Here is a 141,417-nt window from a genome sequence, read left to right as displayed (position 1 = left end):
CAGGTTTTTTTATTTTTTATTGTACAAGTAAGGTTAGTTCACAGGATGTAGAACTAGTGTTGGGTCACTACCCAACTCCTTGGAGTACAGGATCTGATCTCCAAATTAATATCAAGTTATCTTTGTTTTTGAATATTTTAGCTCAAGACAGCTTGAAGGGTCACACTTATGAACGGTTCAGAAACGCCAATATATCTAACATTAACTTATATTTGAAAAAATAATAATTTGATTCTACACGTTTGAAACTAATATAATAGTGGGTTGGGCCACCTCTTCAATCATTTTTATTGGACGATTGCAATGAGCCCGTATCGGATACTCCGGGTCTATATGATTGCGAAATAATATGTAAATAATTTTCCCTAAATTTTTTTCGAGTGTATGATTGTATATTTTCCCGTCCAAAACTATTTTCCCTCAAAGAAAAAAAAATGATTTTCCAACATTCTAATGTTATTCTCTCATGATCATTCTTATTTCCGAAACTAACAACCAACTCTCTTTTTGACATTTTGCTAGGTTTTGAGATTTTTCTAGGTCCAATCAAACAATGGAACTCATTTTCTTATGGAATTCATTTTTTATCCGAGGTATTTATATTGCCTTGAAAACGAATTTCCTAAATGATCTCGTAGTCTTTACTCATGACAAATGTTGGACGATTCCCTTGGCATCAAGCGCAATGTGGACTCGAATAGCAGCTAAGATGTTGAATGATCTAATGATGGCCAAAGATGGACCACCACCATCTTTGTATATTTTTTGAATAATGATTTTCTACGCCCCCATCACAGAATCGTAGATCATTTGCCTTGAGATACATAGAATCATAAATATATTTTTTTTGTATCCCGAGGCAAATGATCTACGGTTCTATGACGGGGGCGTACGCATAGTAACAAAGAATAACGTATTTTTTTGTTTAAAAAACACGTCTTGCATATCTAACGATTAAAATGATTACAAAACTTCGTTTTCATTTGTAACCCTAAAATCAAACAAAAAAACCTGTTTTATTCCCTTTTTTTTTTCACAGGGCAAAAAGAATTCTTATTTTGTCAATATGGGATTTGATATATATTAAAATTTTGTGACTCATAAATGTAAAAACATGGTATATATATATATAGGGGGGCGTTCAATGGCCAACTTTTTTTTTTTGATAAATATAAATTTTATAAATGAAAAGATTAAAAGGAGGCTGAGGTAGCCCCCAACAACAAGAAAAACAAAACAACAATAAAAAAAGAAAGAAAGCCAAAATACATGCCCTACGCAGGGCTACGAGCCACAAATGTTATCCCAATTAAAAACAAAGTCTTGGAAACCCACTCCCTCAAAGTTTTTACTCAACTTAGACCAAAGGAAGAGTAAGCCCAATATTTCCAAGATCACCGTGTGCCAATTTTTTGGCAAAACATTTTTCAAAACATGAGTTAGAGGTTTTGGAATGGGCTGATTTTTGGTGAGGATGATCTCTATGGTGAGGAGACCATCATCACCAAAAATCAGCCCATTCCAAAACTTGTAACCCATGTTTACAAGCTGAAACATCGTGGACCGTCCATTTTTTGTAAACTGTTTTTGATGGGATTAGAAGTTTTCGAATGGGCTGATTTTTGGTGAGAATGATCTCCTCACCGTAGAGATCATCCTCACCAAAAATCAGCCCATTCCAAAACCTCTAACCCATGTTTTGAAAAATGTTTTGCTAAAAAGTTTGCCCTTGAACGCTACCCATATATATATATATATCATTTTTATTGTTTTTTCCTCTTTTTTTCTCATTTTTTTCTCGTTTTCAATGTTTTTTTCTGAAATTTTTCTTGCCATTTTAAACCCATACTCCAACTTTGTGATTATGGGCGTATGTCTGAGGAGGCGTTAGATTATCACGACTCATATTTTTTTTTATTATTAGAGTATGCTCCACATTGATGACATAAATCATCTTCCAACCACGCCATATAATAATGTATGTATTTTATATATATTGTTGATTATTGAATTAGATCTACCCCTATATTATAATCTTCACATAATTATAATATATATAATGGATGTATGATGATACCATATTGTGTGGGAGCATCAAAGAAGGAAGATTCCCATGGAGTGTTGAATGGTTCAAGTTGTTCTTTTAGTACTTGATGCATTGCCATCATAGTCATTGAAGTCTTGTGTGAAAAATGGATGCACTATCACACCACCTAGGGCTGTCAATGGGTAGGTTCCGGTCATGTTTGGTTAAAATGATTTTCTGACGCCCCCCTCTGGACACACGTCCCCATCACAGAATCGTAGACTAGTTGTCTTGGGATACATAAGTATGAGTAACTCAAGACAACTGGTCTAGATGGAGGTGTAGGAGGTGTACGTCAAAGAGACAAATTAATACACAAGGATTTATATGATTGGACAGTGTGTCTATGTTCATGAAACAAAATAAGAAAAATCACTATTTTCTCATAAGTTTTACAGTCCTAAAGATTTCTATTTATAAAATCGAGAATTATAAAAATATGTGAAACTTCTCAAAACAGAAATCACTCTAAAGAAAAAAAATTCTTAAGAAAATATTACACGATTGCGTTTTTCATGCCCCTACACCACTGCAACTCTACCTAACGCAACAAAATACAAGACATTTACACAACATGACCCTATCTTTGTGGATTAGCCAATTCAATCGACACCCCTAACGACACTATTTTCTAACTTGATTTGTGTGAAACATGATTTTAAAACTCGATTCCGCGTTCATGCCAGATACCGAGTCATCTCGTTCAAAAATCAGAAAGATGAACGTAGGGTTTTAAATCTCATCCGAAAAATTGACTTGTTTGTCAATCTCGTCCATGTCGAATACCGAGATGACTCAGGCGATATGGCTCGGTCTCGAGCGAGTTTTGAAACCATGGGTCTGTGAAAGAAGAATCCAGTTATGGGTCTCCGTATTTTCCACGTGTCCATCAAAGGATGTTTATAGTAATTAAGATCTCGTGATAAACAAAAAAGATAAAAAGATAATTTAATAGAGGTGCTCTGCTCCACACTCCACAGAGACTTCTCAAACAAACAAACAAACAAACAAACAGAGAGATTAATTTTATAGTCATGGAAACATCTTCAATTCTTCCTCTCTATCAGTTCTGCTTCGTTCCTCCAAAATCTTTTCCATCCAAAGCTTCTCCTTATGTGCCATGGAAGCAAACTACTTCTCAACCCACTCGCATACGCTGTCAAAAGATGTTTGTCCCTGGTGGGTAATTCTTCTCCTCTGTTTCTGTAATATTAATTTATTTATTTTTTAAAATTTTTTAATTTTTATGAGATGGGTTTTTGCAGGATTCGGTGAAGCATCACCAGAAGCTAAGGCAGCTAAAAACCTCCATAGTTTCTTCACCTATGTAGCTGTTAAGATTGTTCTTGCACAACTTGAGGTGTTCCTCCTCCCATCATTCTTCTTTCTTTATTGAATTTTAGATAATTAATACTCAAAGAATGGAATTTAAATTATTTTTTATTCATTTAAATCTATCCATGAATGATTTTGTTTTTGATAGCTATGGTAGATAAGAATTCATTGAGACTTATTAAAGCTCCATCAACTGTGGAATTGCAAAATTTGATTCTGTTTTGCGTGTGTGTGTGTGTGGGGGGGGGGGGGGGGGGGGGGGGGAAGTGTGAGAGCCACTATTGCCACACCAACTTTTACTAATGCCACACCACTTCTTATATAAATCACCAAAGAATTTCACAGTTGGTGTGGAGTTAGTAAAAATTGGTGTGGCAATATAAACTCATTTTCTGTAAATCAAGTTCGCATTTTGATTATTGGGTTTGGTCGGTCAAACAGCTTACATGTGTAGTCTGGTCCCAAGCAAACAGCTTTTGCAACATAGAAATCCAAATCATCCAATAAATTTTAGTTCAAACCAAGGAATAAATAAATTCATCTACAAAGAGAAATCACAATTGATCCCACTCCTTTGTTAAGGAAAAAAGAAAATGCAAAAGTTTAGAGACCCATTTTGCCAAACAAAAATAAGGTTATAGTTTAGAGACCCATTGTGACTCTTAGAAAATTTACTTATAAGATGGATACTGCGTTATACAGAGTAGTTAGATATAATCGCGTATATCTCGATCATTTCATTTGTTACATTTATTTGGCAGAGCAGAGCTATAACCCCGAGGCTTACGACGAGTTAATGGAATTTGTAAGTAGAAACTCATTGAATGACGGAGACAAATTTTGCGCAGATTTGATGCGAGAGTCTTCAAGGCATAAAGTCCTAGGTATGTTGAGATAGAATAAGTAAAAAATTCTTGTATTATGGTCGTGGATTCCTGTTTCCTTGCATAATTTAGATGAGATGTTATCAGTTTTGGTCTGGGTTTTTGCCCGCATGCATACATGTTATTATAGACAAACATATGAACTAATGACTACAAGTAAAAGTACATTTTAGTGATCTTTTATCAGATTTTTTGGTTTTGTTTATTTAGGGTATGTTTGATTGCATATGGAAAATAGGGTGAAAAATCAATTTCTATAGAAAACGACATTTTTCAAGTATTTGATTGCACATGGAAATGGAAAGTTATTTTCCACCCCAATCAAAAAGTCCACCAAAACATGGATTTCACTTTCCCACCCATATGGGTGGGGAAAGTGAAATCCACCCATATTTTTCATCCCCAATTCGTCCCCGCCCATATCTTCTTCTTTCCTATCACCACCACCACCATTACACTAACCTCATCGTCACCATCTCCGTCTCTATCATCACCATCTCCGGCCAGCTTCTCTCTCTTCTTCTCCTTCTTCTACATCCCTCACCTCTTCCTCCGCCACCACCACCACCACGTTTTCCTCCCATTTTCCTCATCATCTTCTTCCTCACTTACCTCTGCCGCCGCCACCATCACCATCACGTTCTCCCTTCTTCTTCCTCACTTACCTCCACCGCTACCATCGACGTTGTCACCGCCACCACTACCGTCTTCGTTGCTGTTGTCGCCGCCACCACCACCGTCTCCGTCGCTATCGCCACCACCGCTGCCACATCCTCTTCCTCCTCATCTTCTCTTTTTCTTTTTTCTCATATTTTTTCCATAATTTTATCCAAGTAAAATCAATCAATGGATTTGATTTTCCAACCCTACCTATTTTCCACCACTATTTTTCCATGGATTTCAAATTCCATAGAAAGTCACTTTCCAAGCAATCAAACATACCCTTAGTGTTCTTTAACATACACTTTGAGATTGATAAATTGTGTGGGCTTTGTTATAGAAGGATCATTGGGCACTTTGAGCATTATTTTTATCAAGACAAGTTGACATGGAAATCACATCTTTAATCTTCACTGAAAGAAATAAAGTTTTGCCGCTTTTCCTGAAGAATCTCGTTAAAGACTTGCATCATTTTTTATTTTGATTTCCAATTCGCAGTAGGTACTTATATTGTTATTATCAAAGGAATGACTCCTAACTGTTTGTGTTTTGTCTTGTGGCTGAATCTGTGGGGATTACTTTCTTGGCCCCTCACATCATAGCCATGCGCATTTTAGAGGTAAGAACACATATTTAGAATAAATTGAGAAACTGGTTTGTTAATCTTTTCCATGACAGTAAGTCTTTGATGATCTACATATTTGTGTGATTTCAATCCAGGTTCGATCAGCTTATTGTAAAAATGATTTTGAGTGGGACAACTTGAAGAAGCTAGCTTTTAAGGTCAATAAATTCTTTCCTTTTCTCATACTTCTCTGTTATTTCTTTTTGTAATTATTAAATTATACCATTGTTTCTATTGTATGGATTCTTGGTATTTTTGCAGATGGTTGACAAATCCAACACACAACTGATGCGGGATTACGTCTTAGAAACCAGTCATGGAGAAAATTGAAAACTAGTGATATGCCACCTCCCAACATCTCTATCAATCTATATACATCTTGTAAAACATTTGACGATATCTTTTCATTATGAAACTCAATAGAAAACAAGAAATCTCGTTACCATTATCCGACCCATTTTGTGTGAAAAGTTACATACACAAATTATTTACTTAACCAAGTATTCTTGAGAGCTCGAAGTTACCACTAAGAGCACTAAATACACATGATTTATATATATATAATCATGTTTTTCTCTAGAAATTGAAAATAATAATGATAATAAATATTTGAGAGAGAGAGAGAGAGAGAGCAATTGTAATCCATTCAGCCCGCTGTTCTTCTCTTCATTATATGTTCGACGGCTGCAATTCAGAGGCGATATTAGAGAACAATGCAAATGTTTGATAGGCACTGATTATTATTCACGAACATTGAAATGTAGTTTAATATTTTTCAGGAACTGTGGATGGATTACCTCAATATAGCGATGAAGATCACACGAAGCATGAATTTGTCCTTGACTAAAATATGATTGAGCATTCTCCTCAATTTTGCCTAGTCTGCAGATTATGTCACAATGTACATCTTAAAAATCTTCATTCAGAGGAAAGCTGAGAAGTTAAATGGTGGGTCTCATCTAAATTATTTCATAATTTTGCATTAAGTAAAAGCTATCGAATGGTGGATCTCATCCTTCTGTATGTGCCCCAAGTGTACATAGTAAATTTTCCTTACGATCTAGCAAATGGGGACCCTACCTTTCTTCCTTTTCAGTGAAAATAGGGCATAAATTAAAATATATATAAAAAAAAAGATGAAAGTTTTGGGCAGAAGATTTACCTATAAATATAATTTACCATGATACCTCCACTTTGACGAAGGCCTTTTTCTGATTTATCAGCCATCCAATTTAATCTCTCAATCATCTATTCCATGATCAGAAAAAAAAAAAAAAAAAGTGTTTGAAGATGAGTTCAGCTCGACAAGTTTAATTCAAGAGAACTACAAAAATATCTTCCGACATCCTAAACGCAACGAAAAAGACCTAGTACATTATTGACCTCATCATATAGAAGAAGAATCACAGAAATGTCTTAATTGGAATTAAATAGTCTGCAAGAAAGAACATGAGAATTGCTCAAATGTAAAGGTTTCAAATCAATAACTAGTAATAACTATTACCACACATGATTTTTGGGCGGTTGACAAAAGATTAAACACAATATCACCGATAACTAGTTGTGTAGAACTAATTGAAGCAATCTAATCAACCTCATGTTTACTAGTTCAAAATTGCAGTATAGGTGAAGGTGTATCTTTCTTTCCCTTTCTCATGCAATAGCTAAACCAGCTGTTGTGCATCCTAATTTTGTACTTTACAAGCTTCAAAATTCACATCTCCATATTCAAATTTCAAATCATGTTTAGGGTCAGCAAAACGAATCATGTTTCTCCATTCGAATTAATGAGCTAAATAACCTTAATAATTTCTAAAAACAAGAAAGTAATGAAGGTAGATTCAGAAACTAGAACAAATATATGAAAAAAACATGACTTTTGGCAACAATGCAACCATGATGGTAAGACATACCGCTCCATTCTGTAAGTGAAAATTTGCAACAGCATCTAGAGCTTTCCCTCTCTTTTTCTCTTGAAGAAGGTACCTTCAGATATCCAAATATGAATTTTTAGATGAACAAAATGCTTCAACACTAAAGTCTTTGTAAATACTTTAGAGACTGATCCATTTGACACAGAAGACGCTTTGTTGATTTTTCATAACCAACTACCATTTTTATATATATTAAATTTGAACTACCACATTGCCATGCGAGACACATAAATGAATAAGCCAAGCTCTAGCAAAATAAAAGCACTCAATATTTTTTTTTCATGATCAGTTTCTATGGTCAAATTTTGTTTCATCTGTTAAGGAATTCCTTGTAGTTAGAGTATATCTACCTGGCACACAAACGCATGAGAGGGGCTTGTAATACTGAGATCAATTTATCAGAATTGATCCACTCATAGTTTGTTGACGTCAAAAGGTTCCACATCACTTCCATGCCAGTTTTCCCAGAAGTAAATTCCCTGCACTCTAAATGTTATTGTAACGTGAGAACACTATTACAACATTACTAAAGTCACATTTCAATAGAAAAGAATTTGGTAAGCCTTCTACTCATGCAATTCTATGCTCATAAAGCTTTTGGAACCACTTGGAAGTATTGGCAATAACGAAGTCATGAAAATAAAGCTTACGCGGCTGAGTCCAACAACTCCCGCTCTTCTTCTGGTTGAAGTATGTTTTCTCTGAAAGTAGAACCTAATCTCCCCTCTGATGGATGGGGTGTGTCTTCAGTTTCTGCTTTAGCAAGCTTTGATTGAGATGCCAACTTCGATAGGAGCCATTGCATGTATCCGGGAATTGGGCTGAGTGTTGCAAATGTCTATGGAGAAATAAACGTACTTGTAATGTAAGAACCGTCACCAAGTCCAAGCCTTAGCCATATGAGATAAATGATTAAGTGGGTTCTAGGAAAGGATGCACCCTAGGTATGGATCCTACTTTTGGGAGAAATATGTAATTTAAAACTTGTTTTTTAAAAGAAAGATTGCATTTAAATATGGTGACAGAAAACTTACAGAAACATGTGGCATATCTCTTTTCACGAGCTCGATCACACGTTTAATTAGAAACTTTCCTAAGTTGATTCCTGCTAAGCCTGGCTGTAAATTTTGTACAACAAATAGATTAGACATATGGAAGCAGACACTTATGAATTATGATTATAATTCAACAATTTTTCATTTTCATAATAAGAAATAAAGGTCAAAATGAAGCAAAAGCAAAGGAAGTTATACAATGGTCATATAAGGAATATGAGAAAAGAACTTAAGGTTAGAAATGCGAAAAAACTTAAGCTTGGTACAAAGTGTGAAAATTGTAGAAAGCCTATGAGAGCTATGGTCAGGTTCTCTGTAGCAAAATTCAATAGTTAGTTCCAATAAATACTAAGCTGCAAATTTTACTTGGCCAAGATTTATGGATACTAATTGAACCTAACAACTTGTTTGAGCCTTATAGTGAATTTCCTGGAATCCAATGGTTCATCTTTTTAAAAAATAATATAACTAAGTAGTATCAACTTAATCAATACTTTAAATTGCATCATATATAAACTTAAGTTGTCTTTCTCTCCTTAATTGCATTATATTAGCTAATATCCATAAATTACCAGATTACCTTTTTTCCAATTGAAAATTCCTACGTAGTAAATATAATATTACATCCCCCTATATTCTCTAGTCAATAGGTATGTGGTGCATATTGTTGAATGTATATTTTTCTCCACTCTCGGGTGATTCATACCCCAGCTAAGCCCCGTGACCTTCTTATATTCATAGTTCTACCTTTCTCCAACAGATCGGTCTTTTGGAGTAGTTGGTTGGTTAACATGGTATCAGAGCGCTAGGTTCTTTTAGGTCGCGGGTTCAAATCTTTCCACCCTTATGGGTGAGGGGGAGTGTTGAGTGTATATTTTCCTCCACTCTCGGGTGAGTCATACCCCAGCTAAGCCCCGTGACCCTCTTATATTTAGAGTTATCCCCTTCTCCAACAGATTGATCTTTTGGAGTGGTTGGTTGTTTAACATGGTATCAGACCGCTAGGTTTGTATAGACCATGGGTCTGAATCTTTCCACCCTTATGAGTGAGGGGGGGTGTCGAGTGTATATTTTCCTCCACTCTCGGGTGAGGCATACCCCAGCTAAGCCTCGTGACCCTCTTACATTCATGGTTCTCCCCTTCTCCAACAGAGCAGTCTTTTTTATTTTTTTAAATCTTTACTTAGTCTAGAAATACTGCGAATACCATCGATACTGTTTTCCCCAATTTGTCCAATTTGAAACTCATGTGTCAGACTCTAACATCAATGCTCATGTCCGTGCAACATGCCCCATATCAAGGCTTATTCAAAAATTAATTTTTTCAATCAAATGAATTAAAACTAGAGACTGTAGATAATAAAGCCTTCTCAAGATAATAAGTATGGCAGTAAGATATACAGAACTTCTATTTTAAGTGACAAACATTCCCCAAAAAGTAGTACTATTCTTCCACATGCATAAAGCAATAGGTTTTAACTCACAAATAACATAGAAAATGATCCATAATATCTTTAATATATTTTCTAAAGATTTTTCAACTGTAATATCTTGCATAAATATAGCCTTGCTGCCATTTACTCTCACCTGAGTTGATGATATAGAGTAAAATAGTGCACATGTTGCTTCATTTTCAGGTGTCGGAGGATCATCCCACAAGACTTCCTGAGGAAAATAGAGAAATGAATTGTGAGCATTAAACAACTAATGAAATAGAATAAAGTGGAAGAATAAGACATAACCTGTATTGTCTGGGCCACATCCTTCAGAAGTGCAACTTCAATAAAAATAAGGGGTTCACCTGGGGAGAATTTGGCATTCAAATACTTAATTAATTTAAGACAGGAAAAGAGAGAAACTAAAGAAGTTGATCAACTTATCCAACCCTTGAATCCTAAAAGTATTCAGATTATAGATATTTTCTGCTCCAAACATAATAAGAAGTCATTTCAACCTTAATTCACAATGAAGTGTACACTGCCATTGGAAGAAAACTATCATTCCCGGTTTATATTTAAGGGAAGGTAAATCTTAGCCGATTACTGGTATTTTATTCATAAGTTCCGGGTTTTTCCATGACATGTTAATGCTCTTCACACAAGAAACTCACACTTCTCAATAGTGGTGTCACCTACACTAGTCGGTTGGCCAATGTGTAAAACCGTGATCCATTGTTAATCTCATTGGTGATGACATTAATGGTGTTTATCCCTTGAGTTCCAATAAATCAAATAATATATGTATAAAATATGTAAACTAAGCTATCCAATTTGGACATCAACATAACATATATGTTTACAAATACTCAATTGGAGGACAACCCCAATACAGCTTAGAGTTGTTAACCTCAACCAATGAAATTCATTGGTTACTCAATTGAGGAGAAACACCTATACATCTTAAGGAATCTATTATGGGACTTTTGGCAAAATAACTAGGGAGTTGTAATCACGCTAGATCTTCTTGAGTGTTTACAATTAGAAGGTCTAATGAGGCATATATAGATAAGAGAAGTCCAACCTCTTTCCATAGTATTGGATGCCCCATCGATTGTGCTTTGGAGATAGAGGAGGTGAAAGGTGAAGGCCTTTACACTTCAGCGCATATCATGAGGACGCTGTATAGAGGATTGGCCAAGCACTCCTTTAATATATTTCAGGAATTCTTGGTTTCGATTTAATTAATTAATAACCATGAGTTATTAAAGAAATTATTCAACAATAGGTACATATACCAGTATTGTTCCAACATAGACAAAAACTTACTAACCAGGTATTGCTGGATGTATATATCCAAAGCAACGTCGACCTATACCCAGCCTTCTTTTCAGGTCTATAAGATTGCTGATTGGATGCACAGCCTAAATAACAACCATAAAAACACAACAACAAAAACAATACACAACATTACATGACAGAATCATAAAGTAATAATAGGAAAACCAAGACCAAGTAAAAAAAGAACGTACCTCATACGTGACAATTTTCTCTAGCAAAGATGCAGGATCATCCCATGTAATACGATGAAGCTCCAAAGCAGCTGGACCAAGCCATGTAACAAGTTTTTCCTGTAAATAGGAGTCTAGTGCTCGCAAAGATGCAACACTTTCATCCCTGTATACATACAATAGAATTGTTTCAGTAGAATTTGTAACTCCTTTGGTTCGTTTTCTTCCTCAATGTTCGAAAATGATCATTCAATCTTTATAAAGCACTAGAATTCCCCATTAGCGGATAACTATTTCACTAACTGAGGATAAATAACTATTGAAAAGCAAAGATATATGGAGTCACTATGCTTCCTTACAAGAAGAATGAGCCCTTATGTGTTGTACATCAATCTTTTTTAACGACCCATAGTTTTTTTAATTTATGGGTAAGCTGGACTTGAACCCACGACCTCAAATTGGCTTTGCAATGTGTCAAACCATCTGAGCTATGGGTCTAAGCCCAACGACCCATAGAGTTGAAATCAGTATTTTTTCTTTCCAAATTGAAGTTGTGCATTTCATTCCTCGGTATGGATCTTTGTGGCTATTTCTATGTTCGAGACATTTAAACAATCAAAATGACTGAATTGTTAGAAAAATGAAACAGAACCTTACGCAAGCATAGAGAGAAGATCAGCCCGAAGCATTGACAAGAACTTCAACCCTCCAGGGTGGGTGTTGAGCCGTTCAAAAAGGACATCATACTTTGGCTGGAGAGCATGTCTCAGGTTTCGCTCCGTCCTATAAATTGCAGATAACAAGCTTTCCTCCTCATTGCCAAACGCTTGATCCTGTTCACCTGCAACCGCAACATTATTTTTGATAAAAATCAAATTTGGAGAAGAATGCGGATAAGTCCAAATGCCACAACCCATCTCACCGGAGGGAAACTGAAGACCAAGATATTGTTGTATCAATTCTCGAACTTTTGTACTACTAACATCAAATTCTTTAGCGAGTACAAGTAGTAGTTGCCGACGGTCCTCATGAGAAAGACTAAAATACCCCTGTGCATACCAATTGCATTACTAGAACCAACTACCAAGAGAGAGAGGGAGGGAGAGAAATCTCTAACAGAAACAATTTTAGTTCTTATTGTTAAATACCTCTGAGAATTCATTAATGACAGCATCTATGATATCTGTTTTACTCGATGATATGGCTGAGTACATCGACTCCTGGACAACCTTTAATTCTCTGAAAAAAAATGTTTTTTTTTTAAACACAAATTTATCAATAAAATTATGGAAACAAGTACACAAAGTAACATTCGTCCCCAGAAAAAGACCTTTTCGGATTGCTTGAGGAATCGAATTTCTGGAAAGATGAGTCTAAATTTCTGTCAAATCGGCTGCTTCCAGAAGCAGGTTGAGAATGACCAACTTCATTCTGCCAAACACATGAATTATGAAAAATTTAACAACCCAAAAAGAAGATTATGAGATCACATAAAGATTAGAATAATTTCACACACACACACGCACAAAATTACTCGGTTTCTCAGAAATCATCCAAAAAGATCTAATTTTTCTCCAAAACTACAAAACCAATGCCCAAAACAAAATGGGTTTCCTTTAATCTCTTCCAAAACCAAATGAGTTTGTAAAAATGAATCTAATTGGTGATATTTGAGAGATACGGTTCTCTTACAGGGGAGGTTGGGAGCTTGTTTGAATCGGTTGGTTTCATTTTGGTCCTCAACAAAATCGCCAGACCCTTTCTGTTCATTCTCTATTTATACGTCTCTTGCACATTAAAGTTCAAAAAAAGAAAAGATAAAAACAGAGCTTCCGAAGTTGAGGAATGACAGAGAAGACTCAACTCGGCTTACGTGTCGTCGAGGGAACCAAAGATTGTCCACCTTACTCGTATCTGTGGAGATGGGGAAAAGGTCGAATCGTTTTTCTTGTTTGTTTCTTTCTTATTTTTCGGGTTGTCTTTTTTTTTTTTTTGGGATTGGGTCTTTGTTTGGAAAGATGAATCAAAATTGGTTTTTTCTTGCTTTCTGTTTTGAGAGAAAATAAAAATTGAACATTTGATAAAAACTAAAAGCAAACATTAAGAGTTTAAGACTGACTTTACTCTTGTATAGATGCAAAGAAGAGATTACATTCAACATAATAACTCTAAAAGAAGCTAGCCCAAATTTTTAAAAATTGGAATTTTTTTTTTTTTTTGGGTGTTTTTCGTGTCTAAGTATAGGAAGCATTTGGAGGCCCTAAAAAGAGCCAAACATTGTGCCAAAATAGGGGTTAGAAGTTTCGGAATAAGTTGATTTCTGGTGAGGATGATCTCTGAACCCTAGTTCACAAGTTGAAGAATCATGCACCATCTGATTTTTGTAAACAACTTTTGATGGGGTTAAAAGTTTCTGAATGGGCTGATTTTTGTGAGGATGATCTCTATGCCTTTAACCCATATATCGAAAAGATGTTTGGCTCTCTTTAGGGCCTCCGAATGCCACCCTCTAGGTATTATCTCTGTCATCAAAGAACCATGAATCATAAAACCCAACTGCTGAGGACAGGGTGAGCGAGCGACTGGAGTGAAGTCATGATAAGGTAGTCGTACTAGAAGGTGAGATTGGATCACCTCTTTTTCAAGAAAAGCCAATGTATGTTGGATATTTTGGTCCTCGATACTGCTTCATCCCTAAAAGTATTCTTTCATTTCTCAATTAAAAGTAAGACCGAGCTCGTGAGCTTATTATCATAGGTTAAGAGTCCAAAAGTTTAGAGTAAATAAAATCAAGATTGAACATGTCGAATGGTAATTTTATACTAATATACACGAAGAATGTATAATAAAAATTGATGATCTAGAAATACCTTGAAGCGATCACTTTGATTATCTCAAGTCTATTATACCTATAGATGGATAGATTGATGAAAATGTCTGATAATAAAAAGAGATTTGGGTGGGGGAGAGTGGAAGTGCGTTTTTGGAGTGCTTTGTAACATACTCGTACCATCAAGTTAAAATGAAGATATTATAAGACGACAATGAGACCAGATATGATTTGTGGAGTGGATTTTGGGTGATCAAGAAGTATCATGTTAATATATTTGAGGGTAGTAGAGATGGATGAGTAGAAAGACTGAGGAAAGATAAAATTAGAATTGAAGCATTTAGAAAAAAAAGTTAGGAACATCTCCAATATATGGTGAACTAAGATTATTTGGGCATGTTCAACAAAGGTCGATTATAGCTTCAATTAGAAGAAATATACGAGTCGAATGTTCTAAAAGAACGAGAGGAAGACCCAAAAGAATATGAATGAAGATATGACGACGTGACTCTGGACGAAAAGGAATGAAGGAACAAGATTGGTTTAGCCGACCCCAAATCTTCATAATAAGGCTTTGAGGATGATGAAGTGCTCGATTACCAAGATCATGAAAATTTCTTGAACCTGGCATGCAAAATCACCAAGGGACGGGCCAAACAGATAGGACGCGAGAGTTCACTTGCAAAAATTCTGAAATAAGTAAAAGCACAAGGCCTCTCACTCACGTCTATCACAATCACATTCACCACACACAAAACTGTGTACTAAGTATACAACACTCGAAACATAGGTGAATTTGCATCGAGGGACACAAATTTCCACCCATCATGAAGAGATGGTGTTACAGGAAACGCTGCATCCATGTGAAATCAGACGTGAATAATTGTGGCTTGTGTGGCATTAGGTGCTAGTTTACAAAAGTAATTGCACAGCAATTTTAAGATAGAGTACATAACCTCTACATGTACTGAAAAATTAAATAAATGCTGATAATCAATATGACAACAAAGGTGTAAATGGCTTAAAAACTTTCTTATACTAGGAGGTTGATGGTAACAAAATATTCGGTTGTTATCTATCCACGAAGGGTCATCATTCAAGATCAGTTGTGGATGAACTGGCAAGTTCAAATTTTATAGGTGCACCATCGATGGGTCATCGTTGCAGAATTATTGCTTGTAATCTAAACCAGCTCCGTACTTCCACGCCTCAAGATACTGCTTCCATTCATACTTCATCTTGGCTGGAAATTTATTTATCCAAGGCCTTGTACAAGACACAGTAAAGCAAAAAAATGGAACATGTCAAAGCAGCATAAACCAAAAACGTAAGTCCTAAAAGCCGTCTACTCGTATAAAATTACAAATGACAAGCATTTCTGTCCGGCCCACATAACAAACATGTTCTGATAGATATCATGAATCCATTTGGTGATTGATCACAGGTGGGGAGATGGAATGGGGTGGGTATTTCAGTCTCGGGCTTAAATATAATGTAACTTGTTTTAGTGGTGGAATAATGAAATCAAACAGGAAGAATAAGGTTTCATGGTTTGGGAGGTTTGAGAGAAGTATTGGGAGAAATTTTGTGTTCACAAAACATGAGTTAAAGAACATTTTTCAACTAACATTAAGCGAAACCAAAGAGCAACCATGAGAAAATTATTACCTTATGACAGGGTCAACAAAGGTTGAAAGAAAGGTGTAGTAACCCAACATGAAAAAATGTCCAGACCAGTCAAGAAGCACAGGAACTCCCACCTGAAATATAGGTAGCCAACACACATTTGAAAATACTAGAAGAGAGAACAAGTACGCGTTTTCCCTTGTAAAAGCATTTTGGATGCAAAGTGGTTGAACCCATGAGACCATTAACTTGTACATAAATACAATTCGCACCATTTATGTATTACTTATTTATTTGTTTAAAACGAATGGTATTTAATTAGTACAAGTTCACGAATAATCTATTTTATTTTGTAGGTTTCTATACACTACTCCCTATGAAATAGTTGGATGAGTAATTAACATGTTCTTTTCTAACTATATAAACTTCGTCAAAGATGCGAAACTAAATTTGAACTGACGGGGCCTAATTGATTTTTGAGCCATACTTCAACACTTAGGTGAAATCTATACAACTAATGATGTCCAAGATTTACCTGTTTGAAAATCGATGGAAGGATTTGAGGTTTAGTTAGCATAACTAAGCCTAGAGTCTTCACTAGAGGTCCAAATTGTATTACATCCTGCCACAATATAAAGAATTTTGAAAGACGGATGAGGTTATTAATCTCAGGAGTTTATATGTAATAATAAGCTCCAAAAAGTGGAAATGTGGAGCCCAGAGTAGAAAAAAAAAAAAAAATCAACCTGAAGAAATGGTCTCAGTACTGGATCCCCTAGCCTCTGTTTAAAGCAAAACGTTAAATAAAAACACATAGAAATATAAGCGTGTAAAGGTGAAAAAAGAAAAAAATATATATAATAAACTTGTTCAAATGAAAAGAAGTCTACCTGCATACAATGAAAATTGGCATAGAGAAGCTCATTAATGAAATCTGGTGAAACATTAACGTGTTGTTTTGCTGACATAGCTCGTTGGAACAACCAGGATGCACTTAAGTTGGGCTGCACAACAAAGGTTTTCATTTTGATCTGTAACTAAAGCCGAAATGTGTAACCATTTACATAGAAAGAACATACCAACCATGTAAGGATTCAGCAGGGACAAGCTGTGTGAGTCAAGAAAATCGTTACTAATTGCCTCATGAATACCTGAAAACTCGAACAAAGGAAGCAGAATGTTAGTCTATCTCTTGTACATATAAAAAAAAAAATTATATCTATGTAATAAAACACAACGGCAGGTCCCACTCTGTTATGGTTTTGTGGCGTTTAAACGTCCCACCCAGCTATAGTGGAGTGGGGTCTACACTACCGCACTTTATTGCATTTTCTCTTCACCCCCTTCAACTTTATTGTCTTTCCTCTCCTATCCCCCCCCCCCCCCCCTTTTTTTAATAAATTCCCCCCAATTTTACTATATTTCCTCTCTTATCCCTTTTTCAATAATGTCCCTCTAACTTTACTATCTTTCCTTTTTTTACCCCTTTAAGCCCAAAGAGGATGCCCGTGTTGTAGGCACAAACTCTGGTATGTTACATAAGTTAGAATATTTAGTTATTTGATTTTCTTTTTCTTTTTTTTTTTTTTGCTTGTTGTGCAATCTCTTGATTGAGGAATAACCTCGAAACCATACACTTCAAATTTTAGGTTTCCATTCAAGAGCTCAAAATTTGGAAGCCCAAAAAGTATGATTAGAGATTGGAAAACAGAATTGTTCAAAAGATTTTTAGGCTAGACAAACATTTCCTCTTACGGTTTATTGTTGATCATGTAAGGAAATAATACACAATGGACTATACCAGTTGATAATCTGCCAAGATGCCGAGTCAAGCTCCCAAAACCACCAAATGAAACTGGTGATTGTATGCCACTAGCATCGCCAAACTATAAAAATTCATTATGCTCGTGAGTTTCTCTTGATATTTATTTCATAATCTAGTGGAGATAATATAATTGTGTAATGTGAAACACCTGTAGAATACGATTAAAAGCTGCCGGCAATGGACTGTCAAAAAGTTCATCATCCCCATTAAGAAGAGAAAAGCATCAGAAAGCGATGAAGTAATAATAACTTGACTAATTAGCACACTAAAAAAGTTGATTGCAAACTATATAGCAGTGTCTTGTACCTGTCACGATATGTTGGGAAAATGCCAAACATAACTCTTAACATCTCAAGATCATCAAGTGAAACTCCCTACCAAAAATAAATTAGTGAAAAAAAGTTCTGACATAATCATCAAAAAAATTAGAATCTCAACTTCGTTCTTCATTTTTTTATTATAACAAATCGTCGAAACAAATTTTAAAGAAAGTATGTTTAAATGTTCAAAACTAAGAGTATATCATTCTCCATTTGTCATTCACAATAAAAAATCATTGGAAATGATCGCAATTGCCATTGGAAATAACTGCGTTTAGAAGATGAAAAAAAGGACAGTTTGGGTATTTTAAAAACAAGACAACGAGAGATGAGGTTCAAGGACTATTAAGAAAAGAAAAGTTTACTAAATGGACTGTTAAGACACCGCCCAAAACTTTGGGACTATTTAGGGGGGAAAAAAACTCCTCCCACAGGGTCCTTTAAGTAATTTTCTCTAATTATAATGAGTGCAGAAGAAGAATACAGATGTTAACCTGATAGGCTGGCATTAGATCCCAATAGTCTTCTAATAATTGTTCCAATTTCGGGCACCCCGGTTGAGGATCAACATAAGTGAACATATAAGTTGTTCGATCTGTTGGACCTGTGCCAGCTGGAAATGCCTGTTTAAAACATCCACACAATGCTCAACTCTCAGTTCATATGAGATCTTCTAATAGTATTGTAAATTACTTATCAAAAGGAAAAAAAATTACATTACTGATGGGCAGATATTGAATGAAATCAAACTACCTCCCAAAAATATTGCGCTTCTGAATCCCCAACCTTCTTTACTGATGAACTACTAAAGATGACATCACTTGTTACATTCTCCTTGAAACCGCGAGCACAAGAACCGACAACAAGGCAAACACCATCTGGCTTCCTTCCTAATCGTATCTATTTCAAACACATTAATAGCAAATTATGGTTCTTACACTTAACAGCCAAGGTGGTTGGATGATCCACCTATTGAACTACCTCACCTCCTTCACATGTGGTGAGTTTCAGCCCAATTGTCCTCACAAAGTGGTGAAAAGAGGTGGGTTTCTTTCATTTTTTCTATTTTAAAAATAATAATTGTTGAACAACCAACTAGTCCAAAAGACCAATCTTTTGGAGTAGTTGGTTGGTTAAAATGGTATCAGAGAACTAGGTTTGTATAGGTCACGGGTTCGATTCTTTCAGGAGGGGAGTGTTGAGTGTGTAACTTCCTCCACTCTCGGGTTTGTCTTACCCCAGTTAAGCCTCGTGACCCTCTTATATTCATAGTTCCCCCCTCTACAACAGATTGGTCTTTTGGAGTAGTTGGTTGCTTAACATGGCATCAGAGCACTAGGTTCATATAGTTCACAGGTTCATGTTGAGTGTTTATCTTCCTCCATTCTCATGTTTTTCATACCCAGTTAAGCCTTATGACCCTCTTATATTCATAGTTCTCCCCCACTCCAGCAGATCGGTCTTTTGGAGTACTTGGCTGGTTAATATTAAATACCTTGCTTGTAAAACACACATTATAAGAGCATGAAAACTTCACAAGCCTAACCTGTTTTACAACAGGTGAGAAATTGCCCATTGCATCAATGATGAGTTGTGATGACAAAACCTTTCCTTCAGCGAGTCGTAAAACCTGAGCACAATAGTGATTATCATTCCTCTTCTTTTTTATAAGTATGAGTGGTTATAATTCATGCGACTAAAGCAATGAATTTCACAAAAAGAAGGATAATGGGTTGCTATTATTCAGTTTTATGCGACAAAATTTTCTTTCTTTGCAAATTTTCACCCACATTTATTGGATTTACTGATGTTATAGGAAGAGTGTCAGTTCTAAAAGTACTCTAAAATTCTTAACTAAGTTAGTTCTACAATAATTTAGTTTGGTTTATTAGTTATTTAAAGTCCTATTATATGTATTTGTTAGTTGCAACTCATTTCAATTTTCAAAAATACTGAGGAATTCTGTTTTACTCTGATCTTCGGGTTTCTATGAAGTATTAGACCTGACCCTGGTCTACTATACTTAATGAACAAAAGAAAAAAAAAAAGAGATAATGGGAGAAGAAGCTAGTAATGTACCACTGCATCGTCGTATACGCATATGCTAGACACACTATATCCCTCAAAGATGATTCCACCAAGGGATGTAAAACGTTTCTTCATGATCTCTATAAGCTTAGCCGGCCTATACTGACAGATAAGAACAAAACATTGCGAGCATTATTTTCTTAATCATAGAATGAGCTATAAGACTAATAGAAGAACGGAGAATGTATCTAACACTATGTATTGAAGTTTTAACACATTTCATATAATAGATAGTATAAATTGTACCGACATGTTTGCACTTAAGGTTTGTGGAATCATGGTTTTTAATCTCAGTTTTTTCATATCATCTCAGAACCCACCCAGACTAAGATGACAAATACGCAAACAGATTTAAAAATAAAAAAATAACTGATCCATACAGGTCAATTCGGACAAGTTTTCAAGAATTGGCTGCAGTTTTCAAAATATCAGACGTGTTGTTGTGATGGCTGAATCATTGTGAAAACCTTGCTGGGATGCCTTCGAGACTGAGGCAACTGTCATCCGAGATTTAAAACCATGGAAAGAAATCAGTATGTATAAAACTTCATATTAAAGTCTTGACATCGATACATGTATCCTATACCTACTAGATATTCAAGACACACTCGTAATTAAAATAAGACAAATCAACAGATAATTTGAATAGAAAAAAGATAAGATAACATGAACTATGCATGTCATCTACTAAATTCAGCATTGATAATGTGACAAAGGGAAGTAACATTAAATAGAGAAGGATGTAACTTACGAAACGCCAAGATTAAGAATGTCTTCAACCCAAATTTCACCCTTCCCTTCAAATCCACATCTATTCTGTAGAAAAATGTGATAAGAGTTTATCCAAAACAAAAGACAAAAGTTATAGGAGGAATAGATTGAATTTATCCTCATTTGTAGGCCATATATACATGTTCCACAAGTATTCAATCAATCTCGACTACCCAAGTATTAGGACACTCCTTGGATGGGGCCTAAGGACCTTTGTTTTGAAGTTGCACCAATTGAATGCCTTACGCATTCAATTAAGAGCTAAAACTTGGGTAGATAAAAGAAGAAAGTTAATGGTCAGTAAAAATCCCATACATTGGATAGTTGACCGTTAAGTTTTGTAGAATTTTGGTATATGGGCTATCAAATAATTTAATATTTGGATTGTCCAGATTGATGACCACTTTCCACTTGGAGTGTGTAAGGAAGTTTAAGGACTTACAGGATTAAACTTCATGGCTGTCGCCTGTTCAATATCATCTTCTACGAGAATTCCAACTTGGACGAGCTCTAAGAGTTCTTTCTTTGAGATATTCCATTCTTGTTCTCTCTGATCATCAGTTATTAAGATATTAATGATGATGTCTATTTAGCAGTTGTGCAAGTAATGAATTATTTCTAGAATGTACTTCACAATGTACCCCTTTAAGCAGATTCTTTTCCACTATGCCTACTCGAAGGCCTTTGGAACTCAGTGCTGTGGCAACAAAGATGCCCAAAGTACCTCCACAGACTAACATGTCAAATGTATCTGTCGTTTCGCCACCCAAATTGGAAAGGCTAGATGAACCCGGATAGCTCGAAACCACTTCTTTGGGTTCCTGCAAAGCTGAAAGAGAGAAGTAAATTGCTCCACATATATTTGAACTTTTTGTAAGAAATCCATATCTATTGTGTTCACATATATTTCTTTGATGATTTACATTCATAATAAAGAAAGATCTGTTTAATGGAATTAATAAGGGATATGGAATCTTACCTGTTTGGGCAGAGCAAATACTAGACCACACTTGATCCAACCTCTTTAAAGCATTATAGGAGTTTGCCCCACCAGCACCACCCACTTCACCACTTACTGTAATACCCTCCATTATTCTCTACAAGATGAAGTCAAATATGCCATAAGTTTTGCTAAAAACAAAACAATAGATGAATAAATAAATAGAAGTAATTCTGTTGTGTGTCAAGGAAGGTTGAGTAGGAGAAAGCATGGAATCTAAGCAACCACTGCATTCGGGAAAAAATTAGTTCTTAAGACATCACAATATATCATGCGGAGCTATAAATTCTCTTGTATTTGATTCATCACTTAAAATTGAAAGTATGTAATTGATAATGGACTTTCCCACAAATAACTTAAAATAAATGGCAAATTTTAAGTATACTCTTCTTGGGTAGGTCTCTGAAACCTTTGGGTAGGCTTTTTGTTTTCGTCTTTAATGAAAGATCACACCAAAATTGATAGTCTAGAAATACCCGAAAGCGACCACTTTCATTATCTCATGTCTATTATATATAAGGAGATATTGCCCATAGAATCTGAACTATATGGTTAAAGTAGATGGGTTCTTCTAGATCCTATGTGACAAACTCATACAGATAAATTAAAAGGAAAATTTTATAAGATGGTAATAAGACCACCTATGCTTTATGGAGCTGAATGTTAGGTGGCAAGAAGCATTGTGTTAATAAATTGAGCGTAGAACAGATGAAGATGTTGAGATGCATAAGTGGAATGACTAGAAAAGACAATATTAGAAACATGTTCGAGAAAATGCAGGAATAGCTTCAATAGACGATAAACTAAGAGAAAGTCAATTGAGATAGATGGTTTGAGCATGTTCAACGAAAGTCAATTACAGCTCTAATAGAAAGAAATATTCAAGTTGAAAGTCCTAAAAGAGTGAGAAGAAGACCCAGAACAACGTGATGGAGATAGTAAAAGCAAATATGAACTCACTTTCAATAACAAAAGACTTGGCTCTTAAAAAGTGGAAAGGAGGTACAAGATTTGTTTAGCGACCCCCAATCATTGGGATAAGGCTTTGTAGTTGTTTTTGTTGTTGTACTCTATTAGTCTCACAAACTCACAATAAATAAATAAAAGTTGGTTTGATTACAAGCTTGATATTTTTTTTATAATTTTAATGTTACATCATCTTTGTAAATGGGCAATAATTTATATTAACTAATGATATAATTTGTTATAATAATAAAATTGTTTTTCACTACAAGTTTGGATAAATGCACAGATTTCAAAAATGAAAAATCAGGGAAATTTAGAAACGTTATGGAAAGAGAAATTCAGAGAGGAACAAAAGCATTAATGGGTACTTGAGTTCTAGAGGGAAGAGCTTGAGCTTGCAAGGATCGTCTCCTGTGAGGTCCACCTCCTTGTCTCTGGAATGGAGATACAGATGGGTGGTGGTGTAAAGAGAAACCATGAATGGTGTGTTGTTGAAGCTGAAGCGCACACATATTTGTGGTGGGGTTGGTAAATGGGTACCTCCTTCAACTCTTTAAATCCATTTTTATGAACTAAAGTAGTTTAGTTCTTGGGGGACTTCCTTCAGTTTCAATTCTGTTTTTCTTACTTTTTTTTAGGATAGAGAGAGAATGATGGACATAAAGACACGTTAACGGTCTTTAGGGACTCACTTCTCTTTGGAGTTGAGCGTGGACAAATTGCCAACCACCTACTTTCAATCGGAGCCGTTCATCTCATAGATCAACCAATAAATTTTAGTCCATATTATCACCACTCAAAAGAGAGAGAGAGAGAGAAAGAAGAAGAGATTTTTTTTATTTTTTTTACTTCAATAAAAAAAAATAAGGACCAAAAAGAGAAATATTGGCATAGGTAGAGAAATGAGGGTATTTATGTCATTTTCATTAATTTTTCAAAGAAGTCCATGGCATGGTTTAAATCTCATCCAAGACCAAGACTACTCATTCACGTTGTCTCATTATCATCTACTAACAAGACAGAGTTGACAAGTCGTCCGAAAGACATCGTTTGTTCTAATTCCAAGGCATTTTTTAAAATCTCATCCGAGACGACTCAAATAAATTGGATATCTCGTTTGAGACGACTCGGTCTCATTCATGGATGAGACATCAAAATGAGTTTCAAATCAAATAATCCATAGTGAGGCACACCACACACCACCTCTCATCAAAATGGGTAAATTACCATTTCGTGCGTTTGATATGGGAAAGTTCCCATTCCAGTGTACTTTATTTTAATTCCCAAAACATGCTATTTAGTGAGATTGTCAGTTCGAAATAAATTTAGTCAATCCGAATCATTGACTTGCTGACAAATATAATTAGAAAAGGAAGAAATTTGAGAAATCTCATTGAGATTCAAGATGGTGAATCTCTAAAATCAAAAAGATTCTTAACGATATCTTTCTGGATAATCCTCAATTAATTAGATAGATAACTTAAATAGAAGAGTTGTAATACAACCTACCCAATTAACTTCTCTTCAAATGTTGAAAAACTACCTAAAAACCACTTCGAAGTGATATTATACATTAAATACATGTTAACTTATTTGGGTGTAGGGTCCAATAATTAATATGTGGATCATTTTATTTATTTTTATAAAATCATGGGTTTTGTCTGTAAAAATTCAAAATCAAACCATATGAGGTCCGTCTCAATCAATGGGTCCTAATTAAAATGCGTAGGCCTAAGTCTGATTTTAAGAATTTTCTAATAATTTTGAGATCGGACGAGTCATCTCGATCTCAAAAGAGATCTGAAACCAGGATTAGAATTGATAGGAATACTTTGTGTAATGCTTTGTAATCCTCTTAACTTTGTTAGTTTGAACTTAGTTTTCACTCTTAGAGTTTGGAATGTGGGAATGGTAAAAAAAGTTAAAGTATGAGTTTTCCTAGTCTTATTTATCAAGAAAATAGTTTAATCATTTTAAGAAATTTTCTTAAATTGGAAACTTGCCTTTTTGACATCTCTCTTGATTTAATTATGGAAACTTTCTTTATTTTTATTTTCTGATTTATTTGTAGGGAATTTCCACCTTGGAATTATTTGGATGATTTGTCAAAATATGAGAGGACATTGGAGACGATTAGCTACCTATGAGAGCCACTAGTGTAGAGAAATCCTAATGCATGCATATGTAGCATGTTTGCATTTATCTGGAAGTGAAGAGAATAAAGAGAAATTCATGGGCAAATTTGGGGAGGAAATTTGGGCGCATAACTTGGTGAACCAGCTGCCATAAGGAAGAGTTGTTGAAATTTCAGCAACGTGACTACCAAAGAGAAAGAGGCTGAACACGTTGGAGTTTTTCCACCAAAAAAAAAAAAGAGGTTGCTAAAATTGAAGAAGAAGAGTTGCTGAAATTAATAAGTTGCGAAAATTTCAGCAACGTTGGCTAGACACGTTACAACAGTTCCCCCATATGCTGGCTGGTATTTTTCTTCAATCTTCATCATCAAAGCCGTGAAGGACATCACCACCAACACATCACAAGCTTCTTTGGTTGTGTTAAAAAGTGTAATCCTTATGACTAGTCTTTTGTTTGTTTCAACCATGGTTTTTATTGGATTAAAGATGATTTTGTTGGATTATTATATTGGAATTTGTTAACTCAATGAGTCAGTAACTTTCAAATTTGGTAATTGATGTTTTCGGATTGGTGATATATAGACACATGAATTGGTGATCTTAACTATGTTATGTTGAAAACTTTAATATTAACTGTCATTGAAGTCATAATTGTATCTCTAATCACCTAATTGATTTATGGTATGATTTAAAAGTGGTAAAAACTATAAACAATAGTTGTGATCTGAAAATTGCATGTTCTTTAGCCATGGACTTTTTCATAGGTTTGAGGAGTAGGTTATTGAACCATAATTCCTTTTGATCTTAATGATTTGTTTAAGAAGTTGTAAGGATACGCTGAGTATTAACTTGACTGCTTAATCAAAATAACTAGGTGATGGACTTTTCCAAAATCCTAGGGTTTATCTAAGAAGGAATTTATAAAATGCATGATCTTTTTAGACTTCCACTTTGATTCAATTCAGATATGTAATTAAGGCATGAAATTCGTTGTCTATGTTGAAGCAATTTGATTAGTCATTTAATGAATTTGATTTTCTGAATTGTGAGAGAAGATGATCAATTGTAAATATTTATTTTTTTAATTTTTATATTTATTTTTATTATATATTTTTTTTAAATTTGAATCGCCACAATTGAAATCCCCTTAAATTTGTGTAATATGTTTGTTTCCAAATTATTAATTAAACTAACTAAAATTTGTTATGACTCTTTAGAATAGCAGTACCCGCAATCCCCGACCAATAACGATACCCTACAAATCACTTTACTACAATCTTCTACAGGGTTTATTGACGACTAAAAATATGGTCAATCAAGAACGACAACTAAAAAAGAGTCGAACATCAACAACAAACATAAACCGTGAGCACTTTGAAATGGTTGTGAAAAGATGATTGGGAATAAAGATGATTTTCAGTCGAAAATTTGTTACATGTGTTTATGGGACTAAATATGATTTTTTTCCAAAAATTGTCTTGACCTAAATATGATTTTATCTAATAATAATAGAGTGACATTTTCGGTGTTTATTGCAAAATACAATTTAAAATGGTGGACGGTCCAACCAGACAGTTGGTTACTAAAACATTGGACAAACCAGAAATTTAAGTTGTTTTAAAAAAAATTATATATATATATATATATATATATATATATATATATATATATATATATATATATATATATATATATATATATATATTTGTTTTAATAATTAACTAATATTTTGACTTCTTTTCTTTTTGTGGTAATTTTCCCTTCTTTTAATTGATTGTTGGTATTTAATAAATTTTAAATTCATTAAGGTGGAATACACATTCTGTATCCCGAGGAGTGCAGATCTATGGTTCCCGAAGTTGTCACACCAGGGTAGTCGATTGAGTTTGCCATGTGCGTGGGGTAGTCAGATTATCACGATTCTATCCAATATTATGCAACATTTCTTCTCAATCAAGTGAATCCTTTCTTTACATTTATCACTCACATGAAGTTCATTTACACACCAAATTATTGCTAAAATCATTTTCTTTTCAATTACACTATTCATTTACTAAGATACAAAAACATGGAAGATTGAAAATAATATCCTCACAATGTGATCCAAATTTATGATCTCCCAAAAGCTATAAGTGTCAAGTGGTAGCAAGCATTTTCTTTTTTGGTTACATTCTTGATTTACTAAGATATTGAAATAGGGAAGATCGACAAAGGTATCCTTACAATGTGGTTCAAACTTCCTATGAGAACGATCTCACCAAAACTAAAATTATCAAGTGGTTTAGTCACTTCAAGCTTGACATACAAATCTTTGTTCCCCTGTGGAGCTATGGTGAACCAAGATGGGTATACATTAACCAAGACTCCTTCTGGCTGGAATATTGAGCATAAATATGTCTCGGGCTTACCCGCCACATTGGTGATGGTACGTTTTGCTACTCGGGATCCATTTAGGGATGATATGGTTAATGAAGGGAGGTTGAGATCAGTTGGGTAGGCAAGTGAGGTATTACATGATCCCCCAGTTATAGCTTCAACTGTTGATGTATCAATGTTGGGCAAAGAGCACAAGAAGCTTACATAGTCTTCAAATCCTGTTTTAGAATAATTGAAGGAAATCTTCATAAGTTGTTATTTTTCTTTTTTAAGATATGAGCAAAATCACAGTCTAAACTCTGTGGTCTATGTTTCAATTGATTTTGAAAAATAAGATAAGCTACCTGATTGAAACACTAGGCCTGGATCCAAGGCACGAGTAGGATATATAAGGCCCGTACCGAAATCAAAAGGAGTGGAGGGATATAAGCTACCAATATCGTTTCCTTCTGCCATTATGCATTCTCCATATTTGTCATACTTAGTTGTTGTTGTAGACATTGCGGAGGCGATCATGGATGGTGTCCACGAAGGATTATATTGCTTAATAAGAGCTGCAATTCCTGATATATGAGGAGTTGCCATACTTGTCCCAGATAATAGGGCGAAATTTTTTCCTATATATACAACAATTATGCCAAGTCAATTCAATAGCTAAATTCAAATGCAGACACAGTAAATAAATAAGCTACGAGCATTTCTTTAGTTACCCATAAGAATTGGATTATTAATAGTTAATATTTAGTTACCCATGAGAATTGGATCGAAAACGCTCATGGGGCTCCAAGCTGCCCATATAAGGTGTCCAGGAGCGAGAATATCAGGCTTGAGTACATCTGCTAGGTTCCCATCATCATCGATGACGTCTGGTCCCCTTGAAGAAAATCTGCTAACAATGGGTGCTCTCCCTTGGAAAGAAGCAACTCTTCCATCCCCAATTGCTGCTCTTCCATGGTATCTTATCATAACTCCACATTGATTCCTGCAAGTTTGTTGTTCGTAGTATGTTGAAAGAATCTAGAATAGCAAAGAAAGAAACCCATCATATTCTTGTTTGATAATGTATAGTGTGGTTGCTACAATGATGGTCACTGATACATGTGAAACATCTCAATGATTGACATTGTTAGATCAAGCTAAGACTTACCTCTGCATCGGCTATCTTGGGAATCATGAAGCCTGGAACTGAGAAGAGAATGGGTCCTGTTAGAAAATCGCCATAGGCTGGGTTGGCAACAAGAATAAAACCTGTGAATCGTAGAATCTTCGAGGTGTTGATGATAGCATTGATAGTGGAAGTCCCATCGTAGAAGCCAGCAGAGAATGTGCATATAACTATACTACCTTGCACCACTGCAGGGTCTAATGCCTCTGGGTGTTGGCATTCCTCAACATACTCTGGTGTCTTTGGAAATGTCCCATTTACCTTTATTGCATCCTTTGCTAACACCAGCTTAAATTGAAGCAACCCATTGCCAGGAGTTGGTCCTAATGTGAAAAAACATCCAGAGTTGTACTACAACAAAAACTATAAATAAAAACATTTTAAATCATGATGTATATTATTGATGATTACCAGATAATCCGACACCTCCAATTCTTTGACCATTACCAAGAAAAAGGGTACCAAGGTAACTTCTATCTGTCGAACAAGCAGCTGCACTCATTGCCCAAGGGCTGAAGGACACGACGGTGGATGGACCTGGCCCACGATTCCCCGCGGCTTGCACTACGAAAACTCCAGCTCGTCGTGCAAATAACATGACAATATCAAACACACTCAAGAAGGTGATTGTATCCTCTGGAGGTTCATCTGGTCCAATGGAGAGTGTTAAGATATTCACTCCATCAATAATTGTCTGCTTCATCATCATTAGTACAATCTTATTAAATTTTAAAAAATAAAAAATAAAAAAGACTCAATCAATAATAATCAAAATACAACCATATGCAAATGATTCTGGGCCTTAAATGTTTTTTTTTTTTTTAAACCCATTTGGGATGGAAGTGAGTGCTTAATTATATTACTTGTTCAATGGCAGAAACCACATCTGCTAGTGTTCCTACTGTTGGAAATATTGCCTTGTAAACAGCAATCCTGCTTAAATAAAGATTTATTATCATCAGTTGTTGATTTAGGACTGTCACCTCGAGATACAATCGAGTTGAATCTGATCGAGTTTCGAAACTTTACCGCGCACGTGGCGCCATTCCACTGGCGTGTCCATAGAAGAACCCATTCAATACTACTGGAACTCTAGCATTCCCTGCAGCAGTTGATGCTACATGGCTGAAACAAATCCAAGTGAGACTATAATTGGTGGGCCATTGGAATACCATAGAAGATATAGTTGATATACATATATATATATATAGACAGGATTGTACGAATAAATTATGGGTTTTTTTGCTTAGCTCCTGCAACAATGGGGTATATTTTACATGCATCCCCGAAATTGTAAAAAAATTTGAGTTGTCTCCTTTGGGATATCGCCCTACCTCATTATGAACTAGACCTGATCTTGTATTCGTAGAAGTTGTTGAATAAATTATGGGTCCCCTGATAATGAGGCATATTTTACATACCTCCCTGGAATTTAAAAAAAACTGAGTTGCATCCTTTGGACTTTGACCTTACTTCATAATGAAAGAATCATCATCATCTTGACCGTTAGAAGTTGTATATTTACCCAACTCCCCAACACTTTATTTTGCACCACGTGGTAGCCTTCAGGCCCTCTAGTTAAAGGTTTGACTTTGATCCTCTTAAATTTCTATTTGGAAAATTTCCAGAGAAAAATTCTCCAATAAAACAATTAATATTTTCCCCATTTTAATATCAGTAAAATAATTGAAAAAAAAAAATCTCTTTATAAAACAATAAACTTTCCCCCCACTTTAATTAAAATGTATTAATTGTGAAGAAAGTAATTTACTATTTTTAAGATTAAAATGAATGATGTAATATTCTAAGAAAATTTTCAATTTCCGCATGTTTACATTACCTAGCATAGTGACAAAGTTGGAGTTTGAGAATAATTCGGCAAGAGAAAGCTTCAAAAAAACATTGACAAAAATCGGGAAAATATCGGATAAAATAAAAAGTAAAACTAATTATTTTAAGTATACAAAAGTTTTTTTTTTTTTTAATTATTATTTTTATTTTATACATTAAATAATAATAATAATAATAATAATAATAATGAAAAAAAAAATTCCTAAAGCAAAAAACAATTCATGATTTTTTTAAAAAAATTGGGATTAAATCAAGATTAATCGTGATATTTTGAAAAAATTCATGATTTAACCGATAATTATCAGAATCATCATTTAATCGCGACTTTTTCAAAAGAAAAAAAAAAAATCGGTACGTTTTTGTCACTGTGGCACCTAGGCCTCAAAAATCACCCTCACTAGGGTTATATAAAAAGACCATAGAAACATACTTCTATCAAGGGTTGAACCCAGACTTTCACTTGATGTGAATTTTGACTAAGTCAAGGGAAAAGTTTTTAAAGGAGGCAATTACAAAATATTTCAAATTCAAGGAGTAGAATAAAATATATTTCATTGTCCAGGGAGGTAATTTAAAATAACCCTAAAATTACAAGAAAATCACCCTCACTAGATATTTGCTGTACCTCCCATGTCCAACTGCATCAAAGGGTGAGAGAAAATCCATTGAAGTGTTAAGAGTAGCAACTGCTTCAGCTCCAGCTGAGAAGTACCTTGCAGAAACTATCTTACCATTGCATGAACCCATTGGAAACCAAGGACCCGTTTCACAAGCACCCGAAAACCTAGAAAGATTCGATCGAAATGGGTTTGTTGGATCGTAAGCAAAACTTGGATGGGTCGGATCTATACCCGTATCGACAACTCCGATAACGATACCTTCTCCTGCATTTCTATCCCCTCCTTCTCGACTCCATACTCCTTCAGGTAGTCCCAAGTACTGAGGAGTGTAAGTTGTCATCAACTTTGCACCTCTATCTTTCTCTACCAAGTTCACTCCTGGAGCTGATTTAAGTATTTTAGCCTGAAAATATAAGTTAAGGTGTTGGTCACAAACACATATGATCTATGTTAGTTAATTTAATACCATTTGATCATTGATGGAGAGTATGAAATTGGAGATGACCTGAGATGGAGTGGTATGGACTGCAAAGCCATTAACAATGTGTTTGAAGCTATATAGTTTCTTGTAGGTTCCAATCTCTAATGTGCTTTGTAGAAGTTGGTCATGAGAGTCCACCAAGTGCTTTGCATGGGCCTTAGAAGCTTCACTAACACCCCCATAGGCAGATATCAAATTCACTATTTAGTTTCAGATAATAAATCCATGCAAAATAATAATAATTATAATAATCCTAACTAAAATGACCTAAAATGACCATGGTTTTAAAACTCGTTTTGACGTCCCGGCTCGTCCATGAATGAGTTTTCCGATACGTTTGAGTCATCTCGTCCAACCATGAGAAAAATTAACCATGGTTTTAAATCTCGTCCAATACGCTTTACTTGTCTATCAATCATGGCGGTGGATGATACTGAGACGTATCGGACGAGTTGTCTCCATCTCGGGCGAGATTTAAAACCATGTGTATGACCCACAATTGTGTTTTGAACTCCAAAACTCCACTCAACTTGGATGTCCAACTAGTTGAGTCAACTCAAAAACTTATAAGTCAACTCGGATGAATATAAAAAATATATATCAAATTTATTAAATATCCCAAAAATATATTACATTTTGGATATATCTTTTTGTTTTAAAATAATAACATTAAATATAATATAGTACTTGGTTGAATTTTTAATCCATTTTCAACTATTCTCTGAGTCAACTCAAAGTTCAATTGAGTCTGAGTTTCAAAACATAGCTCCTATATGCACCAATATGTATAGAAGCATCTGTTTTTCATGTCAAAGCTAAAAAACATGGGTTCTCTCTGCTTACCTGTTAGGATCAAGTGGAGTTCCTTCATCGAAAGGAACGTCACCTTGGTGAAATGCAACAGGTTCTCCTTCGATTAAAGCTAGATATATTGATCTCTCTTCTGCAAAACCCACTATAATAATCACTGAGAGAAGGAGAAATATTACATATTGTGATGAAGCCAAGTTACTTGCTATCCTCTCCATGTTTGTAGAGAAGATGAACTCAGGTTTGTTCATTAGGAACAGATGATAAAGAACAGAAGATATGAGTTATAATTTATAAGCCATGCAGAGAGAGAGAGAGAGAGAGAGAGAGTAATCACAGAATAAGCATGAATAAAGCTGGGTAGTTGTAAATTGTAACCGTTGCTTTTGTTTGTGATGTGTGTTTAGTTCATTTGATTTCAAAGTTGAGCAAAAAACGGAGAGACAGCTTAGTCTTACATGTGTTGTGTGCTATGGTGTCTGTTTGGCTTCTCACGCCAGACAGCCTTGAGAAGTCGAAATTTATTGCATAAATAATTCAAAATAAAAATTAAAGGAATTGAAGGTGTTTATGGCTTTTTTGAAGAACAAGTTTCAACTATAATTACAGGTACCCATGGTGCATCACATCATGAGGAACTCAAGGTCCCACACAGGAGATCAGACGATCATAACCATCTATCTTGTTGACTTTTTTTTTTTGGAATGTTATGAGATGATATTGACTTTTTTTTTTTAACCTTGTTTATTAGGTAGGTTGATAAGACAGTCCTCAAATTCTCAAAAGCCTAGAGAATAGATTGATATTTGGCTTTGGGATCTTATAGGGTGGATTGGACCATAGTTTGCTAAAACATAATCCTTAAATTAAATTATTTCTTTTAATTTAATAATAATAATAATAATGCTTCCAGTTGAAAAAGACAAATCAAACTAGTGAAACACTTTCCTTACTAACATATTAAGATTTTAAGCCTTACTAAGAATCGTTTTGCTCAAATAGATTACAACATCAACAATCCAACACAATAGCATTTTGAATTTCATCAAAAAACTTAAATCTAAAAAAAAAAATTCATTTTTTTTTCTTTTTTCAAACTTGATCCAAGGTTTTGAAAATGGACGTATGTTAAACTTCCACCTAACTCCAAAACTTAAAATTAAAATTCAACAGTAAAAAATAATAAAAAAATTTGAATTTTTTTTTCAAAATTATAGAAATTTATCCTTGACAACTCTAAAGCATTAGATCATATTTTTGGATGCCATAAGGTGAGCCCAACGACCCTTTGTAAGGCTAGTCGGATCCATCAAACTTTGGCAAGAACCATGTGATTTTTAGGCAAATAACAATGATTTTTCTATATATAAAAAAATCACACAAAAATCTGAAGTTGAAATCCAATTACCAATTGTATCAATGAGTGGTGCAAGTGCTGCTAGGGTAAATAAAGAAATGTGTCTTTATTTTATATTATATATAATAGATAGTTTATATTATTATAGATAGATTACTTTGAATATACTAACAGATATAATCCAAAAGTATTTTTGTAATTTAATTAATGCGCAATAGGAAAATTCAAATGGGTCCTACACTAATACCCAACAAAATCATATAAAATGATTCCACTCGTTGAGAATATTTAAGATTTGGTGTTTCATTGTGCAATTTAGCCAATCTAATATCTCTATAAAAGAGATGGAGGAAATACTATTAAAGAGAAATCCAACAGAATTGAGATCTTTTCTTTCGCCCCATCTTTCCCATTTTCCGAATGCTCAGGTTTTTATCAGTCCTTAGGGTTCTTATATTTTTATTTTTTTCACAAAATTAAAAATGACAAAATTGGGTGGTTTTTATCCCCCAAAACATACTGGACGTTTCTGGTGCGGATCGCACTCCCATCAATGGTGATGAGGTCTATGGCCGAAACATTTACGTATTTATAAATCTAAAATTACAAAATAAAAGTCCATCAGAAAGGTACTGGTGTGGGACCCAAAATTCATCCCCAACGATGCTGTAAGCAGCCATTTTAACATCACTGCCATATAAGCCATCTCAGTTTTGCCTGCTAAACTATAAAGGAACCAGAAGGAAGATGTAATTCATTGATGAGAGATTGATGGGTTTTCGACATAATGTAATAATTTTAAGCTACAACTATAGTGAGCATATTAAGGGTGCAAATCCACACTTCATTTTCCCTAAATGTATGTTTCATGTGCACTTGAGAGGTTCCATGTTTTAACAAGAACACCACTTTTACACATTAGATGACACAAACACAGAAATAAGTCACCTTCTACATCTAGCACACAACACATAAAGTTAATAACATAAATTGAGAAAAGATCCTTGTCCCCGCCATGCACAGTATGTTCTCTGCACTATACAATTCCACATAAAACCAACATTGAAGAAGAGCTAACACGCAAGTAAACGAGTATCTCCTCACCAACACTACTACTCCACATCAACTGGTCATCTCTTCCGACGCTTCAGCTCCACCTAAAACAACCATCTCAGACACACCGTGAATATAAGATGATGGACATAAAATAAAATATAAAAAAAAAAGTGACACTAGAGCAGATTGACAAGTGATTAGCAGTTAGAATTAGAATCTTAAAGAGAAGAAAGTGCAAAGTTTTCCAAGTATTCCCAAACTAATTATCATCTTTATTCCGAAGTTGGGATTCAGCCATGTTTCTGGGGAGAAAGAAAATCCTTAGGAGGTTTTCCTTCCTTCTGCTACTATCTTGGGGCTTTGGTTGGAGAGGAATAAGATAATTTTCAAAGGGGAGGTCTCTTCTTTTCAGGATATTGTGTTGAATGTTTTGGGGTGGATTTTTTGGTGTAAATTATGTTCTAAGTTTAAGGGTGTTTTCTTTGAGGACTTCGTTTTTAGATGGGACTCTATTTGTAATTTTTAGATGCTTTCCTTTCGGTTAGTCATCTCAACCGGCTGTTGTATTTCAAATAAAAATAAAACTATTAGACAGGAAAAAGAGATCACTACTTTGTTGATCAATCTGAATAAGAAACCAAGTGATGTAGATCGGGCCCAAATCTAATCGTGTTAGAACAAAAATTATTGCTAATAATTGGAAGAACAGTAAGAAGCTTACTCAAAAAGTGATTAAATCAAGCAAAGAATCGCTATAGAAAAGGGCCAGATGTTCAACCAGTAGACCAGCTGCATAGAAACTCTTCTGAGAGAAGTTATATTATAATCATCCAACCAAATAACATTGACGAAAATCACTATTCCTCGGCAGATGCATCTCCTTTCACAATTCTCAAGTGACATATTAGAAACTTTCAAATCTCTAAGCAATTTTTAATTTCTTTAAGAAAACTCCCAAACACTTCATAAGAAATCCCAATAAATTTTGGAAACAAAAGAAGCTCACAAAGACTCCAGAAACTGTCTATTCCTCAACTAATGATCGTATGATTCACTGATTGTTAAACCAACCGCACATATGCAATAAAATGAAGGTTCCCTGAGACTTAAAATACGCTAACGGTATCGCGCATATCTTGGGGAGCTTATGTAACGACACATCCTGACAGGTAAACCTGTGACGCACGTTATTTTAACGATGTTTAGTAAAAGTTCTAAAAGAGGGATGTTTCATTTCAGTACTTTGTAAAAAAATTTATCGGTGACTATCATGTATTAAATTGTTAATCAAACTTTAGTAATTTGGTAGTCTCCCACTTATCAATCTACCAGAATTTATTACATTATTGGATCTATGAAGTAATTGTTAATAAAACTTTAGTTATTTGATAGTCTTCCACTTATCAATCTACCTGAATTTATTACGTTATTGGATGTATAGCGTACAAAAGTGTTCAGAATTTGTTTATTTGGTTTTTTTTTTTTTTCTTTTAAAAAATACATTCTAATTGAATACAACTAAAATATTAAATTACGGCAAGTGAAAGGATCGGCACAAATTTGTTTCGGATTTCTTGGAGACGTCAAGTCAAACGCCTCATATCTGTCAGACGCTACATGGGTCCATACCATCACCATCATTGAAGCCTTATCCCAAAGATAATTAAACTTACTTGGCTGAGAATGGAAAAATTAATGGTAGCTACAGATGTTTAAGGCCAAATTCGTGATGTTAGAATTTTATATGATCAAGCTAAACGAATTTCATACATTTTCTATACCCCTTGAACTCTTATTCATTTGGTTTTTTTTCTTTCCTTTGGAATCAACTATTAAACACTACAGTGCTCCTCATTGTTGGCATGATTTAGTGCTCTGAATTAATGCTAAGTGACATTGATATCCTTTCTCCAAATAAAAATAATAATAATTCACAAAACCAATTGCCTACAATACACTGCTATATGCTACAGAAGCATGTCAAATTTCTCATCCAGAACTTTTGTTAGTTCCTAACTCGTTGTCTTCCAACAAAATAAAACCCCTACAAACTACCCAAAAAATAAATTAACGGAGAATCAAAAACCTAAATGTTATCTTTCACTCAATCATTTGAAGAAAGTTTAAGTCCAAGCAGGAAACACAAGAGAACAATAATCAGTATTCTCACCTTAGGCTCAACAGGAAATGCGTTCTGGGATCTCTTGGCATCATCATCAGACGAACAATCAGAACACAAAAACTGCTCCAATTTCTTTGCCTGTTCTATAGACATGCCCATACATGAAGGATGAAACCTGCTCAGACAATGGAAAAGTAAAACACATCATGCATCATACATTCATGGAATATGACTAGAGGTAGCAAAGAAAATTGAACAATCTAATAGTAGATGAATTTAGTAAGTTATTCATAACTGAAAGCCATCTTATTACATTATGGAAAAAAAATATCTACTAATATTTTTATTTTTATATGGGTAAATTACACTTTGACCCCCTAACGTTTTGATAATTGCACTTACCTCCCTACTAGTTATCTAAGGGGCTCACTTACCCCCTTCCATCAAATTGCCATCAACCTAACAGTTAAATTCCTTTTTAAAAAGACCATTTTGCCATTTTAAAAATGTTTAAGTCTTTTATAAACAAAAATATGCATGTGAAAAAAATGAGTTCAATGAATGCTTAGGCGGGGGCATTTCAATTATTGTTTTATATTTTATTTCTGCTAATATAAAATAAGAGGATAAAATAGTAAAATAGTATCTAAATTTTAATCCTGTTTGTGAAAGGGGAGGAAACTGCAATTATCAAAATGTCAGGGGGTTAAAATGGAATTATGCCAAACTACAGCGGGTCAAAGCATATTTACCCTTTTTATTTTGCTAAGTAAAATATCTAAAGGGAAGAAACATTCCCAATGGTTCTTTCGGAGGTTGCCAAAGCCGCTTCAAGACGGCAATTCCGTAGAGGTCACCTTCTTAAACCTATGTTTCTTTTTATGATACTAAAATGGATATTTTAGTCTGCAAAATTTTTTTCCTTGCTACTTCCAAGTAACCTATTCTGTTTAAGCTGGCAAGGCTTGAGTTTGACATTAGCATTCTTAACCATCCCATATTACGAGGAGCCCTACCTCAAGCTGTCTCTACTGTAACTGTATGCCCAAATAAAGGATGTATGAACAATATTGGGCAAAACGAAAGGCATCAGAACAATAATAACAATAATGAGAGGGCATCAGTATACATGTAATCAGTCATGTCTAATTTCATCAGAATCCTTGAAGCAGAAATCATCAACAACTCAAAAGAAACCCCTACAAAACAGCCCAACTAAATCAACGAATCCCATCTAAACTTAAAGTCAGCAAACAGTGCCCCCTAGAACACTTTTAAACCCTTGAGACCATTGAGACATTCAGGCTTTAAATTCCATGCTAATACCATCAATGCTGCTTCCCTGCCCTTCAAACGTGCTGGCATTCCTCTCTCCAAATCCCCCAGTAGGTTTCAAAAGGCAAAAGATTTCAAAGGATTCTACTTCTAGCATTGAAGGCATAACTAGACCAAGATTCAAGGCTGACCTGGATGGATCTTGGGATGGTCAGATCCTACTTATTTTGAATGAAATGAAATAAGTGAGACCAAATTGAAAATGCAATTGGACAATAAAGGAGATGGTTATCTTTCTCTCCGCTGCACATCACACATCAATTAAGAAATATAATTTTTGAGCAATCAACTAATCAATGGCAAGGTATTAAATTTAGATTTCAGTGTCTTTTTTGGTTAATCTGGAAATGGAAATATTTCGATGAATGTGGAAATGAATACAATTTTTGGAAATGATGGAAATGACAGAAATATTGATAAAATTTTCATTAACCCTATAGGAAACGATAAAATAGGCATTAAAACACACCCATTAAGTCATCAAATTACAATAAAATACCATATGGAGTGAGAGATTGAATATCAGCAACATTTTGCTACAAATACATGTATTGAGAGGCTGACGGTGGAAATAACAATAATAATGTTGCTTTAACTACATACAACTTAATATGTAAGACATTAAAATGAAAAAAATATTAAGTATTGCATTCATGTGTAATTATATTTCTTTTATTTTTTTAATAAGTATGAATAAATGACTAATGTATCCATCTAATTGAAACATGATTGATTGTATGCGTGCTTATATGAACGAACTAATATGCTTAGAATAGATTAAAATAAGATGATATAAATAACTAACTAATCATAATTCATTTATACCAATGGATGAATGTTCTATGCATTTTTTACTAGTAAATACTAAGTGTAATTTACAAGTTCTTCCTAAAAGCAATTATAAGTTTTTTTCAAAAGAAAATATTTCGGTTGAAAGTTACTATTCATTGAAATATTTCCACCGAAATATTGCATTTTTATACCTAAAAAATGATATTTCGGATGAAATTCACAATTATCGAAATATTTCACGATATGAATAGTGATTTCTACTGAAATATATACAAAAAGAAATTGTCGGTTAAAGTTTGTGTCGGAACTTGTGGAAATGGAAATATTTCGGTATATTTTATGGAAATATGTCGAAATTTAATACTATGGTTCAAGATAAGTATCTCGTGTAGGGTGGGCTACTCAAATTTGGTATCATTTCCTTTCTCTCTTTGGCATTGTGGGGTGTTTTCCAATGCTCATTGGATCCTTGTTAGACAGGTGGTTCGTTATGGGTAGATCTTTTGCAGATGCTAAAAGATTTCTTTGGAGCTTTGTACCATTTGCAATCTATTGGGCTTTTTGGAAGAAAATAAACTCGTGAATTTTTGACAATCAGGAGCAATCGAAAAAAAATTATTCACTACCATTCTTGACTTGATTTTCTTTTGGTGTATAATCTTAAAATATTTAGAGGTGCTTTCTTTAAAGATTTTCTGGGGTGATCCTTTGAGTAGTTGGTTGGGTTTATCATGTTCTCGAGTCTTGTATCTTGGTTGGTATTCTAGACCACCTTTTTCAATGAAATTTTATTAATAAAGAAAATGTAAGACTACAACATTTACAGTAAATGGCATTAGACAAGGGTAGATAGAAGATATTTAAAGGGTCTCATTTCATAAATAGCATTTCTACATCTTTCTATTACGGGATTGTATGTATAGTAATTTTCACTGGTATATGTTGATTAGTCATCATAGTAAGACTCACAATTGATTTCAAATGGTGAATCAAACAAAAATAGTAGACATGAAAATGGATCAAGGAGCATATCATATCATTGCACATGCTTCAATTAATGCATTTTACAAGGAAAAGAATGCAAGTGTGCTTGAGTGGATGTGATACAAATGTAAGGTCCCTTGAACTTTACCAATAAAAGATTTTTCATAGGGAAAAAGGGGTAGCCTTGTGGGAAATTGATTCCTATGAGCAACAATGACCTATTTACATTTTTGAAGGTTTATTTACACATTATTTGACCAATACATTGGCGTTTAGAGACAAGTATACCGCTACAAAGAATGCCTAAGATAAAAACATCATGTGATAATATCCATGGTGACACCGACTTCATTGAAGCCCAAGAGACATAACATGAGTCACTCAACATCTAGAAGCCTCATAAATCATAAGAAAGTCAAGAATCTTAAACACATACAAACATGGTTTGAAATTTCAATTCGTTTAATAATATTTCAGTGGAACCTTACAGTTTTATCCGAAACCATAATGAAATGTTGACCCTGAAACATTCAGTGTTTCGGTAGAGATCATTTTGGTTTTTCTCATGATTGAAATATTGCCTTGAAACAATATTTGAAACCTTGCATGCGAAAATATAGTATACAATTTGGGTCGTAACTTAGTTCTTAAGATTGGACAAGGCCACATGTCACATGGCACAATGAAGTGAGGTGTCTTTGGCCTTCCCAAGTTTATAAAAGGGGACTTTGCCCTACCGCAAAAAATATACACAAAAACCAGGGAACATTCTATTTTTCTTAATTTAACTTTTCATTCAATTTTTAGCACTATTTATTGTGCCATGTGGTACAATCGAGCATGTCCATTAAAAATATGTGAAAATAAAGGAGCTCTTAAGAGAAGCCCAACAGATACCTCATCCACTTGTGACACATGACACAATTAGGCTTGTCTGTCAAAAGTATAGGGGAAAATGTTAAGTCTTCAATAGACAAAAATAAAGGATACATTGAATATGGACATAATCTGATTAACACAAAATTTTAATAATTTTTTGTCCCAAAAGATGGGTCATTAAACAAAGCCCACATGTTAGCCCATGACTCTTGACTAGTTGCCAATGCCCCAGCTCGGCCCAAAGTGACAACGCACAGGCTCATGTGTGCAGCAGTCCTTGGTCAAACTTAACTTTACCTAAGTCTAAAACAATGAACATTTATAAACCACTGGATCATTCTCTAATTGGTTGATGTAGGACTAAAAATAAAACAAAAAACATGAGTCAAGAAAGAAGGCAAAAAATCATTGCAAGTGTCCCACTTCACACTTCAATTTTTCAAACATTGCAAGTGACCCACTATGCAACAAGCATACTTCATTTCTAAAAAAAATTCTGCCCCATACAATGTATAAGATGCACATACTCACATGTTGGCCCATGCAAATACACTTTTCAAACAAATCTTGCTTTATTCAAATATTTTTGTTTTCAACTAATATTTGCATCTCATCTATATAATGTTAATTATCAACTCATTTAAGTATATTCTTTCTATACTGTATATTTAACACAAAGTAAAGTATTCAAAAGACATTACACTAGATGGTGTAATCTAAAGACTGCCTAGACAGATGATAGAACTTGAGATAGAGTTAAATGGTGAAATGGGATTCATGTTGTTGTCCTCGATATTTGGGACAATGCATAAATGATTATGATATGGAATAAATTGTACGGGCACATCAATATTTTGGGTTCGTTATTTGACACTCGGTATCAAGGTCGAAACCAAGACACGTGGTATCAGTCGTTGTTACATGATTGAAGACTCAATTTTTTGTGAAATATTGCCTGGCCAAATGAGAATGTGGTAGTATCAATGAAATAAAATTGAAAAAAGAATATATAACAAGATGAACCTCCAATAGTACATGTCAGCCAAGTAAAAAAAAAAAAAAATCAAACTAGTACTTTCAACACTTTAAATAGAATCATCCAAAACCTTCATGATGTAATATTAAAATTTCCCAATTTATATAAAAACTTCTTACATCTGCAAACATTTCCCTCTATGCCATCTCAATGTAACCAATGGTGGCACTTCTCAATAATAATATCTAGTAAAGAACATAACTGTAAGCTCCATATGATATAGAAACTCCATAGGGAAATAGTTAAGGCACGTGCATTGAACACCTAATTCATAATCAATTAGCACAAGCCTGCAGATACATTTTCCTTACTTGGGTCTAAGTCTTCATTACAAACATATGAGTGGTAATAACAGAACAATTTCTTCAGCAAAAACAAGTATAGAAATGGTTGTGGGCCATCCACTAGCATGAATCACGATCCTTCGCTCTATACAAACTTTAATTAACAAAAGGCGTAGCATTACACAGAATTGAATAGGAGGATTTTCAGCCGACCAAAGATATTTAGGAGAAGGCTCTGATGCCAATGAAGATGATGAAGAAATAACTTCACCCAAATCAACATTTTACATTCTTTAGCAATAATTTATGTTGCTGTGAAACACACGAATAAAGGCCGATTACATCCTCAATTGTAAGGAACACACAAGTCGAAGGTTCTAAAAGAGAGAGTGGAAGATCAACAGAATTCACCAAAATTAAGAAAAGATGTAGCTTTAGATAGAATTGAATGAAGAAATAGGACTCGTTCAATCGACTAAAATTTTTGGGATAAGGCTTTGATGATTATCAAGCTCACCCAAAACCAGTAATCCACATTGAACTTCAAATGAGTAACCTAGAAAATATAGGTCCGGAAATAACAAATTCTAAAGAAGCTCAAGAAAAATACATAAAAAAATTCAAATCAACAAATTATAAGGAGGTCAAACAGTAAAACACAAGCACCTCGCAATCAAAATATTTACCCACAACCAGTAATAAATAAAAAGATTCAAAATCATACCCAATCAAATATTAAAATATGTCTATTTCAACTGAAAACAAACTGAATCCTAAAAAGTTTACCAGTCCTTGCATCCTTCACATTGAACCATGAGATCGTCCGGATTATAAGGCATCTCACATTTGCAATACCTACAAACAAAAATCCAAACCAAATTTCAATCACCAACTAGTGCAATTAAGAACTTCAACAGGATTACAAGCTAGAGAAATCTTACTCACACTGCAACTCGATCCGGTGTGAATCCACCAGTGGACGCCTTATACTCAAACCGACAGAAATAATCCTCAGCTCCGACATTCTCAAGCTTAGTATAGCTCTTGAATGAGTGAACAGTGCACTTCCCTTCGATTGTGTGCGCGCTCTGCACATCGTAGTGGTCCGACAAAAACAACTCCTTTGCACCATGAAACTGTCTCCTCCCTCCCAGAGATTCCTCTGGACGATAATACCACCTTACTCGAACCTTCACATTGTTTCGATTATCGGCTTCAATCTTCTCCACTCTAGCCACATAAGGTGGCTTATCTGAGTCCGAAGGACGCATCATCACGCAATCTCCAGCTGAAGAACCCATCAAAGCTCCATAAATTTTCCAAAACAGGATTTTTTTTCTTTTTTTTAGAGAAATTAGTAGAAAAGTAAGAGAAGTTTTACCTTTGACGATCTTGTTGGTGCCTTTGATGGTGTAAGAATCCAAATCTTTCTTTCCTGGTCTCGTCTTCGCCATTAATTCCGACCTTCTCCGCTTTAGTTCAAAATAGAGGGTTTTAGGGGTAGAGAGAACGACAGAGAGTTTGACAAGTATCAATCTGAAGGTATTTTAATGGAGAAATTAGAAAACTAAGTGCATTACAGATGATTCCGGTCTGGTTTTGGAGATTTTGAGGTGATAAGAGTGAAAATGGCCGTTTAAACCCTAGATTTGGGGGGAAAGAACAGAAACCCTAGCTTAATAGAGAGAAAGTCGGGATAGTGTCAGAAGAGGCTCGTTTCCGACGATGACATATGTCCGCATGCGAAGCATGAACAGCATTGATGCATGGATGGCAGCATAGCCATTCTCGTACGTTTTCCGTATATACGGTTACCGTATGCGTATGTGTTTTTACATACAGATGCATACGCGTATGATACTCAGAGATCTACAGTAGGAGTAGAGTGGTAGAGTAGTTGGTGTTAACCGTTGATCTTGATCTTTTTGTGATAAAAAATGGACCCCCACCATTGGATGAAGATGTAATGTTGAGATGAGTTGTATTTTTGCATGGGACTATAGGAGTTGTTATAAGACCACAAGTTTGAAAATTATTATATAAAAAATATTATTATATGTAATTTTTCAAAATTACTGTCTCAGTTAAATTTTTTTATATTTATGAAAATAATCATACGTCCTCTGTATGTGTATACTAAAGTTTGGTCGTGTCACTTATAATTTTTAATATTTTTAAAAATTATTAAGAGGTATTATTGAAAAAGAAGAGAAAATAAAAAATAATATATAAAATAAAATAAATATTTTAAAAAAAAGATAAAAGAGAAACGATAATAGAACGTTATTCTCGAGATACATTCCTAACAGGAAGATAAATATTAAAATAAAAATAGGGAATCACAATTGTGTTTTATTATATAAATTTTTTTAATGATGAAACTCATAAATTTACTCATTTTCTACATTGATGATGTGGCAATGAAATCACCTCAAGTCAGTATCTTCCATTGATTTTGCCCATGTGGGGACGACTAAGAGTAAAAGAAAATATTGTAAGGGCAATTAGGAGTGAAAAAAATATTTTGTGAGGGACAGTTGAGAGGACAAATAGTGATGGATTTTTTATTTATCGTTAATACCTGTCGCAATAGCTTATTAATCTATAGGCTTTTAAAATTCTTATTGAGACAAGTACCCGCGATGTAAATCCGGCCCCATCTAGATCTTTTTCTATCTTCATGCCTTTGAATTGAATATGGGTTCACAAGAAAGATAAATAAGTATAAAACAAATATGACGGCACATTAGAGAATCATTTTCGTAACAAAAATAATTATGAAGTATACGTCCCCCTCCAATTTACCTTCATTTTCAAACATGTAATGTTTCTTTGTTCTTTCTAATAAGAGATCGTAAAACATCATGTTTTGACAAGATAGTTGGCAAAGCTTGTATCATGTACTTGTCTTGTTATCTGTACAATTCAAACCTCTCTTTTAAGCGGGTCACTCTTTGGATGAATTTCTTTAATCTCCAACTAAGAAATTGTGGAGGATATTTTGAGAAAAAGAGACGTGTAACAATCTTGAAGAAACGTTGTCGAGTGCCCAAATTAATTGAATGAGCCGAACGTTTGAATTAACCGAGGGATAAGAAAGGCCCAACTTGCCTGTAACCGAGTTCCGAGGGTGTTACGAATCCCACCAAATAAAGAGCATAACTGTATCTGTGAAAATCATGGTAAATCCCCAAACAAATGTAACCACTCAAACGAAAATTAAGGAAAAGATCTAGGAGGATCAAAGGGAAGAAACCATTGTAAATACAAAGATATAACACACCAAAAGGCATACAATTTTTTCTCTGAAAATACTAAACACTACTAATGCTAGGAATTCTGACTTAGCCCTCCTAGGAGCACAGGACAAGGATAACTATTTTGTCAGAGAGAATCTCGAGGTATAGCAAATTTTTTGCATTTACAAGAACCTAGATCTTGAAAATTTTAATAATGACACCATTGGAGGTTATTTCGCTTCTTAAACAAATTTGGCTCAATAATAAAATTAGCGACATGGATTTACTTATTTTAATTGTGTGTTCGAAATTTGATGTCCTCCTGATTTATTCTATTGCACGTTGAAAAAATTTTATGGGATCGGATGTACGATTGAGATACTAATCTCATCCCAAAAAATGTAGGAAAACGTATGAGAGCGACGAATGATCGAAAAGGAATCCCAAGCGAGAGTAGCGGATGTCTCTCATGATATGTTACCAGGATATAAATGTGGCTCTCTTCCTTCATTGTTGCACGGTGTAATAATAAATACATATTATATAAAACAAAATTAGGTACAATTCACAGTTTTTAAAATTAGTTTCATTTATTGGGACCACCTGTCCATGAATTATTTGGCTACAACTTGGAACACCTGCACACCTAAAGCAGAGTGATAGGTGATTTCTAACCATTGGTGTGAGCATTGTATGCTGAAATCTTATTTGAGTCTAATGGTTATAAATCATCTATTTGAACATTTTAGAACAAAGTCCCATAATGGGCAAAAGAGAACCTTTCTTTTATAAATAATTTTATATATTTTTGTATTTTTTTTTAAGTGTGTGTGTGTGTAAAAACTCAGAGCAAATCAAATGTGGAATATTTTTATGGTAGATATGATACAACCACTTAACCTAATTTAATTCAATGTATTATTCATGTTAATCTAATGTTCTAATGACTACTTGACCAACCCTGAAGGGATGGTTCAATGGCAATTTCAAATCCAATAAGGAGTGAGAATCTGTTGGTTGTGTGTTCGATTTCCTCGGGACCACCCACGAGGGCGTTCCCTCACTTACCTGGTGCGTGTGATGTGTGGGTGTTGCACATGCCTGGGGAAGAGTCCCATATGCCTTGGTTTCGGCCTTGACTCATCTAGTCCCCCTAGTCGGACGTAAGTCCAAACACATCCCTGATATCAAAAAAAAAAAAAATTAATACTTGAAAAAACATTGATGGACAAGATTCTCCTTCATGATTCATAGAGAGAGAATATAATTTGTGAATATATGTTTTCAAGTCTTACTGTCTTAGCTTTCAACGATCTTGATCACTACTTAGATGGTAGGACATAAAATGGGTCAGACTTTAACCAAAATCCGATTAATCTAAAAACCAAATGTAGCAGCTTTGGCTCCTTGGAGTAGATCCGAATTAAGAAATGGGTCAAACATGGTTTAATGTCTTTTGACGTGACATTACCCAACCCAATTAACTAGAATCTAAGGATGATTTCTTCGATTGCATATTTAGGATTCTTAAGGATCTTGATCACATCTTGATTGTTTGTAGTCAAAATAGATCCCATTGACATTACCCACACCCGATCCCATTTTTATCGCATAGATCATTCATTAGTTACACTTCATTAGCTCGAACTTTTATCGATGGAGTTGGGAGCATCATCCTTGAAACAATCCGATCCATTGGATCCACTAATATTGAACCATGGCAAGTCGTTTACCTGTATATTATGGTAGAATCAATCCATGGTTACAAATATTATAAATATAGTTATCTTACATTATAAGCAAAACAATAGCCTAGTGGCAAGCCGAGCCTTGATAAGCTTTTCGGGAAGGGTAGGTGAAGTGTTCAAAACCCCACGAAGCTATGAATTCCTTAGGGCCACCCTCCAAGTTTGATTGACCCTTGACTCAACCAATTGCACGTAAGACTTTCTGCAGGGCAAGTGCATGTGACCATGAGATTAGTCTCACCCGAAGGGTGGGGATACCCACAATAAGCAACAACAACAACAAAAAACCAAAACTATAACATAAGTTATTTGGCCAATTCGAGCTATGTGACGCATGGTTTTAAAACTTGATTTATCGTCTCGTCTCATTCATGCCTGATATCGAGTTGACTTGAACAATATGTCTCATTCGAGTCATCTCATTCTGCATTGAGACAATGGTTTTTAACCTTATAAAAAATCTGATGAAGAAGATGAACTTTTTCAGCCCAGTTGGACCCAAATCCTTTGTTCTTTGGTTTCTCCGATTTCAACGAAAGGGCATGTTAAAAAGAGCTACAAATTTCCCAATATGCTTCACATAACTGAAGTTTGACATATTAATAACAAGAAATGAAGGAGACTTACCACCAAAATGAGAGGTATGGCAATGGCAAGCTTTGGGGTGATTGAGAGATGCATAGAATTGGGTTTGGTAGTTCTTGCAATTCCTTAGAGTTTGGGTTAGGGTTTCTTGAACATTTAATTGAGGAAATTTTGGCTGAAAACTTGTTGGTCTCAAATATCTCGGATAACATTTTCTATATCTCGTCCGAGACGTATCGTTCATCTAGCGAGCTTTCGCAAAACCAAAAAAACTCGTCTCGTCCATGCCTAATGTGACGAGCCTGGCTCTCATGGAAAAATCGGGCCCTATACATGAATCTAGATGAATCGGGCACACCCAACCCAATAACTAAGCGTATCTAACAAAACTACTCAAACCCAATTCACAATGGTTAATGTTGAGGTCAAAACAAAGCCCATTGAAATAACTGATTTCTATATCAACTATTGAATTATTTTTGGAGATGGGCTCAACCAAACCACATAGCTGTTTTTTAAAGGCCATGATGATAGGACATTCAAATCTGACAGTTAGAAATCATCAATCGTCTTCACCCTTCATCCAAGGTTTATAAGACACATAATGTAACAAGTATAATATATCTTAATTGACCTTTTGACCACCAATTTACATATTGGGCTTCTAACTTGAGTTAACAGTTAACCCAATGGGCCCATTAACAGTCCATTAGACATCAATCAAAATTATAACTGCATATTTGAGGGTTGGCAATCCATGGCTTTTTTCCGATATTATGAGAATCCTTTGGATTTTGTCTCATTTACGTCATGTTTGAGTATTTGAGAGGAGAGAAATTGTAAAACTTTTGAGGGATTTATCAGCATTCTTGGAATTTTTTTCCATTTTTTTTGGTGCAATTTTTTCATATTTTTAAAGGATTCTCCTCTGAAAATTTTCCTTTTTAGAGTTATCTTGTTTGTAACTTTGTATGGTTTGTTTCAATTTGTTCTTAAGTTGCTTTGTCTTTCTTGTTGTTCTTTGGGTGGTTGTCTCTTCCTTATTTCATTTTCTTTCATTTTTCTCTTGCCATAATTCTCTATATAAAAATATAAATAAATAAAAAACAAAATTTTAAAATTTTCATTCGGTGTACACGATTGATGTGGTAAGGGTACAAAATGATAGATATTTTTCTTCGGGATACAAAAGGAAAACAATCAACGGTTTTGTGCCTTTGCAATGTCAGTCGAGTACTGATCGAGTGAAAATTTTCAAATAAAAAAATCATTAGGGATATTAAAAATGTTACATAATTTAGAATAAGTTAAGTTGGAAATAATCGCCTTTTTTACATTTGGACTCTTGTAGAATTATTTATGAACTCTTGATTTGCTTGACCTAACATATCTATAAACATTATTTATATAATCAACAAGAATAATAATAGAATGGTGTCGTCTTTATTCTTTTATTCACTTGGACTCAAGCTCAAAGTTATATGAGTCGTGATAATCTGACTACCCCACATGACATACTCAATCAACTGCCTGACATGACAAGTTCAGGAATCGTAGATTTGTGCTACTTGGGAAACCTGTTTCTCTCGAGATACACTTTTTTTATGGGGAAGTGCAGTCGTGTATCCCCAGAAGCGCAGATCTACAACTCCAGAACTTGTCACGTCAAGGTAGTCAATTGAATTTGCCACATGGGGTAGTTAGATTATCATGATTTAAGTTATATTGCAATATGTCGACCAAATGAGGCATTGATCTCTCAACAAATGCAAAGAAATTGAAAACATAGATAATCTTTCAGCTACAAGAATCATAGAAGTAGAATCGGAAGCATAAGAAATTGACACACAATTACAAAATTATTATTTGGTGAGAGATTTTTTGAGATTTAACTTCTTTAGACATTGTTGATCATTAGATATTTAGATCATTTTTTAATCATTAAATCTATGATCTAAAATATTGTGAGGGCAATTTTAGTCATTACCTAATTAAATAGAGTCGGTAATTTTCTAACGCCTCCTTTAACATGCCTTCCCTAATGTGGTTTGGACTAGAATCATATATTTCCTCGAGATGCACAATTGTACATCCCTATAAACATGTGAAGTTGTGTATCCTGAGAAAAAAATCTATGATTCTAGCACATGCCACGTCAAGGGACGTATGTCTGTGAGAGAAAGTGAGAAAGAGAGAGAGAGAGAGAGAGGGGAGGGGGGGCGGAATAAAGACACTATCTAAAATTTTGCGCAAATGTTAAGTTATGTTATTTTCTGGGGGGGGAAAAGACACTATCTAAAATTTTGCGCAAATGTTAAGTTATGTTATTTTCTTGCAACCATTGGCCTTCACTCGGTAGAAGTTGGAAAGTAGGCCATGCTTTTCACAATGTTGTTGATGTCATCATTGTGGAAGATATTTTTTTGTATGGCACCTAGGGATCTGAGTGGATCTTAAAAATCTTAATCAACTTGTTCAAATCCCAATGACGAGGAATGCTCGGTGGATTCAGACTCAAGTTTAGACCTTAGTAGGTAAGATAGTCGTTGGGACCAATACACATAACAAAACAACTTAGTAAAAATTAATGATTGGACGAAGTTGATAATTGTTAAAATCACGATAAGGGAAAATCACAAAAAAATTGGTGAATAAGAAAAAGATCTTAAGTAGATACATTCTTAATTGAGATCCTTCTTCCAAATTGGATAAAGATGGAATTGGAAACAGGATCCAAGGAGATCTTATGGTTTTACCTCTATATAATAAATACAAGGATTTAGATGCTTTGTGGTACATCTTTTAATACTCTACAGTATTATTCTACTATTTTTATTTATTGCTTAGTTTTGACGTCGGAGAAATTGTGTTGAAGACAAACCTAATAACACAGGAGATGAAAATCTAAAACGTGCAAATCTCAAGATGGTGCAATTTTTTTGCGTCAACAATCATCATAATTTATAATGAGAAAGGATTAGAATTGAGAATACCAACAATTAAAAAAAAAATTGCTAATTTAATATTGAGAAACATTTTCCTTACTTAGTAAGATTTTAAGTCTTAATGAGGTCGTTTTACTCAAATGGATTACCACATCAACAATCCAACACCACATCCCTCTAAATTTCTTCAAAAAACTGGGATAAAAATAAAAAATAAAAACAATTTCTTTTGAACTTGATCCAAGATTTTGAAAATGGATGGTTACTAAAATTCTACAAAACTCCCATACATGAAATTGAAATACAATGATAAAAATATATTTTTTTATAAAAAATTTTCAAAATTCATAGAATATTATCCTCTGCGACGTGAAGCATCAAATCATGTTTTTGGATGCCACAAGATAGTCCTAAGTCCTCTTAGTGAGGGTGAAATCATTGCTTAGTAAGGTTAATTGGACTCATTACTATTCAATCAAAATGTGTCAATTCAAGTTAGAAAATGATCCCAAACCCATCATATAAAAGCACTAAATTACAAAGACCATAAGAAATTACAATGTTTCTTTCAAATTAAGCAACTTTAAAGTTATTAATTATGTAAAAGTGGGTTCACAAACTTTACAACAACAAAACAAAAACAAACAAAAAAAAACAATATTTATACAAAAATATTAGAAAAAAAAAAAAAAAACTCCAAAAAGTTAAAAAACTTTCTTAGAAAAGAGGGTGCGTAGGTTAAAGATGTTACCCCCAATTCCCTCATTTCCACCATTACCGCTACCACCACCATCGCTTCTACAACTCAAGCTGTGATCATACCCAATACACATTGGGATACTTAAATTCAAAACCCTAACCCTAGCACCACCACCACCACTTTTACTTCGTTGACCACTTTTACTTCGTTGACTCTCCAAACAATCTTTCTTGACTCCTCTCTCCATATTCCGAACCACAGGTTCGGAGCTCCTCACACACGAACCTCCACGCCGAACCTGCCAAACAGGGCTACTTCTTCCCAAATGAACTCCACCTCGAGCCGGACTACTCGGCCACTTCTTCGACTTCGACTCACCAGCTGAGTTACTGCGTGAACAAGGCGCGCTACTTACCTTACGAGTCACACCTCCAGAAACCATCTTTGGCCGGTTGTTTCCAGCCGAACGGCTCCGCGCAAATGGCCATAAATTGATGTTGAGCTCAGCCGATGAGCTCGCGCCGCTGCTACTACTCTTCCTCTCTTTCTTCTTCTCTTTGTCTTTAGTGGCGGTTTTCTTCTCACCCAACTTGAAGATGTGTTTCCATCGTTTTGATGTCGATAACTGAGTCGATGACGATGACTCGGGTCCTGGATCGGTTGTTTCAACGATGGGGTTAACGTGGTCCGAGTCAGATGGGTTTGGGTGTTGAGGGAGAACTTGGAGAGGGAGGAGAACACCATTAACGAATAATTCGTCGGCGGAGAGGAGATGGGGATGTGGGAAAGATGGGTTTCTAACCATCCAAAACTCGAACTCGGGCGAGTTGGAATCGTTGCTTCTCCTTCCACTAGTAATTCGAGAGAGGGTCGGCTGGGTTCTGCCTTCTGGTTCCATTGAAACAGAGAGAGAGGGAGAGAGAGGTGAATGTTCTTTCCTTTGTTGGGAATCAAATAAAACTACAAGAAATAAAAGCTTGAGAAAGAGAGAGAGAGGGGGGAGGAAGGATAAGAGAAGGGGATTTTATGAGGTACTGTAACTGTCATCTGTCAACAGTTTACATCCTTAGTGGGTCTTAAAAAGTCTGATTTGACAAGACAATAAAAGAAGTAATTTATAATAAGTAATAGTGAAACTCTTTTGTTACTTAAACTTATAGTAAGATTTTGAGCCCTACTAAAGTTGTGTTTGGATTAAAAGGATAAAAAAAGAAAATCATTAAAAAAAAAAAAAAGAGAAGAATAACATTTATTTTTTTCATCTTGTTTAGTTTGAAAAAAAACAAAAACAAAAAAAATGTAGAATTAGAATTTTGAATGTTTTTATTAGTCATGAGTAGTTATTTTCTCTTTATTTTTCTCTCGTTACTATTTTTTTTTCTATTATTCTTCTTTTCTCTCTTCACTTAACAATCCAAACACGAGAAATGAAAAGCAACTCACTTATTTTCTCTCTTTTTTCTTATTATTTCTCTCAATTCAAACATATTGTAAGAACCGTTTTTGTTCAAATGAAGTACCACATAAGAAATCCAACCCCACAGCCCTCTAAGTTTCATTCAAAAATTTAGATTCAAAAAAAGAAAAAAACATTTGAACTAGATCCAAGATTTTGAAAATGATCAGCCACTGAACTTTTACATAACTCACAAATTTAAAAATGAAATTCAACAGTGAAAAATAATTTTATTTTGAAAAAATAAAAAAATCAAAATTCATGGAATGTTGTATTCTACACCTGTGAAGCATCAAATCATGCTTTTGGATACCAAGAGGTGAGCCCAAGGACCCTTAGTAAGAGTGAAATCCTTACTAAGGCAAGGGGGACTATAAGCAATACAATTGTTGAGTCAATAAGTGTTCTACGATATTTTCTTTCAAAAAATAATGGTCAATTATTTTTTCAAGTTAGAGTAAAATCATATACCTTTATACATTTCTAATCCTAATTTGATTGATATCTTTACTATTATAATGAAGAGAATTTTTTGCTATCAACCCAATAACCATTTGACATATGGCACAAATGACAAAAGCAATAAAGAGGAATTTTATTTCTGTCCTTTGTCCATAAATATTAATTTTAAGATTTTAAATCTTAAAAAGAATCGTTGCGCTCACATGACCTACCACATTGGAAATCTAACACCACAACCTTCTACATTTAATTTTAAAAAAACCATATTAAAAAAATGAACTTGATCCAAGGAGTTAAGACTAGACAGTTACTGAGCACCCAAACTTAAAATAAAAATTCAACCGTAAAAAATAATTATTTTTTGAATTTTCCTCTACAACCTAGTTGCATCAGATCATGTTTTTAATGCCACAAGGTGATCCGATAAAGAAATTTCAATTTTTTTTTTCACATTGGGCAAAAGAGAAAATTTTCCTCTCTTATTGGTTTTGTCATTTGCGTCACATGTCAAACGGTTGTAGCATGTGAGCAAAAAATCTCTTTATAATGAGAAGATGCGAAGTTGAAGTGGTTCGGCACCAAAATTTGTGTGGTCATTAATGCCCCCACTTTTATATTTAAACTTCATATAATCATATGATCATTTTAGTCAAAAATCAAGGAAATTGAAATCACACTGAGCTTAATTTAAAAATTACAAAAAATATCATTTGTAATGTATAATTTTCAAAAACCTTTTAATCAATATTTAAATTACAAATAAGCTCTTTTAATAAATTTTTGTTTGCATATGCCACCTTCTAGTATTTATAATGGGAAAAATATTATATTATGTTTTCGTTTTTATTTTTATTTGTTAAGCATGGTGAAATCAATACAATAGAACAACATAAATCTATGTCATACGATTGTTTTGATCCCCTTTTTTATTTTTATTTTATTGGAAAACCTATTTTTAATGAGTTCAGTGACTCAGTGCTCTCGTGATGTGAACCTACATCTCTGACATCTATTACTATGATTATTATTACAAATATTTCTTTACAAGGACTTGTATGTTTAATATCTTCAAAGATGATGCAAGTTTTAAGAAAAATAAAAGTTTATTACAATTAATTTTACTTATATATATATATAAGGCAAATCCCTAAGAAATCCAACAATACATTTCCCCCTTCAAATTAATGAGGACAGTTGCCCCCACAAGAATTTTTAAAACAAAAGATTTATATGGCTATTGCGACAGATTACAACAGTGTATAACAAAATCTACTCCTACTACCTCCTTATAAAACTTTAAAAATTTTAAGTGTCTTATTTGCCCCCCTATAAACAAAATCTTGACTCCATCCTTGATTATTGACGAGAGTACATTTATTTTAATCCTTTTGTCGTAGTTTCTCCAAGGTCAAGTCTTTTTACTATCTCTTAAAATAATTCAAATATCTCTAGTATTAATATTTACGTAAATATATATTTTTCTTTTGTACAAATGTCATGTTTGATAAGACTTCTGAAGTCTAAAGTTTAGAAATATTTAAAGTCTGGAAATTAGAAATCAAGTTTCAGAAGTTTCTTCCAACATCCTTCATCGTTGATTCAAAACTCCTGAATTTCAATTCTGAAATTTAAAATCTGAAACAAAAATAAAACTTCTGAATTCTAATTTTAAAGATAGACTACTTTCATTCAAACTTCAAAAGTGAGAAATGTTACCAACACACACTCATCATTGATTCAAAATTTTTGAATTTTGATTCTGAAATTTAAAATCTGAAATAAAAAAAGTAAAAATAAAACTTCTCAATTTTGAATTTTAAAGATGGATTACCTTTAGAAGTGAGAAGTGTTACCAAACACACATTTATACTTATTTTCAAAAACAAGCATTTGTATTAATGTACAACGTACCCTAACAATAATACAACGTTGGGCCCACGAAAACAACACCCATAATGGTGGTCCCACCACGAGCCACCATCAACAACCAAACTAGACGTTAACATCTTCTGTCCTATCTGCACAATGCAGCGAAGTCTAATCTGATGTAGTACAAAGTGTACCACCCAAAGAAAAAAGTATTATGTAGTGCAGTACGTAGTTTATTATTTTATTACCAGTGTTCATAGTTGGGAATTGGGACGACAGAGCAGACGTGGCACCGATAGTTACAGACCATGGCTCGTGACCCTTAGGTGTCGAGACTCGACCCTACTACCATTAGTGATGCAACTTGGTTCGGTTTGAGTTCAAATTAGAATCCAATCAATAGAGGCCAGTTCCACTAAATAAAAACTAGAACCAAATCGAATTTCATTGAAACCAATCCAATCCAAATCGAATTAAAGTCGATTTGATTTAATTTGGTTCGGTTCTATGGATTGTGATATTTTATAAATTGTAAATTATATTTTTTAATTAAAAAATAAATATAAAATTTTAAATAATCAATTATAATTTTCTTTTATAAAAAGTCATTAATTTATTCATAAAAAAATACTAATCTATGTCATAACTTCTAAAATAATTCATAAGAATTATTATATACATATATATTTATTTATTGCATAGGGGTTCGATTCAGTTCTATACAAGTTTAATCAGAGAACTAAACCAAATTGATCGATTTTTCAATTTTGTAATCCGAAACCGAATCACAACTTATTCTAAACCGAATCAAACTACTCCAAAACTATTGATTTGGTTCGGTTTTCGATTTGAATCAAACCAAGTTGCACTCCTAATCACCACCCCTCTTGCTTAACTCACACCCACTTGACTTTGACCCCTCTATAGAGTATTTTTTGATATTGATCTTATAATTTTATCTAGAAGAGAATTATATTTGACAAAATTACTAAAAATAATAATATATTTTGCCAAATAATGAGAGCTATAGTATAAAAGGGTAAGGAAGTATATACCTATTAATTAAAATTAACGCTAATGATTTTTTTACTCCAAATTTTTCACTCGGGTTGTGCTCGGCTGATGTGGCAAGGGCATAGAATTATTGATCGTTTTCGTTATGTACCCCTAAAAAAAAATCTATGGTTTTATGCCCTTGCCACGTCACTTGAGTATAAATTGAGTGAAAATTTTCGAGACTGAAAATAACGATTTCAAAAGTAAATAATTAAAATTTTGGATATATAATGATTTTCATCCTTACTATTTAATAAGAGTAATATAAGTGATTTGAAAAAAATAAAATTGGATGGCCAAAAATACCTCCACTTTTACGTTTAAACTTAATACTCAGTTATTTTCGTAAAAAGTTAATGAAATTACAATCTCTACAATCAGTTAATTTTTAAAATTATAAAAACATTTTTTTATTTTTATTTCCAATATCTTTTTAGGTAATTTTTAAGAGAGATTCTATTGACACACCAACTTTTGCTAATGCCATCCCACTTCATATGTAAATCACCAAAGTATTGACATACAACTTGTGGGTGGTGTTAACAAAAGTTCATGTGACAATATTATATATTATAAAAAAATTATAGCTGACAATATTTTATAAAAAATATTCAATTATTTTAGTAAAATCCATTATATAAGGCTATTTTATCAAAATTGATGAATATTTTACTGAAATTATTGGTACAACAACATTTATACATTAACTCCGATGAGGGGATTCAATGGCAATTTTGGATCCAATAAGCAGTGACAGTCTGTAGGTTAGGTGTTTGATATCCATTGTGAGCAATATTTCTTCAAGACCACCTATGAAGGCGTTCCCCCTCACTTACCTAGTATGTGTGATGTATAGACAGTCCAGAGGAGAGACTTATATGCCTTGGCTCTGACCTTGGTTCATCCTGTCCCCCTAGTCGAATGTAAGGCCGAACTCCATAACGAGATTCAAACTAAGGATTTACCCTACAATAGATATTTGTGTTGTTAAAATGACAATTTTATATCCAAAAAGCGATGAGAGTCTGTAGGTTATGTGTTTGATATCTAGTATGAGCAATATTTCATCAGGGCCACCCGTGAGGGCGCTCCTCTTACCTAGTGTGTGTGATGTGTGGGTATTGCACGTATCCAGGGGAGAGGCCCATATGCCTTGGCTCTGACCCTGGTTCATCCAGTCCCTCTAGTCGACGTAAGTCCGGACTCGAAAATAAATTCAAACCAAGGATTTACCCAACAATGGATATCTATGTTGTTAAAATAAATAAATAAATAAAAAAGTTTTTAGAATATATATCTGGACCAATATTTTTTGGAAATGTTTATAATATAATATTTTGTATAAATGAAAGTTTATTTAAAGTTGCCTTTTAAGTGATACCTACTCCATGTGATGCTTACCTACCGCGTGATATCATACTCATTGGGGGTAAACAATCTTTATCAAACAGACACGTGGCTCACATGCAGTGGATCTAAAAATAAACTTTCATGATGGATGATTTGACTGTTCCCATCAATGGTAACGTAGTGGGGATTGTTATGATCTTTGTCTACTCGCATGTACACAGTGTTCTCAATTATATCAGAAAAGAAAAATAATAAAAAAAGTTAGGACTTTTAGAACAAAAAGACAAAGTCAATAGACATCACATTTGATTAATGTCAGATATTAAAAATGGGATGCATCTTGAGTGGGAAACACCTTTATTTATTTCTTTGTATTGATTTTGAAGCGAAAATGTTTGAGAAAAAAAATTAATAATTAAGCAAACTGTGGGCCATCAAGTTACCATTTCAAGTCATATAGTTTTATCTTTAATAAATATCTAGTGATAATTTTATTGTTTTTGTTTTTGTTTTTTTTTTTAATTTTTTTTTATTAATCACAAACAAACTTTTAAATTAAAAGCTACAAGTTATTTAAGAAAAAAAACGTTAAGTGTTTGTTTGTTACAAATTTCAATTTCTGTTTAAGGATTTTGTGCCTGAGAGAAGTAGAAGATCAGAGTCTAAGAATCTACGTCAAGGAGAATCTTGTTTGTTACAGAAACTAACAAAGAAGTAATAGAGAGAGACCGAATTGATTTTGTTGTTTGATTAATGAGTTAAGCAGAACGAGGGGTGAAATCATCGTTTCATCCCGATACGTTTTTTTGGTGTTGGCTTCTCATAGTGGTTCTCGAACGAAAGCAAGCCCAACAAGACTTTTGAAAAACACAATTTTGGGCTTCCCAAAAAAGCTAATAAAATAAAAATCGTAACAAACAAATATGCTTCTCTGACTTTTTCGATTCCAAACCCTAAAAACCACCGAAAAAAACTGTAACAAACAAGCCCTATGCAACTTATACTAATAGTATCTCTAAAGGCTATTGCGATAGTGCCAATTTACATCATCTAGGACATTGTCATATATACCTTTTAAAATTGTTTGTTAAATAGAGTGCAATAAAATTTAAATAACAAAACTGATCACTTCGAAATATTTTTGTGCTATTAATCTCAAGTAATACCTAATTGCCAATGCCAATTTCATGATGAGGCTTTTCCAACCTCGGCCATATAGGACTCCAAATTCTCTCCAAGATTTCCATTTTTATTTGGCTAGCAGCTTTGGAAAGAATTCCCACCTTGGACCAGATCATCAGAAGATGTACGGTGGAATCAAATTTTTATTGTTTTTGCAAAGAGAATGAGAAATCGTCTAGTCTAGTCTAGTCATGTTCTTCTTCAGTGTCGTGTAGCTACACGAATTTGGGATCACTCCCTTTCCTTGTTTGATGTTTCGGGTTGCTTACCTCGTTCTGTAAGATCTATGCTTGAGACTTGGCTTCGTCGGCTAAACGGATTTTGTGAAGCATCACTCTTTTCACCATTTGTTGGAGTATTTGAAAGGAAGGCATGCAACAAAAGGATTTTTTTTTTTTTAAAGGGAAAGAGCTTCATTGTAGCTTTTTTGTCCTCTTGGAGGCAAAGACTTTTTAAGGTGTTTAAAGGGGTTTTCTAGCCAGATTTCCTAGTAAGATGGGATAGGGTTTGTATTATGCTGGCTTAGTAACTTAGGCACATTAACCCAATGTAACTGAAAAATCAATCAATAATTTATTTATTTTTAAATGGAAATTGAGAAAATTTTCTAAGCAAAATAATATGAATTTTATACTTACATAGAAGTCATATAGCAATATAAATGTCATTGTAGAGATCTAAAGCAGACCATTTTTCAAAAGATTCAACTTTTACTGCAAGACCAACATACAAATTTTAAGTACAAGTTTTCAAAAAATCTCAAAGAAAAAATTGAAAAAAGAGAACATTTTGGCAGAGAGAACGAAAGGGAGGAAAAGGAGGCTGACTTTGAAATAAAGTGGTGGGCAGTTTTTTTCTAGGGAAAAACTTTTCTTCAAAGTTTTGGTAGAACCCTCTCCTTTCGATTACACGTAGGAGGTATTCCCTCCAAATATTGACGGAAATGTAGGGGCGTGAAATAAATACAAAACACATCGTTTCTTGTAACGAGGAGGGTTCCTCCAAAAATTTTAAGCTATTGGTGTTGGTTTTCTATCCTGCAAGGGACCTGTTATATATGCTGCATTGAATTCATGAAATGCTACTCAATTTTCTGCAAAGACCGACACAATTACCCCTTATAACTAGTATTAATTGAAATAGTATGACCTTATATAGTCTATTTTATTATTTTTAATAAATTTGTGTGGCCTTTTGATCAATCGTGTTCTGATCACAAATGTATTTACAACATAGATTATTAAAGATAATTCTCAACATCTAAATACAAAACATGTCCACCTTGAGCATGAATTATTAGAACACCAAAAAAATGGACAGGAAATTTCAGAGTTCAATGAAATGATAGGAAAACAAATATAGTTATCCCTTAAAATCTGAGTTCCAATCATCCAATCAAACTGCCTACTGCATTGATCATCCTTCCAACAAAAACCCTAACTTAAAGCACTACGAAAATGAGATTGCAAGCTAATCGGCATCATTCTTTTTTTCCTTTTCTCTTGTTTCTCTGCCATCAAAAAGAAATTTTGCCGATGTAACCAACAAAGATGGCTACTTATTGATCCTTTTTTCACAACATGAACAAAGCTGCAAACACATCCTAATCAAGTCCTTTCTTCTTGGGAAAGATAAACTAAGACTCACTATGTATTAGGCTTGGGCTCCTAGCTCCAGCATTAGAGTGTGGTTGATGTCTTTGGATGCTGGGCCGTTAAACTGAATGGGACCTGTTTTAATATTCAACCAAAGAGAAATCTTGAGTTAGTGTTCAGAAATTGATCTCTGCTTATAACTCGGAACATGTCTCGAATACTGGAATTTCAATTTTCAAAATCAACCCATTCTATATATGAGCAGCTGAGTTGATCCATCATTTTTGGCCACTTTTTAACAAACTCGTTGGTGCATCACTATGTTAGTACCGGCCAACTTGCATGCCAACCAACGATAAGGGGACAATTGTAGTAAAATTCACAACATACCAGGACTAATGTAGCGATTCTTGAGGGCCCACTCATCCCGCATGGATGCGAACTTTTTGAATGGTGCACCTGAAATTTCATCAACATAGATTTGCTTACATTTTTGGTTGGGGATAGAACAATGAAGTCAAAAGATAAAGAGTCGTGTGCTGGAGTGACCTCAAGATTGGACCTCACATTGCACATCTTGACGTGAAAGTGGATAGGAACCATAGATGTTTTTTCACTCGTATCTTGAGGAAAAGCATCTATATTTCCCACACACTTTCACGTTAGGGTGTGCGATGTGAGGTCCAATGTTGAGGTCATTTCAGTATTATTCAAGTATAAATTTGAAGTGATAGAGGTAGCACAATGATACTGCAGCAAGGTGTCCAATGCCACCTCTTGTAACAAAAGAAACACTAGCATGATAACAACAAAGACAACTCTTACCTTCAAGCTCTACCATAGCCTTCTTGATCACAGGCTTGAATTTTCCTGAAAACAAAAAAGACCAAACAGTTTAAAGCAAAATCATCGAATTTTTCCCCACAACATTTTCCCAAGAACTTTATCGATGGAAAACCTTGTAAATAATTTTCTTATTCAAAATCCCGCATGTTAAACCCTAGTCCTATAAGAAAATGAACATGCATCCCCCTTCTTGTGTAATCCATTTCAAAGAACATTACAGTAATTTGGAAGTAAATTGAATGTGAAGTGTCTGCGAAGGGGAACAGAGTTGGGAAATGAACATAACTTGCATAATCATAATGTTGACTTCTGGAGAGAATTTTAATACAAATGACCGAAACCACAATAGGACCCCCCCGGGGTAATAAGTACCATGGCATTTTATGACAAAAAGGGCAGAGAAAACATACCATGCCTTCTCTCAACGTCCATTAGAGCAGTTAATGCAGTCCCACCAACAGTCCATTCTTCAACTGAAGCACCCAAATTACCTACCTGCATATGCAATTATAGAAATTAGAAGAAAAAAAACTATCTTTTCAGTCAAGTACTTTCAATGCTGTTAATTTTGCAACAACAACAAAAAAAAACACAAAAAACAGGAAAGAAAATGTAAATAAAACCACAAACTGAGGATATGAGCCCAGTCTTTCCAAAATGGAGTAGAGCGCCCGCAGCATAACCCAATGCATAGCAATAGGTAGAATCAAAATTTGTAGGAAAACCACATCTTCCCTCATAGCTGCAAGTGAAAAATGAATCAGGTAAGAACTAACACCAAGAAAGGACACAAGTAAATGATCATTCAACAACTAAATGATTTTCAGTAACAATAACATCCTAAGTTAAGCAACGTCATTATTTATTCGGGCTAAACAAGTTAATTGAAAAGACAGTTTTAAAAATTAATGGAAGTGGTTACCCAAAAAAGTGAGACTGCCCTTTGAACTGTCCATTATATTGACCCTCCTGCTTTCGTTTCTCCAACTCGGTTTCAACCATTTGAATAAGCATTTTTTCCGTTTCTATTTTCGCAACCTTAAAGTACAAAATAATATATTAGATTACAAAAGTACATTAATAAGTACAATCAATTGACTCCACACATGTAGAAAATAGAGATCAAAACAACTTTAAAGTAGTCACCTGCACATTTCCATGTGGATCTCTTTCAAGCATCAGTTGCTCTTGAATCGCTTGAGGTAAAAAGTCAAAGAGCTCCTGAGATTGATTTCGGAGTTTCTTCTTCCACAGTCCACCTTCATCCACAACATCATGAGCTAGGATTTCATTCAGCTCTGCAATAAGTTGCTGTACCTGCAACAGTATCATCGATAAACCCCATCTGTTAAAAAGTAACTTAATGTATGGCAATCAAGACAACACAATACATCAGAAGTACATAACTACAGTTGCACTTCACAAAGTTATATAATGAAAAACACAAGCAAATAAATTTCAATTCAGAAACTTTACCTCAGGAATGAAATCAATTAGACCTTCTGGTATAAGTATGACACCATAGTTATAGCCCAGTTCTGCACGTTTGCAGATTACATCTGTAATGTAGTCTGTCACATTTTTCAGCGTTTGCTTCTTGGCAGCAACCTGCAGCAAGATGTAGCCTTATCAAATAATAATGTACATGGGAAGTATCATCATTATAGAGCTGTAACCGGTTTGGTGGGATGGAGTAAGGTAGCACCATACCCAAGCCATCAGTGAATGGCTCTAAGTTGGAAAACACTGGACCAGACCCAATTATTAATGGTCGGGTGGTCAGGTTGTATTTGAGCCAAAACCATTAAACCCCATTTATCAGATGGGGTAGATCTGAAGTAGGGGGAACCCAGTACCATCCCTTTTCAAAACTGGGCGGATCTCAATTGGTCCAAATCGGTCAATCTGAAATCTACTCGTCCTAGTATGAAAAGCTGAAATTTTCTTTACCATCATTACAATTGTCACTATAGATGTGTATAAATCAACCTAAAGCTAGAAATTTTTGGGATGGTAGAAAGACCACCCATGCTTTATGGAGCTGAATGTTGGCTATCAAGAAACATGCTCATAGAGTGGGCATAGCAGAGATAAGGAAGACAAGATGGATGAGTCGTAAGATCAGCAAAGACAGAAAATAAATAACTATATTCAAGGAAATTTATGAATACCTCCAATAAGAGATAAAATAAGTGAAAGTCATTTGAGATGTCTTGGAAATGTGCAAAAAACACCAATAACAGCACCAATGAAAAGCGCACTGACGTCAGAGGGGGGCTCTTAAAGGGTAAGACTGAAATTGACATCAATGGAGGCAATAAAAAAAATATGAAGTATCATGTTTTGACTGGAAATATGGTTCAAGAAAGAGTTGAATGGCAAAATAGGATTCATGTATCCAGCCCCAATAATTGGTAAACTATGAAAAGGATGATGACCTAGATATCCATGGACTATGAGGTGGGGATTTAGACACATTTACTTGTCTATGTGGGTGATTTATGTAGGTAGAACATAGACATATTCACTTGCTTGTTATGGTTATGATCATTTGATAAAATGCCTTGTTATTAAGGCTTGATTTATATTGTTTTGGAGAGATACAGTTTGAGAAGAAAAACACAAAAGGTACAATTTACATGGTGCAAATAGGGAATATTCTTTGGCTTGACAATTAATTGGAGAGAGATAGAGAGTTGGTTGGGAGGAGGTGGTAAGCCTAGTTTGAACAGATCTACAATTCAACTGCTTACAGCCATACAATGGAAACCCATTTACTTACCTATTTCATGTACAAAATGTGAGTGACAATTGGAACCAAAACAAATTTGAAAGTGGAGCAAGAATTTCAAGTGGTACCTCTTCCCCAATGATAGTAATATTTGGATGAGTCAGCAGAGCACACTCCAATGTAATATGAGAAGCTGCACGCCCCATAAGCCTTACAACTGCAGACATGACATACCACCAACTTGTGGAAATATAAGCATGGAGCACAAACATAAAGGGAAAACTAAACTATGATCTAGAGCCATTTGAAACATAAAAAGGTCAAGTGGAGCACTGAAATCTTATTTCCGAACCAGAAAACTTACAGTGATAATATTTTCCAGTAGAGCGAGCATCAGTCATTACATTTCCAATCATTTCTGCATATATCTGCACCAATGAAGTTATATCAGCATTCAAATGACTCCTTTACACTGTAGCATCCTAAAGGAACATCTAACTACTAATATTATAGAGGATTGATCTGAGCCTCATATTGCTTGGCTACATGGTCTAGGGGCCTGATAATTTCCATGTTATATCTTACTATCATATATTGCAGTAAATGTAATATCTTTACAGTCTTAGGAACCCAAATGATTCATAGCATAGATAGTTGAAGAAAATAAGATTTTTAGCAATCCGAAGGGAGTAGATATAAACTCATCAAAGAAAAGAAAGAAACTGGCAACAGTGAGCATCAAAGACTGAAAAAAAAAAAAAAAAGGTTAGTGATAATAAGGTGAAGTTCAAGGATAACAATCACGATCACCTTGCATGCTGTGTCAAATCCAAAACTTATGGGAACCTCCTTGCATTTCAAATCACCATCAATGGTCTTTGGACATCCAATCACCTTTGATTTCAAATTTTTACCCCTGGTTAACCCAACAAAACAGATAAATTTGTGTCAAGAGGATCATAACAATACTGAGATAAATTAAACAATAGTGTTATATCCCAGCCATTTTAACATAGAAATCAAATGAGAATGCTGAGCAATCATGCTTGATGGAGCAGAATGGTTAGACCAATTGGAAAGAGTGTTCACGTAGTAGACATATGAGATGGATGAGAAAAAATGCTAGAAAAGGGACAACTAGAAATAAGCATACTTGAGTGAATCTAGGAGTAGCCCCATTAGGGGATTAGATAAAGGAAGATTCAAGCATGTAAAACGACCAATAAAAACACAATTGAGCATGGTTTCAAGTCTCCATCTTGAGATCGTCCAAGGGTTAAAAAAAATGTTTCAGGCAATCTTAGTGGTGCATATGGACGACGTGAGACACTAAGACACATGATAAAATTAATAAAAAAAAATCTTTAAAGAGAATCTAAATTAATAAAAATCAAGATGACACCGATGATATGCATTATATTATACAGATGAGATGTGTCCAACACATGCTATGCAGCCGATAAAAAAAATCTCATGCGTATCATGTCTTGGATAAACCAAACAATATGTAATGGATGGCAAAAACAAGATTAATCTAATATGAACAATACAAGTGACACCAATATCAATCTACTGTGAATCATTTAACAGCTCCTGTCGAAAACAAAATGCCTCAAATGATACATCTCTGTCTCAGGGGAGACTTGAAACCACGACATTGGGAATGAGAAGTTTGGTGTAGATTGAGGCTCTTCATGGAAGCGAGAAAAGCCGAAAATCCATGTATTGAGGTGGTTGTAAAATATTTAAGGACACTTAAACAACCAACATGGTTCTAAATGGGAAAAAAAAATGAAAGAATAGAATTTGTGTTGCCCAAATAGTCAATAAAGATGTTGATGTTAGCATAGAGGTTCAACATTATAGAACACGCACAAAAAATTTATTCCGATCAGAAATTTTTTTAAATATATATTGAACACAGCCTCGTATTGCACCTAAAGTTTTCAGCAAGGAGGCAAGCATTTGTATTTGAATCATCCCCACCAATAACTACAAGCCCATCCAAATCAAGCTTCAACACTGTCTCTTCAGCTTGCTTAAACTGAAAATCACAAGGATGGTAATTCAGTAAGTCCACTACATATATATCAACTAGCTAAAAAAACTCATTGTTAACAAAATGATCAAATTCTATAATTAAGTAGAAAAGAAGAACCTGTTCTGGGGTTTCAATCTTATCCCTTCCACTACATATCATATCGAATCCACCCTGTCCACAAAAATGGAAATATGTTGAGTTCAACATAAACAAGTTTTAATTTTTTTTATTTTTTATTTAGCCCAAACTAGATTCTGCCCCTACTTAGCCCTTCTGTAATTTCAAGTAGGAAAAAAAATCTTCCACTCAACTACAATTTTTTTCTACACTTTTAACAGTTTTACTACTTGAACTACACAACTCGACCAATAGCTGTTTGCATGATTACAACATAACCAAGACTTGCCCAAAAGATAATTTCCGCAAAAAAATTACATTTAAAATTGTTGAACAAATGCAAACTCGTTTCGTCCAATAGTGTAGATAAAAATCCTAAAGTCTCGCACAGTAGAGATCCCGGAACTCAAATCCAGGCTCAAACATTACAAGTTTCAATTTTTTTAATCTTTCAAATTTAACCCAGACTAGATTCGGCCCCTACCGAGCTCTTCATTAATTTCTAGTTGTAAATTTCACATTTTTAAGAAAAAAAATCAGCATGCATCACCTGATTTCTATAAGGATAGATAAAATCGGAATTCAACTCGACATATTTGCACTTCATGATCCCAGCAGGACCCCCCTTGAACCCATAAAGAGTACTTCCCTTCGCGCGTTCCTGTAAGTAATCTACAACCAACCAAAATCTAATTTTTCCCCCCAAAACAATAAATCAAATACACATCGAAGACCAATCAAACTCTCACCATAAATTCCAGAAATCACATTGTGTCCTCCAGGAGCTTGGCCTCCAGACAACACAACTCCAATCTTCAACTTCTGATCCGACCCAGACATCTCTGAATCGATCGGCACCAATGAAGCCGAAGGTTGACCAAACAGATTGGGAAATAGCTTCGCGATCTCATCTGCAAAATGACAGAAAAGAGATCAAACTTGAAAACTAATTAAGTTTCAGAGATCTACCAACAACAAATGAGAGATCCAGAGAGTTGTGACCTGGGTTTCCTGCAGCGGAGCTTTTCGGTCCATCGACGATATTGAAGGGTTTTTGAAGGACGGAAGGGAGAGGGAGGTGGTGGCTCAGACGGCTCTTCTGGACTTCGCTGTAGACGGAAGCGAGACGGCCGGGAGTTGCAGCGGCGTTGGCGCCGTTAGAGATAACGGACGAGGACATGATTAACGGTGATGGATTGACGGAGATTGTAGAGAGAGAGAGAAACGTGGATCGAGTGCTTGTTTTGGTCTGAATTTCTGCTTGTCTTTCTCACTCACTCTTTTAAGCTTAAAGATGGTGGAAGTTAGTTGCGCCAATAGGGCAATAATGAAGATCCTGTACTACAGGAGTTTGTTAACGTTACTACTTCAGAGTACTTTTTTGCCATTTATGGATTTCCTGATTGTATTTTGTTATGATTTTATCATGTTTTTATATGTTAACATATGATTGGATGGATAAATAAATGGACAATCACTTTTTTATTATTATTACGAGGGTGTCCAGACTTACGTCCGACTATGGGGGGCCAGTACCAAGGCATAGGAGACCCTCTGGGAGGGGCACATGCAATGCCTGCACATCACACACATCAGGTGAGGGAACGCCCTCACGGGTGACCCTGAGAAAATATTGTTCATATTGGGTATCAAACACATGACATAGGAACTCTCATCACTTAATGGATTAGAAATTGCCATCGAGCAACCCTCTCGAGGTTTACATGGACAAACACTTGATTTATACTTTGATTGACGTTGGTTGACTCTACAATTTTTTTAATAAAAATAAATAAAAAAGAAAAAAAAAATCATTTGGTAACATGTCATTGATTTGTCATGAATGGATTTGGGAACAGATCGTCGATTGAATCTATTCCATATGTTTTTCAAGTAGGATGTGTTTTGCGTTTGTGGGGTAATGAGTGAGAGTCTTATACTTTGCAAGTATAGAATAAGTGATCTACCTTTGTCATAGGACTGCAACTTGAGTAGGTTGGGTCTAGCTAATGATCAACCCGTTCCCAACCCACACTTCACAAGCACCAACTCATACCCATGCCCGATAGGACCTCAACCCAAGTAGGGTTGACAAATTCCTCATTAGTATTAGATATTTAGTAGTTGTGTAGACCATTTTTGCCATGCGATTAGATAAGGACATGTGTTCCTAAATGCTAGACGAGCACAAAATAGAATATCATGCTGATAATTAAATAACTATCATACTTTAAGATCTTTGCAAATAAAGGTGAATATTTATTGATGTTAGATTAATGTCTAAATAAGTTAAAAATTGTCATTAAGAAAAACATGATCTCAACCTACTCCAACAAGTTTAGTCAACAAGTAAAACTCGAGAAGGATGGCGAATCCTTGGGAAAGCATATCCTTACGACAGAATAATCGATGTAATTTAAAAAACAAGCTGAGCTTAAATGTAAAAGCAACGCTAGATCAATAAATTCTTGAAGATCGGTTGATTTGAGAGTTTAAACTTAAGAATACAATTATAAATAAGACAAAGACTTTAATGAGATAAGAACTTTCTTATGCACCAAATCCCTTCATTAAATGGAATATCTGAGAGTACTTATCAAAGTTGGTGAGTGTGATATTCTCTAACTCACCCATCCTCAAATAGTGAATTATACCAACTAAACATTAATTGCACTGAAACAATGCTAATCAAACTCAAATATCAATATTAATGAGACATGAGTACAAAACCCAAAGGAGAATCAACAACATCCTCCACATGGTAGTACACCTGGACCAACCATGCTGTGATAAATGTCTTTGGGCTTGAATTATAAAACCTCCTCTCAAATATTGAAAGAGGGTTCAGAAAATCAATATTTTCACTCTAAAAGGCAAAACAAAACTCTCAATGTTTTTTACCATCCATCTTTTTCTCCATTTAAACAATTTTCATTCTTAATCACCTTCATTTTATTAACTAAATCTTCAAAACATCTTTGGTAGACACAATACACTTGAATATCTTCCTTCTACCATTATGAGCCAATGAAGAATCGAAAAAACTTTTTGATAAAGATTATTATCAACATCTAGTTAAAAATCAAATCTCAAGGAGAAGTCTGAAAAAGCCTTTAAAGTAATGGTAATAATAATAACTTATATAAAGACAAGTGATATGAACAAAATTATTAATCTTACTATTATTTGTCTTAAAAATATATCTTAAAGTTCACACACATGAAATTATAAGTAAAGATAAGTGATAGTAAGTTATCAAAGTTGTCACGCTACCTTTGTTGATTAAGAACTTCACCAACTAACTATAATGTTAAAGTTATGTCAACTAATCAATTAACCACTCTTATCATGTGCGGGTAAACGAACAATCTTATCTTGTCAAGTTAACATGATCACTCCATGTCATTGCTTTTTTATTTATACTCTTGATTATCTCTTACTTAGATGATCTCCTTTCTTTCTTGAGGTCTCTTGACGACACGTAATTAATTATAAATGTGAAGTTTTCCTATTTCCACAGATTGAATTCCAAGTTGATGGAAAAAACCTACCAATTATGATACTTCTTGAAAGGTTATTCGAGGGGCATGAAATATTTCAATTAAGTGAACTCAAAAGTCAAACAAGTATGCCTCATGTACATGGTGTCAAATTAGATTGTTACCCTATCTCCAGGTGAAGAAAATCAATAAAAAGAATGTTGTTGCTCGTGATTGTGTTCTTGAGTCCTTGATGGTGTTTTTGGAATGTAAGAAATTATTTGTCACTCTAACCCTACTTGGTGCACTGCAAATCATTTGCTTTTTACAAATGATTTACTATTATTTGGGAACCATTGGGAAATCACATGCCAATCATTTTTTATGATTGGTCAATCATTGCAATAAAAAAATTTATTGTGATTTTTCAAATGATTTGTAATACTTTTTGTGTATGTAAAGCAAGACTTTTCTCCGAAGCACTCAAGAGAAGAAAATGCTTTCTATTTGACATGTGTTTTTTATTAATTTTTTTGGCCCTATTTAAACAAAACAAGAATATAGAGGATTATGTGGCAAGTGAGGAGCCACTTAGGAGCACTTTTGCAGTTTTGCTCTGGGCACATAGGATCAAAGTTCAACAACTAAGGTAATTGATTTGGTCAATTTTGTCTTAGAGCCAAAAGTAGGTTTGAGTAAATTTCAATGTGGAGCAATTGTTTAACATTCTTGATTGGTGGAAATTAATTTAAGAGAATTTTCTAATGTAGGTTCAGTCGATATTAATTTTAATCGTAGATGGGGATGATAATTTAAGTGTAGATGACTAGCACTGTATCATTCCCCCCTTCAAATCGCAAGAAAAGGATTGGAACATGAGTGCTATGGTCACAACACATATATGCATTTGATTTCAATTGGTATTCCTCGAGATCCGCACACGCGCAGTCTCCATCACTTGCAGATAACGACCATCCCATCACTTGGGCCCACAACAGCATACGACGATTTTCGTGATTAAGACCCAAAGAAGGATCTAGGATTTCGTCCTTCTGGTTCCGATGGGGTCTTCTGCAGTACTACACTCACCGTTTCAGGCGATCACCACCGTTGGATCGTATCCGAAACGTTTCGCTACATCTTTTGACACGAAACGCAACTCTTTTCGTTTCGGATTCCATTTTTCATCAAGGAAGCTCGAACTTGCAGTGGGAAAGAAGCCACTTCCCAAATTACAGTCTCAGAAACAAGGTCCTCATTTCCGTACAACCCATTTTATTATTTTTATTTTTTCCAAATTTAAATAATTTTATTTTTCTGATTTTTTTGATATTTATTAGTTTAGATGATCAAGGACTGTTAATATTGAAGAAGGGAGATGGAGGGTTTGATTTGGGTTGGTTACCAGCTTTTCCTCATGTGTTGATAGCTTCCATGTCTAATTTCCTCTTTGGGTATCACATAGGGTAAGTTCCTCTTTATGTATGTATGTATGTATGTATGTGTTGAACCAACTTAGTTTGCTATGTGGTTTGTAGTCATGTTTAGCTGAAATGGGTTACTATCATGTAAACTTTGGTTGAAAATGAAAATTTTGGTTATGTATGTATGTATGTATGTGTGTGTGTGTGTGTGTGTGTGTGTGTGTGGATGTATGTATGTAGGTGTTGAACCAACATAGCTTGCCATATGGTTGTCATGGTTTTAAATCTTGTTTTGACGTCTCATCTCATCCGTGAACAAGACCGAGTTGTCTTGGACGGGTTTTCCGATATATTTGAGATGTATCGTTCAACAAGGAGAAAAATGAATGTGGGTTTTAAATCTCGTCCAATACATCGACTTGTCCGTTTGTCTTGTTGCTGGGGCGATACTGAGATGACTTGGGCAAAACGTCTCGGTCTCAGACAAGTTTTGAAACCATGATGGTTTTAGTTATATTTAGTTGAAAATGATGGCTAATCATAGAAAAAGCATGTATGTATCACATAGATTGATATATGATTGCAGTTGTGTTGATTTGAAATAGATGGCTATCATAAATTTTTTTTGCGTGAAATATTAGTCATTTTTTAAAATTTATTTTAATTTTAACCAAATAGACAGTTTGTATTTCAATATTCAATCGTGGTTGAGTTTTGATTTTATGATTCATAGGGTAATGAATGGTCCAATAATATCTATTGCTCGTGAGCTTGGTTTTGAAGGGAACTCCCTTCTTGAGGGTCTTGTGGTTAGCATATTTATAGCTGGGGCATTCATTGGAAGCATATGTTCTGGCTCATTAGTCGATAACTTTGGTTGTCGACGAACAGTTCAGATTGCTAGCTTACCATTGATTCTTGGTGCACTTTTGAGGTAGATTCCGTTGTTCATTAAATTACTTTTATTTTCTGATTTTTTTTAAGGAAATAACATGTGAGGTTTGTATATTACTTTCAAATTGTTACAGTGGACAAGCTCACACTTTGGATGAAATACTCTTGGGAAGATTCCTAGTTGGCCTTGGCATTGGCGTGAATGTTGTTCTTGTTCCAATTTATATTTCGGAGGTACTAGATTGTCTCAATGATGCTAAAGTTGCAAAAATTATTTGCAAAGATGAAGGGATGGGGTGTGGTTCTTCAATGGTCTAAACTAAAGTTCGAGGTATAAGCCTCACGAGCATACCTTTTTTAACTAGTACTAAATACAAGTAATTGGACTAATTTGATAAAATGAAATTTATGGAAAAAAAAAGGATCTTTCCCACATAGGGGAAAGTTGAGCATTTTTTCTTGTTTAACTTTTATTAATTTACTATTATTTATCTAACGATAGGGAAATACTGAAAAAGAAAATAAATTGAATAGATTAAGACCCAAAATTGTCAAAACAGGGTTTAGACCGATGGCTTAGTTGGTTGACATATTGCAATGCAATTTTGTCTTGTGAAACCTTGTCCCAAGGCTCAAGGCATAAGTCTCAAATACATTTTAAAACATTGGTTGCAGATGCCTTCTTATTGAGCTGTTGTAATTCATTAATTTCGAAACAATTGTGTTGTAGGTTGCTCCAACAAAATATAGAGGTTCATTGGGGACTGTGTGCCAAATTGGAACTTGTCTGGGGATTATTACATCGTTGCTCTTAGGATTTCCTTCTGAGAATGATCCACATTGGTGAGGTTCAATCTTGTGGCTTCACTCATTTTCATTTCTTTTATTTGTGAATTTGAAATCTCACATTTATCATCAGGTATGTAATTGAAGCCATGTATTGTGCATTATATATACTTGTTCAGGTTTTCATGAGAATTTTGCTTAGTATTTATTAACTGGATCGTCATCTTGGTGGCAATATTATTTTTATTAAATACGTGCATCTTTTTAGAAGATAAGACTGGTCCCATTCAACCATGGTTATGTTTTGTTCACCAAGGAGAAAGATTTGAAAAAACAAAAAAACAGAGAAGTTAACAAAAGTTGATCCGCATTACATACCTGTGAAGCTTGTAATGGGCTTGGTTGGATCTGGTAGTTTCTGACCTCTGAAAACTATTCAGTAAAATTCCTAGGCTGAAAAATCATCGATTATAAGGTGCTGCCTTATGAGGACAGTTGAATGAATCTCATTGGTCAGTTTTTCAATTTGGAAGATGTTAAATTGACAATAGTTTTTCTATAATCCATGGAAAATTTCTTTTGGACAGTATTTAGGTCATTTATATTTTCATTTTAGTTAACAACAATTATTCAAATGCTCAAAATGCCCTCCAAAAGGGAAATTATTGGCCAACCTTCTAAAGTTAAGCAATCTAGTATAAAAATTATTGGTTAACTTCTCATTAATTTAAATGAATGATTTATCATTATTATATATTCTCTAGGCATGTTATGTAACCTTCCATTCCTCTTTATTTTAATTTTGATGTTATTTTCAATGGAGTTTTCTCTTAAAATGATAGTCTATCCTTCAACTCACTTTGTTGCCATCATTTCAACATGTTCATGGATTAAGCATAGCAGAGCTGGGGATGTTGTAATGGTTTGGTGGAAATGCTAAAAATGATAAAATTATATATGAATGCATTCTGAGATTTAGCAGTTGACCCACTAGGTGATATACTAAGGGAAAGCCCATTGATATGGTTTTTGTCATGTGCAACGAAGACCGATAACAGCCCCAATTAGAAAGAAGTGCAAGTTGAAGGTAATAAAAGAGAGAGGAAGACCAAAAAGGATAAAATATGACAACATTTGAATTAATCTAAGGCATAGCTCTCAACATAATTGTATAGGGGAACAAGATACATTCAGGTGACCCCAAATTTTGGGGATAAATCTTTGATGATCAGGATGTATTAGTAGTTATTGTGTCTGCTATCATTTGTTAGCATCAAGGCTTCTTGAGAGCTTGTACGTGCATAGGTTCTTTACCTCTTGTGGGAATTCTTTTATGCATGAGGCATAGCGTTGGTAATTAAATGCTAATAAGCAAAACCATCTTTAGTTCTTCTCTCTCTATATAAATAATGTTGCTTATTTATGTGTATTTTCTGGTTTGCAGGTGGAGAGCGATGCTATACATTGCTAGTGTCCCTGGTTTTATCATTACCCTTGGTATGCAGTTTGCTGTTGACAGTCCTCGCTGGCTATGTAAAGTACGATCTACTTTTATGTCTCATCACGTGATCTATAAATTATGTTTCTTCTAGCGTTTATTAGAAGCAATAACTCTTTTCTTTGGTGTAGATGGGAAGATGGGATACTGCGAAAACTGTAATGTGCAAACTTTGGGGAAAGGATGAAGTTGGAAAATCAATTGAAGAATTTCAGTCGGTTATTAGTAATGATGATAGTGATACGGAGAGTAGCTGGTTTGAACTCCTTGAGGAACCCCACAGTAGAGGTAGAATTCAGTGGTGATGACTGCTTTAGTATTTTTTAATAAATGTACAAGATTTTGATGATTCTACCAAACATTTGTGCTCCTTGAGTAAGACTCGGCACAAATTTTTTTTTTTGAGAGTTTCTGTGTTTCTGTTGCCACACTAACTTTTACTAACTCGATCCCAAGATGTGTGCTAATTCTTTGGTGATTTACATATGAAATAGAGTGGTGTTAGCAAATGTTGGTGTTGCAATAGAATCAATAGGATCTCTCTCTCTCTCACATACACACACATTAAATACAGCGTTTGGGACACTAATTTTCCTGTTTGACTACAGCTGCTTTAATCGGAGGGGCCCTTTTTGTACTTCAACAGTTTGCCGGAATAAATGGGGTTCTTTATTTTTCATCCTTGACTTTTCAAGATGTTGGGATTACAAGTAGTTCTTTAGCAAGCTTATTGGTTGGACTTACCAATTTTGCAGGTTTGCAACATAAAGTGGTGTTTCTGTTTGTTTCTAGGCATATGTTTGTGCTTTTGTTTTGGAATAATCCCCCCATTCTTGTTCATCGGGTGTCCTCTACAGGTGCATTAGTCGCTCTATACTTAATAGATAAGCAAGGAAGGCAGAGACTTCTAGTAGGAAGCTACATGGGGATGGTGAGAGTCTCATACTAACATACTAAACTTCCAAGTCAATGATGGGGAATTCTTCCAGCTCACGTATATAGGAATGTTTGTCCCAACAGTCACACAAACACATCTTTTGGAAAGAAAATCTAGCATATGTGACTTTTTAGGATGTAAAATCATGTGTCCTTGATACTCAAATTCAAATCATACAAAACCCAAATAGAAAATCTCTTCATACTAATTAAACCTCTATATTTGTGCAGGCAGTTTCAATGTTCCTCATAGTCTATGCTATCAGTTCTCCAATGGATGAACAACTTGTGCACAACTTATCAATATTGGGAACACTCATGTATGTTTTATTCACTTTGTTGTATTTTGATAAAATCTAGTATAACTATGCTCATAAACATAATACAAAAAAATATTTAGGTCACAGATTGCTTTAAAAATAGTCATGATCATCTGATGCTCCTTCTGACATATGCCCCCCTAACGCCCCCATCATAGAACCATATATCATTTGACTTGGGATACACAAGAAAAAAAGTTATGGTTCGATATATCCCGAGGCATATGGTCTATGGTTCTGTGACAGGGGCATAGGTCAGAGGGGGTGCCAGAAAATCATTATTCTAAAGATACAGAATTGCGAGCATTACCTTAACCTTATGGGGTTGACAACACATATCCTATTACTCCATTTAAATCTATAGCCTCGACTTTTGTTCGACCAAGAATTTTCAAATTTTTTCTTATTACCTCAATTCATGCCCGTTTTCTTTTTACCTTGTGTCCTCATCTCAACATCCATACCGTGGCTTTGGTCATTCTGTAAACATGCTTCTTTTTTTTTTTCAATAGTTTGAGTCATAATGTCCAAATAATTTCCTTAATTATAGAGATACAGATTAGAGGGATATTTGATTTACTCTTGACAAGTTTCAACGAAATAATCCTTTGTACGATATGGTCTTGTAGGTACATTTTTACCTTTGCGATAGGTGCAGGGCCAGTAACCGGTCTCATTATACCAGAACTTAGCAGTACCAGGACACGTGGGAAAATTATGAGCTTCAGTTTCTCTGTTCACTGGGTAGGTACTTGATTTAATCATCCTACAAAGCCGATAAAAATAAATACAATTATTGGGTATGTCTGTTAAGCCTTTCCCATCTACTCATTATTTTTACGTTTTTGAAATGCATTTATTTCTTTCTTCAATCGTCTTTGCATCCAATTTCGACAGTTTGAATGTCATGTTGAAATTTGAAATTTATTAATTTTTTTTTTCCAGGTTTTTAACTTCTTGGTGGGTCTTTTCTTCCTGGAATTGGTCGATGAATTTGGCATTGGTCCTGTATATTCGACTTTTGGGGTGGTCTCCTTAGTATCTGCAATATTTTCAATGTATTTCATAGTTGAAACCAAGGGACGCTCTCTTGAGGAAATCGAGATGTCGCTAAAACCCAATTTCCCAACCAAGGGTAAGTAGTCCGATTCTTACCCATGGCAGAGAATTAAAGAAAATGGTATGGTGTGGAGTGGGATATCGTGAGCCAAAGATATGGTTTCGTTCTATAAAGGGGTGGCATGTCGGATCATGTCTCGAAGGTGTCAGTTTGCTAAGTTGGTTAAAGTCTGTGAGTGTTGATACCACGACCCCTTCACTTACTAATTACTGACTAATACCGATTGCTTGTCAAGCAAAAAATGTGGGATACTTCTGTTAAACCGACTGTTCCGCCGGTGTAGAAAATGTAAATGTCTTCTCTGAAGAAAATAAACATATATGAAAATGAGGTTTTAAATTTGAATTAATTTTGTTATATAATATATGAATATAAATATATATTGTTTATTATTTGATGTAAAAGTTTAACACCTAATTAACTAGTTTATACTTTATAATAGAAAAATCAATTACTTCTTAAATTTAAGCTTGAACCCGTTCAAGTTTCAAATGGCCCGTTGATGCAAGCCGGACCAAACCATGAATGAAAACTAATGAGTTGGATACTACAATGGGTCGGCTCTGGTTCTTATCGATTTTGGTTTTACTTTCAGAATTAGAACCAACCGTACAAATACTCGATACTCATGAGATACCCATTAAGAGAGTTAATTTTTAAAAATAAAAATAAAAATCCATTAAGTTGAGCATTTATTTGTTGTTTTGTTGCAATTGAATAATAATGTAGGATTGAATTGATGTTCTATTCAAATTACATTTACTTAAGATATATTTTGATTAATATTTAATTACATTATTAAATTTATTATTATTAAAAGTCAAACATATTTATTATTTGGGTCCCCAACAAGACTTTATTCTTATCGGGTCCTTGAGATGGCTATCCGGAACCCGACCCTAAAATGGACTCTCCTCGTTATAATTTATAAGTCACTGCCATGCAATTATGACGTACTTTTTGTGGGCCCACATGAAGCTTGCATGCGATCTTTTGTTTCGTTTCTCTGACATCCACTTGTCCACACCGAAATCTTGGTGTCGTTTTTTACATGTGCATCGTGGCATACGATATGGGCCTTATCCTATTTTAATAGATAACACACGTAAGCACCAAAATAATTCTCCCCAAAATGGCAAAAGTGGTCCCTACCACGAAGTAACATATTTTGGTGCGGAATCAGTCCAAATTGATGTGGTCCCCTTACCTAAATGAGTGTGCAAGTAAAGTCTTGCTTACTGCATGATGAAGTGGGCCCATGATACCCTGCTTTCACATCTTGATCTGATGGCCAAGAAAACTGTTTGATTCCACTTTTGATTTCTTGGTAGCCAAATAGTTTAATCAAGTATGAAGTACTATTTTCTGAATGGTGGGTCCCACACATTAAATGTGCATCACAGTTTGTTGGGAAGGTAGACGGTTTTTAGCGTCTATTAAATTACACATCATAAAGAGAAATATGTGAAGGAAACTAAGTCCAACGGGGTTTAATTTGCTATTTTCCAAACTACAATCATTTGATGTTCTCATAAAAAATATGAGTTGCCCTACGCCCCCATCACAGAACGTCGGGATATATATGACCAATAAATCCTTTTTTATGTATCTCGAGGTAAATGATCTATGATTTTGTGATGGGGGTGTGCGTTAGAGGAGAGCGTCATACTATCAGGATTTTTAGACTTATTAACATTGTGATATTGAAATGAATAAACTTGAAAGACAGGACCTCACATTGCACATCCTGACAGTAAAGTGTATAAGAACCATAGACACTTTTTTCGAGATACGAGTGAAAAAGTATCTATGGTTCTTATACACTTTCACGTTAAGATGTGTGATATGATGTACAATCTTGAGGTTACTGCACCACAACTCTATTGAAATTACCTCTTGTTACAATTATGAACAAGAAAACTATATAAATTCTTATCGTGTCGAGCATTTTCTTACTTTTCTCTACTTTTTTCCCATCTTTTTTATCTTATAGTCACTGTGATTACATTGATAAAGTAATAAATCAAACACTTATTTAACAATTGACCCAATAATAAATTATTATTATTTGATCTATTTTTTTTTTGTCTAATGATTTTCTAATGCCCCCTCTGACACACACCCCCATCATAGAATCGTATATATTTTTCTCGGGATATGCATGATTATAAAATATTTTTCTTATGTATCTCGAGGCAATTGATCTATTGTTCTGTGATGTGTGTGTGTGTGTGTCAGATCATCACGATTCTTATCAGAATTGTCCAATACATATCTTAACATGAATGAAAATTTATCTCTTAAATTTTTTTTTCTAGGTGGAATCTCCATTTCTCTAAAACGTTACAATAATTGTGAGGTGTTGACAAGAATTCTCAATGATCAAGCTTTGCAAAGGGTTACGACTAGGAGCTCTCGTCATCCCAACATAAATCTTAGAATTAATTAACAAAAAATGATCAAACTCTATGATCATGAATCAACCATAAAAAATAAAGTATTTCAAAAGATATTAAAAAAACATCAAGCATTTATGTATTAGTAATACAACAAATTTATAACTTTAATGACGTGTCGAATTCTCCTGCCTTCCAATAACTTCTTATACGATAAAGAGTGTTGTATCAAATTCAGATGGAGGTCTCCTTAAATCCCTTCTGCGAGATAACGACGAAGCTGGCGCGAAGTATCAGATCCAGAGATTTATTGCAGATATTTAAATTTCTAAATTACGATTTTGCCCCTCCCTCCTCTCTTCGTCGTCGTCGTCTTCTTCTTCTTCTTCAACCTCTTACAGAGAGTCCAAGACAGATGGATAAACTCCAATTAATGACGTGTCGGTCAACGTGTCCCTGATGAATGGCATCTTCTTGACACGTCTTACAACCAACAAAAACTCTCTCTCTCTCTCTCTCTTTTATAACTGTTCTGGTTCGTCTGTTTAAATTGTTTGGGAACGCGTGACTTACATCTATCTGTGTCCGTTGATATATAACGTCCTAAGATCTCGACGGTCGACGTGTCTGTCGACGCCTCGTGATCAGTCTTGGAGGGCGTCTGTTATGAAGTTCGACGGTGATTCTTTCTTCTTCAACTCCTCTTCTTGCTCTTCTCTCATTCCACTTTCATGGAATTTCCAGTTTTTTTCTTCTTTTTTTTTTTTCAAAAATTTTCAAAATTCATTGTTGTTGTGTTAACTCTTAGAATAATTTCTTTTTTGGATTGATTTCTGCAGAGATCTTGAGGTTTCACGCGTTTAATCTTTTTTTTTTTTTTGCTTAGATGGAGACAAGAGAAAATGGGCAATATTTCTTCCCTCTAACGAGTTTGCAGATTGGGTAATTAATCAGATTTTGTTCTTCTATATCGTATTTTGTGGAATCGTTGAGTTCTATAGGATAATTTGTTTAACAGATTGATTTATTTTATGTAATTTTAATTACTTCTAACTCTTTTTTATTAAAGCTTGAAATTTGGAACCGATTCTTAAATCAAGTTTGGATTTTTTTTTAATGGGTTATTAATTGAATTATTATAAACAAATCAAAAGGCATGCATTTTACCTTTCCAAGTATGGATTGACATTGCTAGAGAAGAACGAAAGGACCATGTTATAAGGAGATTAAAGATCGTCCATAGGAACGAAGATCTTGGATTATTTTCCCTCTTTAGAAATTTGACATAATTTAGGTTAACATGATTGATGGAGGAGATCTATATGTCATGTTATGTTGGATGAATAATTTCTCCTACTTTTGGGGGATGACATTGTTCCTGATTCGATGGTATGGTATCGTGATTACATTACATTACATGAACCACCATGTTTGTTTGGAGATAACAAATTTCTTACACCAGTCGCCAGACACGATGTAACTCTCCTTTATTTGATCTTGGGATCTCCATGCCTTGAGTAGTTAATCAAAGTATCGAGCTTTTTGTGGAGGTGTTAGAGTTTCAAGGGTAGGCGAGGGACCATAGGGTCTAGAGAATTGGTATATATGTGTGCTTGCATGAGCATGGAGTGGGCTCTCGATTATGATGCAGAAATGAACCATATGCCATATCCTGACCGGAGAATCGGTATATCACCCCCATAGGTTTGGTACAACCCAAATACTACAACATAGTTGGAAAATTCGCCATCGAATATAATTATTTTATCAGTGATTCCATTTGGAAGCTCTTGATGGATGTTCTAGATTAAGAATTTTAATAAGTTGCACAATTAATAAGACGGGTGTCATCAACTAAAGCCGTCTCTCTTGTTCCAAGTCATGCATTAAATGTTTGCCCATTGTAAAAATACTATCAAATGTAAACATTTGCTGGTTTTTAGGTAAGTGCTTTATTTCTCTAAATCAAGCCAAATTTTGGGTTTTGGAGAAACATGTTTGTTCTGAGGCCTGAAAAAAAAATGTTTCCATTGTGACTAATTACATCTAGTGCTCTGGTCTTGTACTGTGCAGGGATTTACAATCTTACCGTTCATATCTCACTCTTTTTTTGGCCTGCGAAAGCAATAAATTCTTTATCTTGGTGGATAACCGGCCATGGCTGATAGGATTGGATTCCCGGGCTACACACCTGTGGCAATTAATGGTTACCAAGGTTGCAAACAACACTCTAGTTTATCGCATTAAACTTGCTTTAAAGATGATAACCACATAAAATTGAACAGTTTCAAGTGCCATATTTCACTGCTTACAAGATGATAAGCACGTGACAAATTAAATTTTATTCGTCTGCAGTCCAGGTTGTCCCCTTTTGCGAACACCAGAGTGCGGCGGGAGGCAAAGGATTTTGGAGAGAGGCTTAACTTTACGGGTACTTCTAGTGAATCCAAAAAATTCAAGAGATGGTTCACATTAATCAATGCTGCAGCATTATCTCAAAAGAAAGTCTTACTTCCTGTGAAGAAACTGAGGAATTCTGTTCTCTTAAATAGCGAGTTGCATCGGACCTTATATGGTTTTATTGCATTTGAAGTTTCATGGACTAATGTCCGTGGTATCAACTATCTCAATGAACTTCAGGTATTCTATCTTCTTCAAGCTGCATCTTTTGTTTTTTAATTTTTTTCTATGATTTTTGTGTTTAAAAGTTCATGTTTGATTCGTGCAGACAGACACATCAATGGCAATAGAGGCTAAATTCATGAAAAGATGGGAATTTGACAGTATAGAGCAGGCTTCGGGCTGTATTATGTCATGGTTCTCAGGGACACAATATGAGCGGCTTCTCTTACGAGAGTATTTGGATTCCATCATAGGTACATTATTGAACTCCTATTTTAATTACATGTGTTATTTTTAAGAGCTTCTATTGCCGCACCAACTTTTGTTAACACCACCCCAAGATGTGTGCTAATTCTGGTGATTACATATGAATTGGAGTGGTGTTAGCAAAAGTTGGTGTGACAATAAAATCTCTATTTTTGGTTTCAACAATTGATTTTACTTGAATCTTTTCCAGGGGAGGTGTTCTATGATGCTGAAGAAGACTTCTCAACGAGTGATCCTACTGGTGATGTTGGAAATATATGTAATGATGAGGAGTATAGTGAAGATAAATATACGTGTGGTCTTGGTAGCAATTTTAGTGTATACCCTGCAAGTGTCAAATGCCTAACGAGTGTGCTACACGCACCTCCTCCCCCCATTGGACTATATAAGAGAAGAATGGTAACGAAATCCAGTAGTTCCGGGGGTGAAGATTCATTTTCTGAGGAATCTCACAGTGAAATTTTTATCTCACCAAGAAAGTTAGATACATCGACTTCTACTAATGCTAATGACATCACAGTTGAAGCTACTCAATACAGAGATGTCTTGATTTTGTTTAGGTTCAATGACCATGATCTTCCATTCAAATTGAGGGAAATAATCATGTCTGATCTCTGGCTACTTACTTTGCTAGAATCTGGGCTTCCGTCTTGGGTTATTTTTCTTCAATCATATCCAGTATTTTGCCATCTCTATCGTCCATGGATGTGCCCTCTAGCAAGAACTTTATATGTGATGATTTCAGTTGTTACTGTTCTCATTGGATTTTATGATCTATACAAAAATGTCCCCGTTCTGAAGGCAACCGCGTCACGTTTGTGTGGGCCTCTTTTTGATTGGATAGAAACTTGGGAGATGATATCAAGGATTAAGTACTTGGGGACCATGTTATTTCTTCATAATTTTGAGATAGCCGTTACATGGTTCTTAATGGTTACACGTACTATTAAGTCATTTATTTCAGTTCTTAACATACCAATGGCAGGGCCTCTTGTGGATCTTGTGGGTTTCTTTCTCCCCTTTTGGAGTATGTGTATTGAGGCAGTAGAGAGCTTTTGTTCTGTTGTTTCGATTGCGTTTGATTCTTCATGCAGCCTAATAGTGGGTCTAGTCGAGATTTTACTCTTGCCAATCTGGTTCATCCTTTCTGTTATTTGGAGCATTGGTATGTTTTCAGCCGATTTCACAATTCCTTTATAAAAAACAAATTTTTTTTTTCTTTTACGAATTTTTTGATTAATCTTATTGTAACAGTGTGCTCTTGTTTTTATTGTACAACAGCATCATCAATTGTATGCCCAATATTTTGGTCTCTCTGGGAATTACTCTATGCTCCCATTCGCTTGGTTCTTGCATTGGCAAGATTTGTGGCTTTTGTTTTTTGGTGCATATTTGATTTTCTCGGAGAGTTTTGGTTTTCTGTAAGTAGCATTTTCCAGCTAGCGTCAGCTTCAGAGGCAACAATGAGCACATATGAGGTTTCAATGTGGCGTTCGCTTTGGAATGACCTTTTCTCACAGGTGTGATCAAGACTTTATAGCATCCTATGATCGACATCACACAAATTTCACCCATAGTCCTGTGTGTCTCAAATTAACTTTACTTGTTTTCTGTAGGTTTTCCGTGCAATTCGAAGCATAGTACATGGGTTTGCTGCCTTCTTCGCGACATGCAACAGGCACCGTCTTAGGTATTTACTGTGCTTATATTTTTCTTACTTTCTATCCTTGGACTAGCTTCTCCTCAAGACACCCAAACTTTGAGACCACCTCTCCTTCAAACAACCAAAGAGCATTGGAAACCTCTGTTTTCTAAAATAATTGGAAAATTTTATATATAGATTTGACATGCAAATATTCTTTTCAATGAAAAATGTTCATTTTTGTTCTCTTGATTTTGAAACTTGAGCCATATTGATGATAAAATAGTTAAGTCATCTCATGGCCTTTGGGAACATTCTTTTAATGTCATTGTTGCTATTAACATTTTTCTTGGTTCATTTGTTCAAATGTTTTTCATGCCGAGCTTAATTAACAAACTATGACATATTTTTCTATGACGATACACAGCATCTATAATCACATTCTGGAGTTTTTTCAACGACTATCTTGCCTAGTCCACAGATCACAACCCCTGGATTCTAGACATCGCAGACGAACGTATGGAGCTCAAAATCTAGTAAGTTCCCATGGTTCTGCATATAACTATTTTTGTACATGTTATTGTTACTATGGCATCTCATGTTCACATAAAGTGGTACACGAGCTGGGCTTAGAACGTCGTGAGATAGTTCAGTCCTATTGTTAGGAATGGGAAATGAGGCCTTTTATCTCACAGTTGAGGTGAGTGATGGTTTCGTGGAATTTCTTGAAAGGCAGGGGCCATGCTTTGATGGTCATTGGACATTATATCTTGGATAGTGCATTTGAGTTGGCACTAAGGAAGCATATTGCCCACCCTTATAAGCTCCTCAAGAAGGGTAGGTCAAGTGTTCGAAATCCCACGAAGCAATGAATTCCTTGGGGCCACCCTTCAGGCTCCAGTTGAACCTCGACTCAACCAGTTTTGGACGTAGGACTTTCTGAGGGGGTGGTATGTGTGGCTGTGGGATTAGTCTCACCTGAAAGGTGGGTGGGAATATCCACGATGAGCAAAAAAAAAAAAAAATTTCATTAATAGCTTGCCCTCTTAAATGGTTTTTTTCTGCATATTTAAAAAATACTGCATACTCTAATCTAGTATGAATGAAATGATACAGATGTTTGATTGCATACTATTTTATATTCTTTTTATTTTAGCTGAATCTGTTTATCTGATTGCACAGTCGATATCAAGGAGGAATGCCTATGGCAAATAATTTTGACCCAATTCCTTCACTCGAGCTCTGGTGGAAGTTAAAGACTTGCAAGTGTTAATTAAGGGAGCCTAGCAGCACTTATTTTCAGTTGCAGGCACTCCCAACAAATACAGGAAAAAATGGTTAAAACAAGCATACGGGATTTGATCAATATATAAATAGTCCCATGCCTTCTACTGCAGATTCTGTATAAAATTGTATCATTTACAGTTCAGGAAGAGCTTTATTTCATTTTTCCTTTTTTATTCGGCAATTTTTTTCGTTGTTGTAAATAGCAACAGTTAAGTCTGTCTGTACAGCCCCGTCTCATAAGAATTGGTCTTTATTATAATTATTAACTTCAGTTTTTGAATAACTCTACTAATAGTTATTTTACATCAGCGTTACATCCAAACGAATGTTACATAGTAATTAAATTTTTTTTGCAGATGGCCATCCTAATTGAGCTTCACCTGTTGTGACTGTGTGAGAGAACTATGATTAAATTTAGGGAATCAATTATGATGATTTGAACCCACTCAATTACAATCCTAGTTTTCAAAAAAGATCAAGGGGAATAACTGAAACGCGGATGGAGACTGAAAGTATCCACAAAATCCGGATGTCAACCAGTGATTAAAGCGACACTTTTGATTTGATCACACATTGCAAAGAACTCTCAATTGGAAAAAGACTCCCTAAATATGACACTTTTGATTTGATCACACATTGCAAAGAACTCTCAATTGGAAAAAGACTCCCTAAATATGTCAACCGCACGAGGTGGGGGTGAATCAAAAGTGTGAACCAAGGAGGAGATGAAAATATAATGAGAAGGCTTTCTTCTTTTTTTCCTTGGGAGTTTTTCAACTTGGAAAAACCGAGTCTTTAGGTGGATTCTACCCCCCCCTAAAAGCAATGAACTTTAAGAGATAAGCTCACCCTCTTCTTTAATCTCTCTTTCCAACATATTTCAAAGTAAAAGAACTCTAACCCGAGTGCGGAGTGCTTTCGAAAGACTTTTAACTTTGGATGACATGCTGAACGGACACATCCCTTGTGTAGATCAGCAAAACATAACTCAAGACGGACATTGAGCCATTTATATAAAATAAAATTTTAAAAAGGGCAAGAACATGATATTAGCTAAAATTCAGAACAGAGTTGCAGGGAATGGAAAAGAAACCACAATATATAATCTAGAGAGAGTATATAGTCTAGGAAGGCAAGTGTCCAAAACATTCATCAGTCATCACCAACATCATCATCGACTACTAGTCCCAAAGATTTGGGCAAAGTTAAACGAATCATGACCTTCCATTCAATTCTGTCTAGAACGAGCAATTCTCCATACCATTACTAGATATTTCTTACAATTCCAGAAACATAATCTTGCACAACCTAGAGCCATGAGAAATTATATTTGCATTTTGTTCTTGTGACGAGTACGTCAACACAAGAGGAAACTAGACAGTAACACCACCGGTTTGGTGTAGCATGGCATCAACCTCATCTCCATCCTCCATTTCGAGCTGTAATAACAAAGGATTAAGATCAGTTCCAATAAGCACAAACCAAACATTAATTGAAATAAGAGGGCGGGAGAGAGAGAGAGAGAGAGGAATACTTCATCAGGAGTCTGCTCTCCTCGGAGACGACGACCATCAAACAGAAAGGCAATCGAGTTCATATCTACCGACTGCCTATCACAGTATGCATTCATGAGCTTCCTTAATTGAGTGCTTCTCTTAATCCTGAAAAAGACTTCATTGCCATCCTACAACCAAATACATCAAGACCCCAAAACTCATACTAAATCACAAGATTCATGTAACAACTGCAACAAATAACTCTGTCGTGCCAAGGTTAGTTGCAAACTGTTCCATCTACAAATTTACCTTTCCAAATGCTACCATGGTTTTAAATCTCGTCCGAGACCAAGATGACTCGTCTGATACATTTCGGTATCGTCCACCAATGAGACGGATTGACAAGTCAAACGTATCAGACGTGATTTAAAATCACAGTGCATTTTTCTCATTGTTGGACGAGACGACTCAAACGTATTGGAAAAATCTTCCGAGACAACTCAGTCTCGTTCATGGACAAGACGTCAAAACAAATTTTAAAACCATGAATGCTACTAAAAAAGATTGCTTTGCAGATAACCAAAATGCACCATATTTTCACAAAGGACCCAAGAAAACATCCAAAGTGCTCAAAATAAAACATGGGTATTTGTCTCACCCAACAATTCTTAGCTAAGAAAGGTATTGGAACATAAATCAATAAGCTTATGTTCATATAAGATCTGTGCTGGTTATCGACCCATATCTAAAAATCACTTTTTTCTATGAGAACAACCACAAAAGGAAACCCTAAATTCATCTGTAATCACGGATTGCAGATCAACACTGTAAAAGAAGCCAATTTTTCGTGATTATAAAGAAGAAAGAAATAAACCCAAAAAATTACAAACGGGTGAAAACCCAGTATCCATAAACCTACTAAATCGTCAAACACAAAATCCTAATCAAACTTTATCCAAATACATAGAAACTCTAGAAATATCTGAATTTTTTTTTTTTTTATATAAAAATTTGAAACAAACCCAAAACCCTAACTGAACCAACTAGACAGTCTTAACAGTCTAACCCTAGAATCTTCTACACTTCCTCACAAGCGATAGAAACCCTAATCAAACTTAAGCCAAATACATAGAAAACTCAAAAAAATCTCTGACCCATAAAATGAAAAATCTTAACTTGAAAAAGACCCAAAAACCTAATTGAACCAAATAGACAGTCTTAACACCCTAGAAACCTCCACACAAGACCGAAACCCTAAAGTAGAGACACTGATACATAAAAACCTCTACAAAGAAAACTAGAAAAAGAACCTTAAAAACCCTAATCGAGCTAATTATATATTAGAAAAACAAGACAAAGAGATCACAGACCTGACCCTTAACCTTGAGATTGATATGAGCAGATTGATCATTGGGTTTCTTATCTTCTTCCTGGTTCGTAACACCCGACATTTTCTCCTCTTCTACACAATACGGCACGGTTTCTTCTTCCCTTCCAGGCCTTCCCTCTGCTTGAAGAGCACGCTAGGCCGGTTTGCTTTTTCAAAATATATAAATAAAGATAGATTCTATAGACACACAAACTTTTACTTACAACACACAAATCATTGAAATCAACGTTTTAGTATAGATTGGTGTGTTATACGTAAAAGTTAGTGCGTGAATAAAAGCCCTCTAAATCAATCAAGGGTTTCCGGTGTTTGTTTAGACAGATGGACGGCCAGGATATTTCAGGGCTTCTGATTCCCATCATCGTGATTGTTTGTTAATCAACTTTGTAATCTTTAAGAAGAATCACACGATCCCAACCGCTTATAAGTTGTTTGATATATCTCGAGAATAAGTCGATGTTTGTTTGCCATATTTTTTAGTGTTTATTGTTGAAAAAAATTAAATTCAGCACTTTTGCCAAAATAGCGTGTTTGTTTACTCTATATTTTCAACACTTACTGTTGAAAATAAGTGAAAAAAATTCAGTACTATTTTGATGTTGAAAAAAAGTGCTGAAACGATAAGTACTTCGCTTTTTTCAACACGGACAAGTATGCCTTTTGTTTTTTTGAGCATGGACAAGTATGCCCTTTTTCTTAAAAGGATATTACCTCTTATATCCCATGGATAGTATATAAAACACCATCAACTCCATAAATTTATACCCACACCATGGCTAAATTATTTTGTCTTATATGGGTTAAAAGTTTTGGAATGAGTTGATTTTTAGTGAGGATGATCTTTATAATAAGGAGATCATCCTCACAAAAATCAGCACATCTTGAAACTTCTAACCCTATTAAAACAAGTTCAAGAACAGTAAATCGTCCACTTTTTTTTTTTTTTGAAACTATTTTTGACGAGTTAGAAGTTTCAAAATGGACTGATTTTTGGTGAGGATGATCTCTAGACCATATAGACCATCTTCACTAAAAATTTGCTTATTACAAAAACTTTAACCCATATAAAAAGAAAAAAAAATGGCTGTAGTGTGGGTTGCCCTTATAATGCATAGGGTGCTTTATAGTTACACATCCTTCATTTCTATCGAAAATTATTCATCCAAATTAAGTTCTTTTAAAGTTGATTTCAAATGTTGGTGACTTGAATAACATTATTATTTAATTTGAAATTTATGGGCTTTTATAAATAATAAAATTATTATTATAAATTGAAGATTGAGTATTATTTATTATTTAAAAATAAATTATATTTAATTTATAAGAAATAATATATTTTATTGTATTTAATAATAAATAAACATTTGAAACATGCAAACAATGTATAATATGATTGTAAGGGTAACAAAGACAATTTACCAGTTTCAGCAATGTGGAACAAACATGATTCAGCATCTAAACAAACAACTTTTTCAACACTTAAATTTAGTGCTTATAAGTTTCAACGCTTAATGCTATTCAACACTTATTTTTTTCAGTTTAACAAACAGTAACCTAAGTCACATTGGATTTCATAATTTACTAACATGATGTTTCTTGATTATCCAATATTTAATTCTATAAACTGTAATTAGTCATAGGTTATGTTTAGCTATACTTCTAAACTCTAAGTGTGTGTTTGGTAACACTTCTGAAGTCTGAATGAAGGTGATCCACTTTTAAAATTCAAACTTTAAAAGTTTTATTTCTGTTTGTTTTAATTCAGATTTCGGACTTTAGAATTAAAATTCAGAAGTTTTGAACCAGCAATGGAGGGATGTTGGATGAAACTTTTGAAGTCTGATTTCTAGTTTCAGACTTCAAATATTTCTAGACTCCAGACTTTAGAAGTGTTACCAAACATAGCATAAAACATTTGAAATTTGGAATCTAGAAATCAAACTTCAGAAGTTTCATCCAGCATGCCCATCACTGATTCAAAACTTCTGAATTTCAATTTTGAAATCTAAATATGAAACAGAACAAACAAAAATAATACTTTTGAAGTCTAAATTTTAAAGATGTCCCATATCCATTCAGACTTCAGGAGTGTTACCAAACACACTTACTACCATGGTACAAAATTTTCCTTTTTAATTTGGTTAAAACACACCTCCACCATAATCATCAAAGCTCTAATGGACCATGTGTATGTGTGTGTATATGTGTGTATATATATATAGGGAGCGGTTCAGCGGCCTCAAAGTGTTCCAAGCTTCATGTCTAGCTTTTATGGCCATCGGATAGAAGCGAATCCAACGGATCAACGGCTCTAAACGATTGTAAAGTTAAAACCTTTACTAATTAATTAACACCCCCTCATAGAACTAAGTATTCAGTTTTAAGTTCCCCCTTCCTTCTCTCCTTCTCTTCTTCGAATGTCTCTCTCCATCACAAAACCCATCGAACTCTCTCTCTCTCTCTCTCTCTCTCTCTCTATATATATATATATATATATATATATATATATATATATATATATATATATATATATATAGTTACTATCTCTCTTTCAAAAGTGAAGTTCGAAAACCCATCTTTCTTATATGTTCAATAACTCAGCACCCACTTTCACCAATGGGCGAGGCCTATCAAAGAATGGCCTTGACTGCCATCCATCAGATTTTAGTGAATATTGATAAATGGAATTTCATCAATTACATTTTGTATATCATTCATTTGTTCCTCATCATGGTTTGCTCTGCTTGATCGATTCTCTATATTTCTTGTAGGATCAACTTGACAGAGTGGGCTTGCTGTTTGGTAGTTTTATTTATAATGTTGGGATTAGGTACAAATGGTGTACCTCCACTTGTCCAGTCAAGAACCCCACCACCAACACTTATGGGTCTGCCCAATCTTCCTACATCTTTGGGAGGTTATCCAAAAAGAGATAGTAACTATAGAGAGAGAGCTTCGATGGGTTTTCGAGAGAGAGAGTTCGATGGATTTTCGATAGAGAGAGAGTTCGATGGGTTTTGTGAGGGAGAGAGACATTCGAAGAAAAGAAGGAAAGAAGGAAGGGGGACTTAAAATTGAATACTTAGTTCTATGAGGGGGTGTTAATTAATTAGTAAATATTTTAACTTTACAACCGTTTAGAGCCGCTGAACCGTTGGATTTGCTTTTATCCGATGGCCATAAAAGCTAAGCACGAAACTTGAAACACTTTGGGGCCGCTGAACCGCTCCCATATATATATATATATATATATATATATATATATATATATATATGTTTTTTTTTTCCCTCGTATTTGAAGTTCTTCAATTTGGGTGTCCGTTAAAAGGACTCATTTTAGTCCTCTTTTGTTTCATAATCTTTCTTTTATGAGTCTAATCTTTATGTGATAGTGATGTTATATATTTTATTGAAATTTGTGTTGTAAAAATAGTTGATTGGCATGTTGCCAAACAAGTTTTATTCCTCTCCAAGGTTTACATTTTAGTACATTTTTCAGGATAGAGTGGGATGGAAGAACATGATTTGATTACCTATCAAAATAAATAAATAAAACAGTATTCGATTAACTGACTCCAAACGTTTGAGATAAAGCATCGTTGTTGTCTTCCTGCTTTCTTGATTGAATGAAGTTTCATCTTCGGCTATCAAAAGCTTTGACTTGAAATTGGGTCTTCAAGGGGAAATGGCCTTCAAACTGGTTCTTTGTAGCACCTTGAAGTAGCTCGAGATCTGCACACTTGTTGGAATGTAGGGAAACCGATCTCAAGAGTCTAATTTCTGTTTAATTTCACAATCCTATTGTATGTACAAGACTTTGACATATATATAAGATGTTCGGTACAATAATCTTCCAACCTACATGTGTACAAACTACAATTCCGCACAACTTGTCCTTGTGGAGAAATTACAGCGAACATCACGCGACCTCATACTTGTTGAGATGTAAACAAATATGTATGCCAAACTGCACCCAAGCATGCAAGAATCAGTGTTGTAATAATAATAATTATTATTATTCTACAGATATATTATTATTAATTTCTATTCTCTTTAACCTCGGCCGAGGAAAAAATCATCAGTTGCCACCACTTTGCAATGTTTGCAGGCCTGCCTTCCAAACTCAGCAGAAAACAGCACAAAATGGATTTATATTTTTTAAAACATTCGGCAAAAAAACGTAAGATGGGTATCCTTTCATTCAGGAAAAAATAAAAAAAAGCGACAAAAAGTACACACTGAAACCAAAAAAAGGAAATCACATTTGACTCAAGGATATTTTTGTGACTAACAATGTCAGACAAAGGATTCCCCATCAAGAATCTTACCCTCTCTATTTTGTTCAAAGCTCTAAGATCATCACAAATATCAAAGACATATGGCATGATTGTGTTAGAAAGATCATTACGGATTACCCATGTCATTTGGTTGTTCTGATCATAGTTACCAAGTCGGGGTTCGGGAATAAGTCGGCAAGGGAAAAAGTTTAAAAAAAAAAAATCAAAATCAAAATAATTTTGGAACAATAAATTTTTTTCTACTAAGTAGTGTTATCATTTATATCATCAAATACTATTTTAAAGTTTAAACTATAAGAATAAACCATAAAAGAAAAAAATTAGGGCTCTATTCTGATTTTTGAGTTCAATTTTAGTTTTAGAGAAGGTTACGTTAATTAAAACATTACCAATTTTGTATAAAAGTGGTAAAACATTCTTTTGGGTTTAAGGGATTCTAAAAATAATCATGTAATGTTAAACTAACTATGAAAAAACCCTGACGATTAAATTGTGATTTAATTGACAACATATAAAACCACGATTTAAACAGGACTTTTTGAAATAGTCAGCGACATTGATGACTATGGTTCTGATTACCAAACAACTTCGCGCATTGATTGGTCTCTAATAGTTGAGAACCAAAGAGTTCCCATTGAGGTTTGAGAGAGACGTATACTTAAAAATTTATCAATGGCAATATATAACGAGCATGTGTTTCTCTCCAAGGGAACACACCTGATGAACTCTTTCATCAGCTGAGGCTGAGGAATCAATCCCATACCATATTAGTGTATTGAAAGCATGGTTTTAAATCTCAGCCAAGACCGAGGTGACTCGTCTGACTTGTCTCGGTATCACCCACCAACGAGACGAGTTGACAAGTCGTCTCAAAGACATGGTTTGTTCTAATTCTAAGCCTTTTTTTTTTTAAAAAATCTCGTCCGAGATGACTCAAATAAAATATCAGATATCTCGTCCGAGACAACTCGGTCTCATTCATGAATGAGACGTCAAAACAAGTTTTAAAACCATGATCGAAAGATTTCTGAAGTTTGAAAATTAAAATATAATTAATTGGCATAGCTGAAACATGCAAATGCAACAAGCTGGGACCTGTGGTGCGAGTGACCAACCTACCTGGAGTTTCCTTATTTTGTAGGATCATTGAATGGCTTCAACCATAGGGACAGAAAACTTCATTTTATATCTGGCATATGGAAGAATAAAAAATATCATTTTTGAACAAAGCAACAGTGTCCTAAAAATAGACCGTCAACAACAAATTTTTACCTGGTTAAAATGTGACACATGTTGGCTAGGGTGCATCAGGACCGACTGATCAAGATGTGATTGTCCCTATATAATTATTCAAATATCTTTGTTAACTTAAACATCAAAGAATGTTATAGAGGATCTGGCATATATAATAAAGCATGACTTCAAATGAGAAATTACAAACAAAGCAAATGTCTTCCCTAAATAGATGATTAACAACCTTTTACCTGATTTAAATGCATAACATGCTGGCTAGGGTGCATTAGGACTGATGGACCAAAATGCCCAGACTGCCCGTGTAGTTACACAAATAAATTAGTTAACTTAAACATCAAACAGAATCTCAACTCCAAAATAATAAAAGCATGATTTCAAATTAAAAAATTAGCACAAAAAAAAAGTCTCTAAAAACTAGATGATCAACAACCATTTACCTGATTGACATGGTGAACAACGTCATTAGCATGCATTAGAACTGATTGACCTTGATGCCCAAACAATGCCTACATTAATTTTTAAATATCAGTGTTTTGTTCAAATTGTCAAGTACGAAGGAAACCCGAATTTTGTTTCAAGAATTATGCCAGCCTCCAACTTACCTGATTGAACTGTGGAACAACTTCAGTAGAGTGCATCATGATCGGCTGATTGTGATTCCCGGATGATCCCTGCATAATTGTTCCAAATATTACATTGCAACCAATACGTGAAGTAAGTCGCAAATCAACACGCATAAAGAACATGTTTCTAAAGGTAGTTTTTACCTGGTATGCCATTTGCGGCAAGTTTGGTGAGAAGAAGCTCCCGGGGCTAGACGATGCAAAAGGAGGCTCACTTCCTCCATCTTTCTTGGCTTTCTGGGTCTTCTTCCTATTCGATCCTCTGTCCAATGCACTCTTAAACTTTTTACTTGGTTCGTTTTTGTTTGTCTTCTTCATAGGATCCCTTAAAGTTGTCTGGTCGATTGTGTGGCACACATTACTCCTACTGTCTTCAACCTGTATGGTCTCAGGTGCCGTTTCTCTTTGAATCATATCCAATTCTTCTAAGCACACAGCCAAATGTCGTTTAACCACTAAACTTGACTGCTCATCAACAGCTCCTTTCACGGCAATGGTAAGAGCTGTATGGAATAAGTCGCTATATTGCAAAGTTGAGGACTTCTGATAATCATTTTGTACATCAATCCCACTATCTTCAATTACAACGCCGGCCTTGGCGTCTTTCATCCATCTCTTCAGAAAGTACTTAGATGGGATTTCAGCTATGCGCCTTGCAAGTAACACTCTTAATGCATGCACGCATAAGATACCAGTGAACTCAAAACTCTTGCAAGTACACTCGATCGTATTATCATCAGAGCTAAAACTCACACGCCGATTTCTATCATGCCAAATTCCATCCAACATCTCCACCTTGTAAATGCAAATTGAACCTTTTTCTTCTTCAATTTGTTCAAGATAACATGCCAAATCTCTGAACCTCTCTTGGAATGTTTTGAAAGCATTCCTAGTATACACCTGAGAAGCCTGCCTCTCAATAGATGACCTAGATGTCAGCGTAGGTTCACTCTGTTTGTTTTTGAAATCCTCTTCGGTCTCTCTTTGACGCATGTGCGACACAGCTTTCTCGTATTGACGAACAAAGTCTGTAATGCATTGAGTACCCTTAAGATAACCCTTGAAAGAAGCATTTACACTTTCACTTCGCTGTGTGGTGGTCATCCCAGCACAAAAGTGCTCTCTTCCATACACCAGTGCCCACTTCTCTCGACTCTCATACAAACCCCTCAACCATTCATTGTTAGACAACCCGTATCTATCAAGCATAGACTCCCAATCTGATTGAAATTCCTCCTCGGTTTCAGCGTTATAAATGCATTTTTTGAAATCTTTTTTAAATTGCCTATTGCCTTCATAAACATGAGAAAGGTGCTTAGCGGCATTTTGATATATATGCCATAAGCATAGACGATGATGAGTACCTGGCATCACTTTTTCTATTGCATTTTCAATAGCTTGGGCTTGATCTGTAAGAATTGTCTTTGGTCGTTTTCCAGACATTGCATTTAAAAATGATTCAAACAACCAAATGAAAGATTCAGTAGATTCATCCACGAGCAATGCACACCCAAAAATGATCGTCATTCCATGATGATTGACCCCGACTAACGGCGCACATGGCATACTATCCTTGTTCGTCCGAAACGTCGTGTCTAAACAAACAACGTCGCCAAAAAAGTCATAGTCTATTTTTGACTTGGCATCCGTCCAGAACAAATTGCATATTTGATTGTCTTGATCTACTTGAATGGCATAAGAAAACGCCGGATTCTCTTTCTGCATCCGTCTAAAGTAATTCAAAGCTACTTGAGCACCCCTTCTTTATAGATCTCCCGTTGCCTTTTTTGGTAACAATTGCCACAATCATTTTGTTTAAAGTTCAAGTGTTGTGACCCTCCATGGTCTACACAAGCGACTGAAAAGGATTGAGTTGGACCAGATCCGTTAGGGTGCATCGAATCAATATGTCCACCCTGTAAATGTTGAATATTCCGTTGCGATCTCAAGAGATGAATCTCTGCCTGACTTGCAAAACTATGATTGTGCTCTTGAACAAACATTCTAACAACCCAACTCCCGTCATCTTTCACTTTGAACCTAATACATGCCCTGCACTTTGTTCGTGTTTGTGGCCGTGGTTTCTTTGGTGGTCCTCTCGAGTGCTTACTTCGAATACCTTGCCTTGAACAAAGAAATTCTCGCAAATAAATCCGACCACTTTTGAGTCTTTTCAATTCACCTTTCCGCACACTAAACCCTAACCTCCTTGCATATGCATTGTAAAAACCGTACGCTTCATCTTCCGATTGGAAAACCATGCCAACTTTTGGCACACAATCTTCACCATCGTCTAAATTTTGTGTGACCTCCATTGCGGGTATTTCAACCCCTCTCTTCCGCACTTCCATATCTAGGATATGTTGGGTAACTTCTTGTTCATCATCCAAAGGGTCTAAATTAAGATCCCATGAATCATTTTCGCTTGAACTTCTATCACTATAGCTACCAGCCATCGACCTTGCAACACTATCCAAATACGGCGCTGTAAAAGACAATGAGAACCCCAACACCGTCTAAGCACTATTACATCTTTCAAAGTAGAGAACTTGATTTCTTCCTAAAAATCAAAATTTTGAGGGATTTGAATAAATAAATATATATAGAAACCCAATTCAAATTATAGATTATACAACTAATAACTTCATCCAAATTTTATAAACAAGTGATACCCATTTCAAAAAAACATAAAAATCTTCATTAAGGAACCCTAAACCCATGAACTGAAAGAAAAAAAAAACCCTAAAAATCAAAACCTAGACATTATGGGGGGAAAAACGATAAATTACAGAGTTTAGTCTTGTCGTCTTCAACATCGTCACCATATATGTTCATAGTCTTCAAAACCCATAAAGAAATTGAGTTAAAAAAGAAAAAAAGAAAATTTATAACTGAACACTAGAAGTATAACAAATTGCCAACAACAAACCCTAGAAACGGAACATAAAATCTAATCCTAGCAAAACAAATCCTGAATCAATAAACGAGGGGAAAATGACAAAATGCAAACTCACACGAGTTCTCCTCCTTTGGGTACGATATAGTGGTGTTGCTCGCCTTCGTTTGCAGTAGAAGAGACGTTCTGAGAGAGAGAGGAGAGAGGAGAGAGGAGAGGGGACAACAGACGATAGAGAGAGAGAGAGGAGTAGGACTTTGATACCGATAGAGGTATCAGAAACTTGATAAGGCTGTGGCACCATTTCGGGCCCACTGACCAATGGTGATTAGTGAAATCTAACCGTCAAAATACCTATGAAAAAGACTCAAAACAAAGGCAGATAGGCAGTGACGTAGAATGTTGGATGCCGAGCAGATTGAGATTTGGAATTTCTATTGATACACCAACTTTTACTTGCAACACCAAATCGTGGTTTTAAAATCATTGACGTCTCGTCCATGAAAGAGATTGAGTCGTCTTGTGCGAGACGTCTGATTTATTTGAACCGTTTCAGGCTAGATTTAAAAAAAAAAAAAAAAAAAATCCTTAGAATTAAAACAAACCAGGTCTTTGAGACGACTTGTCAACTCGTCTCGTTGGTGGATGATACAGAGAGTACTTAGACGAATCATCTCAATCTTAGACGAGATTTAAAATCATGCATAAAAAAAACCCTAACTCTTTTCTCCTTCTTTAAGTTGTAAAATAGTACTTAACATAGAGAATAACTTCCAATGTTACAAAGAGTCGTGCTGGAGTGATATTGAAATGGACATCGTTTCACACATTGACACGCTCGGAACCATAGATGCTTCTCGCATGTATCGCGATGAAAAGCATTTATGGTTATGTACACACATCCACATTAATAATATGTGAAACGATGTCAATTTCAATGTTACTTCAATATTTTTCTATTACAAATACTTTGTGTTTCATGACATGAACGAAGAAAGAATGAAAATTGATTGATTCTTTCGTAAATTACTTTGAAGTAAGTTAGACAATGAAGGTGTCTGATAACTTAGTTGATACAATCTATGGGTGATGATACCATAGACTTGGATTCAATATTGAACAGAGATTTGTTATTTTGAAATTTACATTACAAATGTAATGAAAAAGAAGTAAAATCCAAGCACTAAAAGTAATATATGAATTTTTCTCTCTATTAACTAATCACTCTTGGTTTTTTTTTTCCAATACATATGGCAACATACCATTGGTTCATTAACTTAACATATACAATTCACAACCAACAAATCTATGTTATTCAATTTGTCAATTTCAAGTTAGTGAACCCATTAAATATCAACTTACCACACACACACAAAAAGTTAGATCGTAGGTTTCATGAAATTTCTAAATTAGTGTTTCTAGCCTTTAAGTTGTATCCAAAGAACAGAGGAAAAATGAAAATGTTGTGCCTAAAAATTCATTCATTCTCTTGTTATGTTCATATTAGTTAGAGTCGTGATAATTCGACTCACTTCTTTGTACGTTCCCCTCACAGAACCTTAAATCTTTTACTTTAGGATACATAATGACAGATTTTTATGATTTTATATGATTCTGTGAAGAAAGCGTACAAAAAAATGAGTCAAATTATCAAGACTATTATTTATAACAATATCAATAAATGATTCAATTCAAAATTAGATAGAAAACTAGATTGCATCATTCTAATCTCTCTCTCCCTCATCCCTTACTTTTTCTTAAATTTTTCATCATGATTTAAATTGTAATTTTTAATTTTATTAAGGAAAATGTTGAACTGACTTCCTTCAACACTATGCTAACGTGGTAGTGTGTGCAGAAAATGATTAATTAATTTTCTCGTATATCGAGAAAAAAATCTATAATTTTTTGCATACTGCCAGGTCAGCACAAGTTCCTGCAAACACCCTTCTCTCTCTCTTTCTCTCTCCATTGGGTTCATGTAATTGGTTGATGTGTATCTCTAGGTCAAATGTCAACACAAATGAATTAATCTGAGCCAACAATGCTAAAACCTTTGATTGGGACTGATAAATGGTTATCATCTAATTGGTTGATTATCACTTAGAATAGCTACCTCGGATTTACTTGATCAAATGGTCAACTGTCTACCAAGTCCTCGTGATCGACGTGCATGAAGGTAACCTCTATTGTCCAAGCTGGGTCTCACGTATGAGATCTCAATATTGGCCCACTAGATACTAATACGTGGCATTTTTTAATGCTACTTACAGTTTCCCGGGAAAATTGACCCACAATAAATATATATATCTTCGAAACAATGACTTACCCCACGACCAAAGTCTTCTCTGAGAGACTAGTTTAAAATGACTAAAACCCACATCTTTAAGGCTTCAACCTTTAAGGCAAAACCCTTGATTTTTCTCCAAAACTATTGTTATTAGAATAATGATTTTCTGACTCTCCCCCTCGTGGTTGTGCATAGAACCATAGATTTTTTCCTCTTAGGATACACAATTGTACATCTCCATGAATTTGTGCAGTTATGTATCTCGAGAAAAAAAATCTATGGTTATAACACAGGCCACGTCAAGGGGTGTGTGTCAGAGGGGGCATTAGAAAATGATTATTCTTGTTATTAAGTTCTTCCAATCTTTAGGATAATTATTTATTTTTTTAAATCTATTTAACCTCACATACAATCCATTGTCTTCAAATTGGGCCCCTTTTCTTCCCAAATATCATATATGTTCTTGATGATTCAAATATTGAAGGAGATAGAATCTTTATGGTTAGGGGTTGAAGATGATTGCCATTTAGGTCATTTCCTACAATCTCTAAAAAGAGACTACAATCAAGGAGATATGTCAACAGTTACAAAACACATAGGCGTATCTCGAATATTTCCCCCAAAAACTAGAGTGGTGTCTACCTCTAAATCACCCAAGAATTTCTACCAATCAAAAACACAAAACCAACGACTTGGTCAAACAAAACTCCATTAAAATCTCTCTAGCAAAAACACACAAAAATGTTGAAAACCTGAATGGTGTAGAAACCAGACCGAATCCGAAGGCTTCTCCTCATTTCAAGAGAAACCCAAAAACCACAACCTTGTTTGATAATTCCTTGTAACTTTTTGAGGAAACAATCTAAGAAGTAGAGGAAATTAAGGAGGTGGTGGTGGTGGTGGTCACAACCTCCTCATTTCTCTCCTTCTCTTCCTTTACTTTTCTCTCTAAAGATTGTTGTGTGGTGGTCGAATTTTCGTTGAAAACCATCAACCATGCCAAGCAAGCTTAGGAAGGCAATTGGTGCCGTCAAGGACCAAACAAGCATTGGCCTTGCCAAGGTATCGTCGAACAATTTGTCGAACCTTGATGTCGCTGTGCTTAAAGCAACCACACATGAAGATGTTCCGGTTGATGACCGTTACGTTAATGAGGTCGTCCTCCTCACATCCTCTGGCAGGTCATATGCCACTGCATCCGCACAAGCAATAGGGAAGCGCATTAGTCGAACCCGTAATTGGATAGTCGCTCTCAAGTCTCTTATGCTCGTTTTACGGATATTTCAAGAGGGTGACCCTCACTTCCCTCAAGAGGTCTTCCATGCTATGAAACGTGGCGCCAAAATTCTCAACCTCTCTAGCTTCCGTGACGATTCCAATTCAAGCCCATGGGATTACACTGCATTTGTTCGTACCTTCGCGCTTTACCTCGGAGAGCGTCTCAATTGCTTTCTCTCGAGCAAGTTACATCGTCGCACGGGACGTAATAATGAGCCTGTCCGCGACATGAAGCCAGCAATGATGCTCGAAAAGATATCTTATTGGCAACGATTGCTTGATCGTATTATTGCCACTAGACCAACCGGTGCTGCCAAGACTAGTAGGTTGGTGCAAATATCACTCTATTCGGTTGTGAGGGAAAGCTTTGATCTCTATCGAGACATATCAAATTGTCTAGCACTTCTACTCGATAGCTTCTTTCACTTGCAATATCAATCTTGTGTCGATGCCTATCAGACTTGCATCAAGGCGTCGAAGCAATTTGAAGAGCTTTGTGGATTCTACACATTGTGCAAGAGCATTGGTGTTGGAAGGATGTCTGAGTATCCAAGTGTGCAAAAGATATCCGATGAGCTAATTGAGACTCTACAAGAGTTCCTCAAAGACCAATCTTCGTTCCCGACTAATGGTAGAACACAAGCCCCTCAATTGCTTCTCACCGCACCACCCACCACCGAAGATGGCCCATCGAGTTCCAATCGACGTGCAGCTTCAGAACAATCTGAAACCTCTGACCAATCGAACATTTCAGGAGGAAGAGAATCCGAGGTGGGATCAGATCCATATGAACAAGGAACCTCGCTAGAGGATTTAATAAGCGTGACGGATGCAGGAACAAGCCCATCTTTTTCTATCGATCAAGAACAATATTCAGATCGAGTACAACAACAACAATCCCCATTATATTTGGGGCACTCAGAGAAACAATCACCAATGGATGATTTGTTTAGTGTGGATACAGCGGGAACAAGCCCATCCATATCAATCGATCAAAGAAACAGTTCAGCTCTTGATCTAGGAATTTTATATGATCAATCCCAACAACAAAAAGAACAGGTGAGAGATGGGTGGGAGCTTGTGTTATCCGGTGTTGCAAGTAATGTGCTTTTGACACAAGTGAATCACAATGTGTCAATGGATTTTGAGCCCACTTTTCAAAACAGTTTGTACAATCAGACTCCATTATATCAGGATCCTCCGAACTACAACAACCCATTTCTACACGATGCAAGTGAGATCACTGCCACCCCTGTTGATATCTTTTCAAGTTTCCCCACATTTCAAGCAACCCCAACTTTCTCTGTACAAAATCCTAACGAAACGATGTCAACATCACATATAGAAAACGACCCTTTTGCGTCGTGCACTCCAACCACTATGGTTCAAATGTCAGATGGGTCCATGAATCAACAACACCTACTACATGAACAACAATTATGGTTGCAGCATCAAAACAAGATAATAGCAAAGCATGTAGCTTGATTTCTGAAAAAAAAGAAAAGAAAAGAAGAATCACTTGTAGATTATTATGTGATTATATTAGTTCACAAAGATTTATATTAGCCATTTTTCACCAATACCCAGTGATTGCTTTCTAGTTGTGATCAAGATATAATAATTTGCAATCCGAGATTTGATGATCTGAATTGTTCATGTACTTTTGAAGTAGAATTCATTCTAATCTTTGTAATGATCTCTATTATTGCTTTCTAGTTTTCCTTTTTAAGTATCTCAAGCCCATGAAAACATCAAGGTCGAATTCAAAGTTGATTTGAATCATTAAACACAAGCTTTAGAGTTCAATTACGATCTTTCGAGTTCTGTTTTTGTTGCTCGATATCTTTGTTATAACTTCAACATTTGCAATTCAGATTTCTTTATTCTTAAGTAGCTCAAGAAGACAAGATCAATGACTTGATTGGGTATTTACTCACCTTTACCATGGCGCGACTAGTATCACTGTTGTGAGATGTTTGGTATTCTTATTGGATTTAGACTTCAAGAGGCAAGGCAGTATCAAAAGGGATCTTTCCTGATGCCTAGTGGGCTTGGCCCGAACCGAGGCAAAAAATAAATTTTTGGTATATATATATATATATATATATATTATATTTTCGAGTAACGTTTTCTTAATGTTTTCTGTTATGTGAGGTTCCTTGCGACTGTAGATTGAGAGTCTGTAATTTTTATCATTGATAGTGGATTTTTTTTTCTCCCTCTCTTCTATGGACGTAGGCAATTTGTCAAACCATGTAAATCTTGTGTGTTCGTTTTTGTTTTTTATATATCTTTACTCTTGTTACACTTCCGCACAACAATCACAAATATTATTACTTCACGAAATCTCACAATTGCCAACTAATTACCACAAAGTCCTTGATCAATATTATTACTCGTTATGAAAGGTATTCTAGTTGACTCAAAATCGTTAGGTTACGACTTTGATTATGAGGAGGATGATAATGCATATTTATTTGTTACTTTTTGGTTTTCTCCATTATTGGTCCATTGTTGCCTTGAAATTATAATTATCATCAATATTATGTTAGAATCATTATTTCTAAATACATAAAAACATGAAATTGTTTTGTCACCCATTAAGAAAAAATAAGTAATCGAAAAAGGCAATGAGAACCATTAGTTGCCGATCACCTAGCATCCATTGCACTACACTTAAAACACATATTTGTTCAACATCTTAAATCGTGTTTGGTAAATTTTCAATTTTTTAAAATTATAATTAAGGACAAAATAAATCCTATTTTGATAACTTTCATAAAAATCTATAGGTTGAAGAGTTTGATGGCTAAAATCATTCAATAGATCAAATGATCATAGCAATCTCATACCTCTAGGGTGTGGTTAAGCCTCAAAGGTAAACCTAACAAAAGGAGTTTGCTTTTTTGATTGTGTGTTAGAAATTGAGTGATCCCTTAATTTACGCTATTGCACGATGGAAAATTTTCATGAGATCAAGTCAAGTAGACTAGTCTCAAGCCAAATGATGTCGGGATACACTATCACATAAAATAAAATAAAGCGTTAATGATTTTTTGCCTTGAAAATTTTCATTTAGTCTGTACTCGACTGACGTGGCAAGAACACAAAACTGTTGATCTTTTTCCTTGTGTATCCCGAAAAAAAAGATTTATGATTTTGTGCCCTTGCCACGTCAACCGCGTACAAATAAGGTGAAAATAATCACTCAAAAAATAAAATATAATAATAATAATAATCTCATTGGTGGGATCCACACTTGTAAACATCTTACATGCCCCACCTCACACCATAAATTTACCCTAATAGAATCAATGGGCTATGAAGTTTCAAGAAATAGAAGTTTTATTTCATGAACGATGAACTAGTACTCAAGTAGAAGAAGAGAGAGAGAGAGACAGGTGTGAACTGTGAATTCATACTTGCTTGAAAGGAAGAAATGGTGAAGAAAGCATGGAAGATAATTCCTCGGCCATTACTAGAAACAGTCCTCAACAACCATGTCCAGCATCACAGGGTTCCCCAACCTCTCATCCTTCATGGCCCCAGAGGCGTTGGCAAGACCACTCTCATCCTCAACCGTAACCCACATCTCTCTCTCATTTTTCCTTCTTTGTGATATATTATAATGATTTTGGAATCGAAATCCAGCAAAAATTGGAAGTTTGAAACCAACCCAATACGTTAAAATTTGGTCTGAGAAATGGGTTAGGGAGATTTTTAATATATTTTGACAGATTTTGATGAATTTGAATCTCTTTGATTTCAAAAAAATTCTGACTCTCTCTCTTTATCTCTAGTGATCCATCTTTCTTTCTTCTTCAGGTCTTCTAGACGAATGGAACAAAGGCCCCCACATCACAGGGTACCTCGACTTCGGTCGCTCCATTGAAGACCACCACCATCACCATCACCACCAATCCTCTCCATGGTTATCTTGGTCGAATTCTCCGCAACCCACTCTCACATCTCTTCGCCTTCAACTCGAAACCTGTCTCGAACAAATGGTCGAAAAAGGTGTCCGTCTCGGCTCCATCGGAACCCAACAAATCTTCTCCACTCTCAACAAGTGGCACGGCCTCAACACCGCCCTTCGCCGCATAATCCAAACTCACACCACCACTAACACCCACCAAGATAAGGTGCCCACTTCAGTATTGTGGTCGAGGGCAGTTTTTGCGATATCTGCTCGATCAAAGACCGATGAAATTGATTCAATTCTAGGGCTTAATGAGAAAGGGAAAATTTTGACGCTCGAAGAGAAGTCGTACTTCAGAGAATCAATGTTGTCGTTGAGATTGGCAAAAGAAGTAATTGAGGTTCATCAGAGTTGGAGAGCAAATGCTGTGGCAAATTTGAATCGGACTGGCGGGTATTCGAGATCTCTTGCAAATTCGGCTACCGATTGGCCTTATTTGTTGGTGGAGCTGTTGTCATCAGCCGCAGAGATCGATTATTTCCAGGTTTAATTATATTACTTTACTTGCATTTGGGTTCTTGATTCAGATTCATAGAGAAATTGGTGTAATTTGTTAATTCAATTTGGTTGATTGATTGAATGTGTGTGTTTATGATTTTGAGTAGCCGAAGTTGGTTATAAACAATATTGATGTTCTGAGGAATGCGATCTTAACGGATGATTCAACAGTTTCGGCGTCAATGTATCATGATAGTTTCCTATGGAGATTAATAGCATTGGGTGTGAATGAAAGGTGCTTACCTGTGATACTTGTAACATCAGATAGGTAAGTTCCGTTCTTCCGATTTTTTTTACAAAGTTCTTGTTAGTTTTGATTTTTGGGAATAAAAGAAAATAATATGTATCTAGCTTTAGTGTTCTATAATCTGGAATAAAAGGGGTGATCATTTATTTCGGCAGCATTACGAAATGTTACGTAGTTTGAAATTTGAAACATAGGCGATCCGTTTCAATTACTTAGGAAGATATTTTTCTTGTCAAATGTTTGTGAGTGTTGGGTTGGAGATTGAGTGGATTCAACAACAACTGGATATTGGGTGTGGAGTGTGAAATTGCTTTGTGAAGGAAGTTCAGTCCATCACCTTTGACGGGTTTTTAAAATTTGATCAAGTTAGAGAAGCTCAAGAGCAATATGTACATAATAAATAAAGTCCAGTGTGCTGTAGAATTATATTGCCTTATCTTTGCTATTTTGTTTTAATTTTTTTTAAAAAATCAGTTTTCTACTGATTTAATAAGGTGTAGATATGATATTTGAGTTTTCTACTGAGGTTCACACTGGGTTTGGAGGGGAAAGAACTAGAAACTTAAAAAAAAAAAAAAAGCAGTAACAGCGAGGAATTTTATATTTTTAATAATAAAACCAAAAGATCAGTACGAATGAAACATTTTTATTTTATTTGGCACTGCCACCCATGTCTGTGTCCAAGTTATGTGAAATGGATATCTGGTATCTGAATTTTAAACAAGATTTGTTTCCAGACTTGAACTATTAGGACGAATCTTCAGCTTTCAGTTTGCATAATGTGGGTAAACAATGAAAATGCGTTTGAAACTATTTGACTCTGGAGTCTGGACCTTTAGCGTGCTTGCTCACCTTATGCTGGTTCCCTACTGTCCTCCATCATGCTTACGAATCAGGACTTGTTTATTATTTTCTAATTTCTTTGAAAAAAATATCAGTGCTTCAAGTGGTTTTTCAATTTTTTCTTTGAAATGGGTTAGTATGTCTAATGCTACTGATATTTTTCAGCTACTATTCATATCGGGTTTATATGGATTTTGGACATCCAGACATATTCATCTCCCGTGAGGTACCTTAGCTAAATTTATTTCCTTTTACCAAGTCATATCCTCCTACTGAATGGTGGGTACAGATTATCTTTTTGATTATTTTTTAATATGCATCTAACTTCCATTATGAATTTGTTTAATGCAAAGGCCTTTGGATGGACATTACAAGAAGCTAAAATTCATATGGTTACTGATTACTTTAGTGAATCTGAGGTAAGCAGTCTTTCTTGATCACCAAATTTATCTCTTTCTGAACAATTAAGTTAAAGATAATTTTCAGCTGTTGAACGATTATGCATTTTAAATGAGTTTGCTGCTTTTGTATCTAGTCTTTTTGGTTCACTATCATTTGGGGCAAAGTTCTAACATTATTTTTGTTGAAGTTGTAGTGGAAGGTGATCTCTGAGGTGCTTGGGTCAAATCCACGACATCTCTCTGAGCTTTATGCACTCAAGCAAAGTACTTACTACCAGAAGTAAGTATTATTATCACTCGATCCTTTGTAGAAGTCATTATATTATCTCGTAATATGATGATGCAAGGGTGTTCTTCATATTATTCTTGTTTCCTTACATAACATTTATTTGGATTTTTGTGTGGCAACATCGTCCAATACTTATCCAGCATGTCACATATTCTTACATCCTCTATTCCCAATTCAAAGAATTAATGCTTTACTTGTTAAACTGTGTTAAATAACCTTGAATGTATGTGCTGTACGATTCAAGCTATGTGTTTAATACACCTAAATGTACGTATTATATGATTCAAGCTCTCTTTCTTTCCTTTTCTGGTAGGATCATGGAGGATAGCAGTGGGAGTACCTTTGAGGACATCGTAGATGCATATTTAGCATATTTGCAAGTGAGTTCTATATATTGGATGTCACTTATTTCATACTAAAATTTTATACCTTCTTTGACTGAGACATAATGCATCTCCTTTTACATAATGTTGGGTTTGTTGAGTAAGTACATATGGGTGCATTGAAAATGTAGAGAAGATAATAGGAGATAAGATATGGAAAGATAAGAAGAAAAGTAGAAAAAAGTCGAAGCACTGAGGATAATGTACAATCTCTTCTTCACATTGAGGGTTTGTTGTCCTTGGACATTGTATGCAATGCTATTCTCCCTTCTCTTCTCTTTGTTTGTTTGTGTTTCTCCGTGTATTTGTTTCCAAATCAAGGGTTGTATTTATTTGTTTAATTTTATTTAGGTGTCGGTGGTGAATCCTGCAATGGAATCAGTGTTATCCATTTTGCAAAAATTTGCTGTTGACGCACACAATGGAAGAATCTCGAAAAATCAATTGCGTTTTGGTGCTCCTTGGAGACACCCCCACGTACGAACAACCCTACCCTGCGTTTAGAGTGGGCAAAGATTCAACTAATGGATTTCGTTCAATCTCTTGTCAATTCTGAATTTGGGGTATGCTGTTTTTCTTCTTTTAGTGTTCCCTATTTGTTATATTTACCGTTCTTCTAATTTTTGGGCTACAAACTGCTGGATCTGGTATGAAAGAACTATTTGGATTTTCTTGAACAATTAACCCATCTCTTATTCAATAGATTAGAAGTAATGCCGTGTTTTCATTGTTATTTAGATGTAACATTTCAAGGTTGTTGCTTCTTGATTTGTACACATCTACAACGGAGATTCTGACACTTATTTATTGTAGACTTGGTTTGCAAGATCTATTACTATAATTTTTAGATGCTTGGAGCGTAAAAAAAGAATCTATGTAAGTCGTAGATGTATGCATAAACAATACCAAAAAACAGAAAGTTACATGGTCAAATTACAGAGGAACATCATCTGTGGTGTTACTTTCCAAGTTGTGGGATTCATCTATCTGCTGCTCATGATTTTGAACCTGTCTTAATGTAGGGTGTTTGGTTGAGTGTAGCTCTGTCCTAGATCCTAGATGAGAGCTATCAACTGTTTGGAGTTAAGGAATTATGGAGCTTTGAATAAGCTTATCATCTGATAGAAATATTTTCACGCCCCTTGCATGGGTTAGGCTTATCTTTAAAACCATAGTGACAAAGTTGGGATTCAGGAAAATTTGACAAGAGAATTTTTTTTAAAAAGTCGGGGAATAAATCGGGAAATATAAAAATATACTATTACTTATGGATAATATAATTGTATATTTCATATAATGCCACAAAAAATATTACAAAATTTTGTATTAAGTATAATATAAAATATATTTTCAAAGATTTGTGAATAATTCAGGATTAAATCGCCGATTGAAAGAATCATGAACTAATTGTAACTTTTTCTTGTCACCATGTTTAAAATCATGTTCTAACCAATTCCTCTCAGAAGCTTATTTATCATGTGAGCACTCTGCAACCATCTATGCCTATCAAAATCTTCACATATTTTTTAGTGGATATAAATATTTGGTGTTTCCACCTAGAAAACCTGTTTCTAATGAGATCAGTAACTTGGGTTTAAGCCCAGATCGGGGGTATAAGACGTAAACCTTACCAACTTGGCAAACTTGCACTTTCTAATTGCAGTATTATCTCATATAACTAATCCAAACCGTCCCCTACGTGGCTTGTTGTAGGCTAATTATTTTGCTGATAGTAGCCTTGAGATTTTGGATGATCCTTCTGCGACTGCAATGTTAGAGGTATTGTCTCTATTCCATCCATTATATTTTCCTTTTTCTTTGAATTTTTGGTTGATTCCTCACCATTTCCACTTTTCATCCTTTTTTCCAGGTTGGCTTACTGTACACACAACGCGATCCTTCCTTTATTCGTCCTATAACTCGAGGAATTCAGAGATGTCTTGTCAGATGGTGAGCTATTTAATGCTCAAAACATTGAATTGATGGGTCATTTCATGCTTAAATGTTAATATTCTCTGTTGTTGGACCGCAGGCTTGTCCAGGAACAGATGCAGATGAGCTTTCAGCAGTCGCTTAGGTACCTTTGGCAGCGAATTATACGTGGCCGCAGCTATCGCCATTTGATGAAAGAAGCAGGCTATAAATAGGCAACTGACGTATGTGCCATATTTTTGGTTAATTTCACATTCCAACCATAATTAATTTTGCTTCAATGATCTATCTACAGAAGAAGTTTGTGATGCCTTCTGAGCATCAATTGGGCTAAGAATGGTTATTTGGTTTCAAACTTGCTATTAACAAAATTTGTATGGTTAACCTTTTAGATTTGTGACGGCGAGAACATATTCATATTATACTAGCACGGTTACTCCATTGGGGGTTCACATGTAAGTTCCATTTGATACTTATTTTGTCTCAAATGTTAGATGTGATTATTATTTTTCCTCTTTCACTTAAAAAGGCTAGGTTTATATTCTTAATCCTTGAAGTTCATTGCCACTCTAAACTGGGTCCAATTGTGATCGGAAAAAGAGGGATAGGATTATTCAAGTAATTTTTGTCGTCAATGATCATTGAGTGTGAGGCACAAATAGTGGGTTATTATGTGTGTGTGTGTGTGGCATAGTGATCATCTTAAAATTGACGCCAATGGCATGTTAGTTTAAGTTAATAAAGTTATCCTTTTCATAACTTCTCCAGGCTGCAAGGACCGGTGAAATCCCACAAAAAGGATTCTCCGGAGATAGACATATCGTAAGATACAAATCTTTTCTTTGACTTCTTGATCATTTCTATGGTTCATTACTAGTATTGTTCTTGATTGCCATCATTTAAATATATAAAATGAGGGCAGCCAAGGACCATTACTGTTACTTTTCATGAGAAAAGAGCATGGAGTTCATATTCAATGGTTGACAATATGGAATTGCATTCTAAACTGATTTTCTTTGAAACATATCCTTTGGAAACTATGTGATATTTATTTTTCTTGCTTGTTTGACTAACTACCCTTTGATCTTCATATTGCCTCACTTCCTTTCCAAAGAAAATATAATCTATATCTTTCTGTCTGCAGGTTTTGTTGAAACATGTCCTGACATTAGTATCACTCGGCATGGAAGACCTGAAACATGAAGCATGGGTTACCCTCAATTCATGCTAGCACGTTGATTCTTTTTTTGTCTTTATTTTTGAATATTGGGGTTTCGAGGTGAGTATTAGTTCCAAATATTTGATTCCATTAATTAACCAAGGAACTTACTGCAGGGAAAGTTATAGTTTGTTGTTTTATTGATTGGAAAAGAATTTTTTTGGGAAACCAATAAGAGCCAGTAATGAAGCTTGGGATGTATTCAAATGACTATAGATGATTGTCTCAACTGGTGAGATAAATAATTTTGTGATGTCTCTTTGTTTGCTCTATGTTGCTTTGTCTTGCATTTTAAGCTCATGTTTAACTAAATCACAGTTGCAATGAACTTATTATTGACAGAGTGTCAATGCTCTCTGATTAGAGACGTTTAACCTATGTGATTGTAAATGATTATTTCTTGAAAATTTACGAGATAGTACCTAATTTTTTTTTAAATTTCTTGGGTAATGTTATTAGAATCGTTGGACCATAAAGGAACGAAGTCCCGAACTCATCTCTCTGATGTTTAATCAGAATTTGACCTTTGTTTTTAGCCCCCTTTCTTCCTCCCTGCCCACCCCTTATTTCTACATCTATGTATCCCCTTCACTTCCAATTTTGATACTTGAATTCTGTTGTTGTGGTTGGCTTGAGTTCTGTTGTCATGTGGGATAACTGCATTTTAAGAAGAGTGTTCTTCTCTGCTTGTAGCAGTGTGTTTGGATTGAGAGAGAAGAGAAAAGAAGAAAAGAAAGTGAGTTTCTCTCCATTTCTCCTGTTTGGATCGTTGAGTAGAAAAGAAAAATAATGGAGAGAAATGTTCATGACAAATAAGAGCACTAAAAATTACAACGTTACCCAAAATTCTCTCCAAACTTTTAAGTTTTTCTATTGTTAAACCAAACAAGATGGAAAGAGACTGGATTTCTTCTCTCTCTCTCTTTTCTTTTAATGAGTTTCTTTCTCTTCATTTCTCTCAATCCAAGCAAAGCGTGAGATGAGTGTGGCTGTGCCTCCTAACAAAGAAGCACCTTTCCTAAAGAAGGGCAGATGAAGATATCATCTTGAAAGCTTAAAGAGGGTGTAAAAGAATATCTGATTGAAATAAGTCTCTTAGTGCACAATCAAAATGAAGCAGTTATGAAGTGTGTTCAATTCAATAAGTTGTGAATCACATCATGGTGACCTTGCTCATCACACCTCACTTGGTTTCTCTTTGTTTATTGAAAATCAAAGTTTGCTTGGCAAGATTATCTAAATATCAAACCATCCTGAAATTCTTGTGAAGGTATATTTCATACAATACTTTGTTTTCCTTTTATAGAACATTATTTCATACAGATATGTATATATGATATGAAACTCAAATAGAACATAGACAGAAAGTCTTGAACTTCGCTTATGGTGTCAAGAGGGAACTGCCTTCCTTGATGAGCACAAACACACTCCCTCCATCACCTCTCGAGATCCGCAGTTCTTCATCAAGGTATGTGGTTAGCAACCATGATTGTGCTTTATTGTTGGTGATCGGGAACTTCAACGGTGGCCGACTGGAGAAGCTCTTGACAACGGATGATGCAGTGTCTTGGACAGAAGTGATTAAACCTTTGAAAGGGGTGAGATCAATCTTCTGTCCGAGGAACTCCACATTCTCTGGTATCACTATGGAGTCGGTCAATTGAGGCGTTCCAATGATGCCCTCGTCAAATTTGATCTGCAGAGAATTCAATTTAGAACAAAAGCTTACTTTTGATAGCACGCGGGTTTTAGTGGTCAGAAATTATTGAGTGAAGGTGGGGTTTTGAATCCAGGCCGTGGTATCAACACTCACCAATCCTACGAACTTATCAAACTGAAACCTTTAGAATCTTATTAATCAACAAAACCCAAATGATGATAATTCGGCCAAACTCATCTAAACAGCGTGAATCATGTTGATGATGAATGTGTAGATACTAGTGCTCCTATAATCTATTACAATGAATTACACATATTTGTTGCTTATAGTACAATTGAATCAGAAATCCCGTAATTTTTAAAATTAGTACTAGAGGATAAGCTAGATTCTTACATGTCTTGTGTCTGATATTGAATTCTTGATAGATAGAAACATCAAACAAGTGAACCACAACAAATTTAAAAAAAATGACCTACTAGTTTCTATGGCTCTTCAAAGGGAACAAACATGAAACATAAAAAGACCAAATAAGATCCAAAATCAATATGATTTTTGAAACTTGCCCTGATACCCATTAAACATCTATAGATGATCAATCAAAACATGTAGGGGATATTTGAATCTGAATCTCACCTGAACACGCTTGGGGCTTCGAACTTCGAATTTAGCATTTGTGCTCAAGGAAGTGGTGGCCAAGGGTCCTGCAAACTGGACTGAATTCTGGACTGTAAAATTATTTGAATCAATGGTTTGCGAAATCTCCTCCACCTTCACCAATGGAAGTGTTCCTCTCGACAACAATGGGAACAAACCCGCGAACGATGTGTACCTGCAACAGTTATTTAATCCCCAATTCAAACCATAGTTACAAAATTCTCCGAATTAGGGGTTAGCCAATTCAATCGAGGAACTAACGAATTAATCTACGATTCCCCAATTAATTGTGGAACATGGTAACCTTTTAACCTTTTTTTCAACATTCAAACATCAAGAAAAAAGACTAGATTTTTAGAGAGATTGAAGATGATAGGTTTCGGAAAGAAACCCAAAAATTTCGACTTTTTACGAAAATTTTCTGAATTTAACCGAATTAAACCTACACAGAATAATTACTGAATCCGAACTTTGTTACTATGATTCAAACCCAAATCTTCAATTAAGATTTTCAAGAAAAGTAGAACAAAAAACAAACTTTCTTACGCTAAAATCCATTTTCCATTAAGAAGAGGCAAGGCCTCTGTTGGAGCTGGATTAGGGTTCTTGGCTTCAAGCTGAGTGATGAGTTCGATGATCTCAGCTCTGGTCTCACTGCTAGCTTTCAATCCTCTATCGGTTCCATAAAGTGAATCAATCAAAGCTTTCTTCAACAAATCGATGTCGGTGGGCTCCTTCGGTTCCTCTGCAACTGTTGTTGCAATTCCTTCTCCACTTTCTTTTTCTGGACCCAATTCATCTTCTACAGCTCGAATTCGGAAAATGGGTCTCGATCGATTCGATTCTTGGATAGAAAAATTGGATTTTTGGGTTTGGGTAACTTTCTTGGATGAAATTGGGATGGAATTGATGGAAGAAAGCGAGTTCTTGGATCTAAATTGGTGGTGTGGATTTAGTGAGATGGTCTTGCTAGTGAAGGAATTGAAAGATGAAATAGCTGCCATTTTTTTCTCTCTAAATTCAAAATTCAAACTTGAAACTTGGAGAAAAATCAGAGAGAGAGAGAGAGAGAGCTTGAAATGTGATTTAATGGCAGAAAACTTCAATTTATAAGTAAAAAATATTAGAATATATACGTAAATTTAGTGTGAAATTGGGAAAATCTTCTTTCACGACTCTCCCATTGACACGTGTCAATGGGAGAAGCTTTCGAACTCATTTGGACATTTCTCTACAGACATACGGTTGAGATGATAGTGTAGAAATTAAATTTCCTAGATATTTGTACTATTTTGTACGGATTCATTAATTTGGGAATCCCTATTAAATGCCATGTGAGGTGGGGGTTGCAAATTGTTTTTAGTTCTGGATTCTGCTAAGGTTCAACAACGTTGGATGCAAATTGTTCAACGAACACATATTTCTTAGAGATCTGTAGTTGAATGAAATCTTTGAGAAATATTGTCCAATTAGAGCCATATGGTGGATAAGAGGTGTTCTAACGTTGGACTGTAGAATTTTCCCCTTTTTTCTTTTTTGGGTCCAAATTCAAGTATCCAACCAACGGTTAAGATAGATAGATATTTCCACGAAAGCTTATCTCTAGAAAGAGAGTTACTACTGGCGCACCAACTGTGAAATTCGTTGCTGATTTATATAGGAATTGGTGAGACATTAGTAAAAGTAGGTGTGACAATAGCAATTCTCCTCTAGATACCTCTAATAATTTTAGAAAGTTTGTATTTTTCTTTCTTTCCATCTTAGCCGACCTTCATGTGTCAAACGTGGTCGGATCCTATAAATATCTTGTTTTTTCAGCCGAGTTCTAGAAGACTCCTCGATCGATTTTATCACCAAATAGAGAAAGGTAAAGCGACGTATAGAGATTTAAAGATAAGATTTGATCCAGTCAACCTTACCTTCTCAACTAACCCGAGGTGATGGGTTATCATTTAATATATAATAAAGTAGATCATAGCCGACCAATTAGTGACATTAATGGTATTCATATTCGATGGATGTTTTAGGATGGCATCGAGATTCATCGCACAAAACTCAATGCCATATGTTTGTAGAGAATGAAACTCTAAGAATTTTGAAAAAAATAAATATTTTTCACCGTTAAATTTTAATTTTAACTTTTGAAAGTTCAATAATCGTTCTTTTTCAATACCTTAGATTAAGTTTAAATTTTTATTTTTATTTATTTTTATATGATTGTCGATATGATAATCCAAGTGGGTTCAACGACTAGTAATATTTTAAATCTTACTACGTTAGGAAGGAAAGTGTTTTTTTATTTTTTAACATTGAAATAATTAATTTTGGAGGTACTTTACATATAAAAAGTGGAAGCTCCAATTTATTTTAACATTTACTTTTAAAGAGTCTCTTGGAAACGATTCTTTCACCTTTCACTCTTCAAAGTAAAGAGTCGAACAAACTTTAAAGAATTTGTTGGAGATGCTCAATATGAGAATATTTATGGTAGCATGGATGTTCCAACTTAGACTCACGAAATAAGCATGTTCAAGTATTCATTTCCATGTGACTTCTTGTTCATAATTGGTTTAGTGTCGAAGATACTACTAACAATCCCTGATGGCTCTCATACTGTTTGTAATTTCCCTCTCTTCTCTCTCACACTTTTCATATCTCTTTCCCGTAAGTGTATAATTTGGTTTTGGACAAAGTGCAATGAAGAAACAAGATTTGTTTAGTCGATCCCAAATCTTTGGGATAAAGTTTTTTACAATGATTGTTTTATGTACAAATGTAGGTTCAACAAGATTATCCACATTTACGAGTGATGATGAGATCCTTTCATTGTTTTCGAGAAAATATTAGGGCTGCAATCTCTCAATATCATTCCATTAGGAGTAAATGCAAAATGAAAATCTCTAGTAAATAAGCTAAAATGATTTTGCTATGCCTATATAACTAGTAAAAAAATGTATTTGCCCATGGAACAAAAAATTTACTAAATTTAGCAAACACACATATATATATATATATATCTATGAGTTGTGATTTTCTACGCCCCCACTGACATACGCTCCCTTATGTGGCATGGGCTAGAACCACAAATCTTTTTCTTGGGATACACAACTACACATCTCCATAAATATGTACAACTATGTATCTCATGAAAAAAGATCTGTGATTCTGGCCATGGCACGTCACAGGTGTATGTTAGACAGTTAGAGAGGGGGGCGGGTGTCAGAAAATCAATATTTATAATATATTAAATTGTAGTAATTTGGATTACCTTGTGATGCAGACATGAAGATTGGTATTTAAATAAGAGAACTGAAACTATTATAATATTTGATTAATGAAAATTATTCATAATAAACTATATCCATATAGTGAAAAGGATTTTTTAGGAGTCCTACACTCCAAGTAATATCCCTCTTTGTCCTAGTAACAGGTCATCTAGTACCAAGTACACCTTATTTAAAAACTCATCCATATAAGCCTTGGGGTGGTTCAATGACAATTTCGAATCCAATAAACGATAAGAGTTCATAGGTTGTGTGTTCGATACTTAGTATAAGCAATATTTTCTCAGGACCACTCACGAGGGTGTTCCCTCACTTACCTGGTGCGTGTGATGTGTAGGCGTTGCATGTGCCCGGGGGAGAGTCCCATATGCCTTGGTTTCGGTCCTACCTCATCCAATCCCCCTAGTCGGACATAAGTCCAGTCACCTCTGCTATCAACACACAAAAAAAAAAAAAAAAAAAAAAAACTCATCTATATAATCCATATGTATGATAGTGCATCTAAAAAGAAAAATAATTTCCATATCAACTTCTTTTTCTTGATCAGCGGATGTGTGCATTGGTTGTGACACTGCCCTTTTTCTTCAAAAAATAGTAAAAAATAAATAAGATCCACTCCATCATCATTATCCTATTATTTTCTTTTTTCTTTCACCAGTCCTTCTTCAACCTATTGTACTCCTTATGTACTGTTTGATTTAAATAGAGTCAGGGAGTGATTTGCACACCTAAGCTATAAAAGAAAACATGAGAGAGTTGGAAGGAGAAAAGCCTAGAGAAAGAGTCTAATTACACTACATACTACATTGGCTGCCTTCTTGATTTTCTCATTGTTCTTCTTCTTCTTCAATGGCTTAAGAGATGATTTTAGAGAGGATGAGTATCGGATAGAATTTGAGTGGAATTTCAAGGCTAAGGATTTAATGATGGACACCTTGAGAACCCACACCCCCCCGCCCCGTGGGAAAAAAGTCCAAATTTGACGGTCCTAGGCTATCAAATTTCATAAAATTCAATAGACTAAGAGATCGAATTGGTGTCAAATTTTTTTCCAATGAGTCGAAATTGTCAAATTAAGAAAGGTTGGGAGAATTTTGACAGGTCTAAGACGTCAAATCTGGGAACATCAAGAAATTTGACGGTCCTAAACCGTCAAAATTCAATTTCTAAAATTCGTGGGCTTGTCCCATCAATTTTTTCTGTCCCCCCCCCTGTAAGACTTTGGGCGAGAGAATTTTAAAATCCCCAAGTTAATTAGGTTTATTTGTAAAAGTAATATGAAAGTGAACTTCATTTAGCCACTGATCAAATGAATCTTCATGATAATTTATTACTTTATGTCTCTTACTAATCATGATTATCAAAGGTTAGAATAGAAAATTGTCTTCAAGATTTCTAATTAAATCTTTAAAGAGTAGGATGGACCATATCCAAGTAGCTTTCGATAACTGATAGAATTACATTGAGGAGGAGCCTTAATGATCATTTATCACTTTATGTGTCTTAACAAACTAATGGTTCGGTGGAAAATTCACGCGAAGAACATTTTAGAGCTCCTTTGATGTCACAAAGACCCAATCCTTTGCATTCCCAAAGTTGTCCAAATCCTAACCCCGCCTTTTAATTACACTAAAACCTTAGAACTTATTGAAGTATTTTTATTGAAATTGGGGTAAAAAGGTGTTTTTCTTTTAAATAAAATAGTGTTAAGTAGGTAAAATTACTGGATTAAAAATGAAAGAAAAAAAGACAAGTGTCCAAGGCCCTAATAAAACTCAAATTTGGAAAGCCAAGTGGCACGAGGGGGACCATCTTTTAAAACAATGTATTATGGTCGGACCCAAATATGCATATGGGCTTTTGACTGAGTTTTGGGCCTAATATAGTTCAATGTTCTTACATTTCTTTTATTTCTTAATTGAGGTACGTCCACGGATCCCCACTAATTCCATTATAAAGAGAAAACTCTCTGTTACAAATAATATCATTTCATCAAATAATGAGAAATATATACCTCTAATAAAACATAACTAAGATTAGGATAATATTGGTGAAATTACGAAAAATACCTTTAGAAAAATTTATTTCAGTGGGCTTCACCCGAACCCCCATCTTCCATCAAGGGGAACAACACTCTTTGTCCTTGTGGACCCGTACTATAAGCTTTACAAATCATAACAATTAACAACAAATTTATTATTGTCATTCATGTTGTTAATTGAGATTTTATTTTGATGAAAAGTAATATCAAACAACTGTAAATTAATAAGATTGAAAGATTTATGAATATATTATTTATTTATTTATAAAATCCTAAAATCAATTTAAGTCCAGTTCGATCCCATTTAAGTCAAGCTTGGATTTAGTTGACTTAGGTGAATTTGATCATTCAGTTAGCCTAATATCAAGCTTCTTGTCAGCCTATATACAGTCACATGCCAATCATCCATCAAAGATTTCAATAATAAGTTATATAGGAAAATATGAATAAGAGGATTACAGCTTTGATTTCTTTTCAATGAATGTAACTTGTTTTAGGATATATAGTGAAATCAAAGTACTGGGAAACTATTACTTGTATGTTTGGGAGAGAGTGATAGAAATCCTAAATGTGATTTCTTTTCAAACATAGTTAATCGCTCTCATCTCATTTGTGACGTAAATTTAATCGAACCAAGTAAATCTTGTTGTGTTTCTTTTAAAAAAATAAAATAAAAACTTAATGAACCAGGACAAATGGATTTCTTTCTTAGAACATTTTGGGTGGTAACTTAAGGGTCATGTTAGTAAACTTCTTCTATCTGAATGTTTTTTCATCATTTTCAATCATCGACGTTGACCTTTTACAGAAATCAAGATCAACAATTGTAAAATGTAAATCTCAACATGAATTATGGAGATTGACCTCAATGGCTTGAATGGTCTCCACAATTTGAGTTTGATAATTTATAAGGAAGGGGCATTAAGAAAGAAAGATTTTACTAACTCATTGTTAACTATCACCCCAAAGTCAAGGTGCATTTAGAAAATAATTAAGTCGTTACCATAGAATCCTTAAAGTAATTTCCCCCTTTCAAACATATATCTTGTGAATTTTTTGAATTTTATCAGAGCATTAGATTAGGTTGTATTGTATTACGGTGTAACATTATAAACTTTGGAACCCCAATGAGACGGCTCCATGGCAATTTTGAATCCAATAAATGCTGAGAGTCCATAGGTTGTGTGGTCGATACCCAGTATAAGCAATATTTTCTTGGGGCCACCCACGTGGGCATTCCTTCTCTTACATGGTGTGTGTGATGTGCAGGTGTTGCATGTGCCCGGGAGAGGGTCCCATATGCCTTGGCTCCAACCCTGGCTCATCAGGTCCCTCGTTATCATAAAATGTAAAATAAAAAACAAAAAATTACAAACTCAGGCCATGTTACAATATAATCTAATCTACATATAATACTCTAATGGGTTACACATTCACATTTAGATTATTAAAAAATTAAAATAGCTAAGAAAGATCAAAGATCATCACTTAATATAGAATGGATATGACACACAGAAATGAGGCCCACAACGTAGAATTTAATGATTCCTGAAAGTGACATGGGCATGACGTAAAGGTTTCATGATGACTTCAAGCACACACATGACACACCTCTTCACGGGTGAGACCCAAGTGACAGACTAGAAATTGCACTAAAACATCTCTACAAATCCTAAAAAGCATTGATACGCCATTAAATTCAATCCCCATCTGTGATTGACCACACAATACTTTGCAGACTCTCTGTGTCTATGAGAATTAAGGTTGGTTTGTTTTGTATGAATTTGGGAAGTGAGGAACAATAAGAACAAAGCCAATAAAGTAGAGCCTGAGAGAGATAGAGATAGAGAGACCCATTTGTAGCTTAAGTCCTAGGGTTTTGTTTATGTTCTTTCTCTATCTTTTCTGTCTTAGAGAGATATAGTTGGATTGGTGTGCAGTGCCCTTTTCTTGTTTTGTAAGTCATGTTGATGACCCTCCAATGGATTTCAATAGTCAAACTTAAAAATAACCATTGTTATTAGAGAGAGAGAGAGAGAGAGAGAGAGAGAGAGTTATTTATTTTGATTTTCATGGGTTTAGGCGTGTTGGTTTGTGTTTGTGTTTTTGAATCACAAACAAACAAACTCATATTTTCTATACTGACCCTCTCTTTCTTGAAAAGGACATATCAATCCTCATCTTTTTAAGTGACAATCGTACCCTCTAGTCTTATCTTTTGCTGCACAAGTTCAAGTATAAATTGAAGGACGACAGACATACCTTATACCTTCTCCTTACTTATTCTCATGGCAACAATGCAACATGGGTCTAACTCAAGAGCCATGATGGACTACAAAGCTCCACCTTTTAGAGCAATTCGGGTTCTACCCACCATGGCTAAGGTGATGTTTTTGGTAGGTCAAGGCTGCAAAACAACATGATGAAGTTCTTGGTGGTATCTTTTCTGAGCTTTTTCTTAATTCTTCCTTTTGTTCTTGAAGGAAGTTTTTCTTGACTTTGCAAGACCAATAATGTAGTACTTTACATTGTGACCACATTATACATCCTTCATTAGGCTTTGTTTGCAAGCTTTTGGTGCCTTGCTTGTAGTAGTTTCTCTCTACCTTCTATCCCTCCTGAGCTCTCTCTCTCTCTCTCTCTCTTTTGTATCTTTGAAAAGTTTTTTTTCTTTTTCTATCCTTTTTAGATGAAGAGTACAGTGGTTTAAGAGTAGCTCTCTCTCTCTCTCTTGTGTGTGTATATATGAAAAGTCTTTTTTTTTTTTTTCCTATTTATAAGAGTACATGTATTTTCATTTAGTTTGTGATTGAGATTCCATGAAAACCTTTTAGGACCTTTTCATTTTGTTTTACAGATATATAAGTATTTGCAGCATTTGATGAAGTTAAATATTATTAGCTCCATTTGAAATTTTAAACATTCATGATAATAAGATACACAGAATATTTAATGAGTGATGCTTTATGAAGCACCATATAAAATAAAATAAAAAGTTACTATTGCCACACCACAATATGAGAGGATTCAAGAGTTAAAAAAAAAAAAAAAAATCAGTATCATCAGATGAATCATAACAACCGTCCCATCTATCAATTTCTTCTTCTTCTTCTTTAAGATGGCTGAAAATAATTGCTACAGTCCAAGATTGACTGATCAGTTTGACCTTTTGACCTGTGGGTCCCACCTTGGAAAGGAAGAAAAAAACTGAATTTTTGTCTTTGATGATGAATGGGGATCATTCAGAAATGAATTAATAGAGATATTCTATTGCCACATCGACTTTTACTAAGAGCACCCTAAGATGAGTGCTAATTCTTTGTCATTATCATATGAATTGGAGTGCTTTTACTAAATATAAAAAAAAAAAGTTGGTGTGGCAATATAATCTTTCATGTAAATTTAATTTTCGAGTTACCTCCCTGAACAATGTGGCATATTTGAATTGCCTACTTTCAGATTTGACCTTGATGAAATTAAAAAGAGTGAGAATCCTGTATAAATGGGAGTTGGGTGATTAATTCACTTGCCGTCACTTTACACCAAAAATCAAATTTATTGATAAGATCAAGCCATTGGAATCATGGTTTTAAATCTCGTCAGAGACCGAGATGTATCGAACAACGAGACATATAAACAAATCAAACATATCGGACGAGATTTAAAATCAGAAAACTCGTCTGAGACGACTTGATCTCGTTCATGAACAAGATGAGATATCAAAACGAGTTTTAAAATCATGATTCGGATACTTTTCATAGTCAAATAAACGACCCACACACCAATTATCAGAAAAGATCAAAACTCACCACTATTTTAAAAAAAATTGGATAAATTTGACAGTTAGAGCTAACCAATTTATTGCAGATTCTACTCTCAGGGTCTTTATTATTTGGTGGGAAGATTAATGGAAAAATAAAATTCTCACAATTCTCTCTTGTATCACTGTTAATTTTCCAGAAAAAAATTTCTCTCCAAAGAGTGAATTTCCCCATCTGTTCTGGTACACAACCCTATTCCACCCTAGTCGTGCTGGAGTAACATTGAAATTGACATCGTTTGGGATATTTGGTGTGAACACAACCATAGATGCTTCTCACTCATATCTCGATGGACAACATCTATGGTTCTATAGACATATCCACATCAGCAATGTCTGAAACGATGTCAGTTTCAATTTTATTCAGTATTTCCCATTCCACCCCGTACCAAAACCAACTCGAATTTGACATTCTCTTACATGCAATGAAAGACCTACATTTATTGAACAAATTCATAATCGATATGACCTTTTTCCACCGAAAATTGATTTTCTAGAGAAAATGTCTTCTCCATAATCACAGATTCAGTAATTACAAACTGTTGTTTTTTTACTGCCACCATAAGATGCAAAAACCATCAACTGTAATACTCACCTTACTTCGCCAGTACATTTAATATTGAGAAACAAAAGGACTTCTCTAACCTCAAACGACATCGACATTGTTCTGTCAAACATATAGATAAGATGGAAAAAAAACCAAAAACAAACAAATGTTTCCTAGGGATCAGTATAAATTTTCTATTCCGACAAAGATCTGGAGAAGGTTCAGTGAAGTTGGATGACAACCAAGCCAAGCTCGAAACCTTGTCGATAAAAATTAAACCTGCATTTTCAAATTTCGAAATAAACTCCACGTTCAATATACGCAAATAATCTACATTAATTTTTTCGATTATTAAACTCATTTCCTTTTTTCTTTTTTCTTTTTTTGTTTGTTAAACTTAATTTCTTTGTATTCAAGCTGCAAGGACGAGCACTTTAATAGTTCCTTGACTATTTGCAGTTAACATTGTTGGGCTATCGCTCTTCCAACACACGGCACTAATGAAGTATGATCCTGCATCGTCATCAGTATCATCCAAGTCAGATGAACCAAATTTATGCCAAGCTGCAGGTTTTGAGATTGCCTGCAAATGAATTGCAAAATTGGGTAAGTTCAAGAGCATAAGAAGCATATATTAAGGTCGGCTTCTTCAATGTTATTTGCTAACCTTGTGGTACACAAATACTTCGTTTGTTTCGCTGCCACAAGAAATATATTCATTGCTGACTGAAAGACCCACAAAGTTCTTCTCGTTTGAGTGGCCTCTAAATGTTCGTACCTGGAAGGCATATTCCACAACAGACATAAGAAAGTGGATCAAATATTAGTTTTCATAACTTTCTCGGTAATTTCAAAGCTTAAGACAATATATCAGGGAGTTGAGGATAAAGTTAAAAATGAGAGATGAAGAACCAAGAAGAGATTTTTTTTCTTTTTTTACAAAAAATAAATAAATTAGCAACCAATAACAATTCTTTTACTTTGCATAATTAAGCTATTAATGGTGAAGGTAGTAAGACTACATGCCTGGCTTAAGATATGGACCAAGATATAAGGGAATTGGAACCTGATAGTTGGGATAGGTTTAAGGTGTGATGATAATAATGATGGATGCAGTTGGGATAAAGCATAAGATGTGGGGATGATAGATGAATGATAAAATGCAAGTCGTGTTGCAGACGCAACTATTTGGGATAAGGTGCAGAAGATGATGGATAATGAATAGAAATAGCCACCTAAATGAAGCTTTTTACTGGAAGTGACTATTGGAATTCATGGAATGCTTGTTGCCCAACTCAATCAATGTTTAACATTTGAACAAGTTTCTTTCTACAACAATAACAAAACCTTAATCCCATATATCTGTGGAAGAATAAACTACAATAAAAAAAAAATCATGGTTAAGCCCAAGAATTTCTTAGGCAAAAGAACTTACTGCCAAATTTTCCTTTACATCCCACAACCGCAATGTGCTGTCGGTAGATGCAGATGCAAGCTCATTGTTAGACAAGAATTTCACATATGAAACAGCTTTTCTGTGTCCACTGAAAACATGGAGTGGAACACTGACGTTTCTCAAGTCATAATAGTGAATGTGATGATCTGCTGAACCAACCTGTAATGCCAAAAATTTGGCCTTCTTAGAAAAATTAGTTTTTTTACAGCTCTAATTCAAAATAAAAAAAGAAAACAAATTACAAGTTTTATACAGAAGAGATCCAGGAAAGAGAGAACAGCCATACAAAGATGTGCCTAGGATCATACCGCCACATAATAGCTAGAACCGGGGTTATATTTGACACAGCAGATATTTGCTTTCATGTCAATGTTGAGTACGCTTGCTTCCTGCTTCGTGCACCAAACTTTGACCTGTTTGTCACATTGAACACAATCATGCACCATGAGTTTAACTTACACTGGAAACAATCCAATTAAATTCTATGCTTGCAGACAAGCCATTTAGAATTCCTTGTTCTTGGGCATCAAAGCCAAGACATAGATGTGTGTGTTTTAATATTCTTAAACACCAATAAATTTCCAAGACTCCCATGTGCTTAAAAAAGTAAATACTTGGCTGACACAATGGCCAATGTTAGCATATCAAGAAAAAAAAATATGAGGCTTTCTTGGCTCTCTCTGGCCATGTATTATCTTTTTTGTTTTCCTTTGCTTTTGAGTTATAGATACTGTTACACCTAGCCCTGCCAAACTGGGAAGCTCGAGATTTTATTTTACATGTTTTGTTATAGAATACCTTGCAATCATCGCTACCAGACACAAGCATTGATGGTTCAGTACGTGAAAAATCAACACTCCAAGCTCGTTTTTCATGCTCTTCATATTCCATCACACTCTAAAAACCAAATAGCAGTATTAGAATAAGTAAACTCGTTGGAAAGGATCATGGCAAGGACATACCATAGAACAAGTACGTGAATCATGAATGAGAAGAAAAAACTTCATTGAAAGAAATTACCTGCCGAGTTGTAACATCCCAAACAGTTACTATCCCTTCATAATCACTGCTAGCTATATGGTTTTTAGTGTACTTGTTCCAACTCAGGCAACTAAGTTTGGACCGCGTGGACATCTCTACAATGGGACAGTGTACATCTGCAGGTTCATTTACCACCTGAAAAGCACTCAAACAAGCTAAGTTCAATCAAGGGGTTGAGTATTTTTGTTTCCTTAACATTCAGGTAAATCTCTAGTCTAAGAATTATAGCCAGAAGTGCAGAACCAATATTAATGAGTCCCAATAATGAAGTTTCTTGGATTATATCAACAGAAGAATGATCCAAACAACCAGAAGGAAATTTAGGTAAAGTTTCAAGCAAATCTTCAAATATCAGGTGATTGCAATCATTTGATTTTTGATAATTAAGATCTCACCACGGAACCCACAAGCATCAATAACCTGTTGTAATGGCCATAGCAGCCAACCATCAACTAGCATAACAAAGCATTGTAATGGTAAAAAATGGCCACTGTATCTATCTTCTGTTTCTAGTTTTACTATTTAAATAAATATAAATATATGGGAAAGATGAATCTATGTGTTTTGCATAGGGAAACTTCCCTATGCTCGGTATGATTCGATGCCAAACAGCATACTTCCAGTGATACTACCCTCGTGAATGTTTGTCCAACCACTCATGAAACTTCACCATAAAATAAGCCTGATTTGTGGTTCCTAACAATCAGATGGAAGTACTTTAGTCATTATGAGCACCAACCCAATGCTAGGTCTTGAAGCCCAAGAAGGTTAGTCACAGATATCTACCACTGGAATTTCAAAATGGGCTGATTTCTGGGTAATAGGTTCATCAAGAATGGATCAAACATTCATGTGGTCAGTGGGGTAAAAAAGCTCCCTTAGCACAAACCAAGCTATTCATATATATAAAACTTGTGGTATATCCGTGCGTGTATACATACACATTATTTTCACACTTAACTCTGCAGTATAACATGAGGCGTTGCCAAAAACACTTGTCCACATGATTGTCAGGCCAATTACAGCCAGGTGAAACATTCATTTGGCCTGCCGACCAAATAAGTTTTCAACCCAATCCTTTGCTGAAATTAGCAACAAAAATCAGCTCAATTGATGATTCCTAGCCATTGAATTTGAGCATTTTCCACCATGAACCAGAGCCGTGTGTAAAAACATTAAGGTTTCAAGTCCTCCATGGAAAATGCTCAATAAGACAGCTAAAGTCACCTATCAAACTGATATTTGGGGGGGTTAAACATTATGGGATCAGTGTGCCCAAAGAAAGATCCACCAAATAATATTTGGCATGATAGATACAGGAGACGGTATTTGTGACCCACATCTCAGATTTTTGTTTTGTTTTGTTTTTGCAATCTCTCATGTATGCACACACTACTTTTCATGTTTGAATAATGCTTATAATGATGACGATAACAATAGCTTAAAATCAATAAGTTAATTAAAAAAATTGCGAACAAAGATTTAACATATTATCAGTAAAGTGTCGCATTCTAAGACTTAAAAGTAATTAAATACCGAATTTCCATTTGGTAATTATCAGATAATACTTGAATCAAAATGAAAAAAAAAAAAACTTCTGAAAAAGGCTTACCGAGGAAAATTCAAAAACCTTAATGCGCCGGGAAACTCCAGCTGTTGCAAAAAACTCATCATCACGATCAAATTCTATGCTGCATTAAAATATATGACAATTTACAGGTGTCACCCACTTTAACTATTACAGGAGACAAAAGATTGTAAAAGCGGAGGGAGGGTGGGGGAGATGAACAGAAGCAGACACTACATGAAGCTAGAGGATTAAAACAAATCTGAAGATTCTTAGTTGTTAATTTCTCTCAAGCATAAAAATAAAATAAAATAAAATTATGGATAGGAAGACAATAAGACAAGTTTACCAACAGCATACTGGATGCCTGGTGCACATGATCAATCCCACCTAATGCATCTACCACACAAAAATCAATAGATCAGATGATAATATTCACTCATTCTATGGATCTCCTTTTTCCAGAAACTAATGATCTTTAATCCCACAGTTTGGACTTGGAATACTAATGAAGGTGCAAGTATCATAATTAAAGAACCCCATCAGTTGAGTCATGACCTGGCTAAGTAAAACTAATATTCAAGATTACCAAATCAACTAGATGAAGTAGGGCAGTATCTTGAAGGAATTTGAAGATGACTTCGCCATAAAATTTAAAGCCATTTTGAAAACAGCTCTTTGCAGGACCAAATAGAAGTACATTATCATGGAAGAAGCAGAGAGAATGTAAACCTCAAGTTTGGTGTGAGAGCACATTTAGAAACCAAACCTAACAAGATGAGGGTATCATTAAGGATTTAGATTATGGAAGGATAGTTGTTGACTCTCTTTCCCATGCCAATTAGAGTAAAAGACTAAAATGAGGCCAGTAAGCATGAAGGTTACAGCTTGCTTAGTCGCTATATCTACACATGTAGATACAAGAGACTAATATGTTTGCCTATTGAACAAAAAAGTAAGGACCCATAAGAAGATTTTCTGATCCTCAACATACTTCCCTTCTAAAATCTGCTTGTTCCTCTACTTCCATAAACCCTAAAAATTGTGAATGAAGAAGGCTTACACAAAGTTCTTCTGCGTGACCTAAAATGTGAAGAGATCCAACTATGGCATAGGAGGACTAATTTAGAGGAAACCCAAATGACATTCAAAAGATAGATGAAGTGGTACCAAATGGTTAGCAAAACTAAAATTGATAAGAATGTGATCCACAAACTCAAAGGTCAAAGCTGATTTTGAAAACGAACAAAGCTTCACAATAGACAAAGATATGAGGTTAAGGTGTCTGACCTGATGAAAAGAACAACTTAGGAAGGATCTCTAGCTCCCCAAATGATGAATCCTGCTAAAAGGTATCTATCGGATAGAGCCAAAGATTGATAGAAAGATTTTACTAAAAAAATTCCATTGTGATTCTTCATCTAAGCTATGGCATCCTTATTCCTAAGATAAAATTGTGGTATCTGAAAAGTGCTTGATGATGCAAACAACATAATCAACCTCCCAATCATTAAAGTTCCTCCAAAAACCAAAGTCCCAATAGATATCACCCTTAAAATTCACCAAAAATATGGACAAGAAGATTTTTCTTATCCAAAATAGAATACAACTCACCAAATTGGGATATAAGAGAGGACTCACCACACCAACACTCTTCCCATAAATGGACTCTGTCACCTTTTCCTACTCCTAAAGCTATCTTCTTTATGAATTCTTCAGGTAAAACAACATGCACATTCTTCATCTTTTCACAAGAATTCTCCATTATACATTCTTCATCTTTTCCCAAGAATTCTCCATTATTTTCCCCAAGTAAAAATAGTATCTTCCAAGTTTGACCTCCATAACATGTAGCCAAATCGATTATCTAATATCATTGCTTCTTGTCTCAACCCTTTCTTCCACCACTCATAATTTTAAAGTGAAGTATGATTTGAGCCTAGAGGACTAAAAAATTCCAGTCCATGACTGTCTGGAGGGAGACTCACTCATTGTTTGGGTATCTATGAAGGAACCACGAAGAGTAGTTAACAGACTAACTCAAAGGTATTAGAAGGCATTTTGGTACTTTGTACATTTGACCTTTGTATATTCATACTCTTAGACGTATCAATGGAGATGCAAACTCAATAACCAACAAACCATTTTATCCATGAGATTGCGAACTAATTAGCCAAAGGAGTTAACAGGTCATCGATGCATAATTGTACAAAGTAAGCTCCTAGTAGCTTCCTTTCTTTCTCTTTTGACATAATTTTTCCAAGGGAAAATTATGGAAAAAAAACCAAATAAAAAAATTATTTTCCAAAAAGAATATAATTTACTGTAAATTATGAAAAAAGGGTAATAAATCGGTCATTCAATGGCCGGCCCTCTCCTCTTTCTCTCTCCTGAATTTTTTTTTTTTAAATCGAATTAGAAAAAATTTGGCCATTAAATGGCCGTCCATTTTCTCTCCTTCTCTCTCTCTCCTGAATTTTTTTATAAATAAAATCAAATTTAAAGGCCATTAAATGACCGCCCATTACTCCCTCTCCTCTTCTCTCTCTTCTCTCTAAGAACGAAAAAAATTTGGCTTCTTCACCATTATCAATCACAAGCTAAGGTAAAATCGAATTTTTTTTCCTTTTATAAACATCATCTCAAGATCTTGATTTCTTTTATAAACATCAAGATCTTGATCATAAGATCTTGAACTTAAGATCTTGATCTTATGATCTTCATCATAAGATCTTGAACTTATTATCTTCATCTTATGATAAGATCAAGATTTTAAGATCTTGATTTCTTTTATAAACATCAAGATCTTGATTAAGCTAGACAATATTTTTTTCATGGAAATAATTCAAATCCAAAAAAAAAAGAAGTAAAAAAATATTTGTTTTCGCTTCATCTACAAGCCTAAGGCATTGGATCATGTGTTTGGATGCCCAGATGGGAACTCACGATCCTTAGTAAGATTGCAAATCTTATTATGTTAGTCAAGCTAGACAATCTCAAGAATAAAAAACTGTTTTCAACTCTCTTTGACGTTTTCTATATAATCTATAGAGAAAGAGAAGGGAAGAGAGAGGAAAGAGAGGAGAGAAGAGGGAGTATGGCCGATCATTTAATGGCCTTTAAATTCAAATTTTTTTAAAAAAAATTCAGGAGAGAGAAAATCGAATGGCCAATTTTTTTTTATTCGATTTAAAAAAAAAATTAGGAGAGAGAAAGAGAAGAGGGCTAGCTATTCAATGGCCGATTTATTACCCTTTTCATAATTTACAATAGATTATATTCTTTTTGAGAAATAATTTGTTTTTTTGATTTTTTTTTTTCATAATTTTCCCTTTTTCCTACCACCAATAAAATAAAAAAGTAGCTTCCATGGTCAGCCTTCAAAAATGCCTTGAGTCATTGGAATCATTGGAGTCGCCCAAGTTCTTTTACGATTAGCAAGCCAACCAAGTCACCAGTGACTCAATCGAGTCATGGCATTTTCAGTAGAAGGGAACCAAAGACCGACATATTCTAATAATGGTCGGTAATAGCCACTTCTAAATTATTGGACATTCAACTAAAGTTTGAGGTGCAATCAAAACATTGAATCAAATCACCCAAATTAGCAGACTCAGCCAATTCTTTAGTTTCAAGTGTTATAATCATCAGATGTGCACTTAGACAAGATGCACTAACAAAATCAAGACACAGTGAGGTATATACTACTTTTCACTTCACCTTGACACAATGTTGGCTGAGTGAAACAGATCTCCGTGCCTGAGTTCTGCAATTACCCTCAAACGACTGATTGAAACAAGCAGATAAAAAACAATAAACAAATTAGAAGTTGAAGGGAAGCCACACAACTAAGAAGCAACAAGTAAAAAAATATACATAAACTATGTTGTTCATCATGAAACCTGTATCGTGTAAAGGTAGTCAGTACGGAATGGAAATCTTCAAGACCTGCATGGTAACCTTCTCTGCTTGTAGCATTTATGCCACTTTCTTCTTGTTTATGTGATTGGTTGACCCAATTTCTTCGCTTTTGCAAGTAACACTCTTGTAGGTCATTGAACTGTAAAAATAATTAGCATAGAATTTATCCTAAATAGCTTTAAATCGGAGCTGAAAGTAGATATATACCACTCATAAGGGCCACATGACCCTAACTTAATCACCCAAGGGCCAAAGGAGCCATTAAAAGATTCAGTATGTACAAATAGCAAAGCAGCACTAACGGAGCAGATGACCAAAAAATAGAAATCTCTTATTTCAGAAATAGACAGGATCAGATGTTAGATGACCAAAAACATCACGGAATTCTAATGAACCATTTTCCATAGAGTCCAACTACCCTTACTAAGTTAGTAAGGATTTCACTCTCATTAGGGGTCCTTGGGCTCACCTTGTGGCATCCAAAAACATGATCCGATGGTTCAGAGTTGTAGACGACAAAATTCTAGGAACTTCGAAAAAAATTCCAAAAAAATGTTATTTTTCACCGTTGAATTTCAATTTTAAGTTTGGGGGTTATGTGGAAGTTCGGTAGCTGTCTATTTTCAAAACCTTGGATCAAGTTCAAAAGAATTGTTTTTTGAATTTTTTTCTTTTGGATCTGAGTTTTTCGAAGAAACATATAGGGCTGTGTTGTTGGATTGCTGATGTGGTAATCCATTTGAGCAAAACAACCCTTAATAAGGCTTGAAATCTTACTAAGGAAGTAAGGAAATTGTTTCTCATTTTCCATATCATTTCTAGCCATCCAAAAGATCACATGGACAAGTCTGGTCCGAGGAAAACGCTTATGAAGGAATACTAAACCACTTAGATGTGTTCCAGGCATCCCACTACGTTGTTGGTGAACTATCTTTATGGCCCACCCCATGAGTACCACGGATTGAATGAGTCTTGATATGGCTGTCATTTATACAAACTATATGATCACCGGTACTAATGGCATGAAACAAAACCTGGTAAGACTTCTAACCTGTGTATGGATCCTCCTTTTTCTTGCTACAGCCAGTCCAGATTGGGTAACATTATGTGGATCTGAACCACTGAATGCATCCTTTCTTTGGAGTCCCTGAGAGCTTGCTTGAGCCTTTACGTCAGGTTTCTTGTTTTGAAAATTTCCTGAACCTAACCCCCCTTGTGAACTACGAGCACTGGACATAAGGCCACTACTGTGCTTATCAATTGAGGAAGGCCGAGCTTTTGTTGCCGCAGGATCATCTAGAAGCATCCGCAATTTCACCGAGTATCTCTCCCTTGTTCGATATAGGTCCATTCTATGTCTCTCGACAGCACTTACATCCTCCTTAATGTACTGGAGATCCGTTTGTATCTACCAAGAAGCAGAAACAAGCAAATTTATGCATCAAGTTTAACTCAGTTGTTTCAACTTCTAACAAAGACATGAGTGCCACCCTTTGTTCCCAACCACAGAAATTATATCAATCAAAAGGATGGAAGAAAATTATGCAGTATTCAAGTTCATGACTATCAACCTCATTTAATTCTTCAAGCTTTTGCTTCCTCAGGCAGTGCAGGAAGTCAAGAAGAATCAGCATATTTGTCTCAGCTTCTTCTTGCTCCATCTTTCTCTTCTTCTCTGCAAGGAGAGACAATAGGCTATCTAGCTCCTTAACCGACACTTCGTAACCCTAAGGATCACAAGAATGCACCACATTTAGATGTTCAGAAATGTCAGCCTGATTTGGTAGAGAAACATATCTAATTGTTAGCTTGAATTGATGTTCTCCAATAAGTTTAGATATGAAATTATAGTATACTAGAGATACTTCCCAAAACTAAAATTGAAAGCATTATCTACTACATTTAGATGGGACATTAAGGTAACTCTCAATTTGGAAGCAGTTACTCATCAAGGAATGTTAATCGTCCACTAGTCAGGACCAAGACACCACAGGTTATTCTATCTAGAGTTTATGAATTTAATCACTTCTCCATTTTTTTTGAATGATAATCCCCTATCTTTTGAGATCTTTCGAAAGATAAATAAATATGGATGCACAAGGCAAAACCAGATTTTAATGGAAGTTATAGACAGCATGAGTTCTGGCGTTGAAGCATCTTGTCATAGGAGGAACGTATCCAAGACAGTGGAACAAACCTAAGAAATGCCTTTGACCACCCTGACACCTAAGCACAAAACTCAGAAAATCTCTGAGGACCCAACATTAATTATCGATTTTGCACCACCATAATATCACCATCAATTTAAGAAGAATTGTATTTGACAGAAATGCAGAGTTTTACAAATCTCTTCATAAAACACTTCATACTAGGAAGAAACGACTAACCTGTTGAAATGCCAGACGAAGATGCTCCACTGGGGATGCAGTCTTTGCTATTTGACGAGCAGTAGTCTTCTTCAATAGCTAAAAAATGTGGTCAAAGAAATCTTATAAAAATAAGCTGTGTGTCAAGGTACCAACCACAATAAAAAGATATTCACAAACAACTAAAAACACAATAATTGATAAGCAAAAATTTAATAAGTATATGAAGCACATTTTCATTTTTGGTTCATAAAGAATTCTCGTCCCAATTCCCAATAAATAATTGATGACTGAGAAAGAATTATAAGAACACAAAAAATGCGAAATTCAATGGCAGATTTCAGGGTACACAAAAACTATTAATCACAACTAAAAATGCAACACTCCATGTTTCTCTAATCCAAGAAACTCAAAACCATAACCAACAAGGGGTTGGTGACACAGCCAGGACCATGCCTCAGGAAGCAGAGGTCCTGAGTTCGAATCACTTCACCCCTTGTTGGCCACCACCCTGGTGTTTTAAAAGGCCAGGTACACAAGGCACATGCTGGAAGTGGTGACGGGTGTGTCCATGGATACCCATGTATAAAAATAAAATAAAAAGAAACTTGAAAACAAGGTGACATGAACTAAGGTTTTGAAAAGTTTTCATTGGCCTGAAAGGAGTTGACCAGTCACCAGATAGAAACACCTTTCTCTAGGATTTACCCGCCTCCATCAGCCTGAGACCACCAAGGTTTCCTTTAGTGCTGATCATTTGGAACTAATTCATGTTGAGACTATATGACTCAATATGCACTGATTCGCCAACAAGCTATTTGATGAGGACACAGGAGTGCTTGGATGCTAGGATATGAGCATTCCTGAGATTAATGCCTTCCAGCTTGGAGAGTACCTACCATATGGATGCCCTTGATGAAAACAAGTCCACTCAATGGAAAAATCTCAAGGACTAGCCTTCCTTAGCCAATATTCACCACGAGATAAAAGCTGAAGTTGATCTAGCACATGTACCCTTCAGCTAGATAACATACTCTAGCATCCAAACACCCCATAAACTTCTTTTATTATTGAAATTCCCTATTTTTCAGAGTGAACATGAATGTGAACTTAATTTTCAGGGTGACCAGACACCTCGACACTAGAGTTCCAGTCTACGTTACTTGAAATGCTGTTTAACAAGCTTCTCAATCAAATCCAGAGTTCCATTCTTCCTTAAACAAATACCCTATTTGCAATTAATAAAGAGTACTGAACCAATCAAAAGTGTTTAAAATTGAATTTCCCATTTTAGACTTCTAATACCAATCACTTGAAATGATTCTTTCAAAGCTACTTCACATTGCACTACAAAAATCACTAATTTTAAAATCCGAAACGACTCAAAAAATAAACAGTCAATCTCAACCAAAATTTCATATGGCTAATCACAACAACATTCCATAAATATATTCAAATATTTTTCCCATCAAATTCAATATCTTAATAAGAAAAATTCAACAAAATTAACTTCTACATCAAATTCAAGCACACTACTAGAACCAATCCAAGATAACATCAGAAAAAGCACAAAAATGCATACATGAAAGTGCCTGAATATTTTAATAATTCATCAAAACAAACAAAAAATCAACATCGAAGAAGAACAAACTTAATAATTCTTTCGAAGCTACTTCACATTGCACTACAAATATCACTAATTTTCAAATCCGAAACGCTCAAACAATAAATAGATGATCTCAACCAAAATTTCACACGAACTAACCAAAACTACATTCAACAAACACAATCAAATATTTTTCCAACATATCTCATCAAATTAAACACCTCCAGAAACAAAATTCCAAAAAAAATAAAATAATAACCTTTACATCAAATTCAAGAACTCTACGACGAAAGTGCCTGAAAAACTTAACAATTCATCGAAATAAACAAAAATCAACACCGAAGAAGAACAAAATCGGACCTTATTAAGGAGAAAATTAGGGAAAAGCTGGTTATTGGTGAGGTAATGGCCGCAACAAGGACAATCATTCTTGTTTTTAAGGTGAGTAATGATGCACATACAGCAAAAACTATGACTACAAGCCGTAAGAAACGCGTCCTTGATGATTTGCATGCAAATCGGACACAAGAAATCCTTCTCCATCTGTACTCCTCCACCTCCCGAACTCACTTCGATCATCTCTGCTGCTTCTGCTGCAGCATCAATGGCCTCTGTTGAAGCACATAGTGTTGTTGGTGGCTGTGGTGGTGGTGGTGTGTTTGATGATGATTTCGCTTCTCCCTTTACGATCGGTACGAGAGCCCCAACTGAGCCCTCGGTCATCATCTTCTCTCTGTAATTCTTCCAATCGAAGAAAGTTAGGGTTTTTATTAGAGAAAAATTGGGGGCTTTGAATTTGAAGAAATCTAGATTTGGAATGAGTGAGAGTGAAGTAAGAGAAGAATCGAGAAGAAGAAAAACGAGTGACAAGCGTCGCTCGTTTTTTGAGTGGTGGTTTCATGGAGAGATAGAGAGAGAAGAAGAGAAGCAAAGTCAGAATTATTTTTTTTGAGGGCAGGAACGGCCCACGTCTGCCGTTCGCGCGTCTACGTATGATTCCGTACTCTTGCATTAATACAGTTATACCGCTACTGATGTTTCTATTAGATTTTTTCTCAAAGCTAATTGATCATATGTTTTTTATCATCATATAGAAAGTTAATCTCTAGTGTGATCATATACTATGGTAGTATTTATTATGAGAAAATTACTTAAAAGATCCTCAAGAAAGGGTTTCTTTCTAAATAGTCCCTAAGTTTTTCATAGTAATTTGATCATGATTTTAAAAGTCGTCGACATATTATCTGAGTTAACTCAGTATCAAGACTGAGTGATACAAACACACAAGTCAGATTTTTGAACCAGACTTAATATCTCACGTTCGTTTTTAAAATTTTTGGACAAGACATTTCAAACGTATCGAAAAACTCATTCGAGACTACTCGATATCTAACATGGACGAGACGAGATACAAAACCTATTTATAAAACCATGAGCTTGATAGCATATTTAGTAAACTTTTTCTTTTTTAATGGTCCTTGTTACTTTCGAGTTCACAACTTATTACCAATGAACTTGACGTTTGAACTCACCATTATTTATTGTCGAATTCACCATTTTTTTTATTTACTATCGAACTTGACGCTTTTTATTTATTATGATGAACTCGACATTCGTAAAACCTTCCTATTTTTAATTTTTAAATTTTTTTCAACTAAAATATATGAAAAGATCGATTAAAAACTTAAGATAATGACTTGTTTAGATGATTACAATCCAAAAGAATAATTCTTGATTGATCTTCGTAAAAAAAAAATGTGAAAAATCCTAGTCTTTTACATGCATCTTTTAAATATTTAAAAATTTTCTTGAAAATGACTTCTTTTATTTCTTAAATTATTTACGATGAAATTAAATCTTTAAAATTCAATTAAAATGTCACAAATCTAAATTTTTAGATAAAAACGATGAATTTGAACAGTTAAGACATTCAATCGTGAGAAACATAGGAGATGAGGTCCAGGGAGTGTTTAGAAAGAGAAATTTACCAAATGCATTATTAAGAAAGAGTCCAAACCTTATGAACTATTAACAAGAAAAATCGTCTTTTAAGTAATTTTTTCATTATTATTATTCTATTTAAAAGCTGTTTTATGGTTGGAAAATCGAAAAAAAAAAAAAAAAAGCTGATGACGTAACCTGCTTTGATGCCTAACAATGTCGTATCGCACCAAATGCGATAGGTGAAGTTGTTCCCTTTAGCATCTCCTTCATTAGACTTTTGTAGTCGTACGAAGTCAAAGTCAATGATCCTCTGTAGCATGTTTTCCGTTGCAATATGTTTGAACGGTTGATAGAGTGCCACGTGTTAACGAGACAATGAAAGCTCATTGATCGTTCATTTTGATAAGCTTTGAATCAGATAAAAAAGAAGTGTTTTCTAAACCAAATCTGTTGAAAAAACAGGAGTGATCTTTTAAGTAAGCAAATTAAGAAAGATTAAATAAGAGAGTTACTATTGCCACACCAATTCTTTTATGTCAAAGAATTGTGTGGTGCGGTGTTAGTAAAAGTTGGTGTGGCAATAGCAACTCTCTTAAATAATTGATTGGAAATATGAATGAGGCAGGTAGAAGCCGCTATCGTAAAAGTCAAATTCTCACCTTTTTAGGATGGTATCCACATAATGTTAGAAGGTCTATGACGTTTTGTTTCAAAATTCAATAGTCACAATCTTGCTAACTGTCCACTCGAAAATATTAGATCGACAATGAACTTGATCAGTATAATAGTACATGTAGCATCAAATTACGAAAAAAATTTAGTAGAGAATGAGACTCTATTGTAATTACTTAAACATGTGTTTCTCATTTGTATAAACCCTAGGCCCAAATTGTCGAAAGGGCTCAAAGGTCTACTACCTTATTGCTCGATAAGCCCAACGGTCATTATTAAAAGGCAAGAAACACTCGGGTTTGGAAAAACAACACACAAGAAACTGTTAATCCGACGGTCCAAAAATCTAGAAACCTAACAGTTAGGATTAAAGAAAAATATATAATGTTTTGATTATGATAGTGCCACTCAGCTAAGTGGTAGGGTTTGAGGAGAATTGATCCCATGACCTAGGTCTAAATCTTGTTGAACCCATTTTCACTTCCATTGACTGTAAAAATAAGCTCAAATCAAGACCCAACCTGGCCTTGCTTGCTTTTGTTAGGCAAGGTGTGTAGCGTGCGCGATGTAGGCACTAAGTTTTTTTAACGGGTTGTGCCGAAACATAATGAATTACAGTCCCATGGTATCTTGGGCTACCGTGTGTGTGGGTAAGGCACAACTCCATTCCTTGCACACAATCAAACAAGAGGAAGAATGGAAGACTTTAGAAGTTCAACTCCACTTTGTTATTTTTCCAATATGGGATTAAAGTGTTTAAAGAGTTATTTTAACAACTCTCAAAAGAAGAAAAAATCTCTTGGGTTCAAGTTTTACCAAATACAAAAGAAGATAAAACAAACAACTTTCGACTAGAAAATCACTTCAACTACGAATCAAAAATACAAAAAGATTGACGCACTGAACACTAAAGGCTGAGGTGTTATTTTTTTTATATTTTTCAATATGACTCTTTCATCCATGGACAGAGTGTTATAAGGAGCTATAGAAAACTAGTAGCATAGAGGATTTGCTCTATAATATTATATTTATCGATATTTATTAATGGGTGGCATTCACTCTTGTATATATATTTCTTTCGAGATCTTCTAGATAAATTTTGAGAGATGCTATTGGCACCCCAACTTTTACTTATTACATCCAATTAAAAATAATAAATGATTGAGAATAAGTAAAAGTTGAGGTGCCAATAAAATATCTCTCTCTCTCTCTCTCTCTTTTGTTAGATTTTTATATTTTGGGTTTTGGATTTTATACAAGCCTAGTCATACTTGCAAACAACTACTGGAATTATTTGAACAAGTTTATAATGTTTTGTAATATTGAAACTTGCATAATATAACAAAAATACATAAATTTTAATATTGTAGAAAATTCGACTCTTATCTCTTCGGGGTTGTAAGGACATCTCGTATCTCGATGTCAAGTGTTATATTTGCGTGTCTTTTATTTTAGTTGTTGGATTGAGTTTCAATCTAATGGTTAGGATAAGTTCCACATTTGAAATCTTATAAATAATAATATTATGGGATTTTTATATTATGATTGGATTTTGCTGTGGAAGTGGTTTTTTAGTTATATTATGACAGTGGTAACTAACCACTATTTCTTTTGGTTTAGAACTCCACTCCACCTCTAATTTGAATCCTAGTTGATCATTAGTCTTCTTCTTATATATTTGGGTATTGGGCTGTATTCTGTATTAAGTCAACCCTTTTTGGGTTTAAGAGAAAAAGGGAGAGGGGTGTAAAAGGGTTTTAGGGCTTGGATTTGTTATTAAAATTTTAAGTGGTTATTTTTTGTACTGTTCTCCTTTGATTTCTTGATGAAGAAGATTGGATATGTCCATGGACGCAGGCATCGTTGTTGAACCACGTAAATCTTGACGTTCTTTCGTTTCTTTTTAGATTTTCTTTATAATCATATTGAATATGAATCTCTAAATTTATAGCATCAAGGAACTATTATTGAGTTTAGGTTTTATGGAGACTTAGGTTTGAAGCTCATAAAGAGATTCTCAAATGATCACTTTTATTCAATGCTCATACCAATCAGACTAAACTTAGATATATAGACATTTTCAAGGGTATTTTCATAATTTTATTAATATTATGTAAAATCCTAGTTAAGTTTTCCTAGAGGATTTATTTATTTATTTTCGGTGAAATGATGTAATCTAAATCTATAAATTTTCTCTTCATAGTGGAATCGGTGTGATTCGTGGATATACCTCAATCTTAAGGGAACCATGTAAAACCCTGTGTTTTGTATATAATTGATCTTGCTTTATTTTCTTTTGTTTATTGTTCTTAGCTCTGTTCCTCTATAAGTCTCCCACTAATTTTTAATTACCATCTCATCAATCAAGTCCTTATTTGCAATTTTTTTTTCCAAAGAGCCCTTGTATAATTTTTGTTGTTGAAAAGTCCTTAATTTTGTAACTTTATTCCCTGGTCAATGTTGGTAAAAATATTGAAAAATAACATTAAAAAACAAAATACAAAACTCCAACATGGAAGATATTTCAGAGAGTACACTTTACATATCAGCCATTAGCATGGTCGAGTTGTCTAAGACGATTACTCGGACGAGATAATCCATTAAACTCAGTTTATATCAATTCATTTACATATATTTAACTTAAAATATTTATAATCTTTTTAATAAAATAAAATAGATTAGAAAATGTTTAGTGATTAAATCATATTTATTTATATAAAATAAATATTTAAATTCTGAAAATATAATAATTATTTCAATCAGAATCTGCAAAATCCTGGTTGACTTGATCGAGATTTTCAAAATATCGTCCGAGACATCTCATTTATCTCGCAAGATAATGTGAATGTTGAGATACCACATATATCCATATCATTGTCAAATAAGACCAAGACGACTTGGACGAAATTTAGAACCATGGCCCATTAGTTAGACACCAAGAGACCAACTTCATTGGACCCAAGAAAAAATTTCATTTAAAAACATTTTGGGGCCCTTTTTAGACCAAAAACTAAAAACTGATCACAAGCTGGAAGGTATTGTCATTGTTCCCTTATCTTGTACGAAAAGGGTGCAATTGGTCTTAGTTTTCTAAGAACACAATTGGAGCTATATTCCAAGTTTACTACTAAGGAGACAAAAGAACCAATAAAAAGAATATTGTTTTTTTCCACATAGTATGAATTGTTTGGTACAAATTCTTGTATGAAAAACAGCATCGTAACAACGACGAAATCTAGAAATCATAAGGATTGGTGCATGATTATATTAATAAATATGTAATGGGTACCACTAGATACCTTGTTTAGACCTTTTTTTTTGTTGAAGAAATCAATTTTGTTTCCATCCATTTTCACACCATTTTAAATGTTGGAGAATTTGAGGGAATTATTGCAGAACAGAACAACAAATCCAGTTAGACATGGCTTACACCACCCTCACATGTGTTCTTCTAATGTTTATACTCTATGGGTTGGCACTTGGGGCAAGAACAAAGCTCGTCTCGAGAGACGTTGAGGGTGGTGTGTCTTCATTAGCCCCATCTGGCGATGATGGTATTTGTAAATTGAGGGTGGACGTATATGGATATGGTTGCGAAGAACATACAGTATATTGTTCAACCTAATCGTATTTATACTATTTACGTAATTGTGGGGTTATCGGCTTATCCGTTACATTATTTGGTTTTGTTAGGTGACGACGCAAGATGGTTATATTCTTAGTATTCAAAGAATTCCAGTGGGGAAGTCTGGTGGGACACCAGAAGGCAGGACACCAGTTTTGTTGCAGCATGGAGTCCTCATGGTAAGTTAAGGAAAAAATTTTCACATAAATTTCATTATTTTTGTTAATTATATTGCCACACCAAAATTTTTTTATTGCAACATTAATAGGTTGTGTGGGTTGGTAGGATGGGATAACATGGCTGCTAAATTCTCCAGACCAGTCTTTAGCATTCATCTTGGCAGATAATGGGTTTGACGTGTGGATCGCCAATACCCGTGGGACCAGATTTAGCCGTGGACACACCACACTTAGTCCAGATGATCAGGTTTTTTTATTTGTATTTTTTATCGATGATCCCGCATTAATTGTGTAACAATTTGTGTTTTATAGATTTTATTGGTTTTTATTTATAGCCTTATTGGGATTGGTCTTGGGATCAATTGGTGGAGTACGAACTCCCAGCTATTTTCCAATACGTGAGCGATCAAACCGGTCAGAAACTCCATTATGTCGGGCATTCTCTGGTGAATATCTTAACATCGTCTATGTACACCTTATTACAATACTTCATATAGTCGTGATAATATGACGCCCCCCTCTGACACACACCCCCATCACAGAACCATAGATCATTTACCTCGGGATACACAAGAAAATTAAGGTTATGGGTATCCCAAGGCAAATGGTATACGGTTTTGTGAGGGAGGCGTGTGTCAAAGATCATTACAATACTTCATATATCTAATACTCTTATTAATTACATAGGGAACTTTGATTGCTCTTGCGTCATTCTCGCAAAAAAAGCTCTTGGACATGTTGAGATCAGCCGCATTGCTGAGCCCAATCGCTCATTTGGGTCAAATATCTTCGCCTCTTGCCCGAGCGGCCGCTGAGAGTTTTCTCGCTGAAGTAAGAAAAAAAAAAAAAAACTTCGAAACTTTATCATGTTTTAGTTCTATTAGTACTTT

At 34.9% G+C, this 141,417-nt stretch overlaps 16 protein-coding genes across 24 annotated transcripts in view; 6 read left to right on the top strand and 10 right to left on the bottom strand.

The window, feature by feature from the left end:
• Positions 1 to 3,030: 3,030 nt before the first annotated feature.
• On the top strand, positions 3,031 to 6,038 carry RBCX1 (Chaperonin-like RbcX protein). Its single transcript, XM_086420786.1, has 6 exons — positions 3,031 to 3,265; positions 3,352 to 3,446; positions 4,188 to 4,305; positions 5,568 to 5,584; positions 5,686 to 5,748; positions 5,852 to 6,038. The coding sequence occupies exons 1-6, from the start codon at positions 3,121 to 3,123 to the stop codon at positions 5,918 to 5,920; spliced, it is 507 nt and encodes a 168-aa protein (XP_086276912.1). The 5' UTR covers positions 3,031 to 3,120; the 3' UTR covers positions 5,921 to 6,038.
• Positions 5,250 to 13,460, bottom strand: LOC147387189 (malonyl-CoA decarboxylase family protein). Of its 3 annotated transcripts, XM_086420785.1 has the most exons (16): positions 13,219 to 13,454; positions 12,857 to 12,957; positions 12,675 to 12,765; positions 12,449 to 12,575; positions 12,184 to 12,367; positions 11,548 to 11,692; positions 11,349 to 11,439; positions 10,322 to 10,380; positions 10,167 to 10,244; positions 8,559 to 8,642; positions 8,175 to 8,362; positions 7,875 to 8,003; positions 7,504 to 7,576; positions 6,753 to 6,838; positions 6,388 to 6,472; positions 5,250 to 6,274 (listed from the first exon to the last, which is right to left on the bottom strand). In XM_086420785.1, the coding sequence occupies exons 1-16, from the start codon at positions 13,294 to 13,296 to the stop codon at positions 6,260 to 6,262; spliced, it is 1,614 nt and encodes a 537-aa protein (XP_086276911.1). In that variant the 5' UTR covers positions 13,297 to 13,454; the 3' UTR covers positions 5,250 to 6,259. The 3 variants fall into 3 exon arrangements, with proteins under 3 accessions (XP_086276911.1, XP_086276909.1, XP_086276910.1); XM_086420783.1 differs by having other exon boundaries at positions 12,184 to 12,575; positions 13,219 to 13,460; XM_086420784.1 differs by lacking the exon at positions 13,219 to 13,454 and adding an exon at positions 13,053 to 13,187 and having other exon boundaries at positions 12,184 to 12,575.
• A 1,772-nt stretch (positions 13,461 to 15,232) lies between these two features.
• LOC147387188 (Lycopene beta/epsilon cyclase protein) lies at positions 15,233 to 23,581 on the bottom strand. Of its 2 annotated transcripts, XM_086421728.1 has the most exons (18): positions 23,321 to 23,581; positions 21,966 to 22,083; positions 21,628 to 21,815; positions 21,429 to 21,536; positions 20,967 to 21,031; positions 20,207 to 20,312; positions 19,674 to 19,757; positions 18,881 to 19,027; positions 18,622 to 18,750; positions 18,114 to 18,181; positions 17,956 to 17,989; positions 17,784 to 17,868; positions 17,066 to 17,133; positions 16,873 to 16,986; positions 16,729 to 16,764; positions 16,518 to 16,604; positions 16,025 to 16,116; positions 15,233 to 15,622 (listed from the first exon to the last, which is right to left on the bottom strand). In XM_086421728.1, the coding sequence occupies exons 1-18, from the start codon at positions 23,462 to 23,464 to the stop codon at positions 15,526 to 15,528; spliced, it is 1,770 nt and encodes a 589-aa protein (XP_086277854.1). In that variant the 5' UTR covers positions 23,465 to 23,581; the 3' UTR covers positions 15,233 to 15,525. The 2 variants fall into 2 exon arrangements, with proteins under 2 accessions (XP_086277854.1, XP_086277855.1); XM_086421729.1 differs by lacking the exon at positions 23,321 to 23,581 and having other exon boundaries at positions 21,628 to 21,807.
• A 3,502-nt stretch (positions 23,582 to 27,083) lies between these two features.
• Positions 27,084 to 32,641, bottom strand: ALE1 (PA-domain containing subtilase family protein). Its single transcript, XM_086421891.1, has 10 exons — positions 32,424 to 32,641; positions 31,605 to 31,749; positions 31,105 to 31,502; positions 29,658 to 29,753; positions 29,492 to 29,561; positions 29,040 to 29,322; positions 28,611 to 28,951; positions 28,213 to 28,480; positions 27,808 to 28,080; positions 27,084 to 27,681 (listed from the first exon to the last, which is right to left on the bottom strand). The coding sequence occupies exons 1-10, from the start codon at positions 32,639 to 32,641 to the stop codon at positions 27,269 to 27,271; spliced, it is 2,505 nt and encodes an 834-aa protein (XP_086278017.1). The 3' UTR covers positions 27,084 to 27,268.
• A 1,839-nt stretch (positions 32,642 to 34,480) lies between these two features.
• LOC147387186 (chromatin remodeling protein EBS-like) lies at positions 34,481 to 43,996 on the bottom strand. Of its 2 annotated transcripts, none has more exons than XM_086420742.1 (5): positions 43,617 to 43,989; positions 43,181 to 43,523; positions 43,022 to 43,090; positions 36,974 to 37,100; positions 34,481 to 34,904 (listed from the first exon to the last, which is right to left on the bottom strand). In XM_086420742.1, the coding sequence occupies exons 1-5, from the start codon at positions 43,687 to 43,689 to the stop codon at positions 34,878 to 34,880; spliced, it is 639 nt and encodes a 212-aa protein (XP_086276868.1). In that variant the 5' UTR covers positions 43,690 to 43,989; the 3' UTR covers positions 34,481 to 34,877. The 2 variants fall into 2 exon arrangements, with proteins under 2 accessions (XP_086276868.1, XP_086276866.1); XM_086420740.1 differs by lacking the exon at positions 34,481 to 34,904 and adding an exon at positions 34,916 to 35,592 and having other exon boundaries at positions 43,617 to 43,996.
• Positions 43,997 to 51,299: 7,303 nt separating this feature from the next.
• On the bottom strand, positions 51,300 to 52,470 carry LOC147387185 (uncharacterized). The gene has a single exon (XM_086421971.1). The coding sequence runs from the start codon at positions 52,348 to 52,350 to the stop codon at positions 51,457 to 51,459; it is 894 nt and encodes a 297-aa protein (XP_086278097.1). The 5' UTR covers positions 52,351 to 52,470; the 3' UTR covers positions 51,300 to 51,456.
• A 7,699-nt stretch (positions 52,471 to 60,169) lies between these two features.
• LOC147387184 (pyrophosphate--fructose 6-phosphate 1-phosphotransferase subunit beta-like) lies at positions 60,170 to 67,437 on the bottom strand. Its single transcript, XM_086420803.1, has 16 exons — positions 67,160 to 67,437; positions 66,907 to 67,068; positions 66,708 to 66,829; positions 66,158 to 66,211; positions 65,937 to 66,043; positions 64,810 to 64,915; positions 64,364 to 64,427; positions 64,128 to 64,216; positions 62,745 to 62,876; positions 62,415 to 62,585; positions 62,191 to 62,306; positions 61,899 to 62,010; positions 61,679 to 61,763; positions 61,248 to 61,292; positions 60,813 to 60,881; positions 60,170 to 60,557 (listed from the first exon to the last, which is right to left on the bottom strand). Exons 1-16 carry the CDS (start codon positions 67,335 to 67,337, stop codon positions 60,481 to 60,483), a joined length of 1,689 nt encoding a protein of 562 aa, XP_086276929.1. The 5' UTR covers positions 67,338 to 67,437; the 3' UTR covers positions 60,170 to 60,480.
• A 3,120-nt stretch (positions 67,438 to 70,557) lies between these two features.
• On the top strand, positions 70,558 to 76,959 carry LOC147387183 (Major facilitator superfamily protein). 4 transcript variants are annotated; one of them, XM_086421524.1, is made up of 12 exons: positions 70,559 to 70,887; positions 70,982 to 71,102; positions 71,794 to 71,994; positions 72,089 to 72,188; positions 72,685 to 72,797; positions 74,185 to 74,278; positions 74,370 to 74,526; positions 74,847 to 74,993; positions 75,096 to 75,169; positions 75,406 to 75,494; positions 76,124 to 76,294; positions 76,440 to 76,578. In XM_086421524.1, the coding sequence occupies exons 1-11, from the start codon at positions 70,698 to 70,700 to the stop codon at positions 76,248 to 76,250; spliced, it is 1,413 nt and encodes a 470-aa protein (XP_086277650.1). In that variant the 5' UTR covers positions 70,559 to 70,697; the 3' UTR covers positions 76,251 to 76,294; positions 76,440 to 76,578. The 4 variants fall into 4 exon arrangements, with proteins under 4 accessions (XP_086277651.1, XP_086277650.1, XP_086277649.1 ...); XM_086421523.1 differs by having other exon boundaries at positions 70,568 to 70,887; positions 76,124 to 76,238; positions 76,440 to 76,959; XM_086421526.1 differs by having other exon boundaries at positions 70,753 to 70,887; positions 70,977 to 71,102; positions 76,124 to 76,238; positions 76,440 to 76,959.
• Positions 76,960 to 79,266: 2,307 nt separating this feature from the next.
• Positions 79,267 to 85,150, top strand: LOC147387182 (uncharacterized). 2 transcript variants are annotated; one of them, XM_086420452.1, is made up of 10 exons: positions 79,267 to 79,689; positions 79,850 to 79,952; positions 81,084 to 81,225; positions 81,366 to 81,650; positions 81,739 to 81,886; positions 82,090 to 83,064; positions 83,181 to 83,419; positions 83,516 to 83,589; positions 83,969 to 84,077; positions 84,724 to 85,150. In XM_086420452.1, exons 2-10 carry the CDS (start codon positions 79,897 to 79,899, stop codon positions 84,754 to 84,756), a joined length of 2,061 nt encoding a protein of 686 aa, XP_086276578.1. In that variant the 5' UTR covers positions 79,267 to 79,689; positions 79,850 to 79,896; the 3' UTR covers positions 84,757 to 85,150. The 2 variants fall into 2 exon arrangements, with proteins under 2 accessions (XP_086276578.1, XP_086276577.1); XM_086420451.1 differs by having other exon boundaries at positions 79,268 to 79,689; positions 79,897 to 79,952.
• A 759-nt stretch (positions 85,151 to 85,909) lies between these two features.
• Positions 85,910 to 87,854, bottom strand: LOC147387181 (small ubiquitin-related modifier 1). Its single transcript, XM_086420453.1, has 3 exons — positions 87,695 to 87,854; positions 86,363 to 86,512; positions 85,910 to 86,267 (listed from the first exon to the last, which is right to left on the bottom strand). Exons 1-3 carry the CDS (start codon positions 87,773 to 87,775, stop codon positions 86,202 to 86,204), a joined length of 297 nt encoding a protein of 98 aa, XP_086276579.1. The 5' UTR covers positions 87,776 to 87,854; the 3' UTR covers positions 85,910 to 86,201.
• Positions 87,855 to 91,151: 3,297 nt separating this feature from the next.
• LOC147387180 (protein FAR1-RELATED SEQUENCE 5-like) lies at positions 91,152 to 96,374 on the bottom strand. The gene is given in 8 exon segments (XM_086420832.1): positions 91,152 to 91,681; positions 93,132 to 93,201; positions 93,285 to 93,350; positions 93,497 to 93,565; positions 93,704 to 93,772; positions 93,869 to 93,937; positions 94,034 to 95,635; positions 95,638 to 96,374. Coding segments are annotated over 7 exon segments (2,589 nt in total). The 5' UTR covers positions 96,346 to 96,374; the 3' UTR covers positions 91,152 to 91,681; positions 93,132 to 93,195.
• A 3,461-nt stretch (positions 96,375 to 99,835) lies between these two features.
• Positions 99,836 to 102,046, top strand: LOC147387179 (ENTH/ANTH/VHS superfamily protein). The gene has a single exon (XM_086421506.1). It carries the CDS (start codon positions 100,072 to 100,074, stop codon positions 101,836 to 101,838), a length of 1,767 nt encoding a protein of 588 aa, XP_086277632.1. The 5' UTR covers positions 99,836 to 100,071; the 3' UTR covers positions 101,839 to 102,046.
• A 1,622-nt stretch (positions 102,047 to 103,668) lies between these two features.
• Positions 103,669 to 113,494, top strand: LOC147387177 (uncharacterized). The gene is given in 15 exon segments (XM_086420601.1): positions 103,669 to 103,934; positions 104,179 to 104,816; positions 104,938 to 105,098; positions 106,086 to 106,146; positions 106,274 to 106,339; positions 106,516 to 106,601; positions 106,924 to 106,990; positions 107,345 to 107,462; positions 107,465 to 107,556; positions 108,707 to 108,772; positions 108,864 to 108,943; positions 109,026 to 109,149; positions 109,318 to 109,380; positions 109,694 to 109,747; positions 110,070 to 113,494. Coding segments are annotated over 12 exon segments (1,692 nt in total). The 5' UTR covers positions 103,669 to 103,792; the 3' UTR covers positions 109,141 to 109,149; positions 109,318 to 109,380; positions 109,694 to 109,747; positions 110,070 to 113,494.
• Positions 111,377 to 113,462, bottom strand: LOC147387178 (plastid-lipid-associated protein, chloroplastic-like). The gene is made up of 3 exons (XM_086420602.1): positions 113,005 to 113,462; positions 112,438 to 112,633; positions 111,377 to 111,840 (listed from the first exon to the last, which is right to left on the bottom strand). Exons 1-3 carry the CDS (start codon positions 113,460 to 113,462, stop codon positions 111,526 to 111,528), a joined length of 969 nt encoding a protein of 322 aa, XP_086276728.1. The 3' UTR covers positions 111,377 to 111,525.
• An 8,548-nt stretch (positions 113,495 to 122,042) lies between the features above and the next one.
• On the bottom strand, positions 122,043 to 135,035 carry COP1 (Transducin/WD40 repeat-like superfamily protein). Its single transcript, XM_086420066.1, has 13 exons — positions 134,468 to 135,035; positions 132,523 to 132,600; positions 131,707 to 131,862; positions 131,187 to 131,543; positions 130,117 to 130,274; positions 129,935 to 130,000; positions 126,260 to 126,338; positions 124,627 to 124,782; positions 124,405 to 124,503; positions 123,915 to 124,019; positions 123,586 to 123,765; positions 122,818 to 122,928; positions 122,043 to 122,733 (listed from the first exon to the last, which is right to left on the bottom strand). Exons 1-13 carry the CDS (start codon positions 134,831 to 134,833, stop codon positions 122,563 to 122,565), a joined length of 2,082 nt encoding a protein of 693 aa, XP_086276192.1. The 5' UTR covers positions 134,834 to 135,035; the 3' UTR covers positions 122,043 to 122,562.
• Positions 135,036 to 140,144: 5,109 nt separating this feature from the next.
• LOC147387175 (triacylglycerol lipase 2-like) overlaps positions 140,145 to 141,417 on the top strand; it is a 2,408-nt gene continuing 1,135 nt past the window's right edge. The window contains exons 1-5 of the mRNA XM_086421505.1: positions 140,145 to 140,330; positions 140,417 to 140,527; positions 140,634 to 140,774; positions 140,863 to 140,973; positions 141,215 to 141,358. Coding sequence (XP_086277631.1) covers positions 140,145 to 140,330; positions 140,417 to 140,527; positions 140,634 to 140,774; positions 140,863 to 140,973; positions 141,215 to 141,358 — 693 coding nt within the window. The remainder of the gene's footprint in view (positions 140,331 to 140,416; positions 140,528 to 140,633; positions 140,775 to 140,862; positions 140,974 to 141,214; positions 141,359 to 141,417) is intronic.

This window comes from Akebia trifoliata, chromosome 13, assembly GCF_017979445.1.
Source record: "Akebia trifoliata isolate Shusen 1 chromosome 13, ASM1797944v1, whole genome shotgun sequence".
Classification (NCBI taxonomy): Eukaryota; Viridiplantae; Streptophyta; class Magnoliopsida; order Ranunculales; family Lardizabalaceae; genus Akebia; species Akebia trifoliata.
Note: the sequence above shows the minus strand (reverse complement) of the source record. Positions and strands in the feature narration are given on the sequence as shown.

Coding starts and splice junctions, on each gene's coding strand:
- RBCX1 (XM_086420786.1), top strand. CDS start 3,121: ATGGAAACATCTTCAATTCTTCCTCTCTATCAGTTCTGCTTCGTTCCT. Junction 3,447..4,187: donor TTGTTCTTGCACAACTTGAG/GTGTTCCTCCTC, acceptor TTGGCAGAGCAG/AGCTATAACCCCGAGGCTTA. Junction 5,749..5,851: donor TGAAGAAGCTAGCTTTTAAG/GTCAATAAATTC, acceptor GTATTTTTGCAG/ATGGTTGACAAATCCAACAC.
- LOC147387189 (XM_086420783.1), bottom strand. CDS start 13,296: ATGAACAGAAAGGGTCTGGCGATTTTGTTGAGGACCAAAATGAAACCA. Junction 8,643..10,166: donor ACTCTATATCATCAACTCAG/GTGAGAGTAAAT, acceptor CAAAATTTACAG/CCAGGCTTAGCAGGAATCAA. Junction 8,004..8,174: donor GAGTTGTTGGACTCAGCCGC/GTAAGCTTTATT, acceptor TTTAGAGTGCAG/GGAATTTACTTCTGGGAAAA.
- LOC147387188 (XM_086421728.1), bottom strand. CDS start 23,464: ATGTGTGCGCTTCAGCTTCAACAACACACCATTCATGGTTTCTCTTTA. Junction 17,134..17,783: donor TCTTGGCAGATTATCAACTG/GTATAGTCCATT, acceptor TCGAGTTTTCAG/GTATTCATGAGGCAATTAGT. Junction 16,765..16,872: donor CCAATTTTCATTGTATGCAG/GTAGACTTCTTT, acceptor TGCTTTAAACAG/AGGCTAGGGGATCCAGTACT.
- ALE1 (XM_086421891.1), bottom strand. CDS start 32,641: ATGAACAAACCTGAGTTCATCTTCTCTACAAACATGGAGAGGATAGCA. Junction 31,750..32,423: donor ACTCCACTTGATCCTAACAG/GTAAGCAGAGAG, acceptor TGGGGGTGTTAG/TGAAGCTTCTAAGGCCCATG. Junction 28,481..28,610: donor CCAAGATAGCCGATGCAGAG/GTAAGTCTTAGC, acceptor TTGCTATTCTAG/ATTCTTTCAACATACTACGA.
- LOC147387186 (XM_086420740.1), bottom strand. CDS start 43,689: ATGGCGAAGACGAGACCAGGAAAGAAAGATTTGGATTCTTACACCATC. Junction 43,524..43,616: donor CACCAACAAGATCGTCAAAG/GTAAAACTTCTC, acceptor TGGGTTCTTCAG/CTGGAGATTGCGTGATGATG. Junction 35,593..36,973: donor CATTTCCTGTTGAGCCTAAG/GTGAGAATACTG, acceptor GTTTCTATGCAG/CTGGTCTACTGGTTGAACAT.
- LOC147387185 (XM_086421971.1), bottom strand. CDS start 52,350: ATGGAACCAGAAGGCAGAACCCAGCCGACCCTCTCTCGAATTACTAGT.
- LOC147387184 (XM_086420803.1), bottom strand. CDS start 67,337: ATGTCCTCGTCCGTTATCTCTAACGGCGCCAACGCCGCTGCAACTCCC. Junction 62,586..62,744: donor TAATTGATTTCATTCCTGAG/GTAAAGTTTCTG, acceptor ATACTGTTGCAG/GTACAGCAACTTATTGCAGA. Junction 61,293..61,678: donor GGACGTTGAGAGAAGGCATG/GTATGTTTTCTC, acceptor TTTTGTTTTCAG/GAAAATTCAAGCCTGTGATC.
- LOC147387183 (XM_086421523.1), top strand. CDS start 70,698: ATGGGGTCTTCTGCAGTACTACACTCACCGTTTCAGGCGATCACCACC. Junction 72,189..72,684: donor TTCCAATTTATATTTCGGAG/GTACTAGATTGT, acceptor ATTGTGTTGTAG/GTTGCTCCAACAAAATATAG. Junction 74,527..74,846: donor TGAGGAACCCCACAGTAGAG/GTAGAATTCAGT, acceptor GTTTGACTACAG/CTGCTTTAATCGGAGGGGCC.
- LOC147387182 (XM_086420452.1), top strand. CDS start 79,897: ATGGAGACAAGAGAAAATGGGCAATATTTCTTCCCTCTAACGAGTTTG. Junction 81,226..81,365: donor GGCAATTAATGGTTACCAAG/GTTGCAAACAAC, acceptor ATTCGTCTGCAG/TCCAGGTTGTCCCCTTTTGC. Junction 81,887..82,089: donor GTATTTGGATTCCATCATAG/GTACATTATTGA, acceptor AATCTTTTCCAG/GGGAGGTGTTCTATGATGCT.
- LOC147387181 (XM_086420453.1), bottom strand. CDS start 87,775: ATGTCGGGTGTTACGAACCAGGAAGAAGATAAGAAACCCAATGATCAA. Junction 86,513..87,694: donor ATCTCAAGGTTAAGGGTCAG/GTCTGTGATCTC, acceptor ATTTGGTTGTAG/GATGGCAATGAAGTCTTTTT. Junction 86,268..86,362: donor GAGAGCAGACTCCTGATGAA/GTATTCCTCTCT, acceptor TTGTTATTACAG/CTCGAAATGGAGGATGGAGA.
- LOC147387179 (XM_086421506.1), top strand. CDS start 100,072: ATGCCAAGCAAGCTTAGGAAGGCAATTGGTGCCGTCAAGGACCAAACA.
- LOC147387178 (XM_086420602.1), bottom strand. CDS start 113,462: ATGGCAGCTATTTCATCTTTCAATTCCTTCACTAGCAAGACCATCTCA. Junction 112,634..113,004: donor AATGGAAAATGGATTTTAGC/GTAAGAAAGTTT, acceptor TAACTGTTGCAG/GTACACATCGTTCGCGGGTT. Junction 111,841..112,437: donor GAAGCCCCAAGCGTGTTCAG/GTGAGATTCAGA, acceptor AATTCTCTGCAG/ATCAAATTTGACGAGGGCAT.
- COP1 (XM_086420066.1), bottom strand. CDS start 134,833: ATGATGACCGAGGGCTCAGTTGGGGCTCTCGTACCGATCGTAAAGGGA. Junction 131,863..132,522: donor TTCGTCTGGCATTTCAACAG/GTTAGTCGTTTC, acceptor TGTGATCCTTAG/GGTTACGAAGTGTCGGTTAA. Junction 123,766..123,914: donor GTTCTAGCTATTATGTGGCG/GTATGATCCTAG, acceptor TTGGCATTACAG/GTTGGTTCAGCAGATCATCA.